Source organism: Musca vetustissima, unplaced genomic scaffold, assembly GCF_032173495.1.
Source record: "Musca vetustissima isolate MV318-11 ecotype Yass unplaced genomic scaffold, APGP_CSIRO_Mvet_v1 utg43848, whole genome shotgun sequence".
Taxonomy (NCBI): Eukaryota; Metazoa; Arthropoda; class Insecta; order Diptera; family Muscidae; genus Musca; species Musca vetustissima.
This window is the reverse complement of record NW_026877948.1, coordinates 73,579-217,757: the sequence shown is the minus strand read 5'-3', so window position 1 is coordinate 217,757 and position 144,179 is coordinate 73,579. Positions and strand designations below refer to the sequence as shown.

The following is a 144,179-nucleotide window of genomic DNA, read 5'->3' as shown; positions in this document are numbered from 1 at the left end:
TTCAAAGTTCGGCCGGGTCTGGCTTTTTAAGTTGTCCACAGATTTACTGACGCTTTCAAACAGAAATACGGAAATTTTGAAAACATTCAGAAAAAAATAATAATGGTAAAAAATAGTGTTTTGCTCAAAACTATTTTGGGCAAAATCCCAACAACAACCAAAAAAATCACCGGCGGAGCACAACTGGAACAACGAAGGCGACCAGGAACAAATTTTAAATAAATTAAAACACTTTAATTTTTGTCGGGAGTTTGGAAAAAACAGAGACTCCGCCATAATAGAGCTCTCAATACTGGGGTCAATCAACGATCCCCACAAATAATGTTTACTATCGCTGTCGCTTTTAATAGTGTAGTCTCCTGTAGACGGTATGTCGGGAAGCCGAACTCTTCCGGCTATTATATGGCACCACTACTCCTGACGACTTTTTATTGGAAACACGTTTGGACGAACAAGGGTCTTTCTTTGATGCATGTTTGGACGAACTAGGTCCCTTATGCGCATTGTTAAAATGGGACGAACGAGGTCCTGTATTCGGCTGAGATTTGGACGAACAAGTTCCTTGCTCAGCATTATTTTTCTTTACTAACTCCCTGGACAGACGAGGTCCAGGTTTGTGGAGAAGTGTATGGTGCATATCTCCGCATTTTTTGCACTTTCCAGTACTTGTGCACTTGCGCCATGTATGATCATGGCCCAAACAGCCAGCACAATGTTGATAAATTGAAATGATCTTCATCCTCTCCGTATAATCCATGTCCAACAATTTACGACAAAATCGAAGAGGATGGTCTTTAAGACAAACGCGGCAGACAATACGTTTTTTGTTCACACGATTTTCGGCGTTGTATTGTAATTTCCCAATTTTTCTAAAATCTTATTTACCTCTACAGCCGTACAAAAAGAGACACATGTCATAAATATACCAGTATTTGCATTAGAAATTGGTCCTGTCAACACCCAACCGAAAACGGTTTCTTGTGCCACATGAGATCCTAATACATTTCTCTGTACACCATCCAATAAAATCTGAGGATAAATATCACCTCCTATTAAAATGTCTACCTGATCACTCTTTGGAAATTTTGGATCAGCTAACGGTACAATTCCTAAAGAAAACATATCAGGAATGTCCAGAGTGTGACTCGGAATTTTCTAGTCAGTTTTGGTAAAACCAAACTGTAAACTTGCAGCTCAAACCTCGTATTATGAGGCGATTTTAAATCAAACGTACTCTTCTTTTCAGTCGACCCGATACGGCATCATTTAACCCTAAAATTGACGTGTTGATCTTTTTTATTGGTAGATTGAGTTTTCGTTGTAATTTTTCCGAGATGAATGTAGCCTAAGAACCTGAATCAATTAAAGGTCTGGCCGAAAAAATTATCCCATTTTCGTCAATTTGAACAATGGCCGTTCCTAATAGAACCTGTTTTCGAGTAGCTGCAAAGCAATTCTGCACTTTCGATCCACTACTAGAAGAGCTTGACGCACTTTGCCTGCTAGTACTAGGCTGGGCATCCGAATTCACAATAAAATTTGACTCTGACTGTCTCTATGCAGAAGAGTGTGGTGCTTTAAATGACATTTGGAGCAACTAAGTTTCTTAGTACACTGATGAAGTTTATGGCTATTACTGAAACAATTGAGGCAGAGATTGTTTCGCTTTATGACAATAAATCTTTGTTCTTGATTCATCTTTAAACATTTTGGACAAGAACTCAATCAATGGTCTTTGGAACATACAAAACAAGGTTTTTGGTTTATGTTCGCCTGATAAGATTTAATCTTTCTGCTTGATCGAGAATCGTCGTGAGGATTTTTGTCTCCACTAGATTTAGCATCTTTAGTATGCTTTAAATCATATACAGTCTCCAGTGACTGAAATCAGGCCGTCAGGAAACTATCAAGATCACACCATTTGCTTATCTCGGTTTTATTACTAACCGTTTGCTCCCAAAGCGATAAGGTGTTAGTTGGTAATTTAGTGGAGCACAAAAACACAAATATTGGATCCCAACTTTCTATTGTTAAAGGAAATTTTTTAACAATTTCTAAAGCTTCCCCTTGTGTACTTTGACGCAAATAAAACAACTTTTCTACCGGGGTGATGGATCTACAAATCAATATAAACTGCCTTAAACATGTCTCTAAATGACGGCCAAGACAAATAATCGCTGTGAAAGATTTCTGTGGTGCACGGAGGCAAACGTAGACGATGGTCAGCAAAAGAAGTTTCCAATCTTTCTGCCCTTGGTATAAGATTAGGGCTAACCATTGTAAACGACATAGCGGACTCTTCAACAAAGGACTGAGATAATTCGCCCATTTGCGCTGCACAACTCATATATGCTTCTTTACACTGTCTATAAAGTTGTGATGCCTCTTCCCTTTCTTTAGATGCACTACACTCAACACAAACATTCTCATAGGATTCATGGATCCTATACCAAACCCTGTTAAGTTCAACTTTTAGAGGCTCCAAAGTGAACATAGTTAGTTCAAATGGGGTTATGGTATTATATTCATTTTCAAAATCCAATAACAGTGTCGCAAAAGCCTTAAATTTGAGTAAAAGTTTGGAATCTACCATCTTTTCCTTCAATAAGTCTTGCAATTTCAACCAAAATATTACAAAAAACGTATTTCAAGATTACAAAAATGCGATGTTTTACCCAATTTAGGACAAATGTTAGATTTTGTATGTGAAAATTATTCACTATATTTTTAAAATTGGCCAATAACCAAAAATTACAATTAAATCCAACAATAAATGCACCCACAATTTGAATTTTATAAAAGAAGGAAGAGTCACCTTGTTATTACAAGTCTGACAGACGTCGAATTTTTAAAGACCAGTAACATGAAATTGGATCAAAAAACATGTCTTTCTGCAACCGATACTAATTTTTTCATTTGGTCAGATATAGAAGCTATATCTAACTTAACTCACATCATTCTAGACCTTATTCATTACACTGCGCCAAATTCCGTGCAAATCGAAAGATATATAAAGACTTTGGTGCACAAATACATTAAATCGGGAGAAAATATATATGGGAGCTATATCTAAATCTAAACCGATTTTCAGGAAAATTAACACACATCATTCTACACCTAATTCATTACGTTGTGCCAAATTTCGTGCAAATCGAAAGATATATAGAGACTTTGGTGCACCATTTACATTAAATCGGACGAAAATATATATGGGAGATATATCTAAATCTGAACCGATTTTCAGGAAACTTAACACACATCATTCTACACCTAATTCATTAAGCTGTGCCAAATTTCGTGAAAATCTAAAGATATATAGGGAATTTGATGGACCATTTACATTAAATCGGACGAAAACATATATGGGAGCCATATCTATATCTGAACCGATTTTCAGGAAACTTTACACACATCATTCTAGACCTAATTTACTACGCTGTGCCAAATTTCGTGAAAATCGAAAGATATATAGGGACTTTGGTGGACCATTTACATTAAATCGGACGAATATATATATGGGAGCTATATCTAAAACTGAACCGATATTTACGAAATTTAACACACATCATTCTAGACATAATTCATTACGCTGTGCCAAATTCCGTGCAAATCGAAAGATATATAGGGACTTTGGTGCACCAAATACATTAAATCGGACGAAAATATACATGGAAGCTATATCTAAATCTGAACCGATTTTTCCCAATTCAAAAATACATGGACGGACATGCGTAAATCAAATTAGAAAGTGTTTCTATGTATATTTTCAAAAGGAACCATGTGTCTATCTCGTTTCCTTTTGCCTGTTACAAACATATGCACAAAGACATAATACCCTATACCACAGTGTGGTGAAGGGTATAAAAAGGAAACCAAAAAACTAACAAAAAAGAAGGATACCAACGAGTAATCCACTGTTTGTTGTTAGTGTTATCTGTCAAAGCGACGATAAGCTGTGACGGCGTTGTTAGATCAACACTTTCTACACATAAAATGGGATAAATAATAATTTTTGAAAAATGTTGCAAATTTACAATTATGATTATTTTTTATCAAAAATTTATTATATTATCCCAGAAAAATATTGTTTACGTGATTTTCGCCCAAAATCCAACAAAATGGAGCCGTATCCGGCTCGAAGGACGATGTTTTGCTCAAAACTATTTTGGGCAAAATCCCAACAACAACCAAAAAATCACCGGCGGAGCACAACTGGAACAACGAAGGCGACCAGGAATAAACTTTAAATAAATCAAAACACTTTAATTTTTGTCGAGAGTTTGGAAAAAACACTTTCCTCTAATTTATTTATATTTTCAATAATAAATTCAAAAACGACAGATTTTTCAATTTAATTTACAATATTTATTCGCAGACGTTCGCTCTGCCCAACTACGTAACAACGATTGATAGACAAAAAATTGACAAAAAACAATATTAATTGCTAGAACAATTTGCAACTAGAGCGCTATTTAAGCATCCAACGAAAAATCCCAAGCGGCACACCATTGTCACCAGATCGACCAGAGTTGTGATGGATTGACATTAAAAACATTCGTCTTAAAAAATGAATGGGTTTACGACAGATAACTGTTCAGTTATAATTAAAATTACAAACATTAAATTAATTTATCAGTTCCAATATTTTTTAACCGGATATGTTTGTCAGATACTTAATTTGGCGTACTCTGTGCTATCTCCTGAGATAGGCAAATTGATGACATTCATAGTCGTTGTTACTTCAATAATTTCAAGAGCACTTTGGAACTGAAATTCATGTTAGTTTGGGGTATATTGACTTTCGAGAAAGAGGTAGTGGAATTAAAATTAGTCAATAGAATACATATTCAAATGCAATCGAAAGAAGCAACCATCAGAAAGATAGACTCAGTGATGATATCTTTAAAATCGATCTTTATAAACTAAATAAAATGTTTTTTTTCTTGAATAAAGTACTCTTTTGGTACCTTTTCACATTTTTCATTTTCCATCCCTGGGTGTTCCAAACATAGGCATTTCACGAACGTGAACAAATAGGCTAGGTGCTGGATCATTTTTAATGCTAAAGGAATTTGGCAACACTGCATATACTCCCCCGTTTTATAATAAATAAATGTGAAAGGTACGCCTTCAATCGAAAATATTTACTTTCAATTGCGAAGGAAAACTAAACTTCCTAGTAATTAAGCTTTTGAGGAATAAAAACTTCCAACGTGGTGGATATAACTGCATCAATGCTATACGTCTATTAGATGACGTGGTTGAGGTCGAATCCCACACTCAATTGTAAATGCGAATAATAATTATTATGCATATTTAAATGCTTTTTATACCCTGCACCATAGTATGGAGGGTATATTAATTTTGTCATTTCGTTTGTAACACATCGAAATATTCATTTCCGACTCTATAAAGTATATATAAAATTCTATGTCGATCTAGCCATGTCCGTCCGTCTGTTGTAATCACGTTATCTTCTGAAGGAATTGATATAGGGTGCTGAAATTTTGCATAAAGTTGTCTTTTGTCTGCAGGCAGGTCAATTTCGAAGATGGCATGTATCGGTCCACGTTTAGGCATAGCTCCTATATAATGGTACCCCGCAATTTTCGGTATTTTGGGGTTCTTGGGCGTTTTTTCAACCGAATTCGCCAAAAATTTGGTACTTTGAGCTCTTATTGGGTAGTAAATCTCCCTACTAAAAATTATAAATATAGGTCAAATTTTTCTCGTACCCCCCATATAACGGTACCCCTCAATTTTCGGTATTTTGGGGTTCTTGAACGCGTTTTTCAACCGAATTGGCTGAAATTTGATACATTGGGTTCTTATTGGGTACTAAATGTCTTCACAAAAAAAAAAAAAAAAAAAAAAAAAATATTAATATAGGTCCAGTTTTTCTGGTAGTCCCCATATAACGGTACCTCCTAACTTTCAGTATTTTGGTGGGTTTGATCGTATTTTTCCGCCGAATTAGCTGTAATTTAGTATTTTGAGTTCTTAATAGGTACCAAATTTTCCCACAAAAAATTATGAATATAGGTCCATTTTCTCGGAAAGCCCCCATATAGGTGTACCCCCAATTTTCGGTATTTTGGGGGTCTTGAGCGCGTTGTTAACCGAATTTCCTGCAATTTGGCATTTTGTAGTCGTATATGGTAACAAATCTCCCTACCAAAAATGATTAATATTCGCCCCATTCTTGGGGTCGTCCCCATATAACCCCCTTTTTGTTCGATTTGATTTGTTCCGTGTTTGGGTTTGGTTCTAAGACTCTGTTGTAATCATTTAATCTGCTTAAGATACGAAAAAACTAGAACATAAGGTTTGATAATTAAGCTTATATATGTATATGCAGGATGAAGTCAAAATTTTTTGAAACAAATTTGGTTCAAAGAAACATGGGGTCTAGGACCAATATTTAGAACCATAATCGGTTTGTAGAAATGTTGGTATGTTCCTATATATAATCTTGTTTAAATAAAGATTGTAAAGTTTTCGGGACTCTGACGTATATTTACAGCACAGCATATTTAGCATAATCTATAGAGGAGCCTGATCTTTTATATTTTCTAAAAAGTTTATTTTTATAATTTTTAATACTTGAAAGCCCAGATGTGACCCATGGATAGCATTCCGCGTTTCTAACTCTAACTATGGGAACACATTCTAGAATAAATTTATTGAGGATATCATAAAATTTATATACTGATAATTCTAGATCACTATGACTCTTACAAATAAATAATGTGCTCCAATTTACGGTTGAGATAAGTGCGTTTAGCTTTCGGAAGTCAGTTTTATTATAATTAGGAACAGATTTAAATTATATTAAAGAATTGTTGGTAGCTAAATTATTATGCATCATGGATAATGTAGGATGGTAGTTATCTTCGGGAGTACATACTGGAGGTATTCTAATAATTTCAAAATATTGTGTATAATTCACAAATGCTAGATCTAGAATTCGATCATAACAATTTGATACGCTATTTATTTGATAATGATTTATGTCGCTAAAACGATTTACAATATCAAAGGTATATAAGTTTACATTTGCATCAGATGTCAAGGGTGTTAGAGCCTCAGAATCTGGCAATGAAAGCCACTTTACGGACGGCAGATTAAAATCGCCGAGAACTAATATTTTGTCAGAGTCATTCATTTTGTTAGTGATTGAATTTATTGCTAACAGATGCTGATTATAAATATCAAGTTGCGATGAGGGAGGAATGTATGAGCAAGTCACAAATAATTTAAAATTTTCTAATTCAATGGATATGCAAATAAATTCGATATCAAAACAGTTTAATTCAATTAAATTAGTGGAATATTTAGCATCCACTGCAATAAGGACTCCACCACCTTTTTTAAGAACTTTATCTTTTCTAAATATTTCACTATTTAACACGGATGCTTTTAACCAAGTTTCAGAAAATACTATAACATCATAATTAAACCCAAGGCTATCAGAGAATAATCGAGTTAATTTTGTGTTTAACCCTCTTACATTCTGATAGCAAACATTGAGAAATATATTTAGTTTTTTGGCAATATTTCAGCCCTCTGAGGCAAATGAGTTAAGTTTTCAGATCTTTCCAGAAATTCCTTTACAAATGCATTAGCAGGCCAAATTCTCCCGAAATTAGTCGATGAAACATACTTTCTTGTACTACGATTTTAAAAGATGATCTACTTTCTGAGAAAGCAGACCGGAGCTTATAACAACGTAGAAAGAAATTTCCATCGATTTTTGATTTTATATAATAATTTATATCCTCAGCCGAGGTATCTGGTGCAAACCTAGATACAAATACAATTTTCATGGTGGGAGCCATAGATAATGGTCTTTGACCAGGTTGGAGGGAATTGCTAGTGCCAGCTACGGAAGACGCATTAGATGATTGAACTGATGATTCCCGATTTCCATGAGTAGGTTTTGAAGTCTTTTCCAGACTAGCACTACTTATACTCACAGATTTTGGATTAATCACTTCATTTACATCCTTAACGATTTCCGAGGCCGAATGTGACGCAACACTAGCATATGTCTGGACACAATCAGTTTCCGTTGTATCTGTGATATTGACGGAAGGTGATTGTGGCACTGTATTCCCAACAGAAACTGTGGGTTTGCGACTAGGCACGACCTTATTGGGAGCCTTTTTCGCATACCTTTTACGTTTCTGCCCAGACACAGACGGTGATGATACAAATTCATCAAGCTCTTGGTACTTGTCGAACAAATTTGAAAAATTCTCAAAACGTTTTGATAACGATGTAAATTCCTTTTTCATCGAACTAAGCTCCGACTGCAAGTCTTTTACAAAGTTATAAAAGTCGGCTGAAAGTTTTCGACAATGGACACAGCACCAACGGACACCAACATTATCCCTAATTGTGTCCACTACTTTTGCATTAATTCGAGCACATTTAACGTGCCATTGATTAAGGCAAAACCAGCAAGTGACACACAACTTCTAATCTACGGAAATATTACATAATTCGTAAGGACAAACCATTTTTAAAAATTATTATTATTTTTTTTTAAAATAATTTATGAATTTACTGGAATTTCTATCCCTTGAATTTCTTATGAAACACACAACATTTGGCAACTCTGTTTTGAGATGTCAAAATAAAAATAAAAGAAATGTTACAATAACAATATAAGCTAATGTAACAAAGGAACAAATTGGGAATGGAAACAAAATGCCAATTAGAAATAAAAAGATTAATTAATATTAGGAAAAATATAGTTACGAATATAACTTTAGATTTAAGTTAATTTAGATAAATTCCGTTAATTTAAGAATTTGAATTGTAACGTAAATTTCTACTACGCAGTTTATTCGAATAACTTCACAACAACAACTACTGTATAGATTTTTCTACATCCTTCCATTTCCTCTTTCATTTTCTATTTTGTTATTGACGTACAATTCTTGTTAAACGTCATCATTGATGATCGCTTAATTCCTCTTTCTTTGTTACTCCCTCGCATGTATATGTGTTGTTGTTATTGTTCATTCAATGTAAGTTTGTATGTGTTTGTTGCACTGGTAGATCGTTCGTAATCTAGGTGTTACCAGATCGTCTAGAAACTTCTGTAGCGACAGGCAAGGCTCATATAAATAGGGGAAATGGAAAGGCAGTAGTCAGTTGTGAATCAGATCGCGAATTAAAACAGTCAAGTAACGTAAAGCTGTAAAGTAACGTGCAAAGTAAAGTTGTGTCAATAAAATCATTGTAATAATCGTAATCAGGAAGAACCCGCGTTTTATTTAGTACGAACTGTATTGGGAAATAAAACAACGTCTACACGGGATTAAGTAAAATCCAAGAATGTAACAATTGGTGTCGGAAGTGAGATTACGATAATACTACGATGAAGTTTAAGGATCTACGAGTGGAAGACTTGAAGAAAGAGGTCAATAAATTGAAATTATCCTCTACTAGCAACAAGGCTGAACTACAAAAACGTCTGTTGGATGAGTTCGAGCGCCATGGTATGAACATCGATACATATGAGTTTGACAGTAAGGATGAAGAGGATTTATCGGAAATGGGCGAATCCAACGGTGGGAAAATCTCGTCAGTAGCTGCCAGGGGTGACGATTTAAGAGAAATGCTGGCTAAAATGTTTGAGGAAAATTCCAGAAGATTCGAAGAGAATTCCAGAAAGTTAGATGAACTCAAGGCAGAGAATTATAGAATGTTTGACGAAAATTCGAGAAACCGTGGAGGTCCAAATTAAAGAGTTGGATAAGAAAGTGCAGTCGGTTGACGAGAAGATTCTGTCTGTGGATGAGAAATTTCTGGCCCACGACCACAGGTTTACGAATCTGGAGAAGAAAATGTCGGAACTGGAAATTAAAGATGGTCCGGTGCGAGTTCCTGATAACACACTAAAAATCAAACCTCCTGTATTCGACGGCTCTACGTCATTCAATGTTTTCAAGTTACAGTTCGAGACAGTGGCTTCTAGAAATTCGTGGAACGACAGCGACAAAGCGGTTGCACTACTTCTGGCATTGAAGGGTAGTGCTGCTGATGTTATGCAGAGTATTCCTGTCGCTTCTAGAAACAACTATGAAGATGTTATTGCTGCACTGGAACGTAAGTACGGTTTACTATTGCCAATAAATCGGAGAATTACGAGTTTATAGTTGCCGATATCGTAGAAGAAGTGATAATAAGCGCAGATTTTATGATTGCCTTTGGTATCAATCTGGATATGAAAGAGCGGGTGATGACCTGGTCTAACGTCGAAATTCCGTTAAACGTGGGCTACGATGAAAGAACACCCATTAGACGTCTGACTACGGACCATCCAGAGATAATACCGCCCTGTGCCGCAGCAATAATATGGGTGGCAATGAATGGAGATTGTGGTGCCGAGAAGTTGTGGGTGGTGGAACCAGCAGAAAACATAAACAGTAACATCCTAATAGCGAATGCCCTGGTGAAAAGCAACAAGGACGGATTGATTCCTGTTAGAGTTTTGAACCTGTCAAACAAGCAAGAGCAAATTTGCCAATTTTCCGAAGTTGGACAATGCACACCAGCTGAAGCTGTAATCAATTTGGAAACTAGCACCGAAAAGCCAGCAGCCATGGAGAAGAAGCACCTCGACGGCTACATAAAAGAGTGGACACATCAAATATCACCTTCCGAGAGGAACAAGGCTAGGCAGCTATTATGGAAATATGCCTCTACCTTTGCGTTGACAAAAGAGCACCAAGGAAGAACATCAGTGGTGAAGCATGAAATCCATACAGTAGACGCGAGACCCATTAAACAGCCTCCAAGAAGTGTTCCCCTTGCAAAAAGAAACGAGGTCCAGAAGCTAATAAGTGAAATGGAAAAGAGTGGTGTAATAGAACCATCGTCAAGTCCATGGTGCTCCTCAGTGGTCTTGGTCAAGAAGAAAGACGGAAGCACCCGATTTTGTGTGGACTACCGAAAGTTGAATGATTAATTTAGATGAATTCCGTTAATTTAAGAATTTGAATTGTAACGTAAATTTCTACTACGCAGTTTATTCGAATAACTTCACAACAACAACTACTGTATAGATTTTTCTACATCCTTCCAATTCCTCTTTCATTTTCTATTTGTTATTGACGTACAATTCTTGTTAAACGTCATCGTTGATGATCGCTTAATTCCTCTTTCTTTGTTACTCCCTCGCATGTATATGTGTTGTTGTTATTGTTCATTCAATGTAAGTTTGTATGTGTTTGTTGCACTGGTAGATCGTTCGTAATCTAGGTGTTACCAGATCGTCTAGAAACTTCTGTAGCGACAGGCAAGGCTCATATAAATAGGGGAAATGGAAAGGCAGTAGTCAGTTGTGAATCAGATCGCGAATTAAAACAGTCAAGTAACGTAAAGCTGTAAAGTAACGTGCAAAGTAAAGTTGTGTCAATAAAATCATTGTAATAATCGTAATCAGGAAGAACCCGCGTTTTATTTAGTACGAACTGTATTGGGAAATAAAACAACGTATACACGGGATTAAGTAAAATCCAAGAACGTAACAATTGGTGTCGGAAGTGAGATTACGATAATACTACGATGAAGTTTAAGGATCTACGAGTGGAAGACTTGAAGAAATAGGTCAATAAATTGGAATTATCCTCTACTAGCAACAAGGCTGAACTACAAAAACGTCTGTTGGATGAGTTCGAGCGCCATGGTATGAACATCGATACATATGAGTTTGACAGTAAGGATGAAGAGGATTTATCGGAAATGGGCGAATCCAACGGTGGGAAAGTCTCGTCAGTAGCTGCCAGGGGTGACGATTTAAGAGAAATGCTGGCTAAAATGTTTGAGGAAAATTCCAGAAGATTCGAAGAGAATTCCAGAAAGTTAGATGAACTCAAGGCAGAGAATTATAGAATGTTTGACGAAAATTCGAGAAACCGTGGAGGTCCAAATTGAAGAGTTGGATAAGAAAGTGCAGTCGGTTGACGAGAAGATTCTGTCTGTGGATGAGAAATTTCTGGCCCACGACCACAGGTTTACGAATCTGGAGAAGAAAATGTCGGAACTGGAAATTAAAGATGGTCCGGTGCGAGTTCCTGATAACACACTAAAAATCAAACCTCCTGTATTCGACGGCTCTACGTCATTCAATGTTTTCAAGTTACAGTTCGAGACAGTGGCTTCTAGAAATTCGTGGAACGACAGCGACAAAGCGGTTGCACTACTTCTGGCATTGAAGGGTAGTGCTGCTGATGTTATGCAGAGTATTCCTGTCGCTTCTAGAAACAACTATGAAGATGTTATTGCTGCACTGGAACGTAAGTACGGTTTACTATTGCCAATAAATCGGAGAATTACGAGTTTATAGTTGTCGATATCGTAGAAGAAGTTATAATAGGCGCAGATTTTATGATTGCGTTTGGTATCAATCGGCATATGAAAGAGCGGGTGATGACCTGGTCTAACGTCGAAATTCCGTTAAACGTGGGCTACGATGAAAGCACACCCATTAGACGTCTGACTACGGACCATCCAGAGATAATACCGCCCTGTGCCGAAGCAATAATATGGGTGCCAATGAATGGAGATTGTGGTGCCGAGAAGTTGTGGGTGGTGGAACCAGCAGAAAACATAAACAGTAACATCCTAATAGCGAATGCCCTGATGAAAAGCAACAAGGACGGATTGATTCCTGTTAGAGTTTTGAACCTGTCAAACAAGCAAGAGCAAATTTGCCAATTTTCCGAAGTTGGACAATGCACACCAGCTGAAGCTGTAATCAATTTGGAAACTAGCACCGAAAAGCCAGCAGCCATGGAGAAGAAGCACCTCGACGGCTACATAAAAGAGTGGACACATCAAATATCACCTTCCGAGAGGAACAAGGCTAGGCAGCTATTATGGAAATATGCCTCTACCTTTGCGTTGACAAAAGAGCACCAAGGAAGAACATCAGTGGTGAAGCATGAAATCCATACAGCAGACGCGAGACCCATTAAACAGCCTCCAAGAAGTGTTCCCCTTGCAAAAAGAGACGAGGTCCAGAAGCTGATAAGTGAAATGGAAAAGAGTGGTGTAATAGAACTATCGTCAAGTCCATGGTGCTCCCCAGTGGTCTTGGTCAAGAAGAAAGACGGAAGCACCCGATTTTGTGTGGACTACCGAAAGTTGAATGATGTCACCAAGAAAGACAGCTATCCGCTCCCAAGAATTGACGACACATTGGACACATTAGCCGGGACGTCATGGTTCTCCACCCTCGACCTGCAGAGTGGGTACTGGGAAGTAGAGATCGCCGAGAAAAATAAGGAGAAAACAGCGTTTGGCGTTAATGGGGGTCTCTGGCAGTTCAATGTCATGCCATTCGGACTCTGCAACGCCCCGGCTACATTTGAAAGGCTGATGGAGCGTGTGTTAAAAGGGCTGCCGTGGAAGTCGTGCCTCATATACCTGGATGACATCATGGGACGCAACTTCGACGAACACATCAAGAATTTAAAGGATGTTCTACAGCAGCTTTCGTCTTCAGGCCTCAAGTTAAACCCAAAGAAGTGCAGTCTCTTCCAACGAGAGGTGAAGTTCCTGGGGCACCACGTGACGCCGGAGGGCATATCGACGGATAATGAGAAAATTCAAGCCGTCAGAGATTGGCCGCAGCCCCAAAATCTCCAAGAGCTGCGAAGCTTTCTGGGTCTCTGCACCTACTACCGTCGATTTGTCCCAAATTTTGCCATCATCGCCGCCTGTCTACACCGCTTGACGCAAAAAGGCCAGAGGTTTCAGTGGGGCAACGACCAAGAAGAGGCTTTCAGTAAACTCAAAGACATGCTATGCAGAGCCCCCATTTTTGCATACCCTATACCTGGCGGCAGGTTTGCTCTGGACACAGACGCAAGTGCGTGTGGCATCGGTGGCGTCCTTTCCCAGGAAATCGACGGACAGGATAAAGTCATCGGGTACTACAGCCGGACATTGTCGAAACCTGAGAGGAATTATTGTGTGACGAGGAGAGAGCTGCTTGCTGTCCTTGAGAGCGTTAAACACTTCCACAAACACCTATATGGCCAGCATTTCCTGCTGAGGACCGACCACGCTGCTCTCCAAAGGTTGCTGCAGTTTAAGAATCCGGAAGGTCAACTAGCCCGTTGGATCGAGAAGCTCCAGAGTTATGACTTCAGAATCGAGCACAGAAAAGGCGGAAAACACTGTAATGCTGATGCCCTGTCTCGTCGGCCATGCAAGGTAGAATGCAGGCATTGCTCAAAGGCTGAGTGTAAGGAGAATATCGTTGATGTTCGACTATTGCAGTTTGAGTCGGGTGAAGATTGGTCGACGGAACAACGAGGGGATCCCATTCTGGGCAAAATAATTTCGGCCATAGAAACGGGCAAGCGACCTAGTCGCAAAGAAATTACCTCCGAAAGTCCTCTTTTAAAATCCTATTGGGCCCAGTGGGACAGTCTACTTATAATAGATGGATGCTTATATCGCAAATGGGAAAGTGAGGACGGTAAATCTCACCGGAACTTGATCGTCGTCCCAAACTCCAAAATAAGAGATGTCTTGTCGGAGTTTCACGATGGGCCAAGTGGAGGACATCTTGGCATAGCAAAGACCGCTGAAAAGGTAAAGCAGAGATTCTACTGGGTCGGCTGTCAAAAATCCATTGCCGACTGGATCGCCAATTGTGAAAGGTGCATAAGAAAACCAGAACGACGCCCCTACATCCACAATAAGATGGCATGGTGGAAAGATTCAATCGCACCCTGGAAGAACATCTACGGAAAGTGGTGGACAGTGGCCAACGAGACTGGGATGAGCATATTCCAAAGTTTTTACAGGCTTATAGATCGGCCATTCATGATTCCACATCCCGGACCCCAGCCAAAGTTCGCTTCGAAAATGAATTAAAGCTACCTGGCGATTTGATATTCGGTGCTACCCCAAACGACGATGTGAACCAAGATGAAGACAGGGAAAACTCTTTTAGTAAAGTCCACGATGCAGTTCGCCATCGAATAAAAATGGTTAGCAACCGCATGAAGGCAAGGTACGATCGATCGGCAAATACCGATGGGTTTCAAGAAGGGCAACTCCTACTATTGTTCAACCCACAACGAAAGAAAGGACTATGCCCCAAATTGCAAGCGCACTGGGAAGGACCCTACAAGATTGTCACGAAAATAAATGATGTGGTTTATCGCATCCAGAGGAGCGACAGTCCCAGGTCGAAGATTAAAGTTGTACATTTGGAGCGGCTGGCCCCCTACGGAACTGGAACTGTGCCTATTCCGGACGAACAGGCTTAAGCGGGGGGCAATGTTACGAATATAACTTTAGATTTAAGTTAATTTAGATGAATTCCGTTAATTTAAGAATTTGAATTGTAACGTAAATTTCTACTACGCAGTTTATTCGAATAACTTCACAACAACAACTACTGTATAGATTTTTCTACATCCTTCCATTTCCTCTTTCATTTTATATTTTGTTATTGACGTACAATTCTTGTTAAACGTCATCATTGATGATCGCTAAATTCCTCTTTCTTTGTTACTCCCTCGCCTGTATATGTGTTGTTGTTATTGTTCACTCAATGTAAGTTTGTATGTGTTTGTTGCATTGGTAGATTGTTCGTAATCTAGGTGTTACCAGATCGTCTAGAAACTTCTGTAGCGACAGGCAAGGCTCATATAAATAGGGGAAATGGAAAGGCAGTAGTCAGTTGTGAATCAGATCGCGAATTTAAACAGCCAAGTAACGTAAAGCTGTAAAGTAACGTGCAAAGTAAAGTTGTGTCAATAAAATCATTGTAATAATCGTAATCAGAAAGAACCCGCGTTTTTGTATTGGGAAATAAAACAACGTCTACACGGGATTAAGTAAAATCCAAGAACGTAACAATATGTTATATTTCACACTTCCAATTATATCAAAATGCACAAAAATTATTTCACAACACTTTTAAACACTGTTACCACAAAAACACAGATTATATTGTTAGAAATTAAATATTTTTTAAACGAGCACAGAGCACCAAAAAATTAGTGAACATTGAACAATCGATATGATATTATATATGTCATTATTAATCGATTTTCCCCACATTGGCAAAAAGTAATGGGTTTCTTAATTAAAGCCTAGTACAAGGAAAAATTTCAAAATCTCTCTCAGAGTAGAAAATAATACGAGAAGTTTTGGAACGAAATGCTATTAAAAATGTGAAAATTAGATGACAATACTTCAAAGTTAACACACCAGACAATCAGAACTTGGAATTCCTAGTTACCATTTTTACTCGGCCAAATTTCTCGAGTAAAAGTGCATATAAAATCGTTAATATTCAACCTAATTCGATGAAAATGTGAAGTTTATGTTTAATTAGGCCTTTAAAATAAGTAACGAAAAACTGCATAGATCGGAAGAAGATTTCGTATACTTCCCATATAATGGCTCTTGAAAAAAATTCAGCCAAATTCGATGAAAATTTACAGTTTACTTTTAATTTGGATGTAGACCGTAATAAGTCTTGCAATTTCGATGCTACAATACAAAGGATCCTGAAAAGTAAGTTTCTGTAGTATAAAATCGTTATATTTACTATTCTCCAGTATATGTGTTTATTTGTAACAAAATCTTTCATATACTTTGGTTACTACATACATTACTGGTTTATTATTCATCAGATTTTCAGAACACACATCAGGAATGAATTAAATATTGTCCTCCCAAATGTACTATTTAGTATCATCCTTGTTATAATTTATTGCCTTTATTTTATGACTGTTCAAGGATATAACAGTTTCGGATTGTAGTATTAAATATTGAATAAAATTCTTGTTTGACTCGGCTCTTCCAAATGTTCTGGTTCCTCCTAATTATTTTGGTGGCATCACTTTATAGCATCTTGTGAAAGTCACTGCAAAGGTAATGTGCTGCCATGAGCTAAAATTTTTCTGTATGAACTTTCGATAAAGGCAATGCAAGTGCGTCCCTAAATAATAAGTATAATCTAATAAAATCTAATTCAAAATCAACATTGCAAAATCGATATTTTAATACTAATTCTATTATATATCCACATCCGATAATTTTTTTCCAAGTAATTGCACATTTTATGTAAAATATTGTATGGTTACTACACGTATGTTCTGAATCCGCCCTTCTACTTCCTATTTGGCCCTCACTAATTTCTTTAATGGCATGCATAAACTATCCTTGGTTTCTAATTATTTCTGAAATTGGGAAAAATCGGTTCAGATTTAGATATAGCTCCGATTTAATGTAAATGGTCCATCAAAGTCCCTATATATCTTTCGATTTGCACGAAATTTTTCACAGCGTAATGAATTAGGCGTAGAATGATGTGTGTTAAATTTCCTGAAAATCGGTTCAGATTTATATATATATATTTTCGCCCGATTTAATGTAAATGGTGCATCAAAGTCCCTATATATCTTTCGATTTGCACGAAATTTGGCACAGCGTAATGAATTAGGTCTAGAATGATGTGTGTTAAGTTTCGTGAATATATATATATATATATATATTCGTCCGATTTAATGTAAATGGTCCCTATATATCTTTCGATTTGCACGAAATTTGGCACAGCGTAATGAATTAGGTCTAGAATGATGTGTGTTAAGTTTCCTGAAAATATCGGTTCAGATTAAGATATATCTCCCATATATATATTTTCGTCCGATTTAATGTATTTGTGCACCAAAGTCTGTATATATCTTTCGATTTGCACGCAATTTGGCACAGTGTAATGTATTAGGTCTAGAATGATGTGTGTTAAGTTAGATATAGCTTCTATATCTGACCAAATGAAAAAATTTAGTATTGGTTGCAGAATGACATGTTTTTTTTACTCGTCCTTTAAAAATGCGACGACTGTTTGTATTCATCTCTTGAATATACCCAAAGTGGTAAAGGGTATCATATAGTCGGCTAAGTCCGACTTTACTACTTTCCTTACTGGTTTCTATTTTATCTGGATCAAATATTTCTAAATTAGGATTTCGGTCCAGTATCTTTTTTCTACATTATCTACTGAACTACTATATCATCAATACCAATATTTCTAAATTAGAATTTCAGTCCAGTATTTTTCTTTTTTCTACATTATCTACTGAACACCTATATCATCAATACCAATCTTTTGCCTAGGATTTGAAAAATATCCCTGTCGTCAAATGAGTAGCTACCCTGTCATCAAATGAGTATCTAACTACAAAAAAAAAAGAAAACTGGCTACAAAACCACTACTACGCAATGCAAAAAAAAAAACGTAAATGAATAATATATGAAAATATCGGCGAACGGCCAACAACGCCGTCCAACTTAAAAGGCGTCAATTTTAATTTACGTCTTGGAAGTGTAATTTTGCAAACAACAAATCCCGCGTTAAATTTGTTGATTGAAAGTCGTTTGTTAGTAAAGTGTTGTTATATTATCTAAAGTTTTACAGTGATTTTACAATTAAATGTAATAAACAATGTGGTTGTTTGAACACACATTTTTTTAATACAGAAGAAAAAAATAAACATGAGAAGTGCGAGTAAACGACATTTGAGGCGGCAAATAATCGTAACGACTACGTAAGTTTCCTAATAACATTTCTGATTTTGTTTATGTATCTATTAAATGATTTATTTTTACTCCACAGATAAATACAATGAAAACAATATTGAGGGGACGTTTGCCAAAAACCCTCACAGGGATAATTGCAAATAATTTGTGCATGGAAATCAATTTAGAGGGGATTCATGGAAAAGCGTTTGAAGGACTTTCCGTATTTTTATTGTGTTCTAACAGGTAAATCATCATTTGAAAAAAATATATATGATTTAAATCTAAAATTATGTACACATTTTCATACATATTTATTATTTAAACAGATGAATGCCGATCCCTTGGCTCTGAGGATGTAGAAGCTGATATACGCAACGCCTTAAATATAATCGAAACGCGTTGTATCCATACTAAGTGCATCCAAAAGAAAATAGCTAAATATAATAATTAATTTAATAATTTTAACTATTTTTTTATTTAAAATACAACCCTTTACTACAGAGTGGTGATTGGTGTATAGCATCAAATGTGCAAACTAATTTTTTGGTAGTTCTAAGATTTTTAAAACCAAAAACTAATATTAATTTTCTTTTTATTATTAAACCGCAAATGTTCAAAATATTTATAAAAATTTTTGTGACAAATTATGTGATCCTTTTTATGTTTTTTTTATGAATAAAATTCGTTTTATTTCAGCAAGATACAAATAGTGGATTTTTACCTAATGCGCAAAAAACTAACTTTTCCCAGACTATTTTCAATTTGACTTACAAATAGTTAGTTTAAAAAAATTAACTGAAATCGTATTTAAAGAAGTAAATACATAGCTAACTACAAAAAGTTAACTATAAGTTAACTGCTGGATAACTGACTATAAAGTTAACTGAAAGTAATGCAAATTCGGACAATTGACTACTTCGTAGGACATCACAATGTTAAAACAGTTAGTTGATTCCATGTAAAATAGTCGGTTTTAGCTTACATTTAGTTTAAAGTTAGTTGAATGTACGACAGGCAAACAAGAGCCAAAAGGCATATAAAAAAAGATAGTATATTTGGTATATTATTCATATTATTTAACATATTTTTATTTATAGTTAGTATAATTTTTTCGATTATTTTCACCTGCTTATATTTTTCGTTTGTAACAATAGCGCTAAATATCAGTTATCTATAAACATAAACAGGTATAAAATTAAATAACATATAAATACTAAATGGTTTTTACTGTTGACAATTGAATTATTTCAATAACAAATATTTAATAATATGTCGGTTACATGCTGATAAAATCAGCGAACGTCCGCTGATACCGTCCATTTTAAACGGCGTCAATTTTAATATACGGATTGGAAGTTTAATTTTGTAAATAAATCAGCGTTTATTCTTTCGGTTGATAGTTGTTTGAAAAAAGTGTTGTCATATCATCATTCTAAATAAAAGTAATAATTAAATTTAAATGTGGTTGTTTGAATACACAAGTTAGTTGAATACAGAAGATATGAAAAGTGCAAGTAAACAACATTTGGGTTAGGTTAAAGGATGTACGGCTGTCAGTTGCAGCCGTTCACTCGCAGACTTTGTCCAGCAGATGTTTCGGAAAACTTTTGGTCTTAAAACCCTTAGCTACATGTAAGTAACCATCACACCAACATGTTTTGGTTAATAAATAATATATTACGTTGCAGATCAGAATAAGACGGGACCGTCTTATCCATGGAAAAAACGTTCGAAGGACTTCCCTACTTTTAATGGTGCTCTAACAGGTAAATCCTCATTTAAAAAATATGTGTGATTTAAAACTAATAACATTTACACATTTTCATACATTTATATCATTTCAACAGATGCCTGCCGATCTCTTGCCTGTGAGGATTTAGGTGCTGACCTACGCTATTCTCTAAAAATAAATTGGCACCAAAAATAAATTAGCTAAAACAAATGTACAAAATATCTATACAAATCGTTTGTGATAAATTAAGTTATTTTTTCCTATATGAATAAATTTAGTTTAATAAATATGTAATTTTTTAAAGCTCATTTTATTTCAGTATGTTACGAATTGCGGCTTTAAGGCTAACGTGCAAACAACTAACTTTTCGCTAGCTAAAATTTGACGTACAAATAGTTAGTTTAAAAAAATTAACTGGAAAGGTATGTTAACAGCTGGATAACTAACTATAAAGTTAACTGGAAGTAATGCAGAGTCGGACAATATTTTTATTCAAAGTAGTACCTGTGGAATTATGCATATTCAAGACAGACAATTTGGTTCAATGCTCATATTTACGTTAACGTTAAGTGACTGTTTTCTGCATGGTACAGTCGTTCATATTAGGAAAAACGTGTTCTAACAAACTATTTCTGGTAACAGAAGTTTGACAATGCGGACAAAAGGAAAGCGTATTGATATGTTCAAATATACACTCCCTGTGAAAAACATGTTCGCACTTGGTTGTTACTAGTAGGGATAAATAAATCGACTTTTTGTATTGAAAAGTCTAAAAGTCGAAGTCGACTTTTGATCTTTGAGAAAATCGCAAAGTCGACTTTTCAGGATCGATTTTCTTCATAAATACTTGTTTTATTATCACAAAGCTGAAATTGCCCAAAAACTACACATTCCAGAACTTTATTTCTAGTGTTGTCAACAATACTTATAAATAATTAATTTTTTTTGTCGATTTTGCTTTAGTTGGTAAAACTCGATAATCGATTTTGAACAGGTTTAGCAATATCGAAAGATCAAAAAGCCGACTTTTTAGTCAAAGGCAAAAATCGAAAAGTCTAAAAACGGACTTTTTGGTCTGAGACAAAAATCGAAAAGACGACTTTTGCGCTCGACTACGTATCCCTAGTTACTACGTTACTGGTTGAGTTATACACAATTTAAGAAATCTGGTACGTACCAAACGCTATAAAAAACTTAATCTGGTACCAAAACGCTATAAAAAAACTTAGAAAAGTGTTATGATTACTAATGCACAATAAAATAAAGAATAAAGAAAATTTAACATTTTTGATCATTACATTATATATTTATATATATTTATTTTGATCATTACTTTATATGGCTTTAGCTGTATTGAGGCTGCGCACACTCTTTTTCTATCCTGTTCCTTTGCATCATCTTTTGAGACACTTCATCAATAACTTTTTTCAATAGTTTTTAGTGACGTTAGGAGTTCTTGCCACAATTAACAGCTGTTTCCCCTAAAATGGAATATGATGTTACGAATTCATAAACTTCATGTCATCTGGATCTCTATTTCTTCAATTCTGTAACTTCATTTCTCAAGTCATTTATCTCTGGAATGAACATGGGTTCAGTTACCCTTGAAAAAATTGTCACCTTGAAAAAATTGTCACCACCGATCTAACCATGTGCGTCCGTCTGTCTGTTGTAATCACGATATCTTCTGAAGGAATTGAGATAGGGTGCTGAAATTTTGCATAGGGTTGTCTTTTGTCTTCAGGCAGGTCAAGTTCGAAGATATCGATCCACGTTTAGGCATAGCTCCCAATTTTCGGTATTTTGGGGTATATATATTTATAAAAATGTATGGTGACCCGCATTTAGGACTAGCCCCTGTGTGGGAGGTACCAGAAGGGGTGGACCCATATTCCCCATGTTCGAATTTGAACTAATTTTGGAAGAAATAATAAGATGGGTAAAGTTTGGATGAAATCAAAAATTGTTGAAACAAATTTGGTCCAAAAAACATGGGGTCTAGGAGCAATATTTAAATCCATAATCGGTTTGTAGAAATGTCGGTATAGGTACACTTTTTGGTATTTTCCCTATATTTTTATTTCAATTACCTGTCGGTACTTAACTTAACGCTTTTTCACTTGTTGTTAATTTAAAATTAACTTTTTTGAGGATCGCCATCGTTATGTTCTGTATTTAAATATAAAGCATGTTCGTTGTAATCAATAATCTCGACTTAAGTGTACATATATACTCTTAAGTCTGTTTTTACAGGTCTTTTTGTACACGGTTTTGATATAACACGGTTTGAAAATTTAATATTTTTAATTTTTTTAGACGATTTCATTCCATTTAGCATGATTTGAAATTTTATTTACTTAATTTTTTTGTCAAATTAAATTTTTGCGAAGTATGTTCATATCACAAAAAAGTATTTATGACAGAAAAAAGTCTGAAACCATCAATAGTATCGATAGTTTGCGAAGACTAGCTTAAAAATTTAAGTGAATTCCCCTTTAGCGCGTCCAAACAATTTTTACTGGTCAAAGCAAATGTGAATAGCACTAATTTAGGGGAATTCCCTTCATGTATAAGATCAATGTCTTTTTTACACGGTTTTTTACGGCTTCTTCTGGAACCAATCTACCCTGTAAAAACAGACTTAGGTGTATATATATGTATATTACGTTTATGTTCGTGATCGCTAAACTCAAAATCTACGGCACCGATTTTTACCAAATTGTGTATACAGCCTCTATGGGGCATGAGGAGTGTTCTGTGTAGTTTGAAGTTCATCTGACAAATGGCGCAATATTTAGTTTTTTTTTTGTGTTTTTGCACCATAACTCAAGAACTAATGCACCGATTTTGACCAAACTTTATGTATAAAACATAAAAACTTTCCCACTTCAATTACAGATAACAGTCAAATCGGTCTCGCCGTTCTCAAATTGATGAGTTTATATACGTTTGTTACATAATTTTTATAAGTGGATTTAAATTAATTTTACTTCACGCGCTTTTCACGAAAACAGATTATGTATGAATTGGTGTCGGAATATTTAACGTCGATTAAGCACCCAATCTCTAATCGGACAAAACGCGAAGAAACTATATAGCGCGCCATATGTCGGACGAACTTAAAATTAAACAGAAACACTCATCACTCAATTTGGTCAAAATCGGTGCAGTACACGTTATATATATATATATATATAGAGAGAGAGAGATTTGGGAAGTATATATATCTAAATTAGAATCCTACATGAAGACAATAGCGCATTAGATGCTTTATAGAAGGAGTTTCTGTCGCGTAGCCGGTAATCCTGGACAGCGACGATTGTCCAATTGTCTCCGTCTCCTCTTCGTCGTCGCAGTGCCTGCAGTAATTAGTATCATCATGGTCCCACTTACTGGTACATACCCTAATATTGCAATGACCAGTAATAACTTCTGTCATTACTCTAATTTCAGCATTTCTCAGGTTCAACAGTGAGTTTGTATCTTTGGTTGACAGAGTCGGCCCGATAGATCTTGACACATTGCACCAAAGTTCATTTGTTTCGTTTGTCGTTTGTCAAAGAACGCCAGAAAATTCCGGAAAAGGTGACAGATGGGTGGTTTGATTAAGTCATCGATTGTTAGATCTGTAGATTGAGATTCTCGTCCAGATAGTTCGTCTGCTTTTTCATTATTCATGATGTCACCGTTTCCTGGTACACAGCGCAGCCGATAGCTATTAGTAATTGTTACCAAAACTGCTCTGCACTCGAGGACGACCTCAGACTTGATGTTACAGGATTTGATGGTTTTAATTGCAGCCCGTGCAACCAGACTTTTTATCAATTCAACTGCTAGGAAAACACTACAGTTTCTATCCAATTTGTGGGTAAGCTCAAGGCTTAGCCTTTTATAGTAGAAGCCAACCCTGTACATTCTTTCATCTTGGATCCGTCTTATAAAAAGCCAGAACGTCCGTTGAATGTCATCGCACTCAATGCTGATTGTATACACATCTTTGGAACCTGGGAAATGGGTTTATGTTAAGAGGTTAAGATTTTCAGAATCAGAGCCCGTCCACGCGCCATCTCGTTTCTTGACATTCATCAGATACTCTCCAGTTGCTGATGACGGAGTCATCTAGGTTTGAGAGGGTTAAGTCAAAAACCACCACTCTATCCATAATTTTAAAGGTCGGATCGCAAACCTTATTACATATTAGTAAATTATACGATAGAATCATGGTATAATTATTATAAGGTAGGGCAGAGCTAACAACTGAATACGATTTTTTCTCAAGGTGGCTTGTTCCATCAAATCAAAATACATATTTTGCTGTGTTCCCAAACCTGCAATATAGTACTATATTGTACTAGTTTTGCAATTGTTTCTAGAAAAGCGTTTCCTTACGCCGAAAAGTAGGAAAAATTTATCCAAAATATCTTGGGCTTAAGACTAGTTTAGGGGCTCCACTTGGATCGCTTTGACATTTTTACAGTTGTTGTTGTTGTTGTAGCAACTATCTTCATGTTTGTTGTATTAATCTGGTTCTGACTCCTCTGTTTCCAGGTTCAGGAAGGTTGCAACCTGTAACGGCTGCGTCCAAAGAGATTCCGGAGACAGATGAGTGGGTTTAGCAGGGCAGTTAAAGAGATGCAGCGTATCATGGGGTCCAAATCCACATGCAGGGCATGTGTTTGGAACCGCGCTGTCAATTCGGGCCCAATACGAATTGAGGCGGCTGCACCATCCAGATCTTAGTTGGGCTAAAACCACTCTCGTTTGTCTAGGCAGCTCACGTTCTTCTGCTGCTATGGGTGGTGGGTGGACTCCAAGTACAGCATTCACACGGTATTGGTCCATTGCCTGGGTCACTGCTTCCGTGTGAATGTTGGTAATTCCTGCTCGATAAGCCTCAAGATCTAGGGGTTCTCTCTTATACCGTTGGACCTCTCTCTCTAGATCATGTAGGTCTCTCCTTACGTGCCTGGGTGGGGGAATTCTATCCATAAGATTATGGCATGGATGATTCCTGCGATAACACCCAAGCAGGTACTGCATCGACAACATCCTGTTGTGCCGATGTACGGGTAAGACCATTGCCTCCTCATGTAAATGGTCCACTGGCGTCATAAGGAGGCACCCTGTCGCAGTTCTCAGGGCGGCATTCTGGCAGGTTTGTATGTTCTTCCACTGTGTATCGCTTACATTCGCATACCACACTGGCGCCGCATAGCTTACCACCGACCGACCTATTGCTTTGTAAGAGGTCAACAAGGTCTCTTTATCAGCCCCCCAAAAGCTGCCGGCAAGCGACTTGAGGACCTTGTTCCTACTTCTCATCTTATCGCAAATAGCGGTGGCTTGCGCGGACGACTTAAATAAGCTATCGAACGTTACTCCCAAAATTTTTGGGTAATTAGTGGTCGGAATTATTACACCATCGACCATGACGTTCAGAGGGAGCTTCATTTCAGCCGTCCATGTGGTGAACAGTGTGGCTGTGGATTTGGCGGCGGATATCTTCATATTCCTCAGATGGAAGAACTGTACTAAATCAGCTATGTAGACATTTAACCTTTCACAAATGTCATCGATAATAGGCCCCGACGCCATGATCGTACAATCATCCGCGTACATTACGATCTCAATGCCGTCCGGTGGTTGTGGAATTTCAGAAAGGTAGAGGTTAAACAGTCCCACGGCGGCCGGTTCTATGCACCGGATTGACTCGGAGGAATTCTTCGACCAAGGGCTGCCACCTCAACTACTACATGTTTGTGCCGTATTTTTACAGTAAGTAGTCCTCGGTGAACTGATTACATTGATATGGGGAGAAATGCATACTTCCTGAGATATGGGCCTTGAAAGTTCGAAGAGTATGTTGTTTTAATTAGCCGTATCATTTTAAAGGTTATGGTTTGTGTTATATAACTAGACGAAGAATATATTGCGTAGCCATGTATGAGCCTGTCCATATGTGAATGTCTTATTCTTAAGTTCTCTTAAAAAATACCCGGTATAATGATACCCATATTGCCTTGGTGGCAATAGAAAAAAGGGTTGTTTTAAACAAAATATGTTCCGAAATTGCAAGGCCAATATCTCGGGAAGAATGCATTTACCCACATGAAATGTATATCACTGTAATCAGCACAAGGAGGGCTACTAACGGTAATCATTTAAAATGATCCGAGTATTCTTGTTTTTCTAGTTCGCCAAAACATTCCAATCAAAATATCAAATTTCAATAGCATTAACATTATGGGAGCGTAAAGCCATGAAAGCTTTGAAATTGGTAGATATTTTGCGAACTAGAACAACAAGATATGGAATAAGGCTCCATTCGGATCATTTTGAAATGATTACCGTTAGTAGCCCTCCTTGTGCTGATTACAGTGATATACATTTCATGTGGGTAAATGCATACTTCCCGAGATATTGGGCTTGCAATTTCGGAACATATTTTGTTTAAAACAACCCTTTTTCTATTGCCACCAAGGCAATATGGGTATCATTAAAAGGTTATATCTGGTACTTTTTAAGAGAACATAAGAATAACACTTTCACATATGGACAGGCACATACATGGATACGCAATCCATTTTTTTTAATTTTATTTACATTTTGATGATATATTCTTCATCTAGTTAGTACGATTAACCAACCCATTCAATAGTATCTTCATCTGAATCTTCTGCCAGTCAATCATCTTCGCTCCAAAAGAGAATAAAAAATATGTTTGTTTAAAAATTTCTTATTTGTTTTTTTTTTCAAGCAAATGTGTGTGCGTCTGTGTGTGTCCCTTATGTTGAAGCGCTAACTTTCATATTCATCAGACAATTATGTGTATCCGAACTGAAAATTCAGTCGCGGTGATGCCAATATAGTGTTCATTGGTTCTTTCTTCGGCTTTGCTACATTAGTGCTACTATTTTATTTTGGTACAATATGTGCCACTTTTTGAAACTGTGTGTAAATTATAAAATAAAAATATTCTAATAGACATGGTAATTTTTAGATATTTAAAACTACATGGAAAGGTATATTAGAAAAATATTTGGAATTTCTACTCGTTTCATAAATAAACATTTTATTGAGGAATCGTTTAAAAATTATATTCTTTAAAAAAGTAAAAGTTCTAAAAATTATATTATGTATTAAAAAGAAGAAAAGTGTTAAAAATTGGTTTATTTGTAATGTGTTATTGAGGGGGAAATTTTAGAAGAGTATCGTAAAAAATACAATCGGCCGAATATGTTAAATTTCACATTTTTAGCATTTATTTTGTATATTTTTTGCATATATTTCGAATACTTATTCGAACATTTTTGGATATATCGTTACGAATATAACTTTAGATTTAAGTTAATTCTGACGAATTTTGTTAATTTAAGAATTTGAATTGTAACGTAAATTTCTACTACGCAGTTTATTCGAATAACTTCACAACAACAACTACTGTATAGATTTTTCTACATCCTTCCATTTCCTCTTTCATTTTCTATTTTGTTATTGACGTACAATTCTTGTTAAACGTCATCATTGATGATCGCTTAATTCCTCTTTCTTTGTTACTCCCTCGCCTGTACATGTGTTGTTGTTATTGTTCATTCAATGTAAGTTTGTATGTGTTTGTTGCATTGGTAGATCGTTCGTAATCTAGGTGTTACCAGATCGTCTAGAAACTTCTGTAGCGACAGCAAGGCTCATATAAATAGGGGAAATGGCGAGGCAGTTAGTCAGTTGTGAATCAGATCACGAATTGAAACAGTCGAGTAACGTAAAGCTGTAAAGTAACGTGCAAAGTAAAGTTGTGACAATAAAATCATTGTAATATTCGTAATCAGAAAGAACCCGCGTTTTATTTAGTACGAACTGTATTGGGAAATAAAACAACGTCTACACGGGATTAAGTAAAATCCAAGAACGTAACAATATTTTGAATAGTTTACATATTTTTGGCATATATTTTGCATGTTTTTCCTAATGACCCAAATATCTAGCGATTAAACCATGAAAAGTAAATATACAAAATTAGTTTTCTATTGAGTAGAGAAAGTTCAAATTGTTCACTTCTACTAATTCCTGACATGTGTATAAAAATTTATTAACATTTAAAGTAATTGCAATGAAAAACATTTTTTATGATATTAGGCATTGCATATTTTTGAATATTTTTCATATTTTTGACATGACCTGCTACATCGAATAGGTGAGCAATGAAACGCCTAAATAAAAAATATGCAAAAATCCGAGGTCTACTTAAGATTCAGCATTATGATTCATTTTGAGGGTTAATGAAAAGTTAACAATAATTAATTTTCAGAATAAAATAAAATGTCGTTTGGTTATATCAATGTTTTGTGATAGTTGGAGTGATTTAAAAATCAAATTTTAATATTTAAACATAAGGTACTAACATTTAGTGGATAGGGAAGTTACTCTTGATCAGAATAAAATTCAACGTCGACCCACTTTTTGGCATAATAAAAGTCTTGCACAATTTTCGGTATTTTTGACGGATAATGCAGTTTACAACCGAAAAGGCTGCAATTTGACATTCCAAATTCGTAGTTAAAACGGTTCCCCAGAAAATGTGTAATTAGTCAGTATTTGTAAATACCTATAGAGGTGCCGTTTAAGTTATGTATATTATTATTTAATTTTTCTAGTTTTCTTTTCTAACCTTAGTGTCTGTAATTTGGTATTCAATTTTCTATGTTTGTTTATATATATAAATTAACCGATCAGCAATATGTTGCACAGTAATGACAGACCGTTATTACCAAATTAAATATGAATATAATAAGATCCTTCATTTATTTTGTTTTTCCAGCATGTGAAAATTAACGAATGTCAATGGCGATAAAGGTTACAGCACTTTATTGAAGGCAACTGTGAATTAAATAATGTATTCTATTTTACAACAGCGGAAAATATTTCGAGGTCTACTGCTTATAATTCCTTTTGTGTGCATTGCAGCCTATTCCGGTAAGTAAGACACAGGTTGAATATACACAAACATATAGAACTAAACATATAAACTAAATTACAAATCAAATTAGCAATCAGAACATTTTGTCAATTATTTGAATGGTTTTAGAGTGCAGAAATAAAAATTTACTTAGCGCATCATTTTAAAATAAAAACCTGTAATATCATGGAAAAATAATGTCGGCAATTTTCAAAGATATATAGATATGAATCATATTTTTCTTATAACATATCAAACAAAATCCTAAAACATCAACATAAATTCTGTAAACAATATCACAAGGGGAAATAATGCTAAAACAATTTTTTTGCTGCAATTCTTGAATCGATCGACATTCACATTACTCATTAGTTTTATCAACTTCATATATAGAGTAAGTTCGGGTAAAAAAGTAATTAATTAATGTGACATTAAATTACTTAAAAGCCATTTGTCATTTGGTTTCCATTCACAAATTTCTCATATCCCCTGCTGTCCTTTTTATACCCTCCACTATAGTATGGAGGGTATATTAATTTTGTCATTCCGTTTGTAACTCATTGAAATATTCATTTCCGACGCTATAAAGTATATATATATATAGGGTAAAATTCTAAGACGATCTAGCCATGTCCGTCCGTCCGTCTGTTGTAATCACGCTATCTTCTGAAGGAATTGAGATATATCGCCAAAATTTTGCATAAAGTCGCATTTTGTCTGCAGGCAGGTCAAGTCCGAAGATGGGTTATATCGGTCCACGTTTAGGCATAGCGCCCCCATATGAGGGTACAGTCCACTTTTCGATATTTTTCAACCTAATACGCTGAAATTTGGTACATTGGGCTCTTTTTGGGTATCAAATGTCTTCACCTAAAATTATATATATCGGTTCAATTTTTCTGGTAGCCCCCATATAACGGTACCCCCCAAATTATGGCATTTTAGGGGTTTTAAGCGCGTTTTTAAACCGAATTCGCTGAAATTTGGTACAATGCACTATGGGTAAAAAGAACGATTTTTTGGCATAAAGTATTTTTTTTTTGTTTTCATATTTTAAAATGTAACTGATTTTCTAAATGTAGATACCCATATTAGAAAAAAAGTCAGCAGTTTCAAAGTCACATTGTTTTGGTACAACTGGCGGTAAAAATCAGCTAAGTTCGAGTGCTTGTAATTTGAAAAAATTTGAAAAAAAAAAATAAAATGTGTAATTATGGAAAACGTTAGTGCAGGTATGTAAAATTAAGACGAGATTTCCTTTTTGTCATATTTGTCTGTTGTTGTAATACTGTGAAATGTTTTGTTTATGTATAACTTTATATAAAATTTATTAATTGTAGTTTTGTTCCGTGGAGTGTAACTTGTGAATGGCAAAGCATTGCAAAAAGGTGTTAACAATAAAAGGTTATTAACAAAAGTGTGTTAATTAATGAGTAACTAGGCGTTTTGTTCTTGTGAATTATGTGTTACAGAATATCAATAATATCAGTTTAAATGAAGACCAAATGCGTTTGATATTAAAATAAGTTAAAGATTTTGTTCAATCGTAAATTAGATCGATTCAAAACTAAACATTCAAAAATGACTTAGCAAAAGTATAATTATAGCAATGGATGGACAGTATGTTTCCCCAAACAAAATAGGTCGCCCAAGATTAAAATGTGAAGATGCTGGACCTAGGCTAAAAAGGAAATTAGCCTCCGAAGTTGCTTCTTATTGGGTGCCAAATTTCTTCACTAATAATCATAAATATAGGCCATTTTTTTGGCTAGCCCCCATATAAGACACCTTCAATTTTGCATATTTTGAGGTTCTTCAGCACGTTTTTCTATCGAATTCGCTGTAATTAATATTCGCCCCATTCTAAGGGTAGTTCCCATATAACCCCCTTTGGCGTTGTCCCAATATAGGCGGATTCTAACACAGTATAAAGGATAGCCGTTACACTAAATAGTCAGTTTTACCCTACAAATTATGGAATTCTACGACGATTTAGCATCGGATTTAATAATTCCACTTTCTAAGGAAATCGTGATAAAAAAAAAAAAACTGGAACCTGACGATAATGAAATATATCGGCCAGCATTTAGGCATCTCCCCCATATAATTATACCTCCTGAAGGAAAGAATTGATACACAAAACAAAAATATTGGATTCGAAATTGACATATGTCGGTCATTAATTAGGCATAGCCCTCATATAATTATAACCCAAAATATTCGCTAATTCCTACACTATGTAATCTAAATTGCGGTAGTTTGAGGATTGTACATTCAACCATGGAAAATATATGCAAAAATACTCACGGTTGATATGCAAAAAATATGCACGGTCGATATGCAAAATATATGCCAAAAATATGCTCGGTAGGTCGATATGCACAAATATCCACGGTCGGTATGAAAAAAATTGCAAATATGCACAGTATACTAGGTCGATATGCAAGAAATAAGCAAAGATTATGCAAAATATATGCAAATATGAACAACATATTTCAAATATGCGATAATTTTAATCATAAAAAAATAATTTTTCATGGTCATTTTTTAAATTTTTATATAATAGACCTCGAACTTGTGTACTTTCTTTATTTTTAAGCTGTAAAAATAAAATTTTGTATATACGCGTTTCATGGTTCAACTGTTAGATATTTGGGGCATTATGAAAAATTTGCTAAATATATGTATAAAATATGCAAAAATATATGAACCGTTATATGGGGATATACTAAAACGTGGACCGATATATCCCATTTTTAATACCTAACATCATAGGAGTAATAATAAGATATGTGCAAAATTTCAATGTTCTATCTTTAATATTGCGACCTAGAATACCATTCATATTTTTGCATATCGACAGTGCATATTTTTGCATATCGACCAGGCATATTTTTTTATTTTTGCATAATGTTTATTTTTTGCATATCGACCGTGCATATTTTTTGCTTATATTTTGCATATCGGCCGTGCATATTGTAAACTTGTTTCTTTTGTTTGTAAGGGCGCAGGAAGAATTCAGTAAAGTTAAAATTTTTTTTGGATTCCAACAATCATTTCAAACATAACTAATGTACACTTTGATTTCGTCCATTAAAACAGTAATAAAACATTTATATCAAGCTGAAAGTATGTCATATGTATATTCATTGTAAAGGGTACATATGTACCCACTAGTGAATGGTAAGAAATAGGAATATACTAAATATTTGTACTAAAAGTGGGAAATGTTAGTACGCAAACAAAATAGTATAGTAATGAAGTTTCTTTCCTGGAAACTACTAAAAATTTTACATGTGTATTGAGCGATTAGAAGAGGTAGAGTTTGGAATTCGTGTACGTTGCTTCTAAAATAAAAGTATAATTACTCCCAGCGCCATCAACAAGTTAATAGGATAGAAGTTGGCATTGCGTAATACGCCAAAAGTTGGTAAATTGTACCTAAAGGTACCAGTACTAAGTATTGGGTACGGTAGAACGGATAAAGATAGGAACTTGTTACGAAATACTTATCTGGAACTACGACGATAAACATTTATACATAAATATTTTCCAGAAAGAAGATTAAAATGTACTAAAAAGTACAATGCATTGTATACGGCGATACGGGTGGATAAAGAATTTGGTACAAGGCTTTTTATATGAAAAACAATGTAAACAACTAAATATTGTATACGACAGAAGGAGTAGAGGTGCAGTCCTGAAATTGTGTATGTACATTTAGCTATAACAAATAAAAAAAATTATTTTTTTTTAAATGTGTACTAAAAACTATCTTTGACTATGGCAATTAAAATGTTTTATGGAAATATTTTTCGAAACCTTTTACTAAAAATTACTAACAGTTATATGAAATATAGTTTCCAATCCAATACTACAACGAATGATTATGTATTTTGGTTTAATCTTCCAATGTAGTGAAATGGACGAGACTTCATATACAAATAAGTGAAACTATGCAAACAAGCCACTGAACACCACAAGTACTAGTTTTTAAAACTTCTACCTAACAGTACAGATATTTATTTCCAATGAAGTTTCCAACACACTGGACTTCCGATATTATGAATAATGAGCGGGATGTTTATATCGAGGATATACAAAAAATATCGAAAATTTTTCCAATGAGGATTTTGTAAGACGTAACATACCAGAAATACAAAATTTCTGCAAATTTAATGGAAAATTTCCCTATAATATGATGCGCTTTGCAAAATATTATATTAGAAATTCGTATATAAGTATAAGGGTACACAAGTACTAAAACGTACTACATATTTTACCATTAGCATTAAATTACCGAAAGAAGCAAAAAAGGTTGAAAAACGTATCATTTGCATTAGTGTATCGGGAGGATCGAGAAAATAGTACACTTTCAGGAAAATAAATATAAGTAAGTTGTACTCGATTTAGTAGGTTAGAAGCAGGGTGCGAAGAATGATAAAAATACACTCTTTCTCACGAATGCTCATGGGCGAGAATTCGAATGTTTTTAATTTATCGCGAATGATAAAGTTACAACGAATGCACAAGGATTTGCATTCTCTCGAGAATTTTCGCATTGTACGAAAAATTCACGAACGATAAAATTTCGCTGCAAGCGTCGTCGATTCATCCTTTCGCGAGCATTCTTTGCTGAAGAATATTCTTTTGAAAAACTCAAAAACAAATGTTCGCGAATTCTCGCGAGCACAGTTAACAACAACAAACAAAAATATCATAAAAACACACACAAACAATGAAGGAATGTGTGTGGAACAGCGGTCGGCAACATATACATACGCATTTGTTTGGTCACACAGACACAAAGTGTGTGAGAGAAACCCTTGCTCTCTCGAAAAACTTCATCTGCAATAATACGATAAAAATCATGATAACAAGCGATAACACAACCGCCTTCATCAACAGCTGAAACGAGACTGATCGGTGGTTGTTTTCTTTCACGAACGTTTGCTGTTATTGCTCTTGCCGTTTTGAACATTCTCGAGAATTCGGGAAAAATGTTGAATTTTAAAGTAATCTTATTTCTTTAAATCCTAGTGTTTCCCCTAAATGACCAAATACTTAATTTACATTTCCAAATTATACATTTTAAAATACACCTAAGTCTGTAAAAAACCGTGTAAAAAAATACGTTGATCTTATACATAAAGGGAATTCCTCTAAATTAGTGATATTCACATTTGCTTTGACCAGTAAAAATTGTTTGTACGCGCTAAAGGGGAATTCACTTAAATCTTTAAGCTAGTGTTCGCAAACTATAGATACTATCGATGGTTTTTTCTTTCATAAATACTTTTTTGTGATATGAACATACTTCGCAAAAATTAAATTTGACAAAAAAATTAAGTAAATAAAATTTCAAATCGTGCTAAATGGAAAAAAATCGTCTAAAATAATTAAAAATATTCAATTTTCAAACCGTGTTATATCAAAACCGTTTACAAAAAGACCATGTAAAAACAGACTTAGGTGTACTAACATTTTGCACAAAATGCTTTGAATCACAACTTTTGTTTTGTTTTTCTTTTTTCTACTTCTGCTTTAGTATATCATTCGTAGTGCCAGATTGTACAAATTCCTTCAAAAATGGTGATTGTTTTAAGGAAAAAAAGGGGGCAACACTTTGTTAAGAAGTGGTTTCATTTATTTTCATCTAGATCAGATCCGTATAGACTATTTGAAAACAAACAACTAAAAAAGCGTTAAGTTCGGCCGGGCCGATCTTTTGGTACCCTCCACCATAGAATTACTGACAAATTTTTGAAATTAAAACATATGGAACATACATATAACGACAATTCTTCCAATCGATTGTTGTAAACCAAATAGAAATTCAGCAATTTCAATGGGGGTTTTCCTAAAAACTCAAAACCCTAAAATGTTGACATATATTATTAACGCATGGTACGGTGAAACATGTGTATAAAATCCTGAAAATACTCCAATTTAGAGGGCAGTATTATATTTGAGGCGTACTAAAGCGGGACCAATATTGACAACATTGTGTAGGAATTAGCAACTACTTGGTGTTTTCATTATATAAGGGGTTAGGCCTAATTAAGGGCCGATGTAGCTCAAGTTCCAAGCTAATAGTTTAGTTTTGAATCCCAATACCGTCCATCACGCTAAATATTAAATAGGAAGGATGTTTTATATAGGACCTGGTCCTAAATGCGGGTCGATACAGTTCATTCTCAAACCTCACGTTTTAGTTTTTATGTCGATATCCTCCGAGGGTGATGAAATTTTGCATAGGGTTGTCTTTTGTCTGCAGGCAGGTCAAGTTCGAAGATGGCATATATCGGTCCACGTTTAGGCATAGCTCCCATATAAGGGTACCCCCCAATTTTCGGTATTTTGGGGTTCTTGAGCGCGTTTTTCAACCGAATTCGCTGAAATGTGGTACATTGTGTTCTTATTGGGTACTAAATGTCTCCACAAAAAAATATAAATATAGGTCCACTTTTTCTGGTAGCCCCCATATAACGGTACCTCCTAATTTTCAGTAGTTTGGGGGTTTTGATCGTATTTTTCCACCGAATTGGCTGTAATTTAGTACTTTGAGTTCATAATTGGTTCCAAATCACTCCACAAAAAATTATGAATATAGGTCAATTTTTTCTGGTATCCCCAATTTTCGGTATTTCGGGTTTTGGAGCCCGTTTTTCAACAGAATTCGCTGAAATTTGGTACATTGGGTTCTTATTGGGTACCAAATATCTCCATTAAAAATTATAAATATAAGTCCATTTTTTCTGGTAGCTCCCATATAAGGGTACCCCCACATTTCGGTATTTTGGGGTTCTTGAGCGCGTTTTTAAGCCTAATTCGCTGAAATTTGGTATATTGGGTTCTTATTGGGTACCATATCTCTATTAAAAATTATAAATATAAGTCCATTTTTTCTGGTAGCTCCCATATAAAGGGTTACCCCAAATTTCGGTATTTTGGGGTTCTTGAGCGCGTTTTTTAATTCTAATTTGCTGAAATTTGGTATATTGGGTTCTTATTGGGTACCAAATATCTTTATTAAAAATTATAAATATAAGTCCATTTTTTCTGGTAGCCCCCATATAAAGGTACCCCCAAATTTCGGCATTTTGAGGTTCTGGAGCGCGTTTTTCAACCGAAATCACTGAAATTTCGTATTTTGTAGCCGTATATGGAAACAAATCTCCCTACCAATAATTATTAATAGTCAACCCCTTTTAGGCGTAGTCCCATATAACCCCATTTTTATTTTTATTTATATTAATATAAATATCTGATTTTTCCGCGTCTTGGGTTTGGTTCTAACACTCTGTTGTAATCATTTCACCTGCGAAGGATATCGAGATAAAAAACTAGAACGTACGGTTCGATAATGAACTATATGTGAACTATAGCCCGCATTTAGGCTTAGCCGTAGCCCCTGTGTGGGGCTATATTAAATAGTTAGCGTGTTATATTAAAATAGTTAGCGGATTTTTTCCGTGTATTGGGGTTATCACATATAGCTGTATTCCACCATAGTAGGGGGGATATTCTGTAGACGAAATTTTCAGTTCATAGCCCACATAGTATGGAATTCTAAAATGATTTAGTCGATTTAGCCATATGTTGTAATAATTTTTCTCTCGGAGGATATCGACATAAAAACTAAAACGTGAGGTTTGAGAATGAACTGTATCGACCCGCATTTAGGACCAGGTCCTATATAAAACATCCTTCCTATTTAATATTTAGCGTGATAGACGGTATTGGGATTCAAAACTAAACTATTAGCTTGGAACTTGATCTAAATCGGCCCTTAATTAGGCCTAACCCCTTATATAATGAAAACACCAAGTAGTTGCTAATTCCTACACAATGTTGTCAATATTGTTCCCGCTTTAGTACGTCTCAAATATAATACTGCCCTCTAAATTGGAGTATTTTCAGGATTTTATACACATGTTTCACCGTACCATGCGTTAATAATATATGTCAACATTTTAGGGTTTTGAGTTTTTAGGAAAACCCCCATTGAAATTGCTGAATTTCTATTTGGTTTACAACAATCGATTGGAAGAATTGTCGTTATATGTATGTTCCATATGTTTTAATTTCAAAAATTTGTCAGTATTTCTATGGTGGAGGGTATCCAAAGTTCGGCCCGGCCGAACTTAACGCTTTTTTACTTGTTATTAATGATTACGACTGGCTCACATTGTTTCTGTTAATGAAATAAGTTGTCAATGTCTACTATATATTATTTTGATTTCTTAAACAAATTTTCATTCTCATTTCAGTTGCTACTATATATATTTGTCTAATTTCAGATATGGGAAAAAATTCATCCCCTCAAAACCTTTTTACAAATGGAAGATCACAATTTATAACAAAAAACAACTCACGGGTTGTGGTTCAAAAGGGTGGATTAGCTATTCTACCGTGCGTGGTAAAATTAAATTCAGCAGCCACAGTAAGTACATTAATAATTTGAATTTATCTTGAAACGGATATAGCGAAGGAAATATCATATTTAACTGTTTTACTGGTTATTGGGCATATAAAGTCTCAATATTGATATTCACTGCAATTTGAATCATATAAAAAACAACAAAGCGTACTTTCTTTACGGTTTAATTTCAATCTACTCTTTATTTTTCGTTCATAACAAAACAGCAATTTGAGAAACTCCTTGATAAACACCTGTTAGCACTGATATTAACATTGTTGTTGCGTCTTTACAGCTCTAAATTTGTACTTTATTCCTGTATCTATTACTGTGCAGTGTTCGCAAATAAACGGTACACTATCGTAGTGTACCGTGCCAAGAACACAAACACTAAAATTTTTTAGCGTTTGCTTGGTACACTAAAAACGTTGGGTACCGCAGTCGGAACACTAAAAGTCGTAGTGTACCGCGGTTGGAACACTAAAAAACGTAGTGTTCCACATACGGTCATAATACACTACCAGTACAGTTCCGGCAAGTGGGACACTACAATGTTTAGTGTTCCAATAAGTGGAACACTACAATGTTTAGTGTTCCAATAAGTGGAACACTACTATTTTAAAGTGTACCAAGTTGTGGAACACTACGATTTCGTTTTGCTCTGGAGCAGTAACGCTAAAAATATTTTTAGTGTTTGTGTACCGTTACAGTACGTTATTTTACTGTACCTATCAACCTTGGTACGGTACAGAACACGAAGGAACGGTAGCATAACGTTTATTTTCGAACGCTGTTTCTGTGATATAACTTAAAGGATTTTTCGCATAATTTCATCATTGGTGCTATTAATGACGCTTTACTCGGAAAGAATTTCTCGAAATAATTTACGAAATAAGTCACTTAATGCCTTAACAGTACTTCAAAAATACTCGGAAAGAATTTCTCGAAATAATTTACGAAATAAGTCACTTAATGCCTTAACAGAAAGGCAAAAAAAAAAAAATACATTTGAAAATTCTACATCTTTTGATCAATTTGTCCAATCTCCGACTTAATCTCTGAGAATGAAAAGAAGTCGTCATATAATTCTACAAATGTCCTACCGGAACAAGAAGTTATCATACCAGAAATTATTTAGGAAAACGTCATGTAATGTAATTTTCCGGAAAATATTTTTAAATTACAGTAAATCAAAAGATTTAGCCGCCATCATTCATGAATATGTACACACATGATCATATTAATTAGTACGCACTTTAGTATGATTTTCGTACAATTCAAGATAAGTTTAAATGAAAAAGTAAATAAATAAAGTTTAATTTGTATGTAGATCTACAAGATAAATACATTTCTATACACCATAGAATGAAATTGTAGTAAAGGTTGAGGCGTTGGTGTTCTAATAGCTGCGGCTTCGAAGAAATAAATACTGAAATTATAGCTGTTAAGTTTCGGCTGAGTAATACAGTCAAGCAAATTTGTTCGTTATAAAAGAAGTTCCTTATAACCAAGGTAAGGGAAAATATAGGCTTAGTAGAAAAATATATATTTAGTTAGAAATTGGTAGGTCTTGTGGCCTTTTTGATAATTCTTATTATGCGTCTCCTTTTCTTCAATGAATCTTCCATTACAGCTGACATTTTTGTAAAGGATGCCAGCGTTACAGTAAAACATTTCGTTAGGGTTGTCATCATCAGCATTACGTATATTTGTAGGAAGTTCGTTATAACCAAATTAAAATATATGAAAACTGGATGTTGGGACCGAATAAATAGTTCGTTATATCCGTAGTTCGCTATAAGAGTAAGGATTTGTATGAAATGTGTTCGCTAGAAGAAAAGTTCGTAATAACCGATGTGCGTTATAAGCGTACTCGACTGTATAACGTAGCATATAGCGTACTTACAAATACCATCAATGTCATCCGAATAATACGCTACTCAGTTTGTAAAAACCTGGTGCCCCGTGGAATTCAGTTTCATTGTCAAAATTAAAGAACAACTTATGTAAAGAACTCAAGAAAAGTGGTACGATGTTTGCCTTCGCAAGTTATCAGCGATATCAAACAGCAGTAGAGGAACTTCGGGTAATGCGTCTACAACTTTAGTAGTGTTGACGGCAAATTTGGGATACCATTTATAGTTTTTTTTGCAAAGTTGTCAGGCTGAATCCCAGTTTGTTGTTTTTAAAAATGTACCGCCCAGTTGCGGTAATTCGAAGGTAGGAAGCCTCATTATCCAACCGAAGCAGCTGTAATTTCGCATATCGAGCTTTCAGAGGGTATAAAATCTCCTCGCAGAAATGTTTTGAATGTGGTCCATGTTTCGAACTAGTCCCCATGAAAGCTTCCTGCTTGTTTACAGTTGTTCCCATTAATTCAATCCAATTTACTAATCAAACAACTCCTCATTGGGTTACAAATAGATAGAAGGCGTATAAAAAAGTATCTTATATAATGTTAATATGTCAGATATCAACTCGATGCTGTAAGCGAGTAAGATATAAAATATTGTTATTCCAAAAAACAAAAATATTGCAGCAGTTAAATTTTAAATTTATGTGGCGAGATTAAGAAATTGTTCAATCCAGGGGGAAGCTGTTTCCACAAACTACCAATGCAAACGGCAAATGAGCGATCCAGCGACAGAATTTTCAAAGCGTACAAAAATAATTTGAGAATTTCTGTTAGAATGCAAAAATGGGATATTATCAGCAATATATTTTGCTATACCATATTTCATAGTTTAACAGAAAAAATATAAGCATCGAACATGAACGTAGTCATCAAAGAACATCCAAGAAATTAGTTTTCATAAAGATTGTAGTTGCAATTGCAATGTTTCCCACAAACGTATTTTAGAACACTATGAAAACAACTACGTAACCTATGCAAATGGATAGAGATGGATATATATTTGGGTACTTACTATATTGTGGGTATTTATTTGGGTATTTACTATATTGAATCGGTAATACAACATCTTACACCCTATTTCCGGGTTTCTGTTATCAAATCGATTAAGAATGTATAGTTTTACGATACTTAAATACCCGAGTATCTACCCAAAAATTGGGTATAAACTTATATGTTTTTAATGCCAAAGCAAATATTGAAATGGAAAATGGGGTCCCTAGGTCCAAGTTTTGATATAGCCCCATTATAACCGTATCTCCCGATTTAAGGTATTTTTTGTCTATTAAACACATTTCACTACCAAATTGGCTGTAATTTGGCACAGAGTGTTCTCTTTGGGTACCAAATGTCCATGCAAAAATTTATGTATGTAGGTCCAAGTTTACTGTTAGCCCCCATACAAAGGTAAACCTATTCTGAGTATTTACCCAAAAATTGGGTATAAACCCATTAACTGCCGAAACACTTGACATAGGCGGCCAAAATTTCTGTCGTTTTGAGTCGACGACATACGGGATAGGGGTGATTAACTTTTTTCTATTCTATTATTTCTATAGAATTTTATAATAATTGTCGTTTAAGTTAAATAACTAGCTACTGCTTATTATGAGTTTTAAATTGTTATATAATTTAATACAACATATTGGCCATAATCGATTTTAAAAATTTATTATTTTTTTACTTAAATTTTGTCGATATTGAATATAAAATTATTGCTTTTACTAAATCAAGGCTTAAACCAAACACCCTTGACTCTTTTCTGATCTGATCAATATAAAATATACCGTAATGATTGAATACATAAAATAGGCGTTGGAGCACCATTCCATCTTCTCAGAACGCTTTACAATATCGGTTTATCCGGATATTGAATTAGTCTACATAAAATTGAAAATATCAAATACAAATTTTAATTTAGAAATTTACTGATTATTAAGGAAATGTTATACTCATATCCAACAAATACTGAATTGATTTGCCTAAGTGACTTTAATCTGCCTAACATTACATGGATCAGGGGGGTGAACATTATATGGATTATATACCTGTTGCATCTACTTTATCACCTATACTTATTTCAAATCAACAGTATTCCAACCTTTAAAGGTAAAACTTAGGATATCTACTTTCTTACAACACCGTACCCAAATAATATTATTTAATGAAATGTTCTCTTCTAGTGTTCCACAAGGTAGTCACTTTGGTCCGTAATGTTTTGGTCTGTACTTAAATGATCCCATCAGCTTTTTGGACGTTAAGTGTGCTTATGTTGGCTGATGATTTTAAACTTTTCGCAAATCTAAATTCTCCAAACCAATATATTTATTTGCAAAATTACCAAATTGGCGTAGCTACAAAGGAATGTCTCTAAATGTCAAGAAATGCAAAAACTACATATTTTAGAACACAACATGTGTCCTGTAATTACTCAGGAGGATCGTACACATTAGAGAATGTAGACTCGTTTGTTGATTTGGTGTTTATTCTAGATGACTGTCTGCGTTTCCACTTACATATTATGGCTTGTGTCAATAAAGCAATATCATTGTTAGGCTTTATAAAACGTTGGTCTAAAGAGTTCGATTATCCCTATGTGACACTCTTGTTCGACCTACCATAGAATATTGTTGCGTACTTTAGAGTCCTTTCTACAATTGTTATTCTGACAAATTAAAATTCGTTCGAATACAATTTCTTCTTTTACCATGGAATCCAGATTTATTTCTCCTGCCTTCTGAAAATTGATTAAAACTTGTGGATCTCCCAACTCTTGAGAGAAGAGCAATTTTCATTACAAAACTTTTAAGAGATATTATTGCTTCAAGTGTTTTAGTTGTTGAAATAAAAAAGGCAGGGGCGGGGATGAGTGGCGTCGGATCGGAATAAATGGTATGAAATTCAGCTGAAATTCATGAACATTCTTAATTCTCCATTTTAATGTACTCACTTTTGCACGTCTGCCCGACTGAACTTAACGACTTTTTTTAATTAGAAATGCTTTGTTAAGAAGCATGTTTTGTATATGAAACAAACTCATATAAAAACAATAAAGAATCACGTCCACAAACTGCTTTATATACGTATAATATAAAAATTTACTTAAATATATCTATATGTTACAGGTGTCGTGGATAAGAAGAAAGGATTTTCAGCTTCTTACTGTTGGCTTGTCTACACACAGTAGCGACAAGCGTTTTTTGGTGGAGCATACACGGCATATGGGACATTGGTCACTTCGAATAAAATCTGTCCGAGAAGAAGATCGCGGCTTATATGAATGTCAGTTATCTGTATACCCGACTCAGTCAATTTTCATAGAATTGAAGGTTGTAGGTGAGTGCGAATCATATTTTAAATATATATGTATATTATCCAGGATGTAAACGAGCATATTCAATACACTTTCCTATATAAACCCTTAAAGATATTTTTGATTGTGGAAGAAACAATGGAAGAGCCCTTATTTTCATACATACATTTAAAATCTTATTATCGCTGTTTAGTGAAAATATAATACAATTGTATTATTTCCTATAAATAACAAACACTTGATAATGTGCTCATTTACATTAAACAACTGCCGATTTTAATATTTAAGTATATTTAATGAATAACCTAACTCCAAATTAACAATATATATTTATATCACACTTATAGAAGCAGAAGCAGAAATTGCGGGATCTCCCGACATACACATTGATGAAGGATCAACGTTAAGGTTGGAATGCAAATTGAAAAAGGCTACAGAAATTCCAGAATTTGTATTTTGGTAAGCTTAAACATTTATTTTAGTTAGTTCTATAGCACATATTTACAGTAGTGGGCACATAATTAAACATCAGCTGCCGTAAAAATTGATTTTAGATATACTGTACTTAAGAGATTTAGTTTGAAAATCGAAAATTATTGCATGGAATTTTTCCAAAAATGATGGTTTCTGTAAAAAACATACATTTTGAAGTGGACATATAATTAAAACATCGTGTGATTTTTTTAGTTTGTAATAAAACCATTTATAACCATAACCATGATAAAACCATTTACAGATAAAAAATTAAGAAAATATCGGTAAAACATATCAATATATAATATATATATACATATGTATATATATATATATATATATATATGGAAAGAGCCGAATTGTTTTTCACACTTCCCATAATACCTGAGTAATTTTAAGCAAACGTAGTTAAGAAACGAACATGAGTATCGGATCTCATTGATCCGTTGGGGCATTGATCGTCAACAGTGAGAGATGCAACTATTAAATCCATTTCGAATCTTCACTAATTCCGTCATGAGACTGATAATATTATTCATTCCCATAATAATATCGCAAGTAGCTTACGAGTATCGATTTATACTTGTAACTCTATGGGAATAAAGTTCTCATAAATAATAAATACTAACGAAGCGCACGTATCAACGAAGCAGCGGAAATACAGGCATCAGAAATAGTTTATAAAGTTAAAAGTTAATTACCACGTATACTTAGATATTTTTGGGAATCCAGACTAAAGACATTCGATGATGGTATGGTATCGTAAAAATACCGAAAAGTCAACACTGCTTTCAGGATGTGAAAAATGTAGAGCTCCGGTTATCTTACCTGTCAGGGAACGTTACATCTAGAAGGGCTAAACAAGTTTTTAAAGGACGGCATAATATGACCATCCTGCTCACCTGTTAACCCACCAATATGGGTAGTACAAAAAGGAGGATGCTTCAGGCGAATAAAGACCCCATACCAAAGATTAATGAGGTACTGGCACGATATGTATTTTACAAATGTGCTGTCACTTATTTCATCCATATGTAATTCCTTATGTGTGTCCAAATTAGCAGCGTACACAAAACTACTACGTAGGGGAGACTGGGGCACCATCGGCACTTTTTGTTTAGAGCTCTACATCTCAGTACTTATTCAACATATATAAAAACTTTATGGCTAATTATTGTCCTCTGACACTTAATTATAAAAACTAGTACCAAAAGAATATAAAAAATTAGTATTAGTTAAACATTTTTACAGTTTTGTAAAAAAGTCAAATTCGCCGAATGTGCCCCTACCCGGGGTAGCTTCGGCATTCGATGGGGCACATTCGGCACCATAGTCATAGCCTGGTAATTATCATCCTGATAGCGATGGTTGAAATTCAGATCCTCTAAAGCTCTATTTGGTTTTAATACGCGACACAATGTTGGAATTTTAGGGCTACATAGTCTAGCGGCGGACGTTGAAATTTCAAGGTCGCACGCACCATCAGAAATAGGTTTTTTTTCGATCGCATTTTCGTCAATACTAGCACGTTTAGTCTTATATATGTAATTTCGAACCATATAAAAAGATTATTTGTAAAGACAAACTCAAAAACATTTGAAGGAAATAATATTGCACTAACTGCATATGCCGAATGTGTCCCACTTTAAAATGCCGAATCTACCCCGAAGGTACTTTTTATAGTTTTTTTTTTTCATTTTTTCTATCAGTCTTGTAAAAACATTATATTTTTAAATATTTCTATAATAATAAACATCGTAATTAACCACTTTTTAATAATATTGTCTTAAAATTTCGAAATACTTACGAAATGGAATTGAATATTACAAAACATCTGTAAAAATACAAAAACCAGTGCATCTAAATATGTTTATTACCTACAAATTTCGAACTTTGTGATAGTTATTTATTTCGATATTCGATACCTATGTATCGAAACTAGTGATGTACGGTGAGAGATTCATATCGAAAACGCGATTGCCGAAGGTGCCCCAGTCTCCCCTACTATTTTCCATATGACATAACCTAAAAACAAAAAAAAAAAAAACAAAAAAAAACACTTTTATATTTTCTTAAATCAACATCATTATTTTATTAAACACACAAACGAAATAATAATTTGTAATTGTTGCCTTTTCATCCTTTTCTTTGACTTGCAATTGAAATATTTTCTTCCAACAATGAAATATTTTCTTCCAAAGGGCTCGTCCTATTCGGAAAAACTACATATGTAATTGCATATGTAAATAAAATGACAGCACATATGTAAATTACATATCATGTAAAAACACCATAACTAGTTGTATAAAACCGACTCACAGATTTATTCAAGGAATATTGCTCCGAAATCATTTTCTGTGAAAAATAATTTTCATAACCACTGAAAATTTGACTATAACAATTGAAATTGGTGTAGAAAGAAAAATATAGTAATTATATTGGTAAAAATAACTAAAATTTCAGAGCTCATACGTTTGTACAGAAGAGTTGCTTTAGTTTTGTCCAAGCATAAATTGAGACACTTTCCTTATCCATATTTTTATACCCTCCATCATAGTATGGAGGGTATATTAATTTTTTCATTCCGTTTGTAACACATCGAAATATTCATTTCCTACCCTATGAACTATATATATTCTTGATCAGTTTTTGCAAAATAGTCAGGCTTAATCCCAGTTTGTTGTTTTTATAAAAAACAACTATTTATTAGTGGGGAATGTATGGCATTGTCCGCCGAGGGGTAAGGCAGGGAAGACTATAGTTTCGGATCTCGCCACTGATCTTCATCAGTTTTCTTAGTTTTTTGTTGGGATATTCTCCCCAGAATCTATTAATAGCTTCTTTACAAAAAACCTTTCAAACCCAAATGTCTCTTGTGACAATTCGAAGTTCTTACGTTACCAGCGATACGACCCCAATGAGAAGTTCGTTTCGTTGGTGCCTGACTTCGTGGTCAACATGGCATTTACAGACAACTACAATACATTTCCCACTGCTATGTGTCGTCACTTTGTGACGAATGCACATAACGTTGTTGTTGGTATTGCTAGTTAAAGCAATAAACCAAACAGTATGACCGTGCCTCGTCTACAACTTCAGTAGTGTTTGGCGGGTAATTTGGGATACCATTTGTATTTTGTTTTTGCAAAATAGTCAGGCTTAATCCCAGTTTGTTGTTTTTATAAAAAAACAACTATTTATTATTGGGGAATGTATGGCATTGTCCGCCGAGGGGTAAGGCAGGGAAGACTATAGTTTCGGATCTCGCCACTGATCCTCATCAGTTCCCTTAGTTTTTTGTTGGGATATTCTCCCCAGAAGCTATTAATAGCATCTTTACAAAAAACCTTTCAAACCCAAATGTCTCTTGTGAAAATGTGTTGTATTGCGGTGCTTTGTCCTGGGCAAAGGTCCCACGAAGTCTGCCTTCAATATAGTGACGCAACATTCGGATTCCCCACACAATCGCCAAACACTCCTTCTCGGTGGCCGAATAGTTCTTCTCCGCGTCTTTCAGGGTACGTCTAGCATAGGCTATGACACGCTCGCCTTCCGCAAACTCTTTGGTTAACACCGCCAGATACCACAATCGCTGCCATCAGTCTGAAATCGCCTTCAGGATTTCAAACACAGTCTGCTGCTCCTCAGTGCACCTCCCATGCTTCACTTTCCTCAGCAACATGTTTAACGGATGCCCTAAAGTCGCGAATTCGGGTACAAAGCGGCGATACTAGGACGCCACACCTAAAAACGTCTCAACTCCTTGATATTCTGGGGTGGTTTCATATCCGTTAAAGCGGGCAACTTGTCAGGGTCCGTTTGAATACCCTCTTCCTATACAACAAGACCAATGTACCGAGTTTCTTTTTGAAAAACTTTGCATTATATTCTGAGGTGGCTTCATATCCGTTATAGCGGCCTCCTTGTCAGGGTCCGTTTGAATACCCTCTTCCTATACAACATGATCAAGCTACCTAGTTTCCATTTGTTGGGATTGATGCGGAGATTTGCGGCCCTTACTCTTTGGAATATCTCTTGCAACATACTCAGGTGCTCTTCCACTGTTTTTCCGATTATAATTATGTCGTCTAAATATGCAAAGGCGAACGGTTCTAAATCCGGTCCAATGACGCTATCTAATGCCCGCAGAAAGGTTCCCTCTTCCAATATCCATCTTGATTGTGATCCGCTACAGAGAACACACATGATAGTCCGGCCATCGTTAAACGAGCACCTACCTTAGGCAGAAACTTCAGCCCGATAATTACATCCTCGGTTGCATTCGGCATAATCAATAGCTGCGTGCGTACCAACTGGTGCCCTGGATGGATATCCGCATCCACAGCATTCTCATTCTCCAACTGCTCAAAGTAGCAAGTAGGAAGGAAAAACTTCTGATAGTCTCCTCTAAAATCCACCCAGGATTGCTATTGTCGATTGTTGTTCCGGAACCAGACTAGCGCCTTCCCGCTCATGATCTCGGGGATAATCTATGGTATGACATCCATTGGTATGGCGTACATTCTCCTCTACCCTCTCAAGGAACTCCAGGGGGTCATGTTCTGCATCAAAGCTGAGGTTCCACTTCCTCCACTTCCTACTATAAGGTGACGTCCTGGGTCTACCACTGGGAGATGCTGTACGTGCGGGTCTCCTAGGCTCGACGAGGTCGTAACACTACTGAGATTGGTAATCGTTAGTCTTGGATTTTTCTTCGGTGACACTTGAGTTGATAGCAAGACTAGAAGAACTCTGCTCGTGATAGTCCTGTAGCCGGAGTAACCTCTTGAGTGTTCCTCGCCTAAAAATTGTCCAAACCTCTTCCGGAGTTCGTCCACCGTTCCAGCTATTTCGAGGCCAAATTCTTTCCTCTTTTTGCAGAATTTTTGTCCACAATTTATACAGGGTTGTAGACATGCTCTACTGCCGGGAAAAACACCTCTTCCTACCTGATACTTTCTGTTTGATCTTTACTCAAGTCGCTGCTCGGGCGCCACTGTAACGACACAAGCTGGACCAAGCACCCGGCGGCCAGAGTCGGCCACAGAAATTTATTTCTGTCAGCGACCGGAGTAAGGAAACAAGTCTTTTGGTTCTTTTTATACCCTCCACCATAGTATGGAGGGTATATTAATTTTGTCATTCCGTTTGTAACACATCGAAATATTCATTTCCGACCCTATAAAGTATATATATTCTTGATCAGGGTAAAATTTTAAGACGATCTAGCCATGTCCGTCCGTCTGTTGTAATCACGCTATTTTCTGAAGGAATTGAGAAGTAGCTGTAATTTAGTATTTTGAGTTCTTAATTGGTACCAAATTTTCCCACAAAAAATTATGAAAATTATGTACCCCCAAATTTCGGTATTTTGGGGGTCTTGAGCGCGTTGTTAACCGAATTTGCTGCAATTTGGTATTTTGTAGTCGTATCCCTACCAAAAATGATTAATATTCGCCCCCTTCTTCGGATCGTCCCCATATAACCCCCTTTTTGTTTGATTTGATTTGTTCCATGTTTGGGTTTGGTTCTAAGACTCTGTTGTAATCATTTAATCTGCTTAAGATACGAAAAAAACTAGAACATGAGTTTTGATAATTAACCTTATATATATATATATTCATACATATGTACTGTAGGATGAAGTCAACATTTTCTGTAACAAATTTGGTCCAAAGAAACATGGGGTCTAGGACCAATATTTAGAACCATAATCGGTTTGTAGAAATGTCGGCATAGGTACACTTTTTGGTATGTTCAATATATATTTTTATTTCAGGTATCCTTCAGTATATCTATGGTGGAGGGTATCCAAAGTTCGGCCTGGCCGAACTTAACGCTTTTTCACTTGTTTTAGTGTAGGAAGGTTTTATTGTTAATGTGTTTCGGCACAGTTGGTACTGGGGATATTGAGACTGGGATATGTGTTACGGCACCGTGGGTTCGGGGAATAAGACCGGGATTAGGGTAGCGATTTCACCGAAGAAAAGTTGGTGTAAGCGGCCTCCTCGATGGCACTGGTGCTTTCTGTAGGCGGAGTGCCTTAGGACAACTCACTAGCGCCCACTGCTGAGAAACAGTATCTTGGATGACTGGGGCCTGGGGAGACCTGGAGTTCTAGTGTCTTACGATAATTCATCTAGGTGAACGGTGGCAACATCAACTCACCAATTGTTTCGTGTGTGGGGTCGGTGGTTTCAGTGGCCGCGGGAAGCTCACTCAACAGTCAGTCTTCTTCACTTCTTGTCTATTACTTGACTCACCTGTTGAAAGGTCTTAGGGTATTTCCTCTTCTGGTCCTTGTGATGATAGATCTTCTTTCACTACTGCCCCCGCAGTATTCGTCGTTCTCCCTTTTATAGGACCGTCATCACAACCTTCAGAATCACGCTGTTATTGTGCGTTACCCCTCGGAGATGCATTGTAGTCTCTACGCACGCGCGTTGTTTGTTACCGATGACTAGTGCGAATACCTTGGCGTGCGTTATTGTTGCTAGTTGTTTACCAACAAGCAACGCATCAAAACCCCTTAACGTGTGTTTTGTTGCTAGTTGTTTACTACTCAGCAACGAGTCAACGGCTGTTTGACGTGAGTTTTGTTGCTGGATATAACTATAACTAACTTCGCACGAAATTCGAAACAATTTGTTCTGAGAAATCAGATTCATATACAATTTCTTAAATTACATTCAAATATTCTTTAAATTGACGGCCAATACAGGATATATCTATATACCAGTGTACTCGGATGTAGCCGGAAACGAGCCTGCGACTTCCGACATCACACCTGAAAGAAAGAATTGAGACACAAAACAAAAAATATTGGATTCGAAATTGACATATTCCCTAATTCGTACACTATGTAATCCAACTTTGTAATCTAAATTGCAGTAGTTTTAGGATTGTATATTCTACCATGCTTTTGGGTTTTCATTAAAAACTGCTGAAATTTGTATTTGGTGTATACAATGGTTTAACGCTTTACGCTTTTTCACTTGTTTTGCATTGAGACTTCCAAAATTTTGGTAAAGTGAAGCCAACTGATTTAGTAGTTTTTTTGAAATAGGCGTAATAGAGAAAATACCCCCTATATTTACTGGCTTTTTCGTTCCCTATACACAAATTCCTCTACCAATCAGGCTTAAATAATCCATCTACTAAATCTTTAAAGAAATTCGATTGTACAACAATTTTAAAGGAGGATATGTCTCGTTGATCCGAAAATTTAAATTTAAAAACGACGTTCGCCGTGGAAGATTTTTTATCTTCAGGACAATAAATTTCCAATTAAATAAAAGCAATCAGTTCCGCAGCCTTAAATATTGACACAAATCAGAAGAAAATGTGGAGATCATGTCCTTGTGCCTATTTAGATATAATTCATGCGTATATGCATTTGACGTTAGGTAACGATAAAGATCAGAAAACGACAAAAATCTTGTCCATATTCGGAATTGTCGTTACCTATAGAGACAAAACTTGCAAACTCTTTATTTTCAGGACGTATTTGTATAACGTTTGATAGACACTTTATTACATTCCGGAACATATTCCCATCCAATTATATATTCCAAGTAACCCTAGATAACAGTCTGATGCCTACCTTACTAAGGTTTACATTTGGACAATTTGTAAATCTCGTATGAAGCTATAGGAATATCCGAATTCATCCATACTTCACAAATCTTAAAATTTTTACCAAACCTAGACCATTGTCAATGATAAAAAGCCTATGGGCCTATTCCTTCTGGTACCTACGATTTGATTCATTATATGCACATCGTAATATTTGTACCAAACTCATATCAATGCGAAAGATGAGACCTATGAGTCCACATCTCCTGGTACCTCGCCCACAAATTTACAAATGTTGAAAATTTGCAAATTTCATACGAAGCGAATGGGGTATATGATTTTGTAAAAAAAAAATACATAATGTAAAACGAATGCAGAATCTTGCGGGGTCTGAACGAAGCAGTCTTTATATTTAAACTAACCATACCTCCCCCCACAAAATCCAGATTAAGTGTATACTACATACCATATGTCACAGCCTTACAGACTCTTTTTTTTTATTTGTTTATCACATACTTCTGCTCTACAAAAACGTGCGCGTCATAATATGTATTTTTTTTCTAACATAGTAACAGGGTTAAATTATTGCGTTATGTGGCAAATCTTAGCTGTGTGCTATAGACTTATATTTTTTCGGTAAACCCAATTTGGTTCTAGTCAAACAATTGATTTTATATTATCCATGTCATTTTAAATTGAACTTTTCTCACATACTGCAAAATGTGCTGGGTTTCTTTCTCGAAGTCAAAAGTGTCCCTTAAGTGAATTAATTTTTAAAGATATTTTTTTGATCTCTAGTTATTAAAACATTTTTGGCCCATTAGTATCTTTACTTTTTATACAAAGGCTGAATTTTGCCAATATTAGGTTTACAATACAAATTGTTTCAAATTTGAATAGATTTTGCAGAATTTTTTCTTCTATAAATGATACTGATGATGACATACTGAATTTGCTAACACAAAGTTATTTTTGTATATATTATGTAATATAAACGGCATTTAAATTAAAAATTCAAAGGTGTAGGTAGGTGTCTCTCTCAAAAGCTCACTTGTTTCCTAAAATACCGTTATATTTCACAAATTTTTTTTTTGAGCGATGTTAAAAAAAAATTTAAGATTCCCCAAATACCGAATAATGGGTGTATCATATGGGGGATATCCGAATAGTTGCGGCGAGACAGATTTTGTACGTAATTATAATTCAAAATTTTGAATTATAATTACGTACAAAATCTCTATACACAGACAATATTTTTTCATAAAGATTTTTCTTCATTAGCGGTTCATGTTGCTTCATCATGATTTAACAGTAAAATGAAAATAACATTTCTTCTTAATCATGTTAATTTAACTGTGCTGTTCTAGTTGAATCAATGTGATCATCATTTTGAAATTATGTGAAATTCTTATTAAATCAATAACAATTTTAAAATTTACGATATTAATACGAAATTAATGTTGAATTAACTATGAAATCATATTAAAATAACATGAAGACTTGTTGAAATGACAAGAAAACCGTGTTGAAAAATCTGTTAACTTTCGTAGTGAATAGTCGTGATTTTCTTACTGCTTTCAATCGGTGAAATTAATTATTAAATTTACTACAGTTCTAGTGTTTATTTTAAAAAATATTTTACTCTGTTGTGAAATTCGTGAAAAAATACAAGTGTAAATTGTGGAATCTCAGTTTAAACAGTAAAATAAAGATAAGTAAACATTTGTAAAACTTTTGTTTATTTACTTGAGTTTCTTTCTATTTTTGACTTTTTGTGTTGTTACATGGCCTATAAATAAGGTCACCAAGGGAGACCAGCTGATTATCGATACCTCTCAAGTTTGCTGTCAAAATGCATTATTGTGAATTGACTTCCATTATTAAAACGTAAACAAAGTGGAAATTTTTGACATTAGACTTGAGAAACAGCTGCTTTCCGATTTCGATTGCTATCTTGGGGACCTTATTTATAGGCCATGGTGTTGTTATTACTTTTTCTGTTTTCTTATAGTGTTTCTACGTACACTTATCAAAATCAAATTCCTAGCATACTTTTAGGCAGTACAAATTAACTGTATTACTTTGAAAATTAATAATAGCCTGTTTATACGATGGTTGTACTATCACAAACACAAATGAGCGTCTTATAACTTGCTGGTTATGTGATAAGCATGCCCATTTCAAGTGTGCTGGTTTTAATGGTAGACATTTTGATAAAATTACTGATCGTAACAATGGCTTGCGCTGGGCATGCGTTGAGTGTAGAACCTTAGAAGTTGATTTTTATCGTCTCTTTAAGGAAGCTAAACTTGAAATGGTTGCCTTGAAGAGGGGTGTCGATTCGGTTTACTCACGCCTAGAAAATTTTGAAAAAATGTTTAATAAATTTGAGTTTGCAGATGGTTCACCGAAAAGAAAAAAATCGTTAGTAGTTGCTCAATGTGATAACTTAATTACACTAAACTCACCAGTTGTGGCTCCGCCTCGCAACATTACTAACAATAATATTTCAGCAGGTAATCTGGCGCTTCCAGCGCTTCTTTCAAATCTAATAGTTGCAGTACTCCGATAGAGACCTATCCTCCCTCAGCACCTACTGTTATACCACAACCTCCAATATTACCCTCAATAATCGTTAATGCTCCTATTCCAATAGCTGTTCAAGCTTCCAATATAGTGACTGATCCTTCTAAGAGTAAAAATGAACTTATAGTAGTTCCACCTAGAAAAACTATCTTTATATCTAGGTTGCATGCTGATACGACAGTGGATAATATTCGTTGTTATGTTAGTAGTAAATTGAAAGACCTACCGGAGAGTGATTATAAAATGTTTAAATTTAATTCATCAACTCCCCGCGAGATTTCTTCATTTAAGCTAATTGTTCCAAACAAAGTATTCGATGTTGTTCTTAATAAATCTTTTTGGCCCGACGGTATACTAGTAGAAGAAGAGGCAAAAGGCAAATCCTACAAATTCTCCGCCAGTGTTGCCTCTTCCAAAAAACTAATATTAAAAAATTCCTTAAATTTGATCTATCAAAATGTTAGAGGCTTAAAAACAAAACTTTGTAATATTTTTTTAAAATCTTTTGACTATGAATATAAAATTCTTGCTTTTACAGAAGCATGGCTTAATCCAGATATCCGTGATAGTGAACTTTTTTCTGATCAATATCAAGTATATCGCAATGATCGAATTAATAAAATAAGTGGTGGAGTGCTAATAGCGGTCCATAATTCCATAGCTTCTGAACGCCTTCAATTACCTGATCATCCTAACATTGAGTTAGTTTGCATTAAAATAAAATTATCAAATATTTCATTCATTTTAACGTGCTCCTATATTGCTCCAAATTCTGATTTAGATATTTATCTAAAACATATTGAACTAATTAAAGATATTTCGTCTTCATATTTAACAAACTTTGAATTGATTTGTCTTGGAGACTTTAATCTACCCAACATTTCTTGGATCCGAGGTGAAAATGCTATTGACTATGTGCCAATAGCATCTAGCTGCATGAATTTGTTTTGGGAATGTATTTATGATTTATGTTTAGTTCAAATAAATAATATCCGAAATTGTAAAAATAAAATTTTAGATTTAGTTTTTACTACAACTACAAATATTTCATTAGCTAGATGTTTGCCTTTTGCAGAGCCGGAAGATAAATATCATCCTACATTAAGCATTGAATTAGAACATAATCCACTGCCAATTGTCACTTTAAAAAATAAAAAAAGTAAATTAAAAAAATTGAATTTTACTAAAACAATCATAACGTTGCTTCAAGAAACTTTGTCTAATACTGATTGGAGTGCTAAAGGTGATATGGATGATCAAATTTCCAGGTTTTATAAACGGATACATGATGCGCTTTCAATATCTGTCCCCTTATCAAGTAACAATTCTGATAGAGAACCTGCATGGTCTACTCAATACCTGAAACGACTGCGAAATTCTAAAAGTAGGCTGTATAAAAAGTATATAAAATGTAACTCCTCGTTGAATTATGCTAACTACTTAAGGGCAAGGAATACCTATAATCTTGAAAGCTCCAGGAGTTATTCAAACTATTTAAATAGAATGAAAACTAGTCTTAAAAATAATCCTAAAAACTTTTATAATTTTGTAAACTCTAAACGTAAGGTTCGCGAATTTCCAAGCTGTATGAAATTTGGCTGCAGAGAATTCTCTGATGGTTCAGAAATTTCAAATATGTCTGCCGACTCTTTTTGAAAGAACTTATTCTAAATTTTCACACAACTCTCCCTACAATTATGTTATCGAAAAAATAAACAACTTTCAGCATTTTGTTCTCACGGAGAAAGAAGTTTTTCATGGACAAAAGTCTTTAAAAAACTCAAAAACTCCACGTCCCGACGTGGTTCCAGCATGTATTCTTAAGTCATGTGCATATGAATTATATTTACCTCTTACTCATATTTTCAATGCTTCTTTATCTTTAGGATATTTTCCTCAATTTTGGAGATCTAGTTTTATAATTCCCCTTCATAAATCTGGTAGTAGATGTAACATTGAAAACTACAGAGGGATTGCGAAATTAAGTGATATACCAAAGCTTTTTGAATTACTAGTTTACACGTAGTATCTCCTTATCAACATGGCTTTACAACTGGTAGATCAACATTAACAAATCTTTTAGAGCTGACAAATTACATTCATAACGGCTATGCAAATAAACTTCAAACTGATGTAATCTATACAGATTTTAGTAAAGCCTTTGACACTGTGTACTTTGGAGCCCGTTCTATAAATGTTATTATTCAATGCTTAGAGCTATATTCATTAGAAAGCTGTTAAGGGGCCAAATAGATTCAAGTTATTTGGTTGGTGAAATAAAAATAAATGTACCATCACGTAATACGCGGAACTATATTCCACTTAATCTTACGTTACCAAAATCTAATTATGAATTAAGCAATCCATTTCGTTCGATTTGTGATGTCTATAATAAACTGTATAATCATATTCCTTTCGATGAAACTATAGAAACAATAAAAAAATCTATTTTACATATGTAGTTTGTTACTATTTGTGTACTTTTCTTTTTTGTACAAAATGCTTGCTTATAACTGTTGTTTGTCTGTAGAAAGTATATTTTAGTCTTACCGGCTGAATTTATTGTAGCCGGTAGTTTCCTACCCTTACATAGTCCGGTCTATGGAGTGTACCTGCTCCTTACGTCAAGAGGAGGTGGCCCCCTCGGTCGGCAGGGGCGGGTAAGAGAGGCGTGGGAACGATCGAAAGAAAAAAAAAACACTTGGAATTCCATTTTTAAATATTGTTTGTTCATGTTGAAATGCATCGAAATAAAATATAAATGTTTATCGAATGAGTTGATGATGCTTAATCGCCCCTATTCCGTATATCGTCGTCGTTTCTTTGTCGACATCACTTCGACATTGATTTGGTATTCCGTAACGCTCATGCGACGATGTCGACTATTTATCGATATGAACAAAACAAAAAACACATCTCTAAAATGGTAGTCAGCTGTTTATTTTGTTTGATATTTTGGCTTAAGTCGAGTTTAGGGGCTTATCTCCAATTTTTCTGAAATTTTTACCACAGGTAGATCTCGTCTCCCTAATGACGAAAATATTTGACATTCATGGGAGAAGTCCGCACTTCCCATGATATGGACCTCTGAAGTTGCGGAATTCATATGATCTCTCATGATCTCATAATATTGACGGCTATTAAGTAATACATGTTCGATCGCGTAGCCGAATTTTCCATTTGTCATAAATAGCCGTCCAAGAATGGTTATTGAAAACAATAGTTGAAAATTGATTTAGGAGAATGTTTTAAATCACTGGCCGAAGGCCGGATATTTTGAATAATTTGTAATTAAAACGAATTTATGTGAAAATATAATGTGTACGCTTTGAAACCATACCAATATTACCTTCATCGGTCTATAAATGACGAGCTTATGAACAAAGGAATTTCGGAACTTCAAGGGTCTATATTTCGGTATGTTTGGCTTCTCCCATGAAAATCATAATTTTTCGTGATAAGGGAGACGAGACCTACGTGTGGTAAAAATGTCATCCAAGATGAGCCTTTAAACTCATATTGTTCCCTTTTTAGTATATATGGGAAATTGCAAAAATATAACTCGCGATAATATATGAACATATTGCATATAATTAAAATTCATTTCTATAAAATGAAGTGTTCTTGTCAAAATCTTAAAATATTGGTAAAAAATAATAAGTTGGGTGGAAGCTGTGATGGTGGTAATGTAAAAAAGTGGGTGACAATGTGTTGAAGATTTTTGTGTTCCATCCTGATTTGTGGCTAAACTACACAACGCATGCACATGTGATCAGTGACTAAGTTGCAGAATACCCCATGAACAATATGGTTCTAATGTATGATTTTTCGATATAATCACTGCATCTACCCAAAACGGATGCTGACATTTTGAAGTCGGATTTTCGGTGTTTTTTTTTTAATTTTTGTTATAATCAGGACGCGCATCCTGATAATGGAATAAACTGATTATAGGATTGTAGAACTCGTGATTTTGCTTCGTTTAGTGTATACAGTATTTTTCGGTTAATTGCACATCAAAATTTGCACAATTTTTTGTTCAATTAACCGAGAAACCAATTATCCGATACCTGCTTAATTGAACTGTTTGTTCAATTACAGAAATCACGCATATCTAAATATCTAAAACTGAACCGATTTTCATAAAATTGAGCACACACTATCCTAGTCATAAATCAATATGCTATGCCAAATTTCGTAAAAATATATAGGGAATTCGGTGCATCATTTACATAAAATCGGACGAAAATATATATGGGAGCTATATGTAATTTGAACCGATTTTTCTCAATTTCAATAGGGTTCGTCCTTGGGCCGTATTATAAATGCGATATGTACTTTGTTTACAATTTAACATCAACAGACGTCCGTCCGTCTGGGCATGCATAAATCGACTCAGAAAGTGATTCTATGTATATTCTCAAAAGGAACCATGGGTCTATAAAAATGTCAGATTACATTTCAACAATAATGCAATTAACCGGTGAAAAATAAGAGGAAATTTATTTTTGATGACATGAATTTTGAACCAATTAAACGGGAAAATCAATTAACAGGGATTAATTATCCGAGGAAATTTACATGTGCAATATTTATGTGGTTCGATTAAGCGGGGAAACCAATTAACCGTAGGGCCAATTAACCGAAAAATACTGTATCTCATGAATGTGCTTCTTAGCAATTCTTAGCTTCTTTGCAATTGGGTTCCAAAGTCGAAAATTTGGTGCGTAAATTTTTATAAAAAACATATTTTTTGATTTTTGTTATTTGAATTTTGCCTTGTAAGGGCAGTGATAATTTGAAAGGAATTTTAAGTGGTTATTTATACTCTTTCGAGTAAAAATATTTTTTGAGTCAAAAATTAAGAAAGTCCATTCAAATTCCGTGGAACCCCGCGTGATTTTAGTTTTTTTACTTGCCGGACCTAATGAGCCCAGCTATATTCAATTCCGCCCAATAAAACGGCAGATATAGGTACCTTAAAAGTAGGAAAAACTGCAAAAACATATTTTGACAAATTCGCGTATATAATCGCGTTTTTCTTCGAAATGATTTCACATACATTCATTCTTGTGTTATCATATTCGCGAATATGTGTGAAATAGGTCAAAAATATATCGATACGCGAATATTATGCGTATTTTATCCAAAATCGATTGTGGAGGCACACCCGCAGTTCTTAACCGATCCTTTTAAAATAGGTGTCTTTTGTGTATTTTCATAGGAGATTACTGAAATCTGATGCGCATAAAAATCGTATGCTCGTTGCGCCATTTTTAGTCATTTTTAGGGTTTTTGCATAATAAAATGCATCGAGCGGCACACTTTGGCCGCTAAATGAAACATCGAAAAATTCATAATTATTGGAAGAAATTGATTCGGTTTATACGAAAACCGCATGCGCAACAATTGATTTTCACGAATACGCGAATTACATGCTTTTCAATATTGACCCTTTTTATGTATTGTAAGTGTAATATTTTTGGTTATTTTTAACGTCGAAACTCTTATCCGACGAATCTACCGATATGTAACAATCATCTAAAAGAATTTGCAGAAGAAAGCGTCGTATATTTTAGAAGATTAAGGCAACCCCGTATTCCTTAACCATACTAAAAAAATCGAAAATTCAAATAAACGTTTTGTCTTTATTTAAAAAAATATTTATTTTATTTTCAGATATGTTCATGCTTCTATTTGTTTTTCGCGACTATTATACCGTTTTTCAATGTGATTTGACAAGTATGCAAAGAAAACAAATGTGTTTATCTATTTGTGAAGAAAGTCGCGAATTACCACAAATAGAAATTCAAGAGGAGGTGGCCCCCTCGGTCGGCAGGGGCGGGTAAGAGAGGCGTGGGAACGATCGAAATTCCATTTTTAAATATTGTTTGTTGATGTTGAAATGCATCGAAATAAAATATAAATGTTTATCGAATGAGTTGATGATGCTTAATCGCCCCTATTACGTATATCGTCGTCGTTGTCGACGTCGTTTCTTTGTCGACATCACTTCGACATTGATTTGGTATTCCGTAACGCTCATGCGACGATGTCGACTATTTATCGATATGAACAAAACAAAAAACACATCTCTAAAATGGTAGTCAGCTGTTTATTTTGTTTGATATTTTGGCTTATGTCGAGTTTAGGGGTTATCTCCAATTTTTCTGAAATTTTTACCACAGGTAGATCTCGTCTCCCTAATGACGAAAATATATGACATTCATGGGAGAAGTCCGCACTTCCCAAGATATGGACCTCTGAAGTTGAGGAATTCATATGATCTCTCATAACAGCGTCATTTATGGACCGATGGTGGTAATATTGACGGCTATTAAGAAATACATGTTCGATCGCGTAGCCGAATTTTCCATTTGTCATAAATAGCCGTCCAAGAATGGTTATTGAAAACAATAGTTGAAAATTGATTTAGGAGAATGTTTTAAATCACTGACCGAAGGCCGGATATTTTGAATAATTTGTAATTAAAACGAATTTATGTGAAAATATAATGTGTACGCTTTGAAACCATACCAATATTACCTTCATCGGTCTATAAATGACGAGCTTATGAACAAAGGAATTTCGGAACTTCAAGGGTCTATATTTCGGTATGTTTGGCTTCTCCCATGAAAATCATAATTTTTCGTGATAAGGGAGACGAGACCTACGTGTGGTAAAAATGTCATCCAAGATGAGCCTTTAAACTCATATTGTTCCCTTTTTAGTATATATGGGAAATTGCAAAAATATAACTCGCGAAATATGAACATATTGCATATAATTAAAATTCATTTCTATAAAATGAAGTGTTCTTGTCAAAATCTTAAAATATTGGTAAAAAATAATAAGTTGGGTGGAAGCTGTGATGGTGGTAATGTAAAAAAGTGGGTGACAATGTGTTGAAGATTTTTGTGTTCCATCCTGATTTGTGGCTAAACTACACAACGCATGCACATGTGATCAGTGACTAAGTTGCAGAATACCCCATGAACAATATGGTTCTAATGTATGATTTTTCGATATAATCACTGCATCTACCCAAAACGGATGCTGACATTTTGAAGTCGGATTTTCGGTGTTTTTTTGAATTTTTGTTATAATCAGGACGTGCATCCTGATAATGGAATAACTGATTATGGGATTGTAGAACTCGTGATTTTGCTTCGTTTAGTGTATACAGTATTTTTCGGTTAATTGTACATCAAAATTTGCACAATTTTTTGTTCAATTAACCGAGAAACCAATTATCCGATACCCGCTTAATTGAACTGTTTGTTCAATTACAGAAATCACGCATATCTAAATATCTAAAACTGAACCTATTTTCATAAAATTGAGCACACACTATCCTAGTCATAAATCAATATGCTATGCCAAATTTCGTAAAAATATATAGGGAATTGGGTGCATCATTTACATAAAATCGGACGAAAATATATATGGGAGCTATATCTAATTTGAACCGATTTTTCTCAATTTCAATAGGTTTCGTCCTTGGGCCGTATTACAAATGCGATATGTACTTTGTTTACAATTTAACATCAACAGACGTCCGTCCGTCTGGACATGCATAAATCGACTCAGAAAGTGATTCTATGTATATTCTCAAAAGGAACTATGGGTCTATAAAAATGTCAGATTACATTTCAACAATAATGCAATTAACCGGTGAAAAATAAGTGGAAATTTATTTTTGATGACATGAATTTTGAACCAATTAAACGGGAAAATCAATTAACAGGGATTAATTATCCGAGGAAATTTACATGTGCAATATTTTGTTGACCCATCAAAACCGAAAAATACTGTATCTCATGAATGTGCTTCTTAGCAATTCTTAGCTTCTTTGCAATTGGGTTCCAAAGTCGAAAATTTGGTGCGTAAATTTTTATAAAAAACATATTTTTTGATTTTTGTTATTTGAATTTTGCCTTGTAGTGGCTATTTATACTCTTTCGAGTAAGAATATTTTTTGAGTCAAAAATTAAGAAAGTCCATTCAAATTCCGTGGAACCCCGCGTGATTTTAGTTTTTTTACTTGCCGGACCTAATGAGCCCAGCTATATTCAATTCCGCCCAATAAAACGGCGGATATAGGTACCTTAAAAGTATGAAAAACTGCAAAAACATTTTTTGACAAATTCGCGTATATAATCGCGTTTTTCTTCGAAATGATTTCACATACATTCATTCTTGTGTTATCGTATTCGGGAATATGTGTGAAAATAGGTCAAAAATATATCGATACGCGAATATTATGCGTATTTTATCCAAAATCGATTCTGGAGGCACACCCGCAGTTCTTAACCGATCCTTTTAAAATAGGTGTCTTTTGTGTATTTTCATAGGAGATTACTGAAATCTGATGCGCATAAAAATCGTATGCTCGTTGCGCCATTTTTAGTCATTTTTAGGGTTTCTGCATAATAAAGTGCATCGAGCGGCACACTTTGGCCGCTAAATGAAACATCGAAAAATTTATAATTATTGGAAGAAATTGATTCGGTTTATACGAAAACCGCATGCGCAACAATTGATTTTCACGAATACGCGAATTGCATGCTTTTCAATATGACCCTTTTTATGTATTGTAAGTGTAATATTTTGGTTATTTTTAACGTCGAAACTCTTATCCGACGAATCTACCGATATGTAACAATCATCTAAAAGAATTTGCAGAAGAAAGCGTCGTATATTTTAGAAGATTAAGGCAACCCCGTATTCCCTTAACCATACTAAAAAAAATCGAAAATTCAAATAAACGTTTTGTCTTTATTTAAAAAAATTATTTATTTTATTTTCATATGTTCATGCTTCTATTTGTTTTTCGCGACTATTATACCGTTTTTCAATGTGATTTGACAAGTATGCAAAGAAAACAAATGTGTTTATCCATTTGTGAAGAAAGTCGCGAATTACAACAAATAGAAATTCATTTAATTTATATTTGAAATACAAGATTTACAGTTTTCGAATCAGCATATTTTTCTTAACCTATATACCAAAAATGATAAATGTGCTTGTAAAAAAATTTTCAAAATGATAATCTATCTAAAACAATCATAATAATTTCTTTGTAGCTTTCGAATGGGTTAAGTTTTTTTAATTATTTGATAGGGATATTTTTAGGTATTCCCCAACACCTTTTTGTGGCGCTAGACATCATGGGGCCATCAGGGCGACTCGTGGAAATCAAAAACTACCTTGGTTTTCACTTGGTATACTGGGACTAACATAAAGATTATTGTCTGTTATTTTCAAATTATTCTTCACATTGACCCGAAACTTTTTCTATAATCTAATTAAATTGATTTATTACAAATCTAATTTGATATTATCTATAAATCTATATATTATTTACACTAATTTTGCATTATGCATTGAATAGATTCTAGAATGATGTATCCTGTTCTTGTCCGGTCATGTTTTTTTTTTTTAATTTATTAAAAAAAATTGTTCCAATACTTGAGTCGTCAGCTAAAACAATGACGAAGAAATCTTCGACATCGTTTTCGTCATGCCATGTACAGACGAGCGTTGTTCGACCTTTAATTATGAAGTAATTACTTAGTTCCCCATACAAAATTGTCTGAGCGAACACCTAATTTTGTACGTTGTTCAATTCGAATCACCCTCTGAATCACCAAGAATTTTGTCCCATCTCTAACAATTGAGAGAATTTATCGAAAATAAATTAATTTTGACAGCATGAAAAAAATTTTAAAATTTTCAAACATTTTCAAACATTAAAATTAAAAATGAAAATAAACAAAATTCTAGTTTTTATATATGCAGAAGCATGTAAATTTTGTTGGCTACATGATGCAATATGCATTTCTTTCCCCTTTGTTCAAATTAGCGTTTAAAACGAGAGACAAAAGTGGGGAAACCCAAACAAAAATTCTCCAATTTTTTAAATGTGACATTTGAGGTGAGAAAATATAAAAATGTATTGAAAACAACAATATTTTCAGGAAAAATGGAAAACATGAATTAAAAGTAAAGAGATAGGGATTGATATTATAGTCAGGAGAAAGAAAATTATTTTTTCTATTTATATCCATATGCGATTCACGCAAATATGTTACAATTTTGGTGTAAAACAAACAAAAAGTTTTAAATTAAAAAAACTCTGATGGCATGAATTAAGAATAGTGTTGTATGAACGGGTTAATTCGTGTACGTAATTCTGAGAGCGAAATAGAGAGAGCCCGTCAGAACATGGCATCACAGTTTGTTACGGAATACCAAAAATGTTACAATAGTTATCGATAAATGTCGACAACGACATAGTGAATACCAATTTGCAAAAGACGACTCTCTACGTCGTCGTTTCGTGTCGACGACGACATACGGAATAGGGGTGAATGTGTTGTCAATTTCTGTTCTCTTTACAATGCAGAATATATATTATCCACATATGTGAAAATACATTGTTAAAAAGTGTTTTTATTTATTGATAAATAAATATTTATTGATAATAACTATTGACAACTAATAATGCAAGATTTTGAAAGAAAATGAACAAAAAAATTGAATTTAAACAAAAGTTTATAAATAAAAACAATATATTTTTTACTATAAAGTGAATTCAGAGTGTTTTTAAGTGAAATGTTCTGGACAATTTTCAATTACACATACATACAAAATCAAAAGTTTTTTCATTCCGAAAAAATCGAGCTATCTTTAGATGGGTACAAATGTACCACAGTTATTGATCTACGTATACTTTTTTGGTTATTGACCGTAGGGTTAAACAATGGGATAAAATTTGGTACACTCCATCCGAAAGTGACGCAAATTAATTTGGCACAAAGACGAGCCAATTTGTTTAGATTTATATATAGATCCCATATATTTTTCAAGATCCCAGCTCTATCGGTCCACCTATAGTTCACATTAGTAGGAATTTCCAAAACTTCCTAAATGGCTCAATTCTACCACAACAATTATTCTGACTCCAAATTTCAGGATCCCAGCTCCATTGGTTCAACCAAATCCATATTTTATTAATTATAGCCCGATTTAGTACTTTTCGTACACATAAGTACAAACTACGTACATATTCTAATCCTACTCTCCGGCGGTAATGTTAATTTTAAGATTATAGCTCCATTTGTACCTCCAATTAAAAATTGTACCAAATATAGTACCATAAAGTACGTTTCGCATTCCAAAATTCAAGTTTTTAGCTCTATCCATTCACATATACAGTGGCTCCATCGCATAATCGGACAAAAGTTTTTCTAATATAAATATATTCTGAACTTTAAAAAAAAAGTGTTAAACATATATGTATATATATATATTGCATTTTTTCGACTTCACATACATAACTCTGCGAACAGAAAAAAACAACAACATTTCTAACGATAACTGTAAATATTAGTAGAAAAACAAAAATAACTCAATTTCTTGCGCTCAACGCATAATCGTACAAAGCAATATATCAATGCCAAAAGTCCCGTTATTATGCAAATATGCATTTCAAATCTATATTTTGTTTGTCATATTCATTCGTAAATTGCATTTAGATCAAGAAAGTGGTAATACTAAATAAAAATAAATTTAAATGGCTCCAAAAGGGAACAATCCAGTGTGGAAATCAGGCAATTAATAGTTAAATTGAATTATGAAGGTAAAACAGTAAGATAAATTGCCGAATTGGTAGGAATGAGTAAATCTACTGTCCACGGCATTATAAAGAGGTTCCGTGATGAGTTCAGATTGACCAATAAAACCAGAGAAGGTCAAGGGAAGATATTAAATGAGCGAGAAGAGCGTTCGATATTAAAAGAAATAAAACAATATCCATTTAAAACCGCAAAAGAACTTAAAATAAATTTAAAAACTCGCACTGGAAAAGATGTGTGCCTAAATACTGTTCGCAATACATTACATAAATATGATTATTATGGGAGAGTTGCAAGAAAAAAACCATTTATAAGCCTTAAAAATAAAAACAGTAGAATAAAATATGCCAAGGAGTATTTTCTAAAACCAGAAGATTTTTGGAAGCAGGTAATTTGATGATAGATCATCTTAAAATACATTTCTATTGATAGTTTTCATTATATTACGGTTCTGTTTACTGACGAAAGCAAATTTAGTTTGCACGGATCAGATGGAAAGATGTATGTGTGGCGTAAGCCAAATGCTGAATTTAATCATAAGAATACAAAAGCCACTGTTAAGCACTGAGGAGGTTCTGTTATGGTTTGGGGCTGCATGTCGAGTGCGGGAGTAGGCAATTTGCATTTCATTGATGGTAAAATGGACAAATTTGTCTACCTCAACATTTTAAAACAAAAAGTAAAGCAAAGTGCAGACAAATTGCAGACTTTGCTTTTTATCAAGACAACGATCCCAAGCACACATCAGGTGTTGCAAAGCTTTGGTTGACCCATAACTGCCCCAAACTTATACAAACACCTGCACAGAGCCCAGACCTATTGAGTAATTGAGCATCTTTGGGAAGAATTAGTTAGGAGAGTGTATATAAAAATGAACTCTTTAGTACAGCTTAAGGAGGCTTTATTGGAATCGTGGAACTCCATAGAGCCGGAGGTATGTCAGAATTTGGTCAAATCAATACCGAAGCGTTTACAGGCCGTTCTGGACAACAAAGGATATGCAACTAAATATTAATTTCTCAATTTTTTGCATTTTATAACATTGATACTTTGCTTTGTCCGATTTTGCGTTGAACACAATAAATTGAGTTAATTTTGTTTTTCTGACGAAATTTACTGTTATCACTAGGAAAGTTGTTGTTTTTTGTATTGTTCAGAAATATAAGTAAGTAATGTGGAAATAAAAGCGAAAAAACTGCACATTTAGACAATTTTTTTTGAAATCTATAGCATTATTATATCTGACAACCACTTGTCCGATTATTCGATGGAGCCACTGTATATTACACTCCATCAGTGACTCTCATTTCAAATTTAAGAGTTTCTGCCTTACCAGTTCGCCAAATTAAATTTTTCGAAATTTTTCTCGAACTAGTATTTTACGGATGGCAGGCACGATAACTCAAAAACTAATAATCCAATCGGTTCCAACGTTTCTCTGGGAGTGTATAGCTCTCGTATGACCTAGGACAAAGCCAATCGGTGAAGATCTTCCTTATTTTTTAACTTAGTTTGAGGTCAACAATTGCGATTTTCCATAAAAAAAAAATTCAAAGCTCCTCCATTTTTTTAACTGTTGTTCGAAGTCAATAATCCTAGTTCATACGAGAGCTAGACATGTACTCTTTCTAACACAGTTGGAATTTTCGCGGCGGACATCTCAAGGTCGCACACACCATCAGAAAAAGGGGGTTTCTATCGCATTTTCGTCAATACAAGCACGTTTGATCTTATATATGAAATTTCGAGCCATATTTAAGGATTAGTTTTAAAGACAAACTCAAAATCATTTTAAGGAAATAATATTGCACAATCTGTATATGGCCGAATGTGCCCCACTTTGAAATGCCGAATGTACCCCGAATGTACTTTTTATAGTTTTTTTCATTTGTTTCAATCAGATTTGTAAAAACATTATATTTTTAAATATTTTTATAATAATACACATCGTACTTAACCACTTTTATTAATATTGTCTTAAAAATTGTAAAAGTTTTATACACGAAATACTTACGAAATGGAATTTAAATATTACAGAAACATCTATAAAAATACAAAAACCTATGTATCTATTCGAAAACGCGATGTTCCAGTGAGGAGTTATCATGCCCGCCATCAAAAATAATGACTTATCTTACTTATCACAAAAAACAACATTTTTTTTTGTAAATTATTTTCTTCTTTTTTTAATCTTCAAATTTATATGTATATATATATATATATATATATATATATATATATTTAAAATCTTAAAAATAAACAAGTGAAAAAGCGTTAAGTGCGGCCAGGCCGAACTTTGGATACCCTCCAACATAGATATACTGACAGGTACTTGAAATAAACCTTAAACCCGAATATGTGGCCTCTATGGCATAACATTTTGATTAAAACATGTACCTTACATAATGGGAATGGTAAATATTGTGTGGTCTAAACATTAACAACCTTAATACTTATACTTAGTATAAATATTGGTGCAATTATCGGTCACAATATAATAAAAAAATTACACCTTGGCTATATAGTGTAATTTCAATACCTAGATTGAGGGTATATATATGTCGACAAAGCCGACTGAATGGCCTAAAATAAAACAAAGAAGCGGAGTAGAATATTCGGACGTGACTGACCATACAATACCCTACACACAAACACTGGACATACATTTTCAGTGAAAGTTTGTCCACATATAAACATTTTGTATATCCACATACGTAAAGATAGTTGAGATGATTTCAAAGTACAAATAGTGTTCGTGGAGAAAACATGTCCACCATAGAATGACATGTTCCGATGCCCAAATCCACTTTCCGGTTAAATTATATGGTGTTCAGATCATACATATGGTCTATAGAGCGATAAGAATCAAACATAAACATCCATGATTTTTCGAGTGTAAAGTTTAGTCTTGTTCGGGTCATAATTGTGATCTCTAGAGCGACCATAATTACAGACAAAAATAAAGTTTTAGATTCATTTGAACATATAAGAGTCGTCTTTGGATAGAACCGGATCCGCATACAAATGACGATTAATCCATACAAATTATAATGGCCAGACAGGCGGAAAAAGCATGTCTAAATCGAATCAGCTAGTCGAAATATATTGGTGGTCTTGGAGCAATATTTCGCTGTTTTACAATAAAATTTTTCACAACATATTTGAATAGGGTAAACAAATATATAAAAAAAAATAAATCTGCCGGAAACGAAAAAATGTCCAAAATCCGACCAAGTCCAAAATTATAATTTTTTATGCCCATTTTTGGGCATAAATGCCCACTTTCGGCAACACGGCATCAAACACACACAAGTCTCCACTCTTTCATTGTCTACAACACACGCAAGAGAGCCAACCTCCACGACAAGGTATATCACCAGTGTTGCTCAGCCCTTTACGTTTTCGTGCAAACAAAACAAACGTATATAGTAACATACAAATACCAATGCAAGTAATATGAGTGTCAAGGTATGTCATCTTCTATACAAGCTAGCCGCATAGACGGATTTTGATACGTCAAAACTATTTTGCCAAAACAAACAGACTCACAAGATTTTTTATACAAATTCTTGTAGAAAATGTTAATAAAAGTATTGCCAAACAAGCTCTTCGAAATTCGGAGATTTTGATTTATTTTTTGACATTTATTTGCACCAACATTTTTGACATTTATTTGCACCAACAGCTGGGCCGATGCGTATACCTTATTCAATATACCTTGATGAACATAACTCAATTGAGTAAGTCTGTGAGAGTGTAACTGAGAGACAATCATCAACAATGACTGACGAAAAGAGAAAAAATGAGAATACGTGTTTAGCCATCACAGCTATCGCACTATTTTGTGTATGAGTGCTGTAAACAGAAAATATTTGGAAAACGTCTTTAACGAAAACCCTTTTTTTAATTTTCATAATTGTACATGCGAAAATTATCAACACAAACGAGCGAAGAAAACAATCCTTAAGCAACCCTTTTATATTTACAAGACCCCCTCATTTCCACAAAGAGCATAAAAAATATTTGAAGATTTCCCTTTAAAAAATAAATTTTAAAGTTCGTTGGAGAAAATAAAAATTTTCTTTAGAGGTAAAAAGTAACTGTTGAATTGCACAAAATTGAAAAAACGAAAGCCAAATTAATAAATCGAAAAATAATAGAAAAATCATTGACATATGAATAATCTAATATTAATTATTAGGCATTATTAAGCAGCAAATTTGAAAATAAAATAACCCCGTTACACAATTTACACGAATACCAGTGGAAACAGAGATGGCAAACACGTGAAGAAAAACAAGAAGCGAAGAAATTACTACAAAAACAAATGGTGAAACTTCAAAAAAGTTTGTGCGTGTATTTTATTGTGATCGAGGTGTTTTTTCTGGCTTAATTATAAGAGAATTGTTTCGAGTACCGCGGCCCCTCGACCCAATTAATATTAGCAACCCTCAAAATCCGCTTCCAAAAATGTTGGAAAATCTTACGTAGATCAGCCGAATACGTCAAGTGCCGCATACAATGAACTGTCAGTCACTCAAGCTACTTTTTCACATTACGAAGAAAGAACTGTTTTACCAACTGCATTAATTGACTTAGACCACCAAGGATATTTATTTACTATTCTTGCGTTTATTGATCAAGGATCACAAGAATCAAGTGGCATCTGGAAATTGTCAAAGCATATGACCATATACATTTACTAGTTGATAGGTTAAATTTAAGTTAAAATAATAAATAAATAAGTTAAAAAGCTATACAACAAAACAGCGAAATCAACTACACCTATCACCACTTGAGTTGCCTAAGGATAAACAATTGCAGGCCAGCTAAAACCATTTATTTGTATCCCTATATATGTATATAAAAGAGTTGTATTATAAGTGACTGACTGATCATCAACATCGAGACGAAACCGGTGTTCATCAACACCCAGACGAAACGGTACAGCTAGAAAGCTAGGCATGTGGATCGTACCAAACGGTAGCGAAGTGGTATGTGTGAAAAAGTACTACATATTTTATTACAATGGAACAGGTAGAGATAGATATCTGAATCGGCTATTGAATCTTGGTTTGTAGTTTAAGCTATTAAATACAGAATGACGATTTAAATTATTTAATATAATAAATAGTAATACTAAATATTATATTATAATAAAAGCGGAAGATATACAACTCTGAAATTTTGTATATAGTTTTAATTCTTACAAATAATTTACTATTTGTAATAATTAAAGTATTATACGGCATAAATATTTTTTGAAAAATGGTGCTACACAGTATTAAACTTAATATTACAATGGAACCGATAGAGTTAGAAATCTGAAAATTCATATATACGTTATTTTGCGGTTAATTGGCCCTACGGTTAATTGGTTTCCCCGCTTAATTGCACCACATGATGGGTCAACAAAATATTGCACATGTAAATTTCCTCGGATAATTAATCCCTGTTAATTGATTTTCCCGTTTAATTGGTTCAAAATTCATGGCATTAAAAATAAATTTCCTCTTATTTTTCACCGGTTAATTGCATTATTGTTGAAATGTAATCTGACATTTTTATAGACCCATGGTTCCTTTTGATTTATGCATGTCCAGACGGACGGACGTCTGTTGATGTTAAATTGTAAACAAAGTACATGTCGCATTTATAATCCGGCCCAAGGACGAACCCTATTGAAATTGAGAAAAATCGGTTCAAATTACATATAGCTCCCATATATATTTTCGTCCGATTTTATGTAAATGATGCACCGAATTCCCTATATATTTTTACGAAATTTGGCATAGCATATTGATTTATGACTAGGATAGTGTGTGCTCAATTTTATGAAAATCGGTCCAGTTTTAGATATTTAGATATGGGTGATTCAATTAAGCGGGTATCGGATAATTGGTTTCTCGGTTAATTGAACAAAAAATTGTGCAAATGTTGATGTGCAATTAACCGAAAAATACTGTAGTTGTAACTTTAATACTACTAAAATGGTACTAAATATTATATAATAATGGAACCCGTAAATACAGAAATCTGAAATTGATTATGTCTGTATCAATTTCAGATAGAATAATATGCATAAGTAATTTACGATATATAAATAGAAATCTCAAAACTTTGTAATAGATTTAACTATTACAAATACAATGTCATACCATAATTTTGGAAATTAGTTCTAAAATATAAAAATAGTTTAAATCAGGGACGTACGCAAGGGGCCCATATATTAACGAATCTAGGGAAGAGATGGTAGAATCGTTGGAAGAAATAGGAAAAATGTTAATATTCAATTTCGATTTATTTCTAAGATGTAGAACTTTCAGTATCAATAAGGGTTGGTACGCAAAAATACAGGTCAAATGTAATGTATTCGAACTCCGAACTAATGTTTGGACGAACTAATTGAAAATATGACATGCACATTTCTGGAAAATGAAAAAAAAAAATAGTTAAAGCATTATAGAGAATTATAAATTTTTGATGTAAAGCTTTCAAAGAAATCATAGAATTTCATGAAAAATATCTGAAAGTGGATCACTGCGTGGAAAGCGAAAGATCCCCGACCATCTAATCCACAATATATTTATATTTCCAAATATAAGTATATTGTTACTAATCTTGATAACGATATCGGTAACCACGACATCAGCTAAAAGAAATTTTTCTACCCTACCTATTAAAACGTATCTGAGAAATCAAATGCGGAGCACACGCTCTTATGTCAATACATACATCTGAAGTAAATACTGTATACATAACTAAAAAATCTAAAAATAGATACTTGATTTGAAAAAAGTTAATTTTATTTAATATGCAAAACATTTACAGCATTTTTTACTTTTGTCATTCCGCACCAACGTTTGACTTTAGGGCTATATTTTCTAGTGGCGGACTTTGACGTCTCAAGGCCACACACCACCAGAAGTAGCTGTTTTCTATGGCATTTTCGTCAATGTCACGCACTGTTACAGCGTGAAATATAACGTTTTGTTTAGTCAAGAAAAAAAATTTCCGAAATTTATTTTGCAATTTTTATTAAATAGTTTTATGCTCTTTACATAACTTGCAAAATGTAGCGTACGCACGCGCTTCACAATTTTCCCTTTTTTGGATAAGGGGTTATTCAAGATTATATTGACATTTAATTTTTTTGAGAAAACATTTTTAACATATACTTTTTTAACTCTGAGAACAGTCACGCACATGTTACACTCGTAACGCACCATTACACATATATACTAAAAAACCAAAAACAGAATGTTTTAAATATGCTAAATCTTATACCCTACACAACTATGTTGTCAGCGTATTATAGCTTGCTTTGGCCCCAAGACCTTTAGTATATCATTATGCAGTCATGGACCAATCGACATTTTTTGTCTATAAGTCCGGTTCTAAACCCACTTATTGAGGAAAATTGTAATATGTACGTGATGGATACAAAATTTTTCGATGGAGATAGAAAACAAACTTTGTTTTATTTCAGTTTGCCATCTCAAGATCCACACATAACAGCATTTTCAAAAAAAAAAAAATCTTATATTAGAGTCTGTATGTAACATATATTTATTTTGTCACACACGCGTTACATATTTTCTTACACTACTTAACTGCTCTTACCACGGGATTCTGTTGTTATATATAAATATCTATATATATATATATAATTCTTAGTAAGATAATACTTTATTTGAATTTAATATTTATTATTAATATAGTTTTAGCTAACTGCGTTCACACTTACTCTCCACGCGAAAGTGGGACAACAAAAAGAAAAACTACCGTTGACAAGTCAATGGTGTTAGATTAAAGGCGTCTAGATTCACACCATTGAAAGCGGCAGGACCGGATAACGTCATCCCCGTGTTACTACAAAAAGAGGCGGCATTTATATTACCACATCTAGCCGCACTCTTTAATGCATGCTTAAGGTTGACACACCGAAAGCCTGCAGGAAGCCAAGATAGTCTTCATGCCCAAGCCCGATAAGACAAACTACGCCACACCAAAATCATGTTGGCCAATAAGCCTAACTTATTTCCTACTCAAAACCATGGAACGTACAATCGATACCATGATAAAGAGCAGTATACCCAATGATACGCTGAAATACAAACAACATGCGTATGTAAAGGGGAGATCCGCGGAAACCGCTTTACATGAGGTAGTCCATTATATTGAGGGCACCTTCGCTGTGAAGATGTATACCTCAGCGGTATGCATTGACATTGAAGGAACCTTCAACAATGTCAGAACTAATACGCTTATCCAATCCTTAGATACCTTCCAAGTTGACCATGCAATCATAGACTGGGTTAACTAAATAATATAGATGGATAAGCTGTAGCATACATGACATAACAATCAGAGACAAAGTAGGCCAGGGAACCCAACAGGAAGGGATTTTGTCACCGCTCCTGTGGATAACTACCATAAATGGAATGAAAAGACAAAAATAGGTCTGTATGAAGAGCCAATATTCCAAAACAGAACTATAGTTATATCAAAAAAAAAATAAATAAATAAAGAAAAAACTTTGCAGAAAGTTCAAAGAACGTGTTGCCTAGGTATATGTGGAGCAATGCTTACAACACCAACTGGGGCCTTGGAGTCAATATTACATACATTTAATAGACATCGAAATATAATATGAAGCGGCGGTTGCAGCTTTAAGACTTAAAGCAATGGACGAGTGAAAAAATATGAACATAATTTACACGGTGTAAAGATCATAAAATATTTAAGTGCTTCATAAATATATTTAGGTAGAAAAGTGCGTGTAAGTGATAATGCTTATGTGCGTTGCGGGGGTGCATCAATAATAAAGGCAATGCCCAACTGATAATGCACTCAGCAAGGGACAAACAAACAAACAAAAAAATGTTTAGAGAAAAACGCGTTTAAAGTTTGGAAAGCCCTTCAGCCGTCACTTGTTGCTGACACAATAAATCTGTTATATCTTCAAGAGTTCGTGAGATTTTCACTTGAAATTTTGTAGAGACATTCTTTAATCAGTGTAGATTCGAATTAAATCAACAAAAATTTTGACCCCGAGAATGGGGGGGTCCCCTTAAGTGAATTTACATTTACAATAAAATCAGAAGCGAATTAACATCTAAACTCAACACTTCTCAAACAGTGGTCCATCGAGAGAAAAGAAGCAGCGACCGTCAACACCAAAAAAAGAAAGAAATTAAAAAATAATTATATTAAAACAAAAAAAAAAAACACAAAAAGCCAATATAGGCAAAGTATTAAAAAAGCAAAAAACCAAAATAAGGCTAATAGCCACAAATAAAGAAAAATAAAAATGTCGGCAGATAGACTAAATCTGTACAAGGTACAAATTCAGATTCTCAAAGAAATGATTGAGATTTCTGATAAACTGAAAAGCGGGATGGTACGGAAAGCGGCACTAGAAGCGGTGTACAAGTCGCTCGAAACGAAAATGGACGAGGCGAGATTAAATAATTTAAAATTAAACAAGCTGGGAGCAAACAACGACGTATATTTCAAGGACAACATATGGGACCGACTCCTGAGCGTGCATGATATATGCAGAGGTCTCATGCAGAAAATTAAAGAAGAACCCGAAAAGCAAGAGATAGCTGAGCTAGTGGAGCCTGGGAAACTGACAGAAACAGAGCTCCCTAGTGCAGGGATACAGCAGCAGTTCATGGTAATGCAGGCGCAAATTCTGGAAATGCAACAACAAATGCAGCAGTTTATGCAGTTGCAGATGAGCAAAAAAGCTCCTCAGCGAGAAGAAGATCAGACGGCGTTAAAAGAATGTGCCGTAATTCCCCCCCAGTCCAATAGTGTAAGGAAAAATGCAGTGCTGTCTCAATTTCGCAGAAAAATTATAAAGCTGTCCGATGCCATGGAAGTGGACATTGCTGATTTCTCTAGATATGCTCTGGAGAATGTCAAGTCTACGTGGGAGAGACAATTCGAGGACATCAAGCGGCTGCATTTAGAACTAACCACGGACTATGGACTGGAAAACGTGGATGAAGAATTAGAAGAAGTTGAAGAAAAAATGAACGCGAAAATCCAAGTAATAATTGGGAAATAAGGTGGCGGAAAAGAAGAAGCTCATGCGGTTGAATTGATAAAAAAATAGATATTCCAAGTTTTAATGGAAATGTGGAGGAATGGAGTTCCTTTACGATCTATTTAAAAAAATGATAGATGGTAATATGCAACTATCGGACGTGGAAAAGTTGTATTACCTGAAAACTAATTTGAAAGGAGAAGCCTTACGATTAGTGCAGCATCTACAAATAACAGACGAAAACTATAAGGCAGCGTGGGAGTTGCTGGAAAAGCGATACAGCAACAGGAGAATTTTATTCACGAAACTAGTGGATAAGATGTTGGATCACCCCAATATAAATAATCAATCGGCATCCAGCTTAAGGAAACTACTTGATAGCATGAATGAGAGTGCAGACGTGCTGGACTTGCAGACGTGCTGAACTTCCTGGAACAGCAATATCAAGCATTGGAAGCAGCAGCAGACAGAATACAATACATTCCAGAAATATTCAAGCAGCAAGACATATCAGACATAGCGGAGAAGAGGCAATGCAGATTTTGCAAGTTGATTCGTCACGACATTGTGGCTTGTAGGAAATTTGCGACTCAATCGTCGAACGAGCGATATAGTTGGGTGAAGTCGGCCCAGTTATGCCTGAAGTGTCTGAAGCACGGAAAAGAGAAGAGGTGTCTAGGCGACGACAAATGTCAGAAGTGTGGATTGAGTCATAACACTCTGACCCATTTGGAGAAAGTGAACAACTCTAAGGCAATGACAACCAACACAGCAACAAATGTTCTCCTGCCAACGGCCCAAATTCGAGTACGGTCTTTACATGGCGAGTACATAACGTTAAGGGCTTTAATGGACCAAGGGTAACAAATAACGTCGATATCGGAGGATGCAGCGCAGCTACTACAACTTCCAAAGAGGAAGACTGATGTTAAACTAAGAGGTCTCGGAGAGACTATTGTGGGAGTTGCAAAATCAAAAATTTTGCTCGAAATAAGACCTAGATTTTTCAGCAGTACTAAGATCAATGTCGAAGCCCTAGTCCTAGTCCGAAATTAGCATCAGCTTATCCTGATAACAACTTCCAGTACAACATTCAACGAGAGAGAAACGTAAATCTGGCCGATCCAAATTTCAACAATTCAGAAAGAATCGATCTGGTAATTGGGGCTGACATATTCCCACAAATATTGGAAAAAGGAGTTCGGCATGAGGCCGCGATCGTGGAGCAGAACACGAAATTGGGCTGAATTCTTTCGGAAACTATACCAATGAAGCCTGGGACTACTAGCAAAGATGCGTATATAATCCCGCCGGCAGATCCTCACATTGGAGGAAGATTGGAAGTAGAGCCTCAAGACTCGCCACAAGGTGCTGATGTTCAACAACAAAGACAGCGGCCGCCTGTAAAAGAAGTTATTTCGACCAATGTTACCGGTATCGTTAAATGGTTCAATGTCAAACGCGGCTATGGTTTTATTATCCGGACGACACTATAGATGATGTGTTTGTCCATCAAAGTGCCATCATCAAAAATAATCCCAAAAAAGCCGTACGCTCCGTTGGCGATGGCGAAATTGTCGAATTCGATGTTGTCATCGGCGAAAAAGGCACCGGCCCCTTCGGTGAACCTGTACGCGATAGCCAATTTGCTGCCGATAAACACCGTCGCAATATACCATGGCGATGGTCAAGGCCAAGGTCCCCGACGCAACAGTCGTCCACGTCGTCCAAATAACAGAAACCCCAACAACGGCGGAGGACAAAACAATCAACAACATTAACATAACGTCAACCAATTTAAATAATACCACCATTGCAAGCAGCGCATACATCATATGTCTAAATAATTTCAACACTTTGTAACAACAAGAAACAGTGGCCGGAAAACAGCATATCATCTAAAAATCAATCGAAGGAAATATCTTTTAAAAATATATCAATTCAAAATCTACCATAAAACTATACCGCAATCAAGAACCATATACACAGAAAGAAAATTGCAACTAGTAAGTCCAACGGAAAAGGAGAGCATAAAACCACTAGAAAATGTACTGGTCAATCATCATGAAGAAATAAACCAGCTAAAGAAGGTCGTGGATAACCAAGAAGGAAACATCGAATTAAGAGGCTTGGCGTTCCACTATTTATCAGGCTTCTTAGCATTTATATTAGTTTTAATATTATCTTCTAATAATATTAAGAACAATTATTAAAGAAAAAACGGATCACAGTGATTCAAATCCAAATTGTGCCGAATGCATAAACAGTCCATTTGCCGCCCGGGAGAATGTTCATAAAAATATGAACATAATTTACACAGTGTAAAGATCATAAAATATTTAAGTGCTTCATAAATATATTTAGGTAGATAAGTGCGTGTAAGTGATAATGCTTGTGTGCGTTGCTGGGGTGCATCAATAATAAAGGCAATGCCCAACTGATAATGTACTCAGCAAGGGACAAACAAGCATTTCTAATGATAAGCGCATAGAATAAGATAGCCTAAGATTTCTATGACGGTCTAGCTTCTAAGTAAATTTACATTTACAATAAAATCAGAAGCGAATTAACATCTAAACCCAACATCTAAAACTATAGTGGAATGTATAAATTCCATTAATGATTTCTCACAACAAGGACCTGTGCGAATTATATGGGTACCGGGAATCATAGGCAACGAGATAGCAAATCAACTAGCCAGGAGTGCTACAGCACTACCCACAATAGCGAAACACGCCAAGAAATGAAAAAATAGGCGAATGAGACCCATAAAAACCCTTTGGGAAATGAGGGGACAGGAAAAATCACCAAAATCTTATGGGGTGGCCCAAGTGAAGACATATCTCTCTTAACAAATTGATTTTTCACCTATGTGGTTGACGTTTTTGTAGAATTCGCGATATGAAATTTCGAACCATATTAAAGGATTATTTATAAAAACAAACTCAAAAATATTTTAAGGAAATAATATAGCACTACCTGTATATTTCCGAATGTTTTTTTTTTTTAATTTTTGTCTATCAATCTTCCTCAAACATTATATTTTTAATTATTTTTATGAGAATACACATTTATAAGAATACATTATTATGGTAGGTAGTGGATAGAACACTTATCCTGAAGGAAACGTGGAGACAGTAGAGGTCATGGTTGTCAACATGTCAATTATATTACATTTATTTTAAGAAGAATAAACTTACCTGTGATGTGCATCTTTTTCCATTTTCTTAATTGTGTTGTGTTATATAACAGAAAGTTTATTTCGAAATAAAAGAACAGTAATTAGGTGTGAATTAAGTAAAATTAAATAAATAAGATATTGTTCATCAAAATAGAAATTATCAGACGATAGACGACTTTTGTAGTGAAAATATTTGTGATTTTGTGGAACATCCAAAGTTTTTATTGACTCACTGCATCCAAAGTCTCTCTTGCCTTACTGCGTCCCATTGTCTCTGTTGACTCACTACATCCATGGTCTCCAAAGTTGCTATATGGTTGGACAATAAGTTTTGTTTTTTTATTTTTATTTCTCAACAATAGTCAATCACAACATATCAACAAAACATATAGAACTTATCTAAGGCATACGCCTGCTACGCACGAAGAACTTAAGATACAATATTTTATGACATGCAGAGGTTGAAATTAAGATATACTATTATATAGTTTTTTTGTATTCTTCACATAAATATCTGAGAGGATTGCTTAATTCATAATTACATTTTGCTGTTGTTAATTTATAAAACTGTCGTTTCAGGTACTACGTGACAGTATTTTAAATATAATTTCAGCTAATAAAAACTCGGGTTAAATTTGGTCATGCAAGAGTATATTAATGCAAACGTTGTTTTCTCTAGCGGAGGAAGGGCAACTAACTTTAGACGATTTTCATACAATGAAAAAGAGAATCATTTGAGTTCCACCCAAGTCTCTGAGAAACAATAAAATAAATTGAACTTGTACATAATATTATCTTTTTATTCAAATATTATTTGTTGTAGTATAAACGCATATATTTTATTAAACATTTAACTGCAACTCTTATTTAAATATTTGAAATTAACGGTTAACTATGTAAATGGTTTGTAAATAGTACTAAAAACTACATCTCTGAATCTACTACATTATTACACAACCAATACTAGACGAGGATCTTGCTTCTCATAAGTAAGCTCAATCTAATTTCACTCCGAGTCCGGACCCCCCAACTAATTCGTTTAAGCAAACATTGAAGGCTTAAGATCGTTACCCACGCTTGCCCAAGTTGATGGACTCAGATCATAAGATGGAAGTAGTTCCTAAACAAGGAGTAGCCAACATTATTGTAAATCTTGTTGTTTCGAGTTTCTTCACTGGCGCCCAACGTGGGGCCTGCTTCATTTGTACCCAACGTCGAGTTTCTTCAATCTTTATTTTAGAAAAACAATTATAAAGAGGATTTCATTCCAATGTTGGTCGAACTGAATAAGCATTTGGTCTCATCAAATTCCTTATACCAGCGTTTTATTAAGCCTAGTTAACACAAGAACGAATCCTTGACAGAAGCATTGATGGAATACCCATAAAACCAAGTTTATATAACGTAAATTCATGTACAACTGTGTCAAAAGCTTTACAGAAATTAGTAAAGATTATGAGTTGGGTTAAGGTTATGAGTTGGTTTTGGAATTCCTGCTTCAAACTTAAAAAATTGTATACAAATCAGAGAATTTTAGAGAAATTGTATATATAGAGAAATTGTATATATAAGATGCCTTGGTACAAACAATAGCGAATTTGGATTAATAAAAAGGTATGGCTTTTCAAATAGTTACTTTTGTATGAATTGAAAATACAACTCTTTTCAAAAACCCAGACGAAGTTGCGAACGTTGGCAAATTCCTCCCTTCAACGCTTACTTTAATGAATGAGATCACAATATTCTTTAAAAAAATAATTAAAATTAAAAACAATTCAATTCGTACATTTTTGCACGTATAAGAAAAAATCAAAATTTTATGTCACTTTTAATATTTTTGTCATACTCTGAATGTGCTTTAGCATGCACTTCACCATTTTTTGTATGATCTCATCTGGGATTTGTTACATTTCTCTTGTGCTTTATTTATCGCTTTGGCAACTAAGTATAGTATTATAGTATCTCTATTCCTCATTAAACATTCAATATGTCAATATGTGATACTTTTGGATGATATAATTAGTCTTACGAAATATTTAGCTATTTGTCTGCATGACTTCCCAATTTCTGTCAGAACTACTATTCGTTGTTGTAATTGTTCTCATACCCTTCATCACACGGTGGTATAGGGTATTATGTATTTGTGTCTGTCTGTCCATATTAAATTGTAAACCAAGTACAAGTCGCATTTATGGTCCGAATTGGATGACATTTGGCACAGCTCGTTTATTTGGTCCAAGGACGAACCCTATTAAAATGGGTAAAAAAGGTTCAGATTTAGATAAAGCTCCCATATATATTTTCGTCCGATTTAATGTAAATGATGTACCAAAGTCCCAATATATATTCCTGTTTGCACGAAATTTGGTATAGTGAAAATTTCGTGAAAATCGGTTCAAATTTATATATAGCACCCATATATATGTTCGACCGATTTAATGTAAATGGTTGACCAAAGTCACTATATATCTTTCGATTTCCACAAAATTTGGCACAGGGTACTGAATTGTGACTCGAATGATGAGTGTAAAATTTCCAGAAAATCGGCTCCGATTTAGATATAGATTCCATATATATTTTCGTCCGATTTAATGTAAATGGTGTACCAAAGTCCCTATATATCTTTCGATTTGGACGAAATTTGGCATAGGGTGCTGAATTCAGTCTAGAATTATGTATGTTAAATTGATGAAAATCGGTTCAGATTTAGATATAGCTTCCATATATTTTCGACCGATTTATTTTTAATTTTTAATTTTGCACGAAATTTGACATAGCGTACTGAATTGAGTCTAGAATGATGTGTGTAAAGTTTCCTGAAAATTATCCGATTTTAAGACCAAAGTTAGGCCGATTGCCACACAATTTTGCACAACATACTAATTTTTTTGTAATAAAATATGTGACAAGTTTTGGTGAAATCAGTTCGGATTTAGATATAGCTCCCATATATATTTTCTTCCGATTTTAAATAAATGGTGCACCATAGACTCAAAGTTAGGCCGATTGACACAAAATTTTGCACAAGGTACTTAAAATATTCCATATTTATTTTTATTCGAATATAAGTAAATGGTGCATCATGTTTTTCAGAATAGAATGACGTAATATCGTGCAGATGCCCATATATATTTCAGACCAACTTCGTGTTAATTGGGCTCTAAATATTCAACGGGTGCCCGATTGATTTTAGCTTTGAATCGATTTACATAAGTTTGTCCCATTGTAACAAACGAATGACATGTTTATGGATTGATATAAGTCGGTTCACATTTAGATAAAGGTCACATATTTTAGTTCATCCAATTTAATCATACAAAGATATAATCCAACAAATCTATATATATATAATAAAAATGGTGCCAAAAAATGTATACTAATTCATCAATTGAGATCGGATGGGTCGATTTGACTAAAAATTTCTTTCAGTTGTCGGTAATTACAGTGGGAAGGTTTTTATGAAAAAAAAATAGGAAAATCCGCGAAAATCTTGCAAAAATTATTTTAAAGAAACGGCTGGACCGATTTGACTTAAAGTTTCTGTTAGTAGTCTGCAATTGAAGTGGAAATGTTTTAATGAAAGAACATTTTGAGAAAAATCCGCGAAAAATGTTGCAAAATATATTTTGAAAGATATTAGCATTACCACACATTTTATATCGATTATTTATGATTTGACCTCTTCGTAGTTCTTCTTGGACATATTTTGGGTGAAAACGTGGCAGCGTATAATATCTTTAAGTAATTGTCATTTATTGAAAATTCTCAAAATATGTTAATTTTCTACAATCAATTGGATTGTCATTGCCTTGAAAAAAAAACTATTGTATGTATATGAAAATAAATGTATATTTTCATTAGAGTTAAATTTAGTAAGAAAACATTATTTGCTCACGTTTTCCATAAAATCTATCTTCTTTATTATAATTTGGAAAATATAAGTTATGTTATGTGAAGCAATTTGCATGGTATGTATAGGTTGTGAAATTTTTCTTAAATAAAACATAGTAAGACATGGTAAAGTAAAAATTAAGCGGTTTCATTATGTGGAGCCTATACCAAAAATTATACCGGCAATTATGAGGGAAGTTGTATACCCTATGCGGAATACCGAATTAAAGGCAATTAACTTAATATTTTGTTACAACTTTCCAAGTACGTAAAATCGGACAAGGATGCTTAAAAATGCACAATAATGGAACAAATTGTTTTGCACTTATAAATACAACACATATCCCATGAGGGCCACTGACCGAAACATGATCGTGTCCTTAATAGGAAACAACAGCACGGATATTTTTGAGAAAAAACGCACAATACATAGACATATGTTTTTTTTTATGTTTTAGTAAAAAGGAAAACGTCTATCAATATATTCAATATAGTTCAATGATGTTAGTATTTCGCGATATACGATTACAACAAATCACGAAGGTATTATTGAACATTTTCTTATATTGGGGAGGCAATTCCGCATTACATGCTGTTTGTGTTTAACTTATATTTGCCTTTATGGTTTCTCAAATGTATTTTTATAGATGCAAAAAATGTTTGCATTGTGTATTGACTGTACCGATTTCACTCACGTTTTCCTTCGGCTGTTTGTGATTGCATTGGGAAGGGTTTTACGAAAAAATGTTGAAAAAACATAAAAATGTCGGGAAATAGGAATAATCGAATGTTGTGTTAGTTACATCGTGTATAACTAAAAAAACGTCTGCACCGATTTTGACGATTCAAAGGACTTATAAATCGTATGTGGTCAGAATAGGAAAATATGCAAACTATTTGTGAGATTCCGCCAAAACAAATATATAAAGTAATGTTTACAATTCCCCGGCAAACGTTGTTTTGCCTTAGATATAAGTATATTGTATTTTTAAACAAATTGTTAATTAGTTTTCAGATTGCCGTTATAGATTTGTATATCCGACGTTAACATTTTCCGATCTTTTTTTACTCTTAACTGTCAAAAATATATATAGAACCTATAACAAAAAATCATACAAATTAATATAGATAATCTAGCAACTAAATAATAAATTGTTAAAAAATTCACTGAACTTATATTTTAGCGGAATAATTGAGAATTCCCCTCATGTATGGATGAAATTATATACCACTAAACGATACAACATGTTTGTAATACCAACATTCAAGCCAAGCCCAATCTAAAATATTGCGAGTTATATACTGATTTCAATATAAAAGTCAAAAGGACAGTTAGACATGAACAACATTTCAATCTAATTATGAATACTTCAATAATGGACAAAATAAAAAAGTCAAAATATTGGGATGTATCAAAAATGTTTGGTGGAATAAGTTTAACCGATTAATATACAGAAATACCACACATACTCAAATGTGTTTTCGATAACTTCCTTAATATTTACCAAACCTATATTGATGCAATTTCGATAAGGCAAAACAACGTTTGCCGGGTCAGCTAGTGGTGAATAAAAATTTCAATTTTCAAATTCCTTAGTCGACGACCACCTAAAGTGATTTTATGAAACAAATAACATGAAATTGTGAGTTCTTAGATCGAGTTCCTCAGATGAACAGTTTATTTAAAATTACTGTGGCGAATTGATCTAAGAACGCATACTTTTATGTAAATTATTTCATGAAATCACTTTAGTGTGGCCTTTGGCTTAGGGCCAGGATTACAACTTATATTATGTTTAGAAGTAGGACAGTATTCAGTCTAGAGATTTAGTAAGATATGCATTGATACTCTTGTTATAGGATATTGGCCATGTTCTTCAACGTCGCTCCGTGCAGTGATGCTTCCTGTGAGATCGTCTTTTCTTTTCGACTGTCTAAAAGTTTCAAAGGTCGAAAACGTCATATAACTTTATAAAATATAGTGGCAGTTTGTTTCATATTAACCAAGTCAGACAAATATTACACTAATTTAAATATTTAAGGGAATTTTTAAAAATTCTGGGTAACAATCTTTGTTTAAAATAAATTATTAGTAAAAACTTGTTATAAATACATCACTAATAACGCCATCCTTTTTTAGGTATCATGACGATAAAATGGTAAATTACGATACCCAAAATGGTTTCTTTGTAAAATCGAATTTACATAAAGATCCAATAATTACGGAGAGTCATCTGGTAAAGCCTGACGAAGCAGCACTTTTTAAATCTAATAACAAAAGCGGATATTCATATAAGATTGGTCAATCATTTGGGTTTTCCTTGCCAGCCTCGATAAGTATATTAACAATCTTGAAGGTTCGCTTTCATCACGCGGGGAATTACACGTGTGCCCCTTCAAATGCACGATCAGCAAGTACATCGGTCCATGTTCTCCAAGGTAAGTGTTCGATACATTTAACAGTTAGAGAATGAACTGAAAATTTATTTTCAGAAAAATAAGTCTTTCAATATTGTATTAAATAATGAGTCTTCCTGAAAATAATCATCCAAGAATTGGATATGCACGTATTATGTTTTGATTTAACTACGCATTTCTAATTGGTAAACTTTTAAAAATTCAAACAACCAAATTTTTTGTTAGATATATTTGGTAGACAACCAACCGCTGATTACTAAATGAAGTCAGATTTTGAAAATTAAATTAAGTGTATCCAAAGCAGCGGATCACAACAAAAAATAATACTAATAAATAAATATTTCAGTTTTTAGCAGTATTTAAGCAGTATGAAATCGTTAGTTTATATATTACGGACATAAAACTATATGATATCTTAAATAAACCTTTCACCCCGAGCTCAATCAATTGTGAGACAATTTTTAAGAGATGTTAGTATAAACATGTGCATGAGTTGGTTTTTTAAATGTTTAGTATTGCTTTGTTTTCCCTTTAAAATAAAGAAAATAAATATAAATAGAGAACGAACTTAACATGTGGCTCCTGCTTAAATTTTTCTACAAATAAATTGGACAAATTATGAATGCCTTTTGGTCTGAAAGGGTTAAATGTGCCTAAAATATCAAATAAAGGGCGGTAGGTTTATCCCGAAACTTAGTAAAAAATATCGATACTTATGAGGTATGGCTACATAAGGCAACCCTTATAAATGGCCTATTTCAAAACACGAGCCTAAAGCTTCTATAAACATTTTCACCCTAAGAGACTTTGGCTTACAAATTCGTTGGAAAATTTAAATAAAATCTTAAAAATACCGACATTTTGGCGAAAACATAAACCTATTTTGATATTTTTTAAATATAAATATATCAGCTACCCTGCAAAAATCTTCAAATACTTAATTAGTGCCAATTTAGTTGGTCAACATTTCCAAAATACCCATATTTAAGAAGTACTGCTATATGGGCCAACCCTAATAAATAATTACATTTTCAACGACTATTTTTATATTATCGGCTATAACTCTGATATTCGCAAAATTATTTACAAAAACCCAATTACGGTTTCGATTTGTGCTATACACATTAAACTATCTTCTGGCATTGTTTGACACTTGGCTCTGAAAGGTTGTAATAAATATCTTGTTATTGCAAAATAGTCAGGCGTATTCGCTCTACTAAAGTTTTTAAGATACCCAGATAGTTTGATGAATACGGATGTGCCAAAAAATCTCTAAAGGTGTTTTTTGTTGTAGGAACTATCTAAATGTTTGTTTATTTTTTGGTACTATTCTGGTTCTGACTCGTCTATTTCCGTGTTCAGGAAGGTTTGAATTTGGATCGGCTGCGTCCGAAGAGATTCTGAAGACAGATGAGTTGGTTTAGCAGGGCAGTTGAAGAGATGCAGTTTATCGGGAGGTCCAAGTCAACACGCAGGACATGTGTTTGGTATAGTGCCGAATACGATTTGAGGTGGGTGTACCATCCTGATCTGGATCACTGATTCCGTGTGAATGCCGTTAATTCATGCTCGATAATCCTGTTGGTCTAGGGGTTCCCTTTTATACCATTGGATCGTTGTTTCTAGATAATATAGGTCTTTAATGAATGTTCCACTGTGTATTGCGTACATTCAACATACTACACTGGCACCGCACTTCTTACACCGACCGACCGATTGCTTTGTAGGAGGGCAAAAAGCATTTTGAGAAGCTTCTGATATCAAATAGCGGCGGTCAAGAAGATACCTCAGAACCTAGCCAAGATGATATCAGAATAGCAATCAATCGGCTCAATAGTAATAAAGCAGCAGCCGATTGGCTACCAGCCGAACTATTCAAATGCTGGTCAGGAGTATGCATCAGCTGATCGGTACAATTTGGCAAGAGGAATGCATGCCCAATGATTGGAACCATCGCTTATAAAGTTGTACCCAGTGTGCTGTGAACGACTGAAGCCAATGGTCAATGATATTATTGGACCATACCAATGCGGCTTCAGACCTGTCAAATTCACCATTGGGCAGATTTTCACCCTGCGCCAAATACTGGAAAAGTCCCACGAAAAACACATCGACACATTTCAATCGGCCTATGTACAATCAATTAAAAAATCATTTTTAATCAAATTAATTCTATTTTTACTATTATTAACATTAAGGAATTTTCAAAATAATCGACCTTATGTTTTTTTTAAACCAAATTAAATTATATTAAAAATAAATGTCGTTTGATATAAAACTCAAATTTTAATATTTTAACATGTGGCGGAGGTCTACGTTTTCTGGTAGCCCTCATATAATGGTACCACCATTTTGAGTATTTACCAGATTTATTTATACCCAAACTTGTTAACAGCCGAACCGGTTGACGTAAATTGCCAAATTTTGCTTACACAACTCTTGTAGCATACAGACGTTTTGTCTTTGTTCGAAAACATTAAATAATCAAAATCGCGATTTTTATTTCTCTCATACAATTTATAAAAATTCTCGGGTTTTGTTTACTAAAAATCTTGCTAAGCAGCCACAATCAATGTGGTTAGTATTCATTGTAAGCTTTTGTTTTTAGTCACGTTGTCTATATGTTGTAGTTCTTAATTGCTATTTTGTAGCTGCTGACAATATCAAGAAGCTTTAGTATTGCTTGGTAACTTTTTTTGTAATGTGTTGCTATTTGTTCCAGTTGCTGTGCTGCATATTTTGAGAATGAATTTAGCTAGCAATGCGGTAATTTTCTGTGTTTTTGTTTTCTAGTAGCTCCCATATAAAGGTTTGAGTATTTACCCAAATATTGGGTAAGTGTAAGTTGTGGAGTGTGTTTTCAAACAGGTTTGGTTTATTTTCAGAGGTTAGTTGTGTTTGCGCTTACCGCTAGAGATTCACAAGCTGTGTTAATATTTATTTATCTACCAGATAATCACAATTTACAAAATTCGGTGATTAGTATATTCAATGATAAAACCGTGGCTTTTAAAACATAATTTTAACGTTTGTAAATTAAAATTCCAATTTAATGCCTTTATATAAAATAGGGACATATTAGTTTCGGATACATTAAAAGTCTAAAGCCGGGCCGGAAAAATAAGAAATTAAGGATGTTGGAGGACGAATAACTTTATGTAACATATTTGGTTTTACCCTAACGTAGGATGAGAGATGGTGTTGTTACCTTTGGCGCATGTTCTCGGGTAAAGTTTGAAACGTGTGTTGGCTCTGTTGTTGTTATTATTGGTGCGTTTCTGTGTTTGTCAGGGCATTATTTCTGGATATATGGAATGTAAGGGTGAAAACGTCGACACATGTTAACTGACCGACATACACGAATTCGATGGCTCCTAGCAAGGCACTTTACGCAGCACCTGTCTTTTAACACCAAAATGTTCCGTTGCCTTGGTGTCATGTCCAATAAACCATTTGAATAAACCATTCATGACAATTAAAGCTCATTTTAAATTGGTAGCAGTGTATTTCCACTTGTATCTCCTGTGCAATGCTTGCAAGTAAGTAAGCAACGACCGTGGGGTGCATGTGGAGGAATTAAACTCCATTCAAATCCGTACATACTGAATTTTTGGAACAATTTTGTGAGGTGGTTCCCTGAAAATATGCGAAATAAACAAATGGACTTGCGGAGTCCACACTGGTGATCTATAAAGGCGAAAAAGAGTGCATCTGTTCACTGGTAAAGGAATCATTCTTTAGGAAAGCGGTATTTTCTTATAAATAATGCATATCTTCCACTTCTGTAAAATTATTTTAAGTCATGTTTTAAACCGCGATATGTAGCCTAACCTAAACATCAAGTTGCATTCAGCAAAAGCCACAAATTATTCAGATAAATATATCAATAACGTTCCATGTATGGAAGTTTTGTGTGTTAGAAAGTCTTTTTATAGTTAACTGGTGACTCAGAAGTTTGAGAATGTATATAGACACGTAGCAATGTTCGTATAGCTAAACATGTATTCCAAATGTTACCGTCTTCAATTGCTAATATTTGTTAAGACTTTGGGTTTTGTTGGAACAAAATTCGTTGATAAGGTCGATGCTCGGGATGTACATTGATATGACAGTGTATTTCTTCACGTTTTCGCTATATACAAATATATATATCTTCATCTATTAAATCCGTTTGGAATGTAGGACCTGTGTGGAGAACGTCATTAAGGGAGAACCCTGAATTTGTTTAACGGAAGCATTTAACATCTCTGACCATCGTTGATTTATGCTCGGAACGAACTACCGCATGATGTGGGAGGTAGAATGAATAAAATTTAACTTGATATAATGCAGGACTCATTATATATTTTGTGACTTTTCTAGTCCAGAGTATAGTCCAAGCTTAAAAAAATCTAGAAGAACCGAGAGAAGTATCTTCGGAAAATTCTTGCTTGAAAGGGAGTCGAACGACGTAGCTTCTGTTGACATAAGATCACTGCCTTTCTGAATCATTACCTAATATCAAATCAATAGATTATGACTTATTAATATTAGTTCGGGAGTATTAGGCTTCGTGAAGGAAATAGCCGTCAACTTATTTATTACCTTATGTAGTGCTATGACATTGACCGAACATTGAATGTGGTGTTTTTGTGAAAATAAAACAAGGTCTCATTCTTTGTCTGCTTTTTGGGTGGTACCCTCTATTCCACTAACTACATATCCCCATATATTACGATTTGGATTGGCAGTTATTACAATTTGTTTTAAAAATTGAGTAAAAACAAAAGGAAAACTAGTCTGAAGTGTAAATAAAAACTTTTTGTTTAATTTTCACTTATTAGTTTTAATAATCACAACACAGAACAATTAGGGATATTTTTCACTTTTTAAATTATTGAAAATTTCACTTTAATCACTAATTATTTGTAAAAGCATAAAATTCGTTTTAAACAAATCACCTAAAATCCAATAATTAAAAAGTATATATAAGAAATGTATTATTTGTGCTTTTGTTTGCAGTATGTTGGTTGTTACTGTTTTTTTGCAAAGAAATATAAAAAAACTCTTTATCCTCTTATTTTATTAAATTTTTAAAAAATTAATTATCTTATTTTTGTTATTAACAATATTTATTTAGAACAACACTTTTAATTTTAATATTTTTATACCCTCCACCATAGTATGGAGGGTATATTAATTTTGTCATTCCGTTTGTAACTCATCGAAATATTCATTTCCGACCCTATAAAGTATATATATTCTTGATCAGGGTAAAATTCTAAGACGATCTAGCCATGTCCGTCCGTCTGTTGTAATCACGCTATCTTCTGAAGGAATTGAGATAGGGTGCTGAAATTTTGCATAGGGTTGTCTTTTGTCTGCAGGCAGGTCAAGTTCGAAGATGGGATATATCGGTCCACGTTTAGGCATAGCTCCCATATAAGGGTACCCGCCAAATATCGGTATTTTGGAGTTCTTGAGCGCGTTTTTTCAACCGAATACGCTGAAATTTGGTACATTGGATTTTTATTGGGTACTAAATGTTTCCACAAAAAATTATAAATATAGGTCCACTTTTTCTGGTAGCCCCCATATAACGGTACCTCCTAATTTTCAGTATTTTGGGGGTTTTGATCGTATTTTTCCACCCATTTGGCTGTAATTTAATACTTTGAGTTCTTAATAGGTACCAAATCTCACCACAAAAAATTATAAATATAGGTCCATTTTTTCGGATAGCCCCCACATAAGGGTACCCCCAATTTTCGGTATTTTGGGGTTCTTGAGCGCGTATTTCAGCCGAATTCGCTGAAATTTGGTACATTGGGTGCTTATTTGGTACTAAATGTCTCCACAAAAAATTATAAATATAGGTCCACTTTTTCTGGTAGCCCCCATATAACGGTACCTCCTAATTTTCAGTATTTTGGGGGTTTTTATCGTATTTTTCCATCGAATTGGCTCTAATTTAGTACTTTGAGTTCTTAATAGGTACCAAATTTATCCACAAAAAAATTATAAATATAGGCCAATTTTTTCGGATAGCCCCCACATAAGGGTACCCCCAATTTTCGGTATTTTGGGGTTCTTGAGCGCGTTTTTCAGCCAATTAGCTGAAATTTGCTACATAGGGTTCTTATTGGGTACTAAATGTCTCCACCAAAAATTATAAATATAAGTCCACTTTTTCTGGTAGCTCCCATATAACGGTACCTCCCAATTTTCAGTATTTTTCCACCGAATTAGCTGTAATTTAGTATTTTGAGTTCTTAATAGGTACCAAATCTCTCCACAAAAAAATATGAATATAGTTCCATTTTTTCGGATAGCCCCCATATAAGGCTACCGCCAATTTTCGGTATTTTGGGGTTCTTGAGCGCGTTTTTCAACCGAATTTGCTGCAATTTGGTATTTTGTAGTTGTATATGGTAACAAATTTTATTAATATTCGCCCCCTTTTTGGGGTAGTCCCCATATAACCCCCTTTTTATATTAAAATAGTTATCTGATTTGTTCCGCGTTTTGAGTTTGGTTCTAAGACCCTATTGTAATGAATTCACCTGCGGTGGATAGCGAGATAAAAAATTAGAACGTAAGGTTCGATAATGAACTATAGCCGCATTTAGAGCTAGCCCCTGTGTGGAGGTTTCAGAAGGAGTGGACCGATATTCCCCATCGAATTTGAATTATCAATTAAAAATTTCTGAAATTTGTATTATGGTTTACATTATGGTTTATATAATCCGTTTATATCTATGGTGGAGGGTATCCAAAATTCGTCCCGGCCGAACTTAATGCTTTTTCACTTGTTTTACTTTAAATTTGAATAATTGGATTTTTTCATTATATTTTTTTAAATTAATATATCACCTAATACCGATGTAATTCCCGGGTTTCGGTACCAATAAAATGTTGAGTTATTTCCTGTTTGGTTATGGAAAGTATTAAAGAAAAACAAAGTAATGTTTCTTTTGCAAGCAAACCAAGTTTTATTTTACATATTATAATTATTTACATATTATAATTATTGTTTAATAAAGTTGCCCCAGTGACAATTTATATTTTAAAGAAAAAACTTTTCATACAATGGTTATATTGCAAATGGGATTTAATGACCCTTCGTTTTGGCATTACGCTTTGGATTGGAATGGTCGCAAACCATTTTTGCAGAACAATTTCAATATATGCCCCTATTTTGAAGGTAGGGGTGATTTGGCAATCACATAGTCGCCATATAAAGTTCCCAGACCCATTTTCTGTATTTATCGAATTGTCCACCGAAATGGCTAAAATTTCTCATTCCGGATTCCTGATGAATTGGCTGTCATAAAAGGTTGCGCTTTATTTTCGGTACGTTAAAGTTCCCAGCCCATTTTTCCAGCTTGAGAATTACAACTATTATCGGAAAATGTAAATATATCCTCTGATCATATCAAAACAGAACTTCATTTACGGCATCAGTATCAACTTAAGTGCCAAAAGGGGCCACTTCACATACAAATTTTCAAATACACAATGGGAATAAAAAAATAATCGAAGTTGCTCTCTCAAATTCTCTTGCCTCTCAAATTCTCTTGCAAACAAATTTATGTTTTCTGACAGTTTGATCAAACTGTTTGTTGGTGAATGTTTTTCTATTTCGATGTTTAACACCGAACAAAAATGTTAAATATTTGATTGTAATGTGAACACAAAATCGATAATGGACAAATTTTGAATTTTTTTGGGCAAACAAAATAAAGCATATTTCAGCCAAGGAAAAACCAGCAAGGAAAATTAAAACGTCGAACGACATATCCTTTAGATAGAACAGCCGTATCATCTTTGGAGGATCGTTGAAATAGAATCCGAGGAAATTAAAACTGTGATATGCATATATATTTGAACCAATTTAAATCAACCCATGCACGTATCATTCTGAAATCTATGAAAAATTGCATCTCAGTCAGGCAGACTTGGGTTATTTTTATGAAATCGAGCAAAATTATATATGGAAGCTATGTGTAAATCTGTGCGCTGTTCAAAATTGTACCTCGACCGGAGAAACTAATTCCACTCCAATACGCTGTGCGATATTTCATGTAAAACGATTAAACATAGGCTCCTCGGCGCAACAGCACAAACCGGCACAATTTTGCGCCATTAATATATATTATTAGCGGCTTCAATTTTGTCGATTTGGGTGGATTTTAAAATAATATGTACGGTTATCACGTGAACTACTCAAAATATCGACACAAATTTTAGTTTGAAATAAAATCCAATAAACAACAACATCATACTCAAAATAGCACATCTGTCAAAAAACATACATTTTCGAAGCTTTTTTCATTGATTTTTCGCAATGGGTTTAAAACTTGCTATTAATCTAATCAACAACATACGACAGCAAGACAGTCAAAGGAAAATCAAACAACACTTATTAAAACCAACACTTATTAAAAAAAAAATGAACCGCTCTTTACTGTCATTGGCGACCAATAGCCTGACCAACTTGTCACGTTCAGCCTCTGCTGATCGACGGGTTTTTTTTTCCCAGTTATTTCAAAAGTTTCCTTATGTCTTCCTCCCATGATTTTTTCTGCTGCCTAGGCTTTCTCCGCAGTCGCAACCAATTTACCTTTAAGTTCGTGAACTTGATATTCTAATTCGAGGCATTTGCATATGGAACACAACCAATTTGTTTTTGGGCTGGCCTACACCCTCCTGCCATATTGAATTTCTACTCCAACATCGTCTTCACTTCATCGGTGCGTCTCTCAGATTTTCTATATAGGCACTGTATCTCCCGTATATCCACAGCCTTATCGATAGCCTCTGCGTACATGTCAATAATCGTTATCTGTACTTGAAGTTCAGTTGTTGGCTCATCTTCTAGGGTAAGTGACTCCATAGGCTCCCTTTTATCTGCAGCCGCAGAATCGAAGCTACCGCAGTTTCCTTTTGACTCAGCATTTAATTTCCCACCAAGCTGACAGAATTTCCTCGAATTTTAAGATAAATTCTGCAGCATTTATTTCTCCACTATGGGCCACTGATACGGTTGGAAGGATCAATGTTAACCAGGGATAGTTTCCTTATGTTTAACGGATATTCTCCGCGGAGTGATAACACTTTCCTCTTCTTGGTGCATTTACACACTAATTTATTAAAATAAAAATTGCTCCTTAAGAAGTAAGTATTGCACTATGACTTAAATTAACTAATGTTGAAACGAGAAAGATAGTGCGTGAACCCATTTGTCATAACACATGGGGTGGACATACACATTTCTTTATCTCACATGTGGCAAGCACGCTACACAGGCTTATAAGTCTGTAGTGCAGATTACTCCCCTTAATCTCACCCAAACACACCACATGTGGCTATAGAAAACTCCTATCTTATTCCTTTGTACAAATATTCAACAAGAAAATTCTCTTATCTCAAGTGTACTGTAGACAAAAATAGATCCCTGTTTAACTACATATTATATTATTTACACAAGAGACCAACAGCAAGACATTTATTATCTTTATTATACGAAATCCATGTTCGCTACGTGAACAAGACCGATGAATATCTACACTTTTTATACCCTTCACCACACTGTGGTACAGGGTATTATGTCTTTGTATATATGTTTGTAACACGCAAAAGGAAACGAGTTAGAGAATATGAATCACTTTCTGAGTCGATTTATGCATGTTCGTCCGTCTGTACATGTTAAATTGTAAACAAAGTAAAGTTTATTTATTTTGCCCAAAGACGAACCTTATTGAAATTGGGAAAAATCGGTTCAGGTTTAAATATAGGTCCCATATATAATTTCGTCCGATTTTAAGTAAAAGGCGAAGTTACTATAACATAACGTGCTGAAGTTACTATAACATAAAGTGTGCCAATTTTTTTTGAAATCGGTTCAAATTTAGATATAGCTCCCATATATAGTTTCGTCCGATTTTAAGTAAATGGTGCGCCAAAGACCGAAAGTCGGGTCGACTGGCACAAAATTTCACAGAACGTTCTGGAGTTACTACAACATAACGTGTGTCAAGATTTGTTGAAATCTGTTCAGACTTGGATATAGTTCCCATATATAGTTTCGCCCGATTTTATGTAATAGGTGCACCGAAATTTTGCACTGCGTATTGAAGTTACTATAGTACAACATGTGTCAAGTTTTGCTTAAATGGGTTGACATTTTTTGTTTTTTGGTGAGAGTCAAAAAAGTAAAATTAGGTATATACTCAATATCCGTCAATCTATTTATTAAATGGTATTTATTTGAATTATAAAGTATAAAAATCCAAAGCTACATAATGCATTTTAACTTAATTGATTTTTATTTTTTGTTACAGATGAAAAACCTGCCGCAATGCAACACTTCAACAGAACAATTTGGGATGGCGATTTAAATAACAACAGTTTAAGTACAACTGGAACAACAACATCAAATAATTCCTCACATTCTATTTTATGCATATTTTACCTCAAAACTATCTTATTTTATACTTATGCGACAAGCATTGGGAATTTGTTGTTCACTTTACTCAAAAATCACCATATGCAAACTATAAATAGATGAAGAATATTTTTATTATGTTTAATATCAAATGTAAATTTTTAAGGTTAAATAAAATAATGTTCAAATATCATGCATGGAATTTGAGCAATGTTTATTATAATTGAAATATAACATTACCAAAAACAAAACAATTGCTATTTTCTGTTTTTTTTTTCAACTTTAAATGGCACACGTACATGCTTTAGGCAATTGATATTATCGAAACCCTTCCATTTATTGTTCTACGAATTAGTAAAACGTTGAAATTGATTAAAATCCAAATCCAGTTGTTTGGATCCAAACATATATATCTGATATTTTAAGGTCGCTCTAACGTTATATTTTATGTTCAAACGGATAAACTCGATTTTTATTAAAATTATGTATTTCATTTACGATGGTGTAAACACTTAGCTCATTTAACATTTAAATATTTGAAATTAACGGTCATTTATCTAAATAATCTGTAAATAGTACCAAAAAATTATGTCTCTGAATCTAATACCTTTTTTACTAGATACGAATCTTGCTTCTTATAAGTAGTACCTAAGCTTAATTTATTTTCAATAAAATTACACCGAGTTCGGACTCCGTCTCGAATTCGTTTAGCGAATACTGAAAGCTTTAGATCATTAACCACGCTTGCCCAAATTGATGGACTCCGATCATAAGCTGAAAACAATTCCTAAACATGGAGTAAAAACATTATTTTAAATCTTGTTGTTTCGGATGAAGCCATACCAGCTCCGCTCACGAGCTGCTTCATTGACGCCCAACGTGAAGCCTGCTTCATTGACACCCAAAGTGAAGGTTGTTTATTGGCGCACAACGTGGGCCTGCTCCATTGACACCCATATTGGAGACTGCTTTATTGTCGCCCAACGAAGTGGCCACGAACAACGATACAAAGATTGAAATAACAGAAATTACCAAAGCAGATAGCGACGAGTACGTGTCACGCGAAGAAGCAGAGATGGCTCAGTTTACAGACAGCCAATTCAAATAACTGGGCCAGGCAATGCAGAAAAACAACCGAACGAGTTCGTTTCACATTGTACTTCGCGTTTTCGGGGGCAGAGAGATGCCTCCGCAATTGAAGAATTTGTGACATACATAATAGTCCATCTCAGACGCAAACCCAGTAGACGGGTTGCAGCTGCTATTGGAAGATTATGCAGTTCCGAGAAAATATGGTATTCTGCAGAATCACCAAGTACCATATCGTTCGCAGTTCTGCTCTAGGGGGAGATCCCGAAGACGTTCCGTTCGCCTTTACGTCACCCTACTATTCGATACCAACCACTACAGTCCACTAAAATACTAAAAAAAACATATTTAAATCTATATATATAAAAATGGTGCCAAAAAATGTATACTAATTCATCAATTGAGATCGGCTGGGGCGATTTGACTAAAAATTTCTTTCAGTTGTCGGTAATTACAGTGGGAAGGTTTTTATAAAAAAAAATTAGGAAAATCCGCGAAAATCGTGCAAAAATTATTTTAAAGAAACGGCTGGACCGATTTGACTTAAAGTTTCTGTTAGTAGTCTGCAATTGAAGTGGAAATGTTTTAATGAAAGAACATTTTGAGAAAAATCCGCGAAAAATGTTGCAAAATATATTTTGAAAGATATTAGCATTACCACACATTTTATATCGATCATTTATGATTTGACCTCTTCGTAGTTCTTCTTGGACATATTTTGGGTGAAAACGTGGCAGCGTATAATATCTTTAAGTAATTGTCATTTATTGAAAATTCTAAAATATCTTAATTTTCTACAATCAATGGGATTGTCATTGCCTTGAAAAAAAAACTATTGTATGTATATGAAAATGAATTTATATTTTCATTAGAGTTAAATTTAGTAAGAAACCGAAAAGAGAGAGAATAAGATTTATCGCTATCATTATTTGCTCACGTTTTCCATAAAATCTATATTTATTATTTTGAAAATATAAGTTATGTTATGTGAAGCAATTTGCATGGTATGTATAGGTTGTGAAATTTTTCTTAAATAAAACACAGTACGACATGGTAAAGTAAAAATTAAGCGGTTTCACTATGTGGAGCCTATACCAAAAATTATACCGGCAATTATGAGGGAAGTTGTATACCCTATGCGGAATACCGAATTAAAGGCAATTAAATTAATATTTTGTTACAACTTTCCAAGTACTTAAAATCGGACAAGGATGCTTAAAAATGCACAATAAAGGAACAAATTGTTTTGCACTTATAAATACAACACATATCCCATGAGGGCCACTGACCGAAACATGATCGTGTCCTTAATAGGAAACAACAGCACGGTTATTTTTGAGAAAAAACGCACAATACATAGACATATGTTTTTTTATGTTTTAGTAAAAAGGAAAACGTCTATCAATATATTCAATGATGTTAGTATTTCGCGATATACGATTACAACAAATCACGAAGGTATTATTGAACATTTTCTTATATTGGGGAGGCAATTCCGCATTACATGCTGTTTGTGTTTAACTTATATTTGCCTTTATGGTTTCTCAAATGTATTTTTATAGATGCAAAAAATGTTTGCATTGTGTATTGACTGTACCGATTTCACTCACGTTTTCCTTCGGCTGTTTGTGATTGCATTGGGAAGGTTTTTACGAAAAAATTTTGAAAAAACATAAAAAAGTCGGGAAATAGGAATAATCGAATGTTGTGTTAGTTACATCGTTTATAACTAAAAAACGTCTGCACCGATTTTGACGATTCAAAGGACTTATAAATTGTATGTGGTCAGAATAGGAAAATATGCAAACTATTTGTGAGATTCCGCCAAAACAAATATATAAAGTAATGTTTACAATTCCCCGGCAAACGTTGTTTTGCCTTAGATATAAGTATATTGTATTTTTAAACAAATTGTTAATTAGTTTTCAGATTGCCGTTATAGCTTTGTATATCCGACGTTAACATTTTCCGATCTTTTTTTACTCTTAACTGTCAAAAATATATATAGAACCTATAACAAAAAATCATACAAATTAATATAGATAATCTAGCAACTAAATAATAAATTGTTAAAAAATTCACTGAACTTATATTTTAGCGGAATAATTGAGAATTCCCCTCATGTATGGATGAAATTATATACCACTAAACGATACAACATGTTTGTAATACCAACATTCAAGCCAAGCCCAATCTAAAATATTGCGAGTTATATACTGATTTCAATATAAAAGTCAAAAGGACAGTTAGACATGAACAACATTTCAATCTAATTAAGAATACTTCAATAATGGACAAAATAAAAAAGTCAAAATATTGGGATGTATCAAAAATGTTTGGTGGAATAAGTTTAACCGATTAATACACAGAAATACCAAACATACTCAAATATGTTTTCGATAACTTCCTTAATATTTACCAAACCTATATTGATGCAATTTCGATAAGGCAAAACAACGTTTGCCGGGTCAGCTAGTAATTTATAAAATATATAGTTGCATTTTTTCTTAGCGAAATAATCAATTATTCTTGTTCAATTAAAATTGTTTAATTCGAAAAAAACATTTGGTTTTGCTAACCACATTGCCGATTGCATTGCAATTGCAATTATTCCCCACACACATCTTCTGATGAGAGATTAATATTCATTTTATATTTTTTTCACACTCCCAACAACAACAATAATAATATTCTGCTTCGTACATACCAACATTTTATTTATCTCCCCAACACTCTCTGTTGGATCGTGGTCGCTTGGTTTGTTTTCGTTTAATATTCCAACCGCCTTTTGTTAGCGTCTGTTTAAAATCCACAAACCTACCAACAACTTATTACTCTTCCCAACTCTCACTGTTGGATCGTTGCCGTTGGTTTGGTTTAAGTGTGATAGTTGTAGCTCACTCACATACGTTGAAAAATTCTAAAATTTTGAATATTTGATTATTTTTATTATATTTTTCTTATATTTGCTATTAGTAAATTATTTTTGAAAATTGTATATTTATATTATAATTTGTTGGAAGTGCCCATACACCCGATACCTAAAAAATATTTTTGAATATTTGATTATTTTTATTATATTTTTCTTATATTTGCTATTAGTTATTATACCCAATCTAAAATATTGCGATTATATACATTTCAATATAAAAGTCAAAAGGACAGTTAGACATGAACAACATTTCATTCTAATTAAGAATACTTCAATAATGGACAAAATAAAAAAGTCAAAATATTGGGATGTATCAAAAATGTTTGGTGGAATAAGTTTAACCGATTAATATACAGAAATACCACATATACTCAAATATGTTTTCGATAATTTCCTTAATATTTACCAAACCTATATTGATGCAATTTCGATAAGGCAAAACAACGTTTGCCGGGTCAGCTAATAATGTATAAAATATATAGTTGCATTTTTTCTTAGCGAAATAATCAATTATTCTTGTTCAATTAAAATTGTTTAATTCGAAAAAAAAAACATTTGGTTTTGCTAACCACATTGCCGACGTAGCGTGATATTATATGTGTTTGCTAATTGCAATTATTCCCCACACACATCTTCTGATGAGAGATTAATATTCATTTTATATTTTTTCCACACTCCCAACAACAACAATAATAATATTCTGCTTCGTACATACCAACATTTTATTTATCTCCCCAACACTCTCTGTTGGATCGTGGTCGCTTGGTTTGTTTTCGTTTAATATTCCAACCGCCTTTTGTTAGCGTCTGTTTAAAAACCACAAACCTACCAACAACTTATTACTCTTCCCAACTCTCACTGTTGGATCGTTGCCGTTGGTTTGGTTTAAATGTGATAGTTGTAGCTCACTCACATACTTTGATCGCTCAGCTGACGCTGCTTGTGTTTTATTCTTCTTTGTGTGGTATTGGTCGTCCACACCGGCACAGTGGGTCAAAGTTTAAAAATAAATTTTTGAAAAATATTTTTGATTTCTTTTTTGTGATATAAAATTGCATCAAAAATTGATTTTTTTGAAATTTTAAATAAATTCACCATACTTTTGGCAAATAATAAGCATAGATAAACTGCATAATTTATGAAGCAAAATTTATGTTTTTGCTTATTTTGAATGAAATTTGTTGCTGATTTTTGATAAACATTGTTGGTAAACATGTGTTTACACCTTATTAGAACTTGAATAAATTATAATTTGTTGGCAAATTGTGCACCATACACCCGATACCTACCGGAAAAATTCTAAAATTTTGAATATTTGATTATTTTTATTATATTTTTCTTATATTTGCTATTAGTAAATTATTAAAAAATTATTAAAATTTATATTTAAATTATTAAAAATTATATTTTTTAAATAGGTTTTTGCAATTTATTCAAGCGTTTTCTTAAAAATGTATTCGCATTGTATTACTAAAAATATTCGATATTTTAAAGTTTTTAGCATTTTTTCAATTTTTTTTCTCATTTTTGGGAATTTTCCTAATCTTCTTTTCACCAAATTATTTTTGCTTAATAATTTTTGCTTTTTAACGGGATTTTCGTCAAGTTCTATTTGAATTTATTTTTTGCAAGTTTCCTACATTTCTTTGAGTTTATCCAAAATGTCTGTAACCGCCTTAACTCAATTTATCCGTGCTTCCGATAAAGTATTCAAATTCACTACTTTCTTTAGTGATATTCAGGCGAAAGATCATACGGTTTTCAGTTTGGAAGTTCGGAGTACCGAACTCCAAAATCTGTGGAATAAAGCTTATGATGCTTATGATAATTATATTGATCATTTGATTACCGTAGAGGGTACTTCTTTAGAAGATATTTCTGTAAGTACTCGAGAAAAATATTTCATTTGTCTGTCCGAAATAAACGAAAAAATTCAAAAATTTAAGTCGGTGAAATCTTCTCCTCTCACTCCAACGGTTGTTCACATTAGCACCCCTCAACACACCCCAGTTCAAACCGGCCAAAATATAGAGATGACCAATCATGTCGCTAGTAGATCCAATATGATTACAGGTGTTTCTAATTCGGAAAACATTGCTAGTACTAGTTTAAATCTGCCTTCACTCTCCAATACTGTTCATCCAGATGTTCAGAATCCTGCAGATATTTCGATCTCTAATTGGAGTTTGCCGCCAAGCGTCTCTAATACAATGCATAATTTAAATCTACCACCGTGTGATATTGATGAGTTCCACGCAGACTTTTTATCATGGCCCACATTCCGTGACCTTTTTTCAGCTATGTTTATTTATAACGCTCGGCTAAGTGACGTTGAAAGATTATGTCACTTAGTACAGAAAACCAAAGATGAGGCTAGGGAAATCATGGCAATGTTTCCGCTCATAGAAGTTTTGGTCTTGCTTGGAAAGCACTTAGGGATACTTTTGAAAATAAAAGGATCCTTGTTAATAGTTATTTGAAGCTTTTATTCGAACTTCCCTCATTAGCAAATGAGACGAGTTCAGGGTTAAAAACTTTGCAAAGGGGCATCAATGGTTGTTTGTCTGCTATGTCCTATGACATTGTTACGGATCATTGGGATCCTATTTTAGTTTTTATTTGTATTCGGCGTCTGCCTAAGCTTACAGTGACACTCTGGGAACAGAGTCTTACAGATAGGTCGTCCTTATCGTCTTGATGTCAGCTCGATTCATTCCTTACGGAAAGAATTCAGACGCTAGCCTGTTTGCGTGACTCAAAATCTCCCAATCCACGCAACGTTAAGGCAAATTTTTGACACAAAAGTTTTATTTCCCGGAGGAGTATAAAAATCTGCTGGATAAACTCCCTTTGCCAACTTCAAGCTCCCTCCTCCCCGTATTAGATGATTTTGGTGTTATGCGTCTAAATGGACGTTTAGTAAACTCCCCCACATTATCAGAAACAGAAAAGCACCCCATTATTTTGCCTTATAGTAGTCGGTTTGCACGTCTTCTTGTGGAATTTGCTCATGCAAAATCTGTTCATGGTGGAAATCAGCTTATGTTGCGCATTATTCGAACAGAGTTTTGGATTCCTCGTGTAAAAACACTTATTTGCACGGTTATTAATCGTTGTAAGGTTTGTTGGCTAGAGAAAAATCGATCGTGTCCACAGATAAAGGCTGCACTCCCTCCAGAAAGAACTACGCTGAATAGGCCCTTCACAACAACTGGAGTAGACTTTTTCGGTCCTTTTGACATTAAGTCATTTACTGGACGTGTTTGTCGTATCACCAAAGGGTACGTCTGCGTCTTTGTTTGTTTTACAACCAAAGCTGTACATTTAGAGGCAGCATCTGATCTCTCATCTGCTTCATTTCTGGCCACATTCTATCGGTTCATAGGTCGTCGTGGGTGTCCTAAATCCATATTCTCGGACAACGGGACTAATTATTTTTGGAGCTTCGCACGAGTTTGAAAAAGATGTTAGAACTTTTATTCGTGAAAGTCGTGATATCGTTTGTTCTACTTTGGGGTATCAGGAACTTACTTGGCAATTCATACCAGCTGGAGCTCCCCACATGGGTGGTCTATGGGAGGCAGCTATGAAAAGTTTTAAAAAACATTTTTATCGGCATGCCAAGTCTATGTCTTTCACTTTCGAAGAATTTTCTACAATTCTATCTCGCATCGAAGCATGTTTGAATTCTCGACCCCTGTATCCAATGTCAGATAATCCTGAAGAATTAGTTGTTGTTTAGTTTGAATAGGCGGTATAAGTGGAAATATCCGCATAGAAATGTTGAGGTCGGTGATTTAGTAATCATTCGTCATGAGAAATTGCCACTTACATCTTGGAGATCATTTTTCCAATGTTTTTTCCAGTGAGACGGGGCTATGCATAAGATACCCTACGCAACTACCCCAAGATTTGGTACCTATTAACAACTCAAAATACTAAATTACAGCTAATTCGGTGGAAAAATACGATCAAAACCCCCAAAATACTGAAAATTGGGAGGTACCGTTATATGGGGGACACCAGAAAAAGTGGACTTATTTTTATAATTTTTTGTGGAGACATTTAGTACCTAATAAGAACCCAATGTAGCAAATTTCATCGAATTCGGCTGAAAAACGCGCTCAAGAACCCCAAAATACCGAAAATTGGGGGTACCCTTATGTGGGGGCTATCCGAAAAAATGGACCTATATTTATAATTTTTTGTGGAGAGATTTACAAACGGAATGACAAAATTAATATACCCTCCATACTATGGTGGAGGGTATAAAAAGAGAGTTATATGGAGACTACCCCAAAAAGGGGGCGAATATTAATCATTTTTGGTAGAGAGATTTGTTGCTATATACAACTACAAAATACCACATTGCAGCAAATTCGATTAAAAAACGAAATTTGGGGGTACCCTTATATGGGGGCTATCCGAAAAAATTGACCTATATTCATATTTTTTTGTGGGGAGATTTGGTACCTATTAAGGACTCAAAATTCTAAATTACATTCGGTGAAAAAACTGGAAATTGGGAGGTACCCCTATATGGGGGCTACCAGAAAAATTGGACCTATATCTATAATTTTTAGTGGGGAAATTTGGTACGCAATAAGAACCCCATGTAACAAATCTCAGCGAATTCGGTTGAAAACCGCGCTCAAGAACCCTTAAATACTGAAAATTGGGGGTACCGTTATATGGGGGGTACCAGAAGAAAATGAACTATATTTTTAATTTTTAGTAGGAAAATTTTCTTCCCAATAAGAGCTCAAAGTACCAAATTTCAGCGAATTCGGTTGAAAAACACGCTCAGGAACCTCAAAATACCGAAAATTGGGGGGTACCCTTATATGGGAGCTATGCCTAAACGTGGACCGATATATCCCATCTTCGAATTCGATACAGAAATACCAAACATACTCAAATATGTTTTCGATAACTTCCTTAATATTTACCAAACCTATATTGATGCAATTTCGATAAGGCAAAACAACGTTTGCCGGGTCAGCTAGTAATTTATAAAATATATAGTTGCATTTTTTCTTAGCGAAATAATCAATTATTCTTGTTCAATTAAAATTGTTTAATTCGAAAAAAACATTTGGTTTTGCTAACCACATTGCCGATTGCATTGCAATTGCAATTATTCCCCACACACATCTTCTGATGAGAGATTAATATTCATTTTATATTTTTTTCACACTCCCAACAACAACAATAATAATATTCTGCTTCGTACATACCAACATTTTATTTATCTCCCCAACACTCTCTGTTGGATCGTGGTCGCTTGGTTTGTTTTCGTTTAATATTCCAACCGCCTTTTGTTAGCGTCTGTTTAAAATCCACAAACCTACCAACAACTTATTACTCTTCCCAACTCTCACTGTTGGATCGTTGCCGTTGGTTTGGTTTAAGTGTGATAGTTGTAGCTCACTCACATACGTTGATCGCTCAGCTGACGCTGCTTGTGTTTTATTCTTCTTTGTGCGGTATTGGTCGTCCACACCGGCACAGTGGGTCAAAGTGGAAAAAATTTTAAAGTTTAAAAAAAAATTTTTTAAAAATATTTTTGATTTTTTTTTGTGATATAAAATTGCATCAAAAATCGATTTTTTAAAATTTTAAATAAATTCACTATACATTTGGCAAATAATAATCATAGATAAACTGCATAATTTATGAAGCAAAATTTATGTTTTTGCTTATTTTGAATGAAATTTGTTGCTGATTTTTGATAAACATTGTTGGTAAACATGTGTTTACACATTATTAGAACTTGAATAAATTATAATTTGTTGGAAAATTGTGCACCATACACCCGATACCTACCGGAAAAATTCTAAAATTTTGAATATTTGATTATTTTTATTATATTTTTCTTATATTTGCTATTAGTAAATTATTAAAATTTATATTTATATTATTAAGCCCAATCTAAAATATTGCGAGTTATATACTGATTTCAATATAAAAGTCAAAAGGACAGTTAGACATGAACAACATTTCATTCTAATTAAGAATATTTCAATAATGGACAAAATAAAAAAGTCAAAATATTGGGATGTATCAAAAATGTTTGGTGGAATAAGTTTAACCGATTAATATACAGAAATACCACATATACTCAAATATGTTTTCGATAATTTCCTTAATATTTACCAAACCTATATTGATGCAATTTCGATAAGGCAAAACAACGTTTGCCGGGTCAGCTAATAATGTATAAAATATATAGTTGCATTTTTTCTTAGCGAAATAATCAATTATTCTTGTTCAATTAAAATTGTTTAATTCCAAAAAAAAATATTTGGTTTTGCTAACCACATTGCCGACGTAGCGTGATATTATATGTGTTTGCTAATTGCAATTATTCCCCACACACATCTTCTGATGAGAGATTAATATTCATTTTATATTTTTTCCACACTCCCAACAACAACAATAATAATATTCTGCTTCGTACATACCAACATTTTATTTATCTCCCCAACACTCTCTGTTGGATCGTGGTCGCTTGGTTTGTTTTCGTTTAATATTCCAACCGCCTTTTGTTAGCGTCTGTTTAAAAACCACAAACCTACCAACAACTTATTACTCTTCCCAACTCTCACTGTTGTGTTTTATTCTTCTTTGTGTGGTATTGGTCGTCCACACCGGCACAGTGGGTCAAAGTTTAAAAATAAATTTTTGAAAAATATTTTTGATTTCTTTTTTGTGATATAAAATTGCATCAAAAATTGATTTTTTTGAAATTTTAAATAAATTCACCATACTTTTGGCAAATAATAAGCATAGATAAACTGCATAATTTATGAAGCAAAATTTATGTTTTTGCTTATTTTGAATGAAATTTGTTGCTGATTTTTGATAAACATTGTTGGTAAACATGTGTTTACACCTTATTAGAACTTGAATAAATTATAATTTGTTGGCAAATTGTGCACCATACACCCGATACCTACCGGAAAAATTCTAAAATTTTGAATATTTGATTATTTTTATTATATTTTTCTTATATTTGCTATTAGTAAATTATTAAAAAATTATTAAAATTTATATTTAAATTATTAAAAATTATATTTTTTAAATAGGTTTTTGCAATTTATTCAAGCGTTTTCTTAAAAATGTATTCGCATTGTATTACTAAAAATATTCGATATTTTAAAGTTTTTAGCATTTTTTCAATTTTTTTTCTCATTTTTGGGAATTTTCCTAATCTTCTTTTCACCAAATTATTTTTGCTTAATAATTTTTGCTTTTTAACGGGATTTTCGTCAAGTTCTATTTGAATTTATTTTTTGCAAGTTTCCTACATTTCTTTGAGTTTATCCAAAATGTCTGTAACCGCCTTAACTCAATTTATCCGTGCTTCCGATAAAGTATTCAAATTCACTACTTTCTTTAGTGATATTCAGGCGAAAGATCATACGGTTTTCAGTTTGGAAGTTCGGAGTACCGAACTCCAAAATCTGTGGAATAAAGCTTATGATGCTTATGATAATTATATTGATCATTTGATTACCGTAGAGGGTACTTCTTTAGAAGATATTTCTGTAAGTACTCGAGAAAAATATTTCATTTGTCTGTCCGAAATAAACGAAAAAATTCAAAAATTTAAGTCGGTGAAATCTTCTCCTCTCACTCCAACGGTTGTTCACATTAGCACCCCTCAACACACCCCAGTTCAAACCGGCCAAAATATAGAGATGACCAATCATGTCGCTAGTAGATCCAATATGATTACAGGTGTTTCTAATTCGGAAAACATTGCTAGTACTAGTTTAAATCTGCCTTCACTCTCCAATACTGTTCATCCAGATGTTCAGAATCCTGCAGATATTTCGATCTCTAATTGGAGTTTGCCGCCAAGCGTCTCTAATACAATGCATAATTTAAATCTACCACCGTGTGATATTGATGAGTTCCACGCAGACTTTTTATCATGGCCCACATTCCGTGACCTTTTTTCAGCTATGTTTATTTATAACGCTCGGCTAAGTGACGTTGAAAGATTATGTCACTTAGTACAGAAAACCAAAGATGAGGCTAGGGAAATCATGGCAATGTTTCCGCTCATAGAAGTTTTGGTCTTGCTTGGAAAGCACTTAGGGATACTTTTGAAAATAAAAGGATCCTTGTTAATAGTTATTTGAAGCTTTTATTCGAACTTCCCTCATTAGCAAATGAGACGAGTTCAGGGTTAAAAACTTTGCAAAGGGGCATCAATGGTTGTTTGTCTGCTATGTCCTATGACATTGTTACGGATCATTGGGATCCTATTTTAGTTTTTATTTGTATTCGGCGTCTGCCTAAGCTTACAGTGACACTCTGGGAACAGAGTCTTACAGATAGGTCGTCCTTATCGTCTTGATGTCAGCTCGATTCATTCCTTACGGAAAGAATTCAGACGCTAGCCTGTTTGCGTGACTCAAAATCTCCCAATCCACGCAACGTTAAGGCAAATTTTTGACACAAAAGTTTTATTTCCCGGAGGAGTATAAAAATCTGCTGGATAAACTCCCTTTGCCAACTTCAAGCTCCCTCCTCCCCGTATTAGATGATTTTGGTGTTATGCGTCTAAATGGACGTTTAGTAAACTCCCCCACATTATCAGAAACAGAAAAGCACCCCATTATTTTGCCTTATAGTAGTCGGTTTGCACGTCTTCTTGTGGAATTTGCTCATGCAAAATCTGTTCATGGTGGAAATCAGCTTATGTTGCGCATTATTCGAACAGAGTTTTGGATTCCTCGTGTAAAAACACTTATTTGCACGGTTATTAATCGTTGTAAGGTTTGTTGGCTAGAGAAAAATCGATCGTGTCCACAGATAAAGGCTGCACTCCCTCCAGAAAGAACTACGCTGAATAGGCCCTTCACAACAACTGGAGTAGACTTTTTCGGTCCTTTTGACATTAAGTCATTTACTGGACGTGTTTGTCGTATCACCAAAGGGTACGTCTGCGTCTTTGTTTGTTTTACAACCAAAGCTGTACATTTAGAGGCAGCATCTGATCTCTCATCTGCTTCATTTCTGGCCACATTGTATCGGTTCATAGGTCGTCGTGGGTGTCCTAAATCCATATTCTCGGACAACGGGACTAATTATTTTTGGAGCTTCGCACGAGTTTGAAAAATATGTTAGAACTTTTATTCGTGAAAGTCGTGATATCGTTTGTTCTACTTTGGGGTATCAGGAACTTACTTGGCAATTCATACCAGCTGGAGCTCCCCACATGGGTGGTCTATGGGAGGCAGCTATGAAAAGTTTTAAAAAACATTTTTATCGGCATGCCAAGTCTATGTCTTTCACTTTCGAAGAATTTTCTACAATTCTATCTCGCATCGAAGCATGTTTGAATTCTCGACCCCTGTATCCAATGTCAGATAATCCTGAAGAATTAGTTGTTGTTTAGTTTGAATAGGCGGTATAAGTGGAAATATCCGCATAGAAATGTTGAGGTCGGTGATTTAGTAATCATTCGTCATGAGAAATTGCCACTTACATCTTGGAGATCATTTTTCCAATGTTTTTTCCAGTGAGACGGGGCTATGCATAAGATACCCTACGCAACTACCCCAAGATTTGGTACCTATTAACAACTCAAAATACTAAATTACAGCTAATTCGGTGGAAAAATACGATCAAAACCCCCAAAATACTGAAAATTGGGAGGTACCGTTATATGGGGGACACCAGAAAAAGTGGACTTATTTTTATAATTTTTTGTGGAGACATTTAGTACCTAATAAGAACCCAATGTAGCAAATTTCATCGAATTCGGCTGAAAAACGCGCTCAAGAACCCCAAAATACCCAAAATTGGGGGTACCCTTATGTGGGGGCTATCCGAAAAAATGGACCTATATTTATAATTTTTTGTGGAGAGATTTACAAACGGAATGACAAAATTAATATACCCTCCATACTATGGTGGAGGGTATAAAAAGAGAGTTATATGGAGACTACCCCAAAAAGGGGGCGAATATTAATCATTTTTGGTAGAGAGATTTGTTGCTATATACAACTACAAAATACCACATTGCAGCAAATTCGATTAAAAAACGAAATTTGGGGGTACCCTTATATGGGGGCTATCCGAAAAAATTGACCTATATTCATATTTTTTTGTGGGGAGATTTGGTACCTATTAAGGACTCAAAATTCTAAATTACATTCGGTGAAAAAACTGGAAATTGGGAGGTACCCCTATATGGGGGCTACCAGAAAAATTGGACCTATATCTATAATTTTTAGTGGGGAAATTTGGTACGCAATAAGAACCCCATGTAACAAATCTCAGCGAATTCGGTTGAAAACCGCGCTCAAGAACCCTTAAATACTGAAAATTGGGGGTACCGTTATATGGGGGGTACCAGAAGAAAATGAACTATATTTTTAATTTTTAGTAGGAAAATTTTCTTCCCAATAAGAGCTCAAAGTACCAAATTTCAGCGAATTCGGTTGAAAAACACGCTCAGGAACCTCAAAATACCGAAAATTGGGGGGTACCCTTATATGGGAGCTATGCCTAAACGTGGACCGATATATCCCATCTTCGAATTTGACCTGCCTGCAAACAAAAGACAACTTTATGCAAAATTTCAGCACCCTATCTTAATTCCTTCAGAAGATATCGTGATTACAACAGACGGACGGACGGACATAGCTAGATCGTCTTAGAATTTTTCCCTGATCAAGAATATGTACAGTTTATAGGGTCGGAAATGAATAATTCGATGTGTTACTATGGTGGAGGGTATAAAAAGTGTCCAAATCTCTACAGGATCTATAATGTGTAGTGTTATTATTTTCGGAAGCTTGGACAAATTTTGTTAGGAACATTTTCTAATCAATGATCATCCAAAATATAAAATTACAGCCAAATACCGAATATTAAGGTGTTACCCGGATATTTTGGCCAATATGGATAATTTTAAGTAGAGTGATTTTCTGCTGAATAAGTATCCCCTATATTAAATTAAAAGCAATTCTGTTCAAAACCGTTCCCAAGATCTTCAAAATACGGAATGTTTTTGGCTACCATTATATGGGCGGTACCCCGAAACATGTATCAATATTGATAATAATTGGTACGGACACTTTCTCCTCAATTACAACTAATTCTATTGAAAAATCATATTGCGAGGTACCATTATATGGGGCTAACCTAAATAGGGAACTAATATTGAACATTTCAGAACCAAATATCCTAGGAGTAGTAGCAATGTATATTCAAAGTTCGGAGCACTATCTAAAATGTGAAGGTAGAAAAAAAAACTAACCTAATATTGGACTATCGTTATATGAATTATACAACAACAATATTGCTATGCAAGACAACGTTTGCCGGGCCCGCTAGTTATCATATATATTTTTAAGGCATCAAATATCAAATACTAACCAAAAACATTTTTCATACACTTTTTGAAATAACTAAAAATAAGGCATATTTTCCCTTTAAGTCAGAAAATTCGTTTGAGCGCTGCTCATTTTAAAATGAAAAATTACGTTAAAAACAAACTTCAAGAAAAAGGAGCAAAAAAATAAAGTTACGGTGCAGGGAGTTAATAACCCAGTACCGGCGGCAATCGTTGGTGAGGTCACAAGCCAGATCAATCGATTGTGATCCGGCTGTTCTAGGTGTGGATGCCTTGGCACATACAGCCGTACCTGCTACAAGTGCATCAATTCCAAACCAAAATGTTGACGAACCGGATATTCCTATGGGAAATGAAAATGTCAAGACCGATGAAAATCAGTCTTTGGCTGACAGGACTGTAGTCCTGGGAGGGGACGACCTACGTGGGACTCTACGCGCTATCCGTGATAGTCTAGAGGAACAAAGCAAGGAACTCTTCGACCAGCTAGATATACTGGTACCGGAAGAGCAATGTGGGGAAACGCTTCCGGAGAAACTGCTATTAAATCTTACCCTAACTGATGATGAGCTGGACACCACGGTGATCCCAGGCAAGTCTACACAGGGGGATTGCCATAGCAGTAACGAAAAAAGTGTGGACCCTATTTCCGACCGACTTCCAGTCCGTCCTTAACAGGTCCTGTGTCGGCACCAGCCGACAAACTTCGGGGGCAGTCTGCGACAGAGGTGATGTCCGACGATGGGGAATCTGTTGATCCCCCGGAAACGGACAGTGGCTCGAAGGTTGGGAAGGCCCGAGAAGTTACCGATGCGAAACATTACAAACATGCTTTTTCGTATCTTCGCAAATTCGTGGGGCGAGACGCGAATTTGATTTCGGAGGGGGAGGTTCACCTCATTAAGGGTAAGATGAGATATGTGAGGAAATTCGAGAGAATTTATCCTCACGCTCTCCATCGCGAACTCGAGATGGACAAGATCTCCCTCCCGAATCTCACTGTTCGAACAAAAGTAGTAGAATCGGCGAAGCCCACTGTCTCTGACAATGGCCGAACCCGTGTAAGAATGCACAGGAAAAGGTAACTGAGAGTATCCCAAATTAGAATGTCACCCATAAGGGTGATCAACCTGCTGAGGGCTCTATCTCAAAGCCCGATTCTGCGCCTAACGACAAGGGGAGGCAAAAGCTCGACCAAAAGTGGTCGAAGCAGGAAGAAGGGGAAGTCAGAAAAGGAACCATCGTCTCCTGGGAGAGCAGATGTCGCCCCACAGAGTAAATCTGTGAAGCGTATCCGCTCTACATAAGGTCCGCAACTCTTTTGACGGAGACAGACAACAGCCTTATCGGAATCCAAGGAGAACAAACTGGGAGAAATTCACGGAGCTAACGAACTCCCAGCTGACTCTTAACACAAACTTAGGAACAGTTGTGGAACTCAAATCTAACGGAGGTTCTCTTAGGTTGCCATAAGGAATCCTGTCCGCTCACACATCCTGGGAAGAAATCTCGGCCAGTGTGGTGGAACAAGGAACTTGGTGAGCTCTGGAAATCTACCAGACGACTGTATAACAGGGCGCATAAGTCTAAACTCGACACTGATTGGAACTCCTACAGAGTTAGTTTCAATAAATACAAGAGTGAGAAAAAACGCGCGAAGAAAAAGTCATGGGTAAATTTCTGTAAGTCGATAGAAGGAGTCAGCGACGCTGCTAGGTTTCGAAAACTACTATCCAAGGACCCGAAGTCCATCGGTAGTATTAAGAAGCCGGATGGAGCGTGGACAGACTCAGGTTCTGAGACTCTAAATCTCCTAGCCGAGACTCATTTTACGGGTTGCAAAGACATGGGTACCATCGACGGTGATCGTGATGACACTCGGCCTTTTGCCACTCCGGATCTGGATCTCATTAGCAGGGTGGTTAACAGAAATAAGATAAGATGGGCGGTCAACACTTTCAAGCCGTATAAATCGCCAGGACCGGATGGTATTCTACCGGCGATGCTTCAATTGGCCTCGCACAGGAATTTATCCGATCCTTGAGAGGATTTACACTGCGTGTTTGACTCTCTCGAGTGTTCCGGATCTATGGAACGAGGTAAAGGTCACTTATATTCCCAAGCAGGGAAACCAAGTCACTCTGCACCAAAAGACTATAGACCCATTAGCCTATCATCCTTTCTCCTCAATACTCTCGAAAGACTGATCGAGATAAGAAGTCGCATAGACACCACCTCTCTCAGCAACTCACAACACGCATATATAAAGGGCAAGTCTGTGGAATCTGCACTGCACGAAGTGGTAGGCTATATTGAGAGGAACATGGAAAATTCAATTTTTACGCTGGCCGCCTTCTTAGATATAGAGGGAGCCTTTAACAACGGTAAACTTGAATCCATAAATCACTCACTTAGATAAAATGCTTAACAGCAGAATTATAAATTCAAGTGTGTGGGATACAAAAATCAGGAAAACGGTAACTAGAGGCACACCTCAAGGAGGGATGCTTTCGCCGTTACTTTGGCTACTTGTAATTAATATCATATTGAGGGAATTGGACGGGAACGGTATCAAAGTTGTAGCTTACGCGGACGACGTGGTGATATTGATCTCCGAAAATTTCAGTCTACAATCTCTGAGCTTACGCAAAGAGCCTTACTGACGCTGTCACGCTGGGCCAGGGCAAATAGTCTCGGTGTAAATCCAACGAAGACGGAACTGGTAATGTTCACCAGGAAGCGTAAGCTCGGTTTGGTGGAACTGTCTGAGCCTCAAGTCGACATCTAGTAAATTAGACAAGGTACAAAGAGCCGCCGCGATTTTAGTTACAGGAGCCAGAAGGAGTACGCCACAAGCAGCTCTGAACGCAATGCTGTACTTCAAGCCTTTGGGCCTCAGCATTAAGTGTCAGACTGCGCGTAGCGCCCTAAGGCTGCACGAACAAAAACTATGGCGGAACTGTACCATTGGGCATAGTAGTGTTCTTAATGAACCAGGTATAGCATTGGACCAACGCGCTAAACTAAGCGACTATATATCACCAATCCTTAGATTTGACGATGTAGATGTCGTTATTCCTAGTAGAGACGACTGGAAACGAAGTAACCCTCCTCTGAACGGTCTGGCACTCTATACAGACGGATCCAAGATGGAAGAAGGTACTGGGGCACTGTGAAAGGTTAGGCCTTGAGTTGACCTACAAGCTGGATAGTAACTGTAGTGTTTTCCAAGCTGAAATCTTCGCGATCTGGAAGGCAGCGGAATTGATAAAAAATCTGGATGCTGAGGTCGTTGAACCGGTGACTATCTTTGTGGATAGTCAAGCGGCTCTTAAAGCCATCAAATCTTGTCACATCAAATCCGAAGCCGTCCTCAAGTGTAGAGCAGCTCTGGAAGAACTTAACCATAGCTATCGGCTGTGTTGGGTACCAGGACATTGTGACATCTTGGGTAATGAAAGAGCGGACGAACTAGCTAGACGAGGATCTCAGTCCACCGATCTAGAAACTGATGACTCAATCAGACCACCCATATGTCTTTTCTATAGGAACTTTGAGGCATTCTTTGACAAAACAGCCTACGAACTTTGGCACAACGAACCTAGGTGCAACGTGTCAAGATCAATTTGGTCGACTCTAGCTATCGGCTGTGTTGGGTACCAGGACATTGTGACATCTTGGGTAATAAAAGAGCGGACGAACTAGCTAGACGAGGATCTCAGTCCACCGATCTAGAAACTGATGACTCAATCAGACCACCCATATGTCTTTTCTATAGGAACTTTGAGGCATTCTTTGACAAAACAGCCTACGAACTTTGGCACAACGAACCTAGGTGCAACGTGTCAAGATCAATTTGGCCAACTCTGTTTACCAAAAGAACGCACTCACTATTGAACCTGAACAAAGCTGAAATTAGAGTGATGACGGGAATCATCACTGGTCACTGCAACATCAGGGATTTCACTAGTAAATGGGATCTTGATGCAATTGATTACTGTAGACTCTGTGTTGATGAGGAGGAGACGGAGACAATTGAGCATCTCCTGTGTCACTGCCCAGCCCTGGCTTACAAGCGGCACAAACTAATGGGTTCTCATTTTCTACCGAATCTCAGCTTCTTTTCAAAAACCGAACCTGCTCTAATCTACAGGATAATTAGAAACTTAAAATGGTTAGGAGCATGCAACCTTGACACGAAACGCTTTTTCTGTCTGACTCAAAGGCCATCGACCTTCATTCACTTTTCACTCCTTTAATTTACTAATCTTCTCTCCCCTACAGATCTGTCTTTGGTATATTCTCCTCGCTGTATCTCTTCTTGTGGATGATCACAACGGAGTGTTGTAGTCACACATGTGACTGCACATCCCCAAACCTAACCTAACTTCAAAATATTGTTATTATTAAATTAATAATTAGCATGTCCATCGCTATTTTAAGTAACAGATTGAATACAGTTTGACTTAGAGTATACCAAATTTTGGACAGTATTTATGCTGATATCTAACTAGCATTCATTCACAGCACATTTAATGTAATTTACAAAAGAAAATTTTATGTCGAGTCATATACCTTTGCCACAGGAATCTCATATAAGTTTTCAATAGGATTATAGTCTAGAGATCAAGCCGCCCGTGATAAAATATTTATATTTTTTCAGAAAACCACGTTTTTGTTTGCTTCGAGGCTGGATGGAAGCGATATCCTGATGAAAATCAAAATGTGTTATTAAAACGCCGCCTAATAATTCAATGTACATTTCAGAATCCATTTTAGTGGACACATTACAAAATGAAAGCTTACATTCGTACGAATATGCAACCCATACCATAATCTTCCCCCCAGAAATTCGGCTTCGATCTTACCACTTTTTTTAATTTATCGTGTATGTTACAACTATAATAGTATGGTCCACCAAAAAACAACTTATTATCGTCAGAAAATAAAATAATTTACAATTAATTTGTCCAAGCCATATACATTTATGGAATTCCAAAAATTTTACTTTAAGCGTTCCTTAACGTCGCTTGGTCATTAGTTTAGTCCATCTTATTTAAAGAGTAGATTTTAAATACCGTGAAATAGTACGTATTGTCACATATAGCTAAAAAATGTCTTTAATTTTGTTTTTAGAATATCGACTATTAGCAGGTTTCTTTCGTATTCGTCCTTTATCTCATAAAATAAAATTGAAATTGTCATATTTTGATGGTTTTACACCATATTTTTCCTATTTATGATGCTTGATTTAATCACACACTCTGAATGATTTGTTAATTTTCCAATTTTTGTATTAAAATGTCAATATTTTCTCATAGAATTGATATTTATCTCTGCGAAAAATATGAATAATTTATTACTCTTTTTATACCCTCCACCATAGTATGGAGGTTACATTCCGTTTGTAACTCATCGAAATATTCATTTCCGACCCTATATACTATATATATTCTTGATCAGGGTAAAATTTTAAGACGATCTAACCATGTCCGCCCGTCTGTCCATCCATCCGTCTGTTGTAATCACGTTATCTTCTGGAGGAATTGAGACATGTTTAGGCATAGCCCCAATATAAGGGTACCGCCGAATTTTCGGTATTTTTTGTGGTTCTTACATTGGGTTCTTTTTGGGTACCAAATGTCTCCACTACAAATTATAAATATTGGTCACTTTTTCTGGTAGCTCCCATATAACCGTACCCCCATTTTTGGGGGTTTAAGTGCGTTTTTAAACCGAATTTGCTGAAATTTGGTACAGTGGGTTCTTATTGGATACCAAATTGCTTCATTAAAAATTATACAAATAGGCCCATTTTTTCGGGTAGCCCCATATAAGACACCCTCAGTTTTCGGTATTTTTTGGTTCTTGAGCGCGTTTTTAAACCGATATCGCTGTAATTTGGTTTTTTGTAGTCGAATATGATAAAAATATTAATATTCGCCCCTTTTATGGCAGCACTGCCTTTAGAATGAACAACGTTAACTTTACCATTTACTTATGTAGGAGCAGATTTTGCAGGTCCATTTCAGATAAAATCTGGGGCATTAAGAAATTCACCGTATCAAAAGTCATACGTGTGTATGTTTTTCAACAAAGGCAGTTCACCTAAAGCCATGTTCAACATTATCTACCGAATCGTCTTTAACTACATTTTCAAGATTCATTGGTAGAAGAGGGTTGCCAAAATGTCTTATGTCGGATAATGGAGCAAATTTTGTGGATGCCAATCGTATTCTTATGGCAGAGTACCAAGAATTTATTTAAAAGTCCTCCAAAGAAATTTCAGAGAAATGAAAGATAGAAAATTTAATTTTGTAGAGTTTTCGACATTATTGGTTAGAATTGAAAATGTGTTAAATTCGAGACCTTTGACACCATTGTCGGAAGATCCAGAGGATCTGGAGGCTTTAACACCAAATTCCAGCAGCAGAAAAAGCAACGGCAAGCACACCAGCCAAACCGAAGAAGACAAGTCAGAAAAAAAAAACAGAAAATCTCCAACAACAATCAACCAATGAACAACAGAAACAAACACAAAAAGATGAAGGCAACACACAATCTCCAATACAAACAAATATACTGTTCAAAGATGAGATGTTGAAACCCAACCTTCTTGTTCGATTGTAGTTTCAACTCTAATTTATTTATGAAATATTCTGACGTAAGTACTACATAAACTAATCTAACTTCGCCTATCTTAAACACATAAGAACTATCAGTTCTCACAGTGCACATGGGGGTTGCGTTCATTTTGTACATCAAATGAGCGCACCAATATCTTTGTGCGTGGACTTCCATTGATTCTTTATTATCAGCGCACACACACAGATCTTGTGACTGCATTGGCCACTTATCATAAAACCACTTGAACATCATTTATGAAATGCATAAATGTGAAGTGATCATAAAATAAAAAGGGTGACGCCGAGCATGTTCATATTTTTATGAACATTCTCCCGGCCGGCAAATATTATTCTAGATATATTGTACCCGTGGAAACTGATTGCTTATATGGAGATGATTCTTAATCTAAACAGTTCTTTTTTGAATATGATTTGAATATGGAAAATATAGATATTGTTATAAGTAAAATGTGCTATGAAATATAAAATTCTTAAAATTTAAGCGATGAGTTGTTTTGTAGTGGACTGTACCGTTATCGCTATCGGTTGTTTGCCTTTCTTCTGCCTTTTCAACTATCTCCCCAGTTTTCGGTTTATCATATGTGGTTTGACTAGGCCGATCGGTTCCTGCAGCTTGTCCTATAAGGTTTGGATTTGTGGTACCTCTACCAGCACTTTGGGCAGCAGCTTTCTCCGCTGCCATTGTCGTGTTGGCAGAAGCCAGGTGAGCCTGTTGTTTCTTCAACATATTTGGAATAGTGTAGGTCATACGTTTATTGAGGAATCGAAGATAACCTTCATGGAAGCCACCACCTCCGGGTGGTGGTAAATTCAATAGAGCTGGTGGATGATGGGCTCTGAAGCCGTGAATTCCTGGCGCACGTTCACCATGTAAAATGTGATGTATCATGAAGCCAGGTGGATCCCGTAAGTAGCTAGGTGGCCCAGATGGCTCATCTCGCTCACGCCAGCCGCATGGTCTACTACCAGTTGCTAATTTTTCGAGTACTTCCGGTACATCACGTTTGTCCCGTTCCCACCAGGCATCTCGGCCGGATTCAGGATTTCCGGAAACCTCATTTTGGACCTCTTCAGCATCAGAGGCATCCGACGATGGTTCTGGTTCATCATTGGGACATTCACGCCTGACATAAACACGTGCACGTCCTTCTGGTCCCAAAAGCCATGGTTCATGACCGCCACCAACCTCTCGTCCTTCCTCAATGAGGACTGTCTCGTAAGCTCGTTCTCAATCATCTTCGGAATAAATGTCTCGGGGATCGGCACGCATGCGACTATCACTGGAGGGATATTCTGAGGGGCTCATTTCTAGGCGTCGTGCAACATATTCATGATCTTGTAAGTGTTCCTCACGTTCCAGAATCGCATTGTTCTCACTTTCTTCATTATATTCCTTTTCTTCGGTTATGATTTTACGCTTGGCCAGCGCTATCTCCTCTCAGTCATCTTCTACATGCTCGTGGTGGTTTTCATGATGTTGTTGGTGCTGGGACAACCAAATATTTTGATTGCCTTCTTTTCCTTTAGGGACCATTGTTGTCGCATTACTATCAACATTCAAGGTTTCAACAACCTCTACTTCCATTCTTCCTCCAATGTGAGGATCTGTCGGCGGGATAATGGACGCGTCTTTGGTAATCTTATTTGTGATGGAAAATGCCATCATGTCCATCCACGGTTGCATTTCTTTCATCAATGTATCCCATTGATCCTTAAGGGAACCCCCCCCCCCCTTTCTCGATTTTAATTTTTCAAGATTTTCAATGGGCTGGTAAATGAATACAAATGCTTGTTAAGGTTTGTAACTTTGCACATATATAATTGAAGATTTGAAAGAGAAGAAAAATAATTTACAAAAAATTTTTGTTATTGTTTTGTTGTTATTTTTTGTAATTAAAGAAAAGTCCTTATTTTTGATGGCGGGCATGATAACTCTTCACTGGAACATCGGAATCCGAACGGTGTTAGAAAGAGTACATGTCTGGCTCTCGTATGAACTAGGATTATTGACTTCGCTCTAAAATTAACAAAATGGTGGACCTTTAAAAAATTTTTGGAAAATTGTCGATTTTTTACCAAAAACCAAGTTAAAAAATAAGGAAGATCTTCACCGATTGGCTTTATCCTAGTTCATACGAGAGCTATACACTCCCAGAGAAACGTTGCAAAATTTGGAACCGATTGGCAAAAAAAAATTTTAGAGAAAAACACGTTTAAAGGTTGAGAAACCCTGAGATTTTCACTTGAAACTTTGTAGAGACATTCTTTAATCAGTGTAGATTCGAATTATATCAACAAAAATTTTGACCCCGAGAATGGGGGGTCCCCTTAAGAGCAGGAATTTGCTCATTAATTGATCTTGACATTTTTTATAGTTTTTTTTTTTTAGCTGCATTTTTGGCTATTTCTTTTGATTTTCTGTTTGCCTTATTTGTTTTTTTTTTATTTTTTTCTTCTTTGGATTTTCTTTTTTGTTTTTTTTTATTTTTGATGAGCCTTTTTGGCTTCTTTTATTTTTTTCTCAGCCTTTTTGGCTTCTTTTAATTGTTTTATAATAATATTTTTTTATATTATTATTTTGATTCAGTTGAGCCTTTTTCTGGCTTTTTTTTAAATTTTTTTTTATAATATTTTCTCTTTTGTAAAAATATTTTTTTATTGTTTTTTTTTAATTTGCTGCCGCTGATTCTTTTTTTCGAAGGACCAATGTTAAAAGATGAGATGTTGAAACCCAACCTTCTTGTTTGATTGTAGTTTCAAATCTAATTTATTTATGAAATATTCTGACTTAAGTACTACATAAACTAATCTAACTTATGGTGTTTCTACACGATATGTATTTTACATATGTGCTGCCACTTTTTTGCATATGGAAATCGAACTCGTCATGTGAAACATACGGAAATTTCAATGTGTCAAAACGATATGCAATTACATATGTATTTTTTTCCGAATAGGACGCGCTCTATTTTCGTATGTGAAACATAAGGAAATCAGCTGTTTGAATGAAACACATTGTTGGAAGAAAATATTTCAATTGCAATTCAAAAAAAAGGATGAAAAGGCAAAAATTACAAATTATTATTTCGTTTGTAGGTGTATAATAAAGAAATATGTTGATTTAAGAAAAAATAAAAGTGATTTTTTTTGTTTATAGGTTATGTCATATGTAAAATACATATGCCGATTTGAACACAAAAATAAATGTTTTGTGTACACTGCTAATTTTGACACACATAAGGAATTACATATGGATGAAATAAGTGACAGCACATATGTAAAATACATATCGTGTAAAAACACCATTAGCCTATCTTAAACACATAAGAACTATCAGTTCTCACAGTGCACATGAGGGTTGCGTTCATTTGTTTGTGTGTGGACTTCTATTGATTTTTTATTATCAGCGCACACACACAGATCTTGTGAATGCGTTGGCCACTTATCATAAAACCACTTGAACATCATTTATGAAACGCATAAATGTGAAATGATCATAAAATAAAAAGGGTGAAACCGAGCATGTTCATATTTGTATGAACATATACAATATCCAATGACCACAAATTTATTACAACAGCCCGAAGGGATGTACTGGAGAGAATCACGGGCACATTATCTGTTGCACCAGTGCAAGGGCCCCGGCATGTCGGGAATCTGCCCAACCCATTGGATGATGAAAGCGAAATAGACCTCATCGACCTCGATAAATAATTTATCAATGAGGTCCCATCTCCGCAGATACAAAACCATCCCTCTTCTTCTTCTTGAAGTTTAAAGAACAAAGTGGATCGCCAGATCAAATAAAATTTGAAGCCTTATTTATCTAATTTGAAATCAATAAAAGACCGACAGTGTCAGATTTTTGAATTTGAATTAAATTGTGTTTTAAAGTGTGTTTAATTTGCAGTCAACAAAACGTAAGTATCGTCTGAGTACTCGCTGTGTTGTTGTAGTAGAAAATTTCTATTGTTGTCCGTCTGGTTCAACAATAATCTTAGATTATAAAACTACTCAGTAGAATTAGAATCACTACAAGTCCTTTCGACTGCATAGGTTTTTTGAACAGTACATAATAGGTTTTTTTATTTTTTGTTCCTTTAGGAAGTTTAGTACTTATTTATGTACCCGTATGAATTTGTAAAATAATATTGAAATAAATGTGAATAATTGAATAAAATGTTATTTCTGGTGTGTTGCGTGTTACAAAATCATCATTGGAAAAATTACCAGTTATCCTATACATAAGGATCTCGCTCATTATTCATTACTTCAAACGTAGGGGCAGTATTTCCAGTGAGGTTGGAAACATTGTTGCAAATAAATATCAGTACTGTTATGGTAGAAGTTTAGAAACATTTACCTTTAAAAATAATTTAGTATTTAAGGTGTTCAGTGGCATGTCGTCATAGTTTCTGTTATTTGTATATGAAGTCCAGTCTGTTTTTAACTACATCGGAAGTTTAAAACCCCAATTCACGAAGTATGGTCCATGGTTCAGATGTTGGAAACAACTGACAGTAATTTTTAGCATGGTACAATAATACAAGGTAGGGCAGCTTGAGGTGAATAACAAAAAATCAACTATGGGCGTGTGACTTCTTCTGCCAAAAATAAAATAAATATAAGCAACAAGTGTTTTTGTTTATTTGTCATTTTTCAACACAAAACTAAAAACGCGAAAAATGAATGAAAGGTTACAATTTCCCACCAGTAGGGAATACCATCAAATGTTTGTTTCATCCATAACAAAGTAATTACTTCCAGACGAACATGTTAAAACATAATTTTCATTTCAATTAAATTTGAATATATTTCAATTTATTTTGAATTTATTTGACATAGTATTCAAAACAACACACACACATACACAACATATGTATTTTGATTTGATGGAACAAGCCACCTTGAGAAAAAAATGGAATCAGTTGGTAGCTGTGCCCTACCTTGTAATAATTTAATTTTTTTTAGTACTTTTTAGTACAAATTTCCAAAACAAAAATGCGTATCATTTGTCGTACAAAATGCGCAAACAATTGTTTTTCATAGAAAAAGCTTTGTAACAAATCTGTGAACTTTATCTCCATCCGTTCCGCAATATACAATGTGTTGTACTTTTTAGTACCTTTTAGAAAATTTTTCTGGACAATATTTATGTTGTTGTACACGAATTTTATATTCTGGCACTTCTAATCTCTCAATACCCATGTATAATATGTAGTAGTTTCCATGCATTGAAAAACCATTTAATAAAAAACTTAACCAATACACCATTTTGCTTGCGTACAAAAGTTCCGCTCTCATTGTACACGTATTTAGTATATTGATATTTCTAACATTCACTTTGGTACTATGTTTAGTTCTAAATATCCAAAAATATTTATGCATATCAGCCCATTTGAAATAGTTAAGCTACACACTAAGTTTCAGATTTCAATCCTTTTCCATTATAATTTAATATTTAGTACCATATTAGTACTAACTTCAAAAATATAATAATGCATACCAAAGTCTTTGTAATAGTGAAATCTATCACGTTTCCAATTTCTACCGGTTCCATTGTAATTTTTATCACCACATTTGTTTCCAAAAACAAATTATGCATAACATGCTATTTGTAATATATATATAAGAAGTTCCATATTTCTATCTACCTATTGTAATATATATTTATAAATTTTGAGTACATATTAGCACTAATTAAAAAAAAAAAAAATAACAGCTACATATCAAGTTTATATATATATATTCCTACCAGTTCGATTGTAATATAATATTTAGGACTTTTTAATACTAATTTCCAACATTTGTTCACACATTATCCTTCGCTTATCATTGAAAAAGCTTCATATTAAATTTCAGACTTCTACTTCCAAGCGTCCCGGAGTAAAACAGTTTTCGATACATTTTAGAACCATTTTAGTACTAATTTGCAAAAAATGTTTTGTACAACATTATATTTGCATCAGCTTAAGCTTCGTACTAAGTTTCAGATATGTATATCTACCGGTTCCATTCAAATTTATTACTTAGTACTTTTTAGTACATCTTAGTACTAAATTCCAAACATTTTTCATATATACTTCTTCCCTTATTATTGACAAAGCTGCATACCAAATTTCAGAGTTCTACTTCCAACCGTTCCGGAGTAATAGAGTTTTAGTACTTTTTAATTCGAAAAAAAATATTTTTGCACATCATTCAATTTGTAATTCTATTTGTAATAGAAATATTGAAATATAATATTTAGTACGTTTTAGTGCCTTCTAGTATTAAATTCCAAAATTTTTTCACACATTCCACATCCCTCGTTCAGACAAAGCTATGTACCAAATTTCAAAGTTCTAAACCTAACCGTTCCCCCGTAATACAGTTTTTAGTACGTTTTAGTTGGAATTTCCAAAAACCCCGACTTATCACACGCCTACTCACCAAACCTCACCTACAAATATCAAGTGTCTAGCTTTAGCCGTTTCGTCTGGGCGTTGATGATCAGTCAGTCACTTATAAGCAAACGTTTATAACGTTTATGAAAATAAATACAACAGACCTTCCTATATTTTAACTAGCTCGTTCGAAGTTATTCACCACAAAAGTAAAACACATGTATTTATATGATTGTTGCCGAAATACGCCTACGCACTATAGGTAATTTGCCCTGTTTTGAGGCAAAAATTAATAACAGCAACTACACTTATAACGAAAAAACTAATTCTTTCTCAGATATTTTCATTAGTTGTCTTATACACAACAAACGGTTGAAAACGATTAGGGTAGTAAGTTAAAAAAAATCGACCCCGCGATGTCGTATGTTTTTGAAGAATGCATTAAAAACGCTTAATTCAGTACCCATTTATACTCCTTAAGTGAGATAAAACCATGCTTTCTACAGTCGAACACGATTATAGTAAACACTGGATATACTGAACATAATGTTCTCATATGCCACTTTTTTATTTTTAATCAATCCTGAAAAAAGTAAAAAAGTTAAATTTTTGATGGTTTATATTCTAAGGGGAACTCAAGCCCATTTCCTATTCTCCACTTTTAAGATTTTTTTCTCATAATCTTTCCTTCGACAACCTATTTCCGGTTTAAGATTCACGTTAGTTTTTTTTTTTTTTTTGTAATCAAAATTCGTGTGTATTCGTTTTTCGCGGAAAAGTTCTATCTTCCTATGTCTTTCGGTACATCTTGACAAATGCATGCAAAATAACCTAATTTCCTATTTTAATTTGACGTATTTTTCGTCCATTTTGTTGTTATTGGCAATTTTACTTACGGGGACGTTGTGAACAACAATATGTTTCCTTGCTTTTATATCTTTTATCAAACCAAATATAGAAAATATTATTGTTTTTTATTCTGAAGTTCCCTACAAAAAACTGATATGTCTTCAAAAACGCAAAAAATCGCAATTCGAGACCTCTTGGAATCAATTTAGAAGGCTTTCATTAATGTATTTCGGTTGTCAAAAGATCAGACAAATTTAAACATTTTAGTAAAAGTCTATCTAAAATTACTTATGTGTAAAAATAGACACATTTCTTTTATTATAGTCAACTATGTATATTTTGAATCGCTACACAAACGTATTAACAAATATTATATATTAAATAAACAGCACACACCACCGTTAATACTCTCCATGTTTAATTTTTATGTTTATGCTTTGAATTTAGCGGTTTTAAACGTTTTAAAATACGCCCTGATGTTTTAAAATTTTTTATTTCTTTAATTTTATTTTCAAAGTTTAGAGTTTGACTACGATTTTCACCGCTTTTAAGACACTTTTACGCAAAAAATCTTACAGATTCATAAAATTTGACATGTTTTCTTTTTATTGCCATCAAAAATGATATTATTTTCCAAAATTGAACAATTGACTTTTTGCCCAAAAAACTGTCCAAATTACCTATAGTGCTACGTACGGATTTTCAAAGTTGAAAATATTGAAATTTGGTAATTCAGTATAAATTCAGCAAAATTAGTAATTTTAGATAACGTTTAGGGTAAATACAGCAGTATTCGGCACATAAATGATTTGGATGTACAAATGAATTGTTCAATGCCATTGAAATAAAGTTAATCTTGTTCGAAAATTGTTTGTCTTCCAATTGTCGGGTTGGGATGTCCCTATAGTCGGGATCTCAAATAAGCAAAACATAAATTATATATTTAAGAAATTTGTTTATTATATGCTTGAATGAGGTATGAACAAATGACAATTGCCAGGCGTTCTATTTCGTAAAACCACCACAAAAAACTTACCATGAACTGTCTGATATCTATCTTTTTTCAAATGTTTTTTAATTATGACCCGCTATTAATTTTATGACCCGCTTTTAAGAGTATGTTGCGCAGTTCAATGACAAAGCTACAACGGGATTTGTCCGAACGATATATAAGGTTCAACTCAAATGGGGTTTTCTGACTGTGTTGACCAATGTTCCATTAATTCTCGGAGTGAAATCTAAATTTTTGACATTGTTCAATACCTTGAAACCTCCATTGACGACAACTAAAGACAAAAGTGTATTTAAATACATAGACTCCTCACTCTGCACAGTGGACGATTGCGCCTCGTTAGCGGCATTTAATTAATAACTTCTAAACGAAAAACGATATCTTCAGCCGGTTTTTTTCACAGCTCAGAAAAAAATTATAGAATTTTTTATGAAAAAAAAAATTTGCTTATTTTTTTATTTTTAAAATCATTTTTAATTCTTTTTATTTTTAAAATTTTTTAATATTATTTTTTTTAACATTTTAAAAATCAAAATTATTTTCGGAATCAGAATCAGGCATATCTAGATGCTCACACATTCCACTTCCCTCGTCCTAGACAAAGCTATGTACCAAATTTCAAAGTTCTAAACCTAACCGTTCCCCCGTAATACATTTTTTAGTACGTTTTAGTTGGAATTTCCAAAAACCCCGACTTATCACACGCCTACTCACCAAACCTCACCTACAAATATCAAGTGTCTAGCTTTAGCCGTTTCGTCTGGGCGTTGATGATCAGTCAGTCACTTATAACGCAACGTTTATAACGTTTATGAAAATAAATATAACAGACCTACCTATATTTTAACTATCAATATGTTTCCTTGCTTTTATATCTTTTATCAAACCAAATATAGAAAATATTATTGTTTTTTATTCTGAAGTTCCCTACAAAAAACTGATATGTCTTGAAAAACGCAAAAAATCGCAATTCGAGACCTATTGGAATCAATTTAGAAGGCTTTCATTAATGTATTTCAGTTGTCAAAAGATCAGACAAATTTAAACATTTTAGTAAAAGTCTATCTAAAATGACTTATGTGTAAAAAATAGACACATTTCTTTTATTATAGTCAACTATGTATATTTTGAATCGCTACACAAACGTATTAACAAATATTATATTTTAAATAAACAGCACACACCACCGTTAATACTCTCCATGTTTAATTTTTATGTTTATGCTTTGAATTTAGCGGTTTTAAACGTTTTAAAATACGCCTTGATGTTTTAAAATTTTTTATTTCTTTAATTTTATTTTCAAAGTTTAGAGTTTGACTACGATTTTCACCGCTTTTAAGACACTTTTACGCAAAAAATCTTACAGATTCATAAAATTTGACATGTTTTCTTTTTATTGCCATCAAAAATGATATTATTTTCCAAAATTGAACAATTGACTTTTTGCCCAAAAAACTGTCCAAATTACCTATAGTGCTACGTACGGATTTTCAAAGTTGAAAATATTGAAATTTGTTAATTCAGTATAAATTCAGCAAAATTAGTATTTTAGATAACGTTTAGGGTAAATACAGCGGTATTCGGCACATAAATGATTTGGATGTACAAATGAATTGTTCAATGCCATTGAAATAAAGTTGATCTTGTTCGAAAATTGTTTGTCTTCCAATTGTCGGGTTGGGATGTCCCTATAGTCGGGATCTCAAATAAGCAAAACATAAATTATATATTTAAGAAATTTGTTTATTATATGCTTGAATGAGGTATGAACAAATGACAATTGCCAGGCGTTCTATTTCGTAAAACTACCACAAAAAAACTTACCATGAACTGTCTGATATCTATCTTTTTCCAAATGTTTTTAATTATGACCCGCTATTAATTTTATGACCCGCTTTTAACAGTATGTTGCGCAGTTCAATGACAAAGCTACAACGGGATTTGTCCGAACGATATATAAGGTTCAACTCAAATGGGGTTTTCTGACTGTGTTGACCAATGTTCCATTAATTTTCGGAGTGAAATCTAAATTTTTGACATTGTTCAATACCTTGAAACCTCCATTGACGACAACTAAAGAAAAAAGTGTATTTAAATACATAGACTCCTCACTCTGCACAGTGGACGATTGCGCCTCGTTAGCGGCATTTAATTAATAACTTCTAAACGAAAAACGATATCTTCAGCCGGGTTTTTTCACAGCTCAGAAAAAAATTATAGAATTTTTTATGAAAAAAAATTGCTTATTTTTTTTTATTTTTAAAATCACTTTTAATTCTTTTTATTTTTAAAATTTTTTAATATTATTTTTTTAACATTTTATAAATCAAAATTATTTTCGGAATCAGAATCAGGCATATCTAGATGCTCCATTAAAAGCAAGCTCTTAACATCATCGTCCATAATAATATTTTTTTGCAGACGAAATTGAAGACCCATTTGAAAATGAAGATATCAAAGAATCTGACGAAACAAATAAAGCATTTATGATACCTTTCATTGTATTTTTCCTGAAATTTTTTCTTGTATGTTTCGATAGTCCTTGTTCCTGGCTTCAAGAGTTTCTTCGGACATCATACCAATCGGAAGGGAAATATGGTTTATTATATCTGAACCATGAATTAAAATTCATGTAAAACCATATTCCAATGCGTTAGATCCGAATACGCCCGAATTTATGTCGTATCCACAAGCCAATGCTCGTAAGACTACGCTAAATCGATATATTAAATCATAGCTTACTCCTATTATACGAGTCGCGCTACAGATTCCACATGTTTGCGAAGCCGATTCCGATATGGCCCTGAACGTTTTGCCATCACGAATGGTCATATGAAATTGGTGATCAATTCTTAAGGTACTCACAAATGTAGGAAAAATATTTAATATTTGGCTATTAATGTTTTCAATTTCTCTGCGAGACAAGTCTGCCGATTCTTTCTCGCAAAGTAATTTAATGGGTAGACAATATCGGGTAGAAGAAGGTCGATTGTCATTAAATTTTTGCCTGTAAGTAGAATGGCCGGTCGGCGTTTTGCCCTTTGACAAATTCCATGTGTACTTGGTATGTCCAACATTTACAAATAGCGCTTGTGCTTTTTCATCAGAAAGTTTTTTTGGTAGACGCTGAGGGATGCTCATAGTTTAAAAAATCGTACCGCTAAACTCTTCGTTGGCGTTTAGAATTGACACCACCTGTGAGGTACTGCGATTTCCACCTCTATACAAGCTGCAGCTTGCAGCTACCAACAATGCTTCTGATGGCACATCTTCAGTAAGGCCTGACAATTTCTTAACTTGCGTTTTTTTGCAACATTCCGAAATATATTATTGTGGGCATCCAATAATTTCGGAAGCTGATCTTTCAATCAATACTAACGGCGTGTCTAGCCATTCCTGCTTTTTGTTTTCAAAAAACCTTATTTCTTCTACAGTTTTACCACTTTTCTACAAGCTTACTAGTAAAATTTAGCAACTTTTTGCCAATTTCGTACTGCTCCTCCTGAGTATATTTAAGATTTTTGAGAACTGTACCAATACAAAGTTTTCCATGGCTAGAAAATTCTTGGTTGGGATCGCTTCTTCATGCCATACTACCGACATTATTCCAAAAAATTGCCATGATTTAAAGGTTAGCAGGTAATAGCAGTTCATATTAACCATTTTGGACGCACAATGACTCATACTTCCAGCAAAAAAAAAAATTAGACCGAATCCGTGCGAATCTTGTAAGTTCTACTCCACGAATGACAGCTTCGTGCTATAGCGGGCTAGTTGTTAATACACTTAATTGCCACCACGTTTTATGAACAACACATTTATAGACCGGTCGCAAATACTGATTTTTTATGTAATACATACCTTGAAGTAAATAAAAATCCACACTTTTAATAAAACAAGTAAAAATTTTAAATTTCCAAGGAGCCCGAAATCAATGCGCACAACAAAGAAAAATATTGTAATGCAATTGCTATAGCATATTTTGTGTTTGACAGCTCACAGCTGATGATCAGCTAATCGTAGAGCTTATAAAAAACGTTAAAAATCAAATCAAAGCATCCGGTATCGATTTGTGAAAAAATTAACGCCTTTTTAAATTTGAAAAATTGAATTAAATGCCGCTAGCCAGGGGCAATCGCCCACTGTGCTCTGCCTATGAAAAATTGAAACACACCTGAATCGCCATACATTGCAAATTTATATCGCTACTCGTTAAAATCAATATCGCATATCTAAACAAGATATTAAAAAACTGAAAGTTGTGCTGATTTGTGCAAGACTAACACAAGTTTTCGTATACGCATCGCGAAATTGTATTTCCACTCGTTGGTAAAAACATGCTCAGTTGTGCTCGCCTAGCACAATTTTTGTCCATACATTAATAATTAGTGTGAAAAATTAGAATGTTCGAAATCTGCAATTGTGCTGATTTGTACTAACCTATCACAAATTTTTGTCTCTAAATTGCAAATTTCTATCGACCACTGTATATAGTTTCTTTCTATTTAATGTATATGGCGCATAAAGGACACAACATCATTACTCGAAATAGTCAGTTTTACCCTACAAATTATGGAATTCTAAGACGATTTAGCCATTGGTTGCAATGTGGTAAAAAACTCGAAACTGATGATAATGAAATATATCGGCCAGCATTTAGGCATCTCCCCCATATAATTATACCGTCTGAAGGAAAGAGTTGGCACAAATTGCTTAAATTTGTATTTGGTGTACACAATGGTTTACATAAACCGGATTGTAGAATTATTGGTATCTGTCAGTATACCTATGGTGGAGTGTATCCAAAGTTCGGCCCAATCGAACTTTAAGTTTGGGCCAAAATAAAGTTAAAAGCCTAAACATGAAGATTGCGTCCCTTATGTATCGTTTTTCGAAAATGTATCTGCATTTACCTTATAATTAGGCTGACATTTTGAAGCAGAATTATTATATCTATCTTTTGATTAATATGGGTATCAGCGATCAGTAAGTTCTCTTATGTTCCGGATAAAAGTAAATCATCTTGGTGAAAATCCATCCACTAAAACGGCGGGAACTGGCCTGCCAAAAACACGAACTTTGCATAAAATGACCTGATACGGATTATGAACTTTAGCGCAACCAGTGAGCGGAGCAATATAGTCGAACGGGGCCGACCATACGATACCCTACACAACTATCACGGAACTCTAACTTCTGCGAACTTTTTATTCCAAGCCTGGGCAATATTTCGTGATAGTTGCACCTTTTGCCCGATTAGAGGTCCACAGCATCTCTTCCTTACACTTACATATTTGCTGAATATTACTAATATTCAGTACAGTCATCCCTTCACCGTGGGTTTTGTTTTGATGTTCGGCTTATAATTTTGGCCTATAGATCGAGTCGAAAAAATTAGGTCGAATACAATTTTTTTTTTAATTTTTCACACAAAAAATTATGGTTTAAAACTGGCATGCTTATTATTTGGCCCTATCCCCTTTTCCATGAAAAAATTCGTGATGTTTGGGTCTTAATTGAGGCCTCTGGAGCGACCAAAAAAACAGACAAAAATGAAGCATTTGGTCCATTTCATCCTCTAAATATTAACAGATTTTTACCAAAAACAATAGCGGTCTTTATTGGACAGAACCCATCCTGCATGCAAAATGTCGTGATAATTGATCCATAACTGAGGCCTGTATCGTGTTTATAAATTATAGTGGACAGACGGAGGGACACACAGGTCTAGATCAACTCTGCTAGTTGAGATATGACGATCGGTATACTTAAAGGTGAGTCAAGGACCAATATTTCGCGGCGTTACTATAATACCTGACAACGTAATTGTGTGGGGTATAAAAAACTTCAGCTGAAAGAGAGATGTACGCAATTTATCACAAAAATGGTGTGAACTACGTCATAGACCGCATTGAAATAGGTAGAGATCGATGTTTTTTTAGGGTGCATGCCGAAATCGGATGCATGGAATGGACGAAAAGTTGTTCTAGGCTAGCACAAATCAGCACAACTTTTAGTTTTTCGATATCTTGTTTAGAAATATGCGATATTGATTTTAACGAGTAACGAATAGTGATAAAAATTTGCAATGTATGGCGAAAATCTTGTGCTAAGTTAGCACAACTCTGTCCGGTTGACATGAAGTTGCGGACAGACTGCAAAATGACACATGTATGGATTAATTTAAATCGGTTTATTTCTCTATGTATAGACCACATAATTAATTTCGTCCGATTTCAGGTCAGTGGTTCTCCATATACGAACACATCGTGATAAACACGATGGGTTTAAATCATAATATAAATTTCTGTATTACAATACGAAACATATGATCATCTCTTGTATATACCCATGGTGGTGAAGGGTATCATATAGTCGGCCCATCCGACTTTTTAAATTTCCCACAGGTTTTCTTTATACAGGTCTTGCAGCAAATGAAACATATGTGGTACAATATTATCACAATTTTTGTTTTCTGACAGGTGGAACGCTGCGATTTTCAGTGGCCTGTTCCCGACACGACGCACTAAGTTAGTGTACCGTCATTGGGGGGTACCAACTATATAACGGTACCCTTTGAACACTTTTTTCTTTCAAGCCTCATAAAATTTTTTATTTTATAATTTTTGGTTTCTTATAAATTTTAACTAATAGGTACATATGTTACCTTTACAATGAATATACATATAACATACTTTAAGCTTGATATAAATATTTTATTGCTGTTTTCAGGGAGGAAGTCAAAGTGTTCAAAACTGCACCCCAGGGGGGCACCTTTGAACAAGGCTTGACATTTTTTCAAACGTATCAGAAATGCATTTATTTATTAAAAAATATATACAAAAATTTTTGAAAATTAAAAAATTCAGATCAAAATTTATTAAAACATAAAATGACATAAAAACAAAAATTAATATGGTGAAAAATACAGTTAATTTCGTAGTCTGATTATCCCATTTGAAATTTTGAGAAATCGAAGCCAAAAGGTGCCCACCCGTGGCATTTTACGGAAATGTATAATATTTTTTTTTTGTAATAAATATATATGAAAGAAATTACATTAGTTATGTTTGAAATGATTATTGGAATGCAAAAAATTTGTTTAACGAAAGAAAACTTTTACAGAATTCTTCCTGCGCCCTTACAACCAAAAGAATAAAGATTTCCATATACAAAAATGTGGTAGCGGGTCGGAAAAAATTTAAACCAAGATTTTATGAGCGCTGTTTAAAAGTGCCCCGTTCAAAAGATGCCCCCTGCCCTTTCGAATACCGTTGGAATTTTTGGAATCGGACGTTTCAGTGACTTTTTGTTAATTACAAAACAACAACAAAATTATGTCAAATCATTTTCGTATACTTTAAGGCTTCATGTACGTATATACAATGTTACAAGTTGTCAATGTAATGCGCATCCATTTTCCAGCCGGTTGAAAATCATACAAATTTAAAATAAAGAATGATGCAATGTTACGTCGACCGCTGCATCACACTGTTGGTTTTATTCTACAGACCATTAGAAGTGTATATATATATTCTGCATAAAGCTATATATTTTGTTCATCGACATGAGCAATTTATTCATTATAGTGATTTTGCTTTGCTTGCCGTGGTGTGAAACGGTCAGGTATGACGATAGTCACGTAAAACATTCCTTATTTGGAATGGTAAACACGGTGCACACTTTGATTTTTACTTGCAACTATAAAGGTAAGTGTTAAGTCCGCACTATAGGGACTTGGGTGGTTGGCAGGAACAGTGCAATCGAAAGTCTCCCAATAGAGTCAGTACGCCCAATGCGTACTCGTGAGCAAAAATAAAGATATGTAAATAAAAATAAATAAAACACGATAGTTTTATTAGTAAAAGGTTCGACCAATGCCGATATTTATTTGTTGGTAACGATATTACCTTTAATGTACAACAATATGTACGATGGCTTACTATTTAAGCGCGATCACAACAATATGTGCGTGGCCAGTCAGTAACAACGAAAGTACTCAAGTAATACCAATGTTTGTTGACATATAGATGCCTTAAGGTGGCGCAAACTCAAAAATGTAAACAAAGGCCGTTGAAATCTGTCAGTCTAATACTATTACAGGGATGTAATAAAGAGGAGTGAACAGATTTCAACGGCTATTGCCTTTCAAATCAAAGGCTATCTATTTAACTATTTTAAATCGATTCTTGCTTAAACATTTGCCGCCTCCCTTGAAACATCCATATGTTTTAACAAATATGATAAATTATAAATAACGGCATAGTGCATGAGTGAGCAAAACCTTTTACATTTTTTTCCAAATATTTTTTCATCATTCTTTTTTTTTTAATTTTTTCAAAAAACATGCTTACATGCTAACGATCGAGCCATTAGGGACCCCGCGATTACACAGATCATGAAGGATCTATTGTACGAAAGGGCCATTAGGGACCCCGCGAAACGATAGAGCCATTAGGGACCCCGCGAAACGAAAGAGCCATTAGGGACCCCGCGATTTGTGAGCCAAATTGTGTGACATTTGTTGAGGGCCGCCTTACAACGATTTCGTACGATTTACGAAAACAATTTATGTTATAGGACCAGTAATTATCCAGCCAAATTTCGTATTTTGAGCGAGCATCGATCCAGACGAAAGTGGAAAACTATGATTTTGTATGATTTGTGGATACAAGTCTGCTCCTATCAAAATATCTACTGGACGAGATTCAAGGAAGTCAGGATCTGCCAAAACTATATTTGACAAATCCGATTTAATGTCCGAGATAGTGGAAGACGATGGGAGATTCCCCGATATGGAATCTACTACCAATGCTGACGTTTCCAAACTGTGCGACCTATTACGACAACTACCCAGTGTAAATGAACATATTTTTCGACAAGTTGTGGCAACAGTACTATTTACTCCACGAATTGTCGAAATTGTGGGTTTAACCGGCAATTTCAATTTCTTCTGAAGCCGTTCAGAAATGAAAGACGACTCAGAAGCCGGATCTATTAACGCCCGAGCAGGAAAACAAGCACCATGGTGAACAATATTGACCATGGCTGTTCCCAATAGAACTGCTGTGTTTTGCGCGGCGTGAAATGTTTGTCGAATAGCAGTGTGCGATGCGGGTGGATCAACCACAGTGGAAGAGGACGAACCATTACTATTTACATTAAAATTTCGTGCTCGAAAAGCTGGTGCCGAAGACGATAAATTAGAATGTGTGGGAGTCACCATCTGACTCGGAGCGCTCACAATAGAGCTATCTCTGTGCAATAGAGTATGATGTCTCTGATTGCACTTTCGACAAGTACGACTGTTACAATTTTTGACTTCGTGTCCCCTACGAAGACAATTTACACACAAACGATGCTTTTTGACCAATTTAAATCTATCGGCAGGTGTACAATTTAAAAATCGATAGCAATAATGTAGTGTGTGTTGCTCTGAACAAAGAACACAACAATAATCAGGCGACGAACGAGATGTAGATGATGCACATTTAGACGAAACGGAATTGATTTTATTATTCGATTTTGACACAGTGTTAACATTTCTCATTTCATGCAAACACAGAAGAGTACGAATTCTCTCTGTCAAGAATGCATCTAACTCTTTCCAAGATGAAAGAGACGATTTGGATTTAACACTTTGCTCCCATAAAGCGTGTGTCAATTTGGGCAATTTTTGCAAACAAATAAATACCACTATCGGATCCCAATTTTCCGTTGGTATGTTATAAATTTCCATTGCGGAAAGACAACTATTAATTCCGCGTTGAAGTGACTTAAGTCCTGAACTACTTTCCTGATCCAGCACAGGAAGTGCGAATAAAGACTTTAAATGGCTATGTACAATCAAACGTGGATTATCATAAGTGGAATTCAAGGCATTCCACGCAAGTTCAAAACTCCGATGAGTTAGAGGAAATTTCGAGACGATTTCTCGAGCCTCACCACTAGTTTTACTCACCAGATGACATAGACGCTCAATGTCTGTCAATCGGGAGTTATTAATATAAACCGCACTAAATAAATCTCTGAAAGTGGGCCAATCAAGAATATTTCCACTGAAAATATCGATATTGCATGGAGGAATCGCGAGATTATGAAAGTTATCAACATTAGGAGAATCAACAACAAAGCTTTGACCTATTCTAGTATTCCCAATATTCAATATTTCGGAACTAGATGTCTGTATTCCCACCTCGCGAGAGGAGTGGGACGACGAGCTCATGTTATGAAGGGAGACATCAACTGACGGCTTTCCCGAAAGAATATTAGCAGGATGCTCCGCTACTGATAATTTATTTGAATTCCTAAATTTAGACAACAGTCTATTTATAATTGATACGCAAAGCATGTATTCCTTATACGAAACCTCATATTTACTATATACACTATCAAGATCTTCAGGATTTCGAATGTGGGAGAGACAATTATTAAAAGTTTCCTCGACAGATTTCCACAATTTTTTAATTTCTTCACTCCTAACCTCAAGATCATATATATCCAATTCTTCTTCCTTCAATGCACCGAAGTGTGCAGTGAATCTCACAATAGAGGTGGAAGCACGGAGAAATAAATTCATAGGAGTGAAAGCCATTTTATCAAATTAAAACAAAATATGTAATAATTCTAAGTTCAGGAAGGCCAGTGGAGAATAAAAGACAAAATAAATGTCGAAATCAAATGAAATTTACACAAAAACGATAAAAACTTTCAAAAAGTTAAATAATCATTCAAAAAATATGTCAAAATTAACAATTTTGTTAAAAATTGACGACTCTTAAACCAAAAAGCTAATTCGAATAAAATATATCTAGATATCACTAAATCTCAAGGGAATTGCTTTAAGTTTTAAATTCAATTGTGAAAATACACAAAAATTGAGGATAACTTTGGAGAAAATCCACAAAAAACAAAAATAAACTATCAAATATAGTTGACAATCAACAGAATAACTACCAATTGTAGCGTATAATCAAACAAAGAAGCTACCGAATGTAGCGTTTTAAGATTATCAATCACAATAAAGATCTAATGAATATTAAAAATCCTCAAAATTTAATAATATGCAACTATATGCACAATTAACACCCTACACAATACAAAGTTTCCAACGTCCGAACGATTGTAGGGCACTTTTAAAATTCGCAATAAATATTAAAAATTAAATGATTTGCAACTATGTGCACAATAAAACTCAAATAAATATTTTAATTCAACAAATTAAAAATAAGCAACGATATGCTAATATGCACCTTACACAATACAAAAGTCCAAACGACCGAATTTAGGGCATAAAAATCAATAGATTTTAATTTGCAACAAGAATAACAATAAAACACAAACAAATGTTTTAAATTCAATAAATTAAAGATAAGCAACGATATGCTAAATGAGCACCCTACACAATACAATAGTCCAATTGACCGATTGTAGGGTGCAATGGATTTTAAAATGTCCAAAATTATGTAAATATTATTCCCTGACACAAATATTATATTTACCATAAAATATAATAATATGTGTCACTGTCCTAATATACCAGCCGGGGACTGTGTAATAATACACTGGCCGGAGACCGTGCAATAAAACGGACACAACAGAAAAGGGAATTAGCGAAAATGCTGTATGTATGCTTACACGCGTGTGTGTATTTATTCGCATGCAAGCGACTGGCTGACCAACTAGCCAGAACAACAAAGCGACGATGCTGGAGTATGTAACTATACGTTCGTGTGTAAATCCACAAATAGGCAGCCACGAATAGGCTGCAAACGTACGTATGTAACACGCGTATATATGAATATATATTTGTATAGTTTTGAATAAGAAAATATTCAAAAGAATATGAACGCTATGAAAGGCGATAGAAAAGGAGTTCTTCGACTAATTTTACAAGAACAAATTGAAGAACGTAAACGATATTTTCTCTACGAATTTAGAGAAAAACTGTCGAAAAAGGAAAACAAAAACAAAACTATTTTTTGTTTGTCAGGTATTCCCGTAAATGGACTTTGACCGATTATCAAAAAGGGAATCCGCGACGCGTTGTAACGACGGCCACACAAACAAACGAAACACTTTATTTTTTATTGTTTTTGCTCACTGCACTATACGTACCAATAATTATTTTATTAATGCTGTGGACTGTAAAAGCAGCAACCCAATGGTCTTATCCAGAAGAAGCCAATCCGTATCGCGGCTCGAAGTGACCAAATGTTAAGTCCGCACTATAGGGACTTGGGTGGTTGGCAGGTACAGTGCAATCGAAAGTCTCCCAATAGAGTCAGTACGCCCAATGCGTACTCGTGAGCAAAAATAAAGATATGTAAATAAAAATAAATAAAACACGATAGTTTTATTAGTAAAAGGTTCGACCAATGCCGATATTTATTTGTTGGTAACGATATTACCTTTAATGTACAACAATATGTACGATGGCTTACTATTTAAGCGCGATCACAACAATATGTGCGTGGCCAGTCAGTAACAACGAAAGTACTCAAGTAATACCAATGTTTGTTGACATATAGATGCCTTAAGGTGGCGCAAACTCAAAAATGTAAACAAAGGCCGTTGAAATCTGTCAGTCTAATACTATTACAGGGATGTAATAAAGAGGAGTGAACAGATTTCAACGGCTATTGCCTTTCAAATCAAAGGCTATCTATTTAACTATTTTAAATCGATTCTTGCTTAAACAGTAAGTGTTAAACTGTTTCCTTATTTATATGTCTCTTTACACAATTCTTAAATGTACCATCTATATAAATTACATTTGTTCGTTCGTTCCCACGCTTCTCACACCCGGTGCTGTGACTTTTGTTGCTCAATAAGTGGCTATAAAACCTTAAAATTTTTTTAGTAGTGTTGGCGGTTTATTTGGGATACCATTTGTATTTTGTTTTTGCAAAATAGTCAGGCTGAATCACAGTTTGTTGTTTTTATAAAAAACAACTATTTATTAGTGGGGAATGTATGGCATTGTTTGCCGGGGGTAAGGCAGGGAAGACTATAGTTTCGGATCACGCCACTGATCCTCATCAGTTCTCTTAGTTTTTTGTTGGGATATTCTCCCAAAAGCTATTGCTTCTATACAAAAAACCTTTCATACCCAAATGTCTTTTTTAACAAAGCGAAGTACTTAGCTGACCAACGACATAAAATGCATGAGAATTTCGCTGGTGCCTCACTTCACTTTTTATTTTGTACATTCTATCGACTATATTAAAAACAAATATAAAGTCACTCTTCCGCCCTGTTTTATGGATAACTATGTACACTATGACTTTTTTATTGAATTTATAAAGGCCGACAAACCGTTCTGTTCGATTTAAAGTTTATTAACAGAATAAAATATAAAAACAGAAATAGAATTTTCATTACATTAAACAAAAAATCAAAACCTACTAAGGATGCAATTTAACAAGTGAATGTATTCAAAGTATAATCCAATACTCCTCCTCATTCACTTTAAATTGCATTTCTCGCGTAGAGTTACATGTTTAGGTGCTGTTAGTGGTTTCGTTAATATATCAGCAATCATCTCCTCCGTTGGACAATATGTGCATCTAATTATTCCTTTCTTGTCTAGGTCTTTTGTTAATTTATATTTTATATCGATGTGTTTAGTTCGAAAAGAAAATTTGTCATCATTTACTAGACGCAAACAGCTTTGGTTGTCATTGTAAATTAGATTTGGTTCATTAATAGGATAATGGATTTCTTCTAATAGTTGCCTTAACCACTTTGCGTCTTTAGAAGCTTCAGATAATATAAATTCAGCCTCGCATGTCGATGTTGCCACAATTGATTGTATCTGGCTTGACCATCCTATTGTACCTCCATTATAAAAGTAAATTCTACCACTATTAGATTTCCTTTCGGTTCTTTCATCTGCCCAATTTGCATCAGCATATCCAACAAGACTTTGTTCATTTTCATCATTGCTCAAATTAAGTTTTAACTGTGAACTAGACTTTAGATATTTCAGAACCCTTTTACATTGAGACCTATCCTCCATTGTAGGGTTGGCAACCTTTTGAGCCAATATATTTAATGCAGCTGAAATGTCTGGTCGAGAATTGACAGAAAAATATAAAAGTTGTCCAATTAATTTTCTATACTTCATATATGTTTCAAGAAGTGTCGAATCTTCTGATTTTCCGTAACTAACATCCATTGGCGTTTTTACATTCTTAGAGTCTTGTATACCATATTCGTTTACAACTTTTCCAATATACGAAGATTGAAAGAGTTGAAAATTTCCTTTGTAATCTTGTGTTATTTCGATTCCCAGATAAAGTTTAATTTTTCCTAAATTAACTATAGTGAAATTCTTTGACAAAGTATTACCAATATAATTCATCTGCGTCGATGTATTGCATGCTGCAATTATGTCATCAACATAAACAAGAATCCCAGAAATATTACCATAGTAGAAACATAAATCATTTATACACTATTTGCAACCCATTTTTTCAAATGCTTCGTGTAGAACCATATTCCATGATCTAGCAGCCTGCTTGAGACCATATATACTTTTCTTCAATAGACAAACCTGCTCATTGTTATCTTGAAATCCTGGAGGTTGTTGCATAAAAATGGTTTCAGACAGCTTACCATCATTCTTTCTTTTCCAGCAATTGAAAGTAGAATTCGAAACGAGGTATGTGTTGCAACAGGTGCAAAAACTTCATCGTAATCTACGCCGAAATTTTGAGAAAATCCTTGAGCAACAAGTCGGGCTTTACATCTATGTACTTGTCCATCAACATCACGTTTCACTTTATATACCCATTTACTTCCGATTGCTGTTCTACCTTCGGGTAAACTGACAAGTTCCCATGTTTGATTTGCCTGTAGAGATTCGAGTTCATCTTGCATAGCTTCCAACCACTGCACACGCTCAGTACTGTTAATTGCATCTTGGTATGATTTCGGTTCCTTAATTTCATTCGCTGACCATATTTTGCATCTTTTGGATGTTCTAATATGTTGCAGACAAATCAGGCTGTCTTGTATTGAGTTAGTGCTTTCTTCATTTGGAATATTGATTGAATTTTCCTCTATATTATTTTCATCCGGTAAATTATTTCGGTCCTCAATTGGAATATTGATTGTATTTTCTTTTACTGCATTATTTTCGGGTATCTCGTCCTCAATCAATAATACCTTAATCCTTGGATTTAAAGAAATGGAAACATTTTCAGGATCTTTCTTGATAAAATCTGTGAATATCACATCGCGACTAATAACAACCTTCTTAGCATATTGATCATAACAACGAAAAGCCTTTGACTTCTCATCATAACCAAGGAAAATCATTTCGGTTGCTTTGCTGTCAAGTTTACGCCTCTTTTCAGTCGGAATATGTACAAAACATTTAGATCCAAAAACGTGAAACTTATTTACACAAATGTGTGTGGTAAATCTGCCTCTGATAACATACACCTTGCCATTTCTATTAAAGTTCTATTCTTTCGTTCCGTCTTTCCATTCTGTTGTGGGGAATAGGGAGCAGTGAGTTGGTTTTCAATACCCTCACACTTGAGATAATCTTCGAATGTTTTTCCTGTGTATTCTCCACCTCTATCAGATCGAATTTTCTTAGGAATCTTACCGAATTTAGTACAACACAACATTACAAAATCTTATTACACAATTATTAATCTTATTACAGTGAACCTAGAGAAATCATCTATAAATGTCAGATGGTGTAGTGGTTTGTATTGGACCGCATACGTCACTATGAATTAATTCCATGGGAGCTTTAGATTTCGCCATTGATCGCCTAGGAAATGACAAGCGAGTCATTTTGCCTTTAACACAACTTTCGCAAATTTCCTCTCATATCTGGATCAATATTCGCAATTCCAATATTATTATTTCCAGAATTTATGCAGCAATTATTATCTTTAAATGCAACGTTGTAGCCAGATTTCGTTTGTTGCCTTACCGAGAGAATGTTGCCAACTAAACAAGGAGCATATAGTACCTCTCTTAACGTTATTTTATGTTGGTTGCCATATTCATCATTCATAATAATCTCACCCTCATTAATACTTTCAATAGAAATGGTTTGACCATTTGATCGAACTTTTGTAATTGTGATTGAGATTCTTGAAAAATTTTCTTTCATTTACTGTATGTCGTATTGCTCCAGAATCCACAAGCCAACAAAACTTCTTAGTATTGCCAATCTTGAATAAAAAATCTTCACTTTTGTTTTCTTCATTTACATTTTCTTCGATTGAATTGATTTTATTGGCATTCTTTCCAGAACTTTGCTTTGTTTTCTAATATTTGTGCTTGATGCAATTCTTCTTTTGATGTCAGCACTTCTTACAAAAATAACATACACAATTTGTTCCAGCCACCACTTTTAAAATTGAGTCGTTTCCCTCATTGACTGAATGTTGTTTCTTTTCAAATTCTGCAATTACACGTTGCTGTACTAATGCGAATGTAATCTCTTCTTCCTTGCGAGATCCAAGCGATGCAATTAGGGTATCATATCCTTCCGGAAGACTGCTTAAGAGCATGGCAGCACTCCATTTATCTGACACACCTTCTTCGCCGACATCCCGTAGTTTAGTAAATAAATCGTTCATTGCATTTATGTGACTAATTGCGTTACCTCCTTCTTGAAGTTTTAGACTACATATTGACCTCATTAAATATACCTTATTGGTGAGTGTGTTCTTTTCATTGTAGTCTTTAAGAGCGCTCCAGGTAGCTTTAGCCGTTTTCGCACTTCGGATGTGCCCAAGCTGGTCATCCATAACGAGCAATCCAATTGTTCCTCGTGTCTCGTCATCTTTCATATTCCATGCGTCAAGTTCTGATTGATTCACAACTGACTATTTTGCAAAAACAAAATAGGTTCACTTTTCCCTAAATATTTGGTAATTTTCAACCGATTTGGCTCAAATTGGTACATTGGGTACTCATTAGGTAGCAAATCTTGCTACCAACAATTACAATATTGGTCCACTTTTTAAAATAGCCCGCAAATAACGGTACATGTGTTATTCGGTATTATGCGATAGTTTTTAACCGAATTGGCTCTAATTTGATTATCGTTGGATTCAAATCTTCCTAACAAGAATTTACTATGAAATAACCCGCCATTTGTAGAAGTCCCGAACGATTCCAGGTATTTAAGTGAATTTGTTCATAGACATGAACAAATCATTTACTATATTAATTTAGCGTTGCTTGTCGTGACGGACTCTGTTTATGTTTCAGTGCAATCAATTTGGAAATAGGCTGCTTTACAATGCCCGTTGTCGACCGAACATCAACGACAACCAATACTGTGTTAACTTTTTCTACTCGGCCTAGCTTCCAAAACGTCGGTTCAAGTTTTTCGTTATGGATTGCAACGACTTCAAAACAAATTATCAAGCTCTTAACCTTTACGAAACTTATTCAGAAGCGATATAGGTTAGTCCATTACGACAGGTTCAGGAGAAGAGATGAACTGGGTCAAAGCTACTATTTAGGTTGGAAACGCGAATTTAAGCATGTCTTTAAATGACCAATATGGTTGACAATTCCTCATATTTAAGTCGAATGCTTCGAACTTGCTTTCAAATGTGTGGCTTACAACTTTATATTCCTGCTTTCCAGAGTCCACCCATATGTGGAACACCAGCTGGGATAAAATACCACGAGAGTCATACTTAACTGGCGCCAAATTACGGCATACATTTTTCCAAAATATCCTTTGGTAATCTTGACAAACCGTTCTATTAACGAATTTACCCAGACACTTCTAGTTGAGTTGATTTTAAGGGATATAAACGATAAAAGTTGCACGAACACATTTTTATCGGGCAATCCGAAAATAAATGAAATTATGAAACCAACGACCATTTTTTACTTGAAGATTCTAGATTTCGCTACTCCAAGTGAGGATCGCCTCAATTTATTCGATTTAACCATATCATTTCTATTATAATTTTTGTGAAAACTGTAGAGACAAATGCACGAACCTCCGACGATGGGATAGGCCCAGTTACAAGCCACCCGAAAACTGAATTCTGAGCCAGCAAAGTCCCAGAAAAATTGACTAACAACCCTCCAACAAAATTTTTGGGTACAAATCGGCTCCCAATAAAAGATCCACAGGGCGGGAATCGAACAAATTAACAAATTTAGGCTCTAAAATCCGACGAAACATAAAACGAGGGCAAATTCCCAAAAATTGACGACAAAACCAACGCACGAGTTTCTAACAACACTGTGGGATCGCAAGGACTTCCAATTTTCAATGAGCAAACTTTACTAGAATTGGCCGAAATTGCACAATTCACCCCAGAAATAGCGACATCTGTTGAACTTACAGGGAGTTCCAACTTATTCTGCAAGCCTTGGGTCAGAAACGATGATTCTGAGGCTGGATCTACTTAAGCCCTAGCGGGATACGAAACACCACAATGAATTATATTTACTATAGATGTCTCCAATAGAACGGGTTTATTCTGAGCCGTGTGGAAAACTTGCCGAGAAACACTTGTTGATGTGGATGGCGCAGAAGGATTGATAGGGACAGGATTTGGTGAATTTGTAGGGTTTCGGTTAGGGATACGTAGTCGAGCGCAAAAGTCGACTTTTAGACTTTTCGATTTTTGCCTCCGGCAAAAAAGTCGCTTTTTAGACTTTTCGATTTTTGCCTTTGACTAAAAAGCCGACTTTTCGATTTTGTCAAAACTGTTCAAAATCGATTTTCGA

General features: G+C 34.6%; 1 protein-coding gene across 1 annotated transcript; it reads left to right on the top strand.

The window, feature by feature from the left end:
• Positions 1 to 29,124: 29,124 nt before the first annotated feature.
• On the top strand, positions 29,125 to 95,275 carry LOC133322670 (uncharacterized). The gene is made up of 6 exons (XM_061531634.1): positions 29,125 to 29,275; positions 37,562 to 37,704; positions 42,718 to 42,928; positions 43,253 to 43,364; positions 84,449 to 84,747; positions 95,049 to 95,275. Exons 1-6 carry the CDS (start codon positions 29,194 to 29,196, stop codon positions 95,273 to 95,275), a joined length of 1,074 nt encoding a protein of 357 aa, XP_061387618.1. The 5' UTR covers positions 29,125 to 29,193.
• The last annotated feature ends 48,904 nt before the right edge of the window (positions 95,276 to 144,179 follow it).

What these genes read in the sequence shown, in the direction of transcription:
- LOC133322670 (XM_061531634.1), top strand. Translation starts at nt 29,194, where the DNA reads ATGTATTCTATTTTACAACAGCGGAAAATATTTCGAGGTCTACTGCTT. An exon ending in AATTAAATTCAGCAGCCACA is followed by an intron (nt 37,705 to 42,717) that starts GTAAGTACATTA and finishes TATATGTTACAG; the next exon opens with GTGTCGTGGATAAGAAGAAA. An exon ending in ATCGGTCCATGTTCTCCAAG is followed by an intron (nt 84,748 to 95,048) that starts GTAAGTGTTCGA and finishes TTTTTGTTACAG; the next exon opens with ATGAAAAACCTGCCGCAATG.